This window comes from Mauremys mutica, chromosome 14 (assembly GCF_020497125.1).
Source record: "Mauremys mutica isolate MM-2020 ecotype Southern chromosome 14, ASM2049712v1, whole genome shotgun sequence".
Classification (NCBI taxonomy): Eukaryota; Metazoa; Chordata; order Testudines; family Geoemydidae; genus Mauremys; species Mauremys mutica.
In genome coordinates, this window is record NC_059085.1 from 9,305,006 (window position 1) to 9,444,764 (window position 139,759).

General features: G+C 51.8%; 5 protein-coding genes across 7 annotated transcripts; 2 read left to right on the forward strand and 3 right to left on the reverse strand.

Annotated features, from left to right (window-relative positions):
* The first annotated feature begins 4,790 nt into the window (after nt 1–4,790).
* DOK4 (docking protein 4) lies at nt 4,791–50,799 on the forward strand. Of its 2 annotated transcripts, none has more exons than XM_044986887.1 (9): nt 4,791–4,981; nt 18,473–18,743; nt 34,629–34,736; nt 37,664–37,778; nt 40,377–40,496; nt 40,804–40,993; nt 43,664–43,802; nt 47,548–47,671; nt 48,068–50,799. In XM_044986887.1, the coding sequence occupies exons 2-9, from the start codon at nt 18,678–18,680 to the stop codon at nt 48,193–48,195; spliced, it is 990 nt and encodes a 329-aa protein (XP_044842822.1). In that variant the 5' UTR covers nt 4,791–4,981; nt 18,473–18,677; the 3' UTR covers nt 48,196–50,799. The 2 variants fall into 2 exon arrangements, with proteins under 2 accessions (XP_044842822.1, XP_044842821.1); XM_044986886.1 differs by having other exon boundaries at nt 4,792–4,981; nt 43,661–43,802; nt 48,068–50,798.
* A 1,528-nt stretch (nt 50,800–52,327) lies between these two features.
* Nucleotides 52,328–63,762, reverse strand: POLR2C (RNA polymerase II subunit C). Its single transcript, XM_044986888.1, has 9 exons — nt 63,617–63,762; nt 60,326–60,375; nt 59,609–59,677; nt 58,320–58,372; nt 58,057–58,185; nt 56,804–56,855; nt 56,068–56,236; nt 54,282–54,356; nt 52,328–52,940 (listed from the first exon to the last, which is right to left on the reverse strand). The coding sequence occupies exons 1-9, from the start codon at nt 63,700–63,702 to the stop codon at nt 52,796–52,798; spliced, it is 828 nt and encodes a 275-aa protein (XP_044842823.1). The 5' UTR covers nt 63,703–63,762; the 3' UTR covers nt 52,328–52,795.
* Nucleotides 63,763–64,095: 333 nt separating this feature from the next.
* On the reverse strand, nt 64,096–77,925 carry COQ9 (coenzyme Q9). Its single transcript, XM_044987222.1, has 9 exons — nt 77,800–77,925; nt 74,159–74,330; nt 73,408–73,543; nt 72,615–72,757; nt 72,234–72,318; nt 71,146–71,250; nt 67,663–67,818; nt 66,835–66,888; nt 64,096–64,911 (listed from the first exon to the last, which is right to left on the reverse strand). The coding sequence occupies exons 1-9, from the start codon at nt 77,867–77,869 to the stop codon at nt 64,876–64,878; spliced, it is 957 nt and encodes a 318-aa protein (XP_044843157.1). The 5' UTR covers nt 77,870–77,925; the 3' UTR covers nt 64,096–64,875.
* On the forward strand, nt 77,866–95,584 carry CIAPIN1 (cytokine induced apoptosis inhibitor 1). 2 transcript variants are annotated; one of them, XM_044987223.1, is made up of 9 exons: nt 77,866–78,011; nt 85,057–85,232; nt 85,964–86,116; nt 87,129–87,205; nt 90,474–90,642; nt 91,499–91,572; nt 91,861–91,976; nt 93,057–93,129; nt 94,119–95,584. In XM_044987223.1, exons 2-9 carry the CDS (start codon nt 85,076–85,078, stop codon nt 94,227–94,229), a joined length of 930 nt encoding a protein of 309 aa, XP_044843158.1. In that variant the 5' UTR covers nt 77,866–78,011; nt 85,057–85,075; the 3' UTR covers nt 94,230–95,584. The 2 variants fall into 2 exon arrangements, with proteins under 2 accessions (XP_044843158.1, XP_044843159.1); XM_044987224.1 differs by having other exon boundaries at nt 77,986–78,065.
* A 13,741-nt stretch (nt 95,585–109,325) lies between these two features.
* On the reverse strand, nt 109,326–123,274 carry LOC123349510. The gene is made up of 8 exons (XM_044987666.1): nt 123,196–123,274; nt 121,997–122,092; nt 120,829–121,143; nt 119,185–119,253; nt 113,547–113,633; nt 113,127–113,192; nt 112,563–112,654; nt 109,326–109,478 (listed from the first exon to the last, which is right to left on the reverse strand). The coding sequence occupies exons 1-8, from the start codon at nt 123,272–123,274 to the stop codon at nt 109,326–109,328; spliced, it is 957 nt and encodes a 318-aa protein (XP_044843601.1).
* Nucleotides 123,275–139,759: the final 16,485 nt, after the last annotated feature.

Consider the following 139,759-nt stretch of genomic DNA (forward strand, 5'->3'; position numbering starts at 1 on the left):
CCCGGTTACTGCCCCGGCGTGCGCCTGGCTGGGGACCAATCCTGGGCCCCGGTTACTGCCCCGGAGTGCCCAGCTAGGGACCGATCCTGGGCCCCGGTTACTACCCCGGCGCGCGCACCGGCTGGGGACCAATCCTGGGCCCCGGTTACTGCCCCGGCGTGCGCCTGGCTGGGGACCAATCATGGGCCCCGGTTACTGCCCCGGTGCGCCCGGCTAGGCACTGATCCTGGGCCCCGGTTACTGCCCCGGCGCGCGCCAGCTGGGGACCGATCCTGGGCCTCGGTTACTGCCCCGGTGCGCCTGGCTAAGCACTGATCCTGGGCCCCGGTTACTGCCCCGGCGCACGCCGGCTGGGGACCGATCCTGGGCCTCGGTTACTGCCCCGGTGCGCCCGGCTAGGCACCGATCCTGGGCCCCGGTTACTGCCCCGGTGCGCCCGGCTAGGCACCGATCCTGGGCCCCGGTTACTGCCCCAGCGTGCACCGGTTGGGGACCAATCCTGGGCCCCGGTTACTGCCCCAGCGCGCACCGGCTGGGGACCGATCCTGGGCCCTGGTTACTGACTGGGTGCACTCCCAACTACATGGGTTCCAACCAGTCTGGACAGAGCCGAGGCCTCTGGCACCTTTGTAGGTGCTCTGCCCAGTGGAGGTTGGCCCCAGCTCCCTGGCCCCTCCCCGGGCTCTCTGCTGCACTGCATTCCCTATTCATTCGTAACCCTTCCATTCTGGAGCAGCGTCACTCCATTCATGGCCTTTGCTGTAGGGTTTCTAAGGACGCCTCTCCATATGGTCCCCAGTTACCCTGTGCTGCCCGAGCAGCCGCAGCTCCATCCCATCACAGCTCTAGCTCCGGTATCCAGCGCCCTCTCTGTGGCCTACCTGGCAATGGGGGGCTGGCACGGCTGAGAGCTGTGCCGCAGAGGGAAGAGGGGCTGTGGGCAGATGGGCACTGGAAAGCTGTCACCTTACTCCTCAGTGCCCTTACCTGTAACAGGGTGACTGGGCCCTTTGTGAGGGTATGTGCATATGTGGGAGGACGGGTCCACTGCAACATGACCTGCTGCCCAACTGGTCTCAAGGGAAGACACGTGGGCCTTACGCAGGGGGAGACGGCAGCAGGGGAAGGCGGGTTGCTCACCCTTTTCGAACCCCGGGAGGGAATGAGGAAGCTGCAGTGAGCAGGAGACCTTGAGGAACTAGGGTGGCCAGCAGAGGGGTGGTTGCCTGCTGGCCTCCCTGAGCCAAAGACAGGATGCTGAGTTCTAGTTTGGCTGAATTCTAGTTTGGCGGGGCTGGGGCTGGTTAAAAGCCAACTGGGACAGACGAGCACCAGGCCAGTGGGAGACGCTAGGGCAGAGTGGGAGCTTTTGTGTTGTGGTGGGGGACTTGGAAGGTTTCTTTGAACTGTTTGTGCTGCTCAACCAGCTCCAGGCCAGGGTGGTGGTAGCCATGAGGCAGCCTGGGTGGAGTTTACTAAGGAGCCCGGAGAGAAATGGAAACTGAGGCAAGCTTACGCGGAGCCAGGCTCGGCTAGCAGGGGGTGCTACCGGGCAGGCATGCGCTTTGACAGGCTGGCATGGGGGATCAGGCTGGATGGCGGTCAGGGAAGGAGGATGCCAGTCAGGGCCTGGCATATCCTTAGCACACTGATGAGGCCTTTCTGAGTGGTGCCCAGAGAGGAGGGGAGAGAAAAGGCCTGACTAGTCCCATCTCCTGATAGGGCAGCCCAAAGGGCAGAGCTGGCGGTGCCCAGCTAATGGAGCATGGCTGGTTAATAGGGCCCTGTGACAGCAGCAATGCCATCGCCCACACACCGGCGTCAGTGGGGCAACAGAAGTGCTCAGTAGTTGGGACTGGGAGGGTACTGGAATTGGCTGAGAGCTGGCACTGCCCAGCTTGCTGGCAGGGAAGGGAGCTGCCTTGGCAGGGAGTTGGCACTGCCTTGTTTTGGGCACAGAAGGAGAAGAGCGAGAGGATGGCAGCTTGGAGACTGGACGGGGGAGGGAGTGGGGCTCCTCGTTCGGCAGCCATTGGCAGCGTGTGGCCCATTGGTGCCAATTCTGTGTAGGCGAGAGTGGCGGAGTTAGGCCGAGCTGTGCCAGCAGCACGCATGCTACAGTCCGTGGTCTGTGGGCACCATGCCCGGCACACTCTGAGTGAGGGGGCGGGGTGGGATCCAGGCAACTCCTCTGCTCCGGGGCTCCCTCCCTTTTCCTTGCCCACCAGATGGAGGAGCCCAGCCCAAACCTGGGATGAGTGGGGAATCAATCTCCCTGGGGGGTGTTACAGTGCCAGGACTTTCTCCAGTCCTCCAGCGCAGGGTTAATATGTAGATGCTGGTTCTCCCACTCCCAGTGCCCCAGGGGAGTGAGGAGTCAGAGAGAAGCTGCCACATTGCTTGGGTCATTTCAGCCTTTAGGGCCAAATTCGATCCTGGTGTAAGAAGGCAGAGCATCATCCACTGCCAGAAACATTCCTGGGTCAGTGGTTCTCAACCTATTTACCATTGTGAGCCGTAGCCAATACTACCTGTGTGGCCCTGAGGATGTCACATGGTCCGCAGCTGGGTGCTGACTGGGCCACAAGCTGAGAATCACTGCTGTAGATGGAGGTTGACTCTCCTGGAATCTGGACCAGTTGCTGCAGGGTGTTGTTTGTATCACAGCTGAGACTCGAAATCCGGACCAAGCCACACTGTGCCAGGCCCTGTGCAAACCTAATGGAGGAGTCAGATAAAGGGGAAATGGGCCCAGGCAGGTGAAGTGATTTGCCTGAGGTCAATCAGCATGTCAGTGGCACAGCCAGAAATAAAACCCAGGAGTCCTGAGTCCCAGTCCAGTGCACGCTGCACAGGCTCACACTGAATCAGCAGCCTGCGGAGGTGCTATGTAAGGCAAAGCTAAAGGGCATTTGACTTCATGGGTTAGGTCAACGGGCATTTTATTTTCCCACGTAAAGTGGTTAGTTTGCACATGCAGCATCTGTTCCACCAGCAACAATCAATCACTCGCACACTAAAATAAAGAAACAGCCTTGGCTGATTATAAATTTGTTTGAAGGAAACACCCCACAATGCTGCGTTATGTATCACTGGGCCAGATCCTCAGCTGATGCAAACCGGTGCAACTCTACTGAAGTTCATCGATTGATTTGCACTGGCTGAGGATTCGGCCCATTGTTTAGATAAAACAGATGGTGGCTGTTTCAAATGTCTCATCTCTGAAGTATGTCCACATCCCAGTAATTCCTGTGATGTTGTTGGTGTTACACATGTATGCAGAAGAAACCGTGTGTTATTAAACAGAGCCCCCAACAAGCTGAGTTTTTGAGTGTATGTGCATTATAACATCATAATAAAACGGGGGCACATGCTCCGTGTATTTACATCAGCAGAGTGCCGCAGCTCAGTGGAGCTATGCTGTGCACCGAGGACCTGGCCCACAGTTGATAAAGTCAATTTGGACAACGCCCCAGTGAGAGGAAGGATGTTCCAGTGGTTGCATCACTAGCCCAGGACTATGGAAACCCGCAGTCAATTTCCTGCTCTGCCACAGATTTCCTGTGTGACCTTGGGCAAGTCACCTAGTCTGTGCCTCAGTTTCCCCTCAGCTGTAAAATGGAGATACTAGCACTGTCCTATATCAGAGGGGGGTGAGGGTAAATGTATTACATGTTAGGAGAGGGCACGGGTAATGGGTGACCTAGAAGTACATGACATGGACAGACACAACAGTTGCCCTGCTGGACCAGACCAAAGCTTCATCTCACGTGTGACAGGGGCCAGGACCTGATGCGGAAGGTGTAACCCTACCTGACCCTGCAGCTAGGAAGCACTTTCCCCCCTAAAGCGCGCATGGCAGTTGTTTGAGCTGGTGAATCTCCTTCTGGTTAGTGTATCTGCAGCTGCTCTTCTAATTCATGGAAATCTCCCCTCTGGTTTTGAAATGCACTAAATTGAGGTTAGTCACCTCGCTGCCACCCTGTTCTTCCACAGCTCAGTGTAACCAGTAGCTGGTGGAATTATTTGAAATCTGCCTTTTTGTTGAGTATTATGGGATGGGAGAAACCGGAGTAATTGATACTGCGTCTCACTTACTATGCAGTATAATCATTAAAAATTAATAATGTTCCCTTTCCCCTTTGATCTGAGGCTCTCAAAATGCTTAACACTACCTGCCTAACCCTCCCAGCACTGCTTTTACAGATGGGGAAACTGAGGCGCAGAGTGGGGAAGGGGGTTTGTGTAAGGCCACCCAGTGAAACAGTTCTTAGGTGCCCACAAGTCCTGGTGGTCCAGTGGGAGCTACTCCTGCTCCATGGGGAAGTCACCTCACAAGGTAAGAGGTGAGGTGAAGAGAACAGACTCTCTCCAGGCTAAAGCACTAGACTGGGACCCAGGAGAATGACTGTAAACTCCTCCGGTGGGGACTGTACTACCGGCGCCGCACCTAACCCAGTGGGGCCCTGATCTTAATGATCGGGGTTCGGTTCCTGGCTCTGAGGCAGACTCAGTTAATGGGTCCGTGCCTCAGTTTCCCCTCTGTAAAATGGGGTGGGATAACACCCCGTCCTTTCTGTCTAGACAGAGAGCTGGTGGGGGCAGGGGTTGGCTCAGTCTGTATTGTACAGTGCCTGGCACCCCAGGGCCCCCACCCTAAAATACCCCCGAGGAGAGGGGCAGAAGGGGGAGGGGTCAGGCTTGAGCCCGCCCTTTGCATGGAGCTGGGGGCCGCGCCCGCGGGAGCCGGGGAAGTGTGGCTGCCCCTCTCCTCGGAGGAATACGGCGGCGGAGGGGCTGGGCTGGGACGTGCCCGGGACCGAGCAGGGAAGCCGGGGCCAGGGCGCCGCGCTCTGCCCGTAGCGCCGCCGCCGAGCTCCCCGCCCCAGCCCCGGGCGGCGCGGCCCGGCCACGGGCGTCCCTGGAGCCGGGGCGCAGCGGGCTCGGGAGACGGGCAGCCGGGAGCGCCGGGGCCGGGCAGGTAGGAGCCGCCGCTCGCCGCCGCGCTGGGGGGCACCGAGCCCGCAGGAGCCGGGCGCTCGGGAGTCCCCGGGGAGCGCCAAGGACGGGACCCCTGGGGTACCCACCGCCCCCACCCCTGCTATAGGGGACCCGGATCGGGGCACCCCCTGGGGTACCCACCGCCTCCATCCCCTGCTATAGGGGACCTGGATCAGGGGTCCCGGATCAGGGCACCCGCTGGGGTACCCATCCCCTGCTATAGGGGACCTGGATCAGGGCACCCCCTGGGGTACCCACCGCCCCATCCCCTGCTATAGGGACCCGCATCGGGACACCCCCTGGGGTACCCACCGCCCCATTCTCTGCTATAGGGGACCTGATTGGGGCACCCCCTGCGGTACCCATGGCCCCCACTCCTGCTATAGACGACCCGGATCAGGGTACACACTGGGGTAACCACCTTCCCTGTCCCTGCTATAGGTGAACTGGATCAGGGCACTCCCCTGGGGTACCCACTGCCCGGATCAGGATGCTCTTTTCCATCCCAACAGCCGGGTGTAGAGGGGCTGTTTCTTTACAGCAGGATGTAGAGGCCTTGGGGCTGTTTCTTTTTAAAGGAGCCCAGAGCTGGAGAAAGAGTCCAGAACTCCCCTTCCAATGGTCCCCCAGACCTTTCCCGTCCCTCTAACATCATGGGCCTGATGAAGGTCTCTCCTCCTTAGGGGTCTGTCAGCTCACACCAGGGGGTTGGCCTGTCTCCTCTTTCTAAAGTAGCCCCAGGAAAGAAACGTCTCTCTCTGGGGAGCTCTGAGTTTCAGGCCTTGCTAAAGGTTTCCCAGGTTGGAGCAGTCCTTCCATCCCAGCACCAGAGCCGTGGGTAAAGTCCCTCCAGAAAGGTGCTCCAGATGGGGGGATTCCTCTGTGACCCCTGGGTGATCACATCACTGATTGTTTCCTAAGTCACTTAGCCCACAGTCCGAGTCCCTCCTGTTTCGCTGTGTGTCAGAGCGGATCTGTTCAGGTGCTGAGTCTTGGTGAGTTGTTTGGGTGGCCGCTCAGTGAAAGCAGGCCAGGCACCTCCCCCGATCTCAGCACAGCTCACCACAACCACCAGCCCAGAGAGGGACCAGGTGAGGAGAGCGGCAGTAATGCTCTGCCTCTCCATAGCACCGTCCATCCTAGGATCTCAAAGCACTTCGGACTCGGGAACTAGTTAAGACACGCAACACCTCTGGGTGGTATTATCCCCATTGCGCCAATGGAGAAACTGAAGCACAGAGAAGTTAGTGATTTGCCCAAGGTCACAAAGTGAGGCAGAGGCAGAGCCTGTGAGTGGGCAGGATGGACTCGGGGGCAGAATTTGATCGGTGCTTTTCCTTGAGGCAGTGCCACAGCCAGGGGATGAAGGCGCATTTCCCAGGATCTCAGGGACCCTGCATTGAACTTTTCCCATGGCTGCGGACGTGTGAGCTGGGTCCCACCTGGGGTTGTTCCATCTGGCTTGCTAGAGAGACGGGGTCCCACGTTACAGAGCTGCAGGGTCACAGCCGGAGTCCCCCCACCTCTCTCCCAGGACATGCACTTAAGGAACCTGTAACTCCTTGTACCCGCTCTCCCCACCACCTTGTGGGTCGCACCCTGATAAGATCACGCTGCTTTAGGATGTGACTCTGCAGTGGAGACAATAAGGGTGTGGGCAGCACACAGGTTTCACAAACCCTGCTGACATGACAGTTCCTGGCTGGTGATAGGACAGGACTGGGGGAGCAGACAGCTGGATGTGTGGCTTTTACTTTCCTAGTCCAGGAGAAACCCTGATAAGATCAATGTGCTGGGGTAGGGGGCCCTCAGCAGAGACAGCAGGAGCCCTGCCTGGGCATTTCCAAAGGCCTCTGATAAGATAAGATCACCCTGCTGCGGGCTCTTTTCTCTCCCAAGGTTATTGGTTAACCTGCAGGATTCCTTGGCAATAGTGTTTGTTTAGAAAACAATCCACCCAGGAGGAGCCCAGGTACGGGATTCTCTGGGGTCAAAGGGAGCCGGGCTGGTGAGGAACCTAGCCCTGCTGCATGGGGCCAGAGTTCGGTCTAGACTGGGGGCCTGTCTCTGACCGGGGCTAGCACCTGGACTTCCAGAGGAAGGTGTCAGAACCCTGCAGTGGATGTGACCCGTAGCTCCTTCCTAAGCTCCATCCGCTAGTGGCCGGAAGGCAGGTGGTGGGGAAAGGTCCCACTCTGCCGTACGATACCTCACTAGGGTTGGGCGGGTGAAGGGAGTGCTTGCTGCTTCCAACAACAGCCCCTTGTGTCTCTTCCAAGGACACCCCTGTCTGTAGAGGGGGTGTCTCCGGGGGTGACCCACCAGATAGCTGCAGCTGTTCTTGGAGGCTTTAGCGAGAGCGCTTGAGATTCTGCCGCAGTGTAGGCTGACCCAGACTGGAGGCCTGTAAGAGGCTAATCCAGTGAAACATAGATGTTGGAGACAGGAGAGACCCATTATTGTCCGATCCAGTTCTCCAGTACAGGATTGTTCTCTATGGGAGAGTCCTTAGTGCTTTGTGGTGTCTATCTTTAAAAACCCTCTGCACCGGGGTTCCCATGGCAGACTGTGGCCCCAGCGCATTGAAGCCCTCAATCCAGGATTCGTCCTGATGGCCCGGCTGCATTTGCCCTTCCCGCATGGAAGAGAAGTTTTCGCTCCCCTGGACTGACCCCGCCCTCTCTCCAGACCACCTCTGGAAATCCAGAGCAGGCAGAAGGTTCTCCTGGAAATTCGGGAGCTCCTCACTGAGCCATTTCCATAGCACCCAATTCGCTTCATCCCCACTGAATCCAGCCGCGTTCAGTGAGTGTTCATAATTCCATCCCCTGAGCCCTAGTCACGCCCTGGCCGTCAGTCACACTAGATAATTCCCCCTCCTCTTCTCAAAACCTAGGCTTGAGTGGAAGCGGAGGAGAGACTAAGACCCAGAGGCCTGCTGAATGGAGACTCTGTAGGCAAACAGGACCCGCGTCGTCCTCCTTACAGTCCTGCAGCTTTGGTCTCCAAAGGGGGTCTGGCTTTTGGTGGCCACCTTTGTTATAGAGAGGCCCAGGGACTCTTAGCTCGCTGTATGAGCTGTCCATGTAAGGAGTCCCACCAAGCTGAGGTATATGGGCACCGTCGAAATTCTGCACTCGTTGCCTGTAACAAAACCTGCTGCACAATGATGAAGTGGGAGCTACGCAACCTGAGACGTTGACTCTGGAATCATAGAGTTTAAGGCCAGACTGGACAACCTGATCATCCAGGCTGACCCCCTGTACATCACAGGCCACCAACACCACCCAGCCCCTGCACGCCAAACCCAACAACCAGCCAACTAGCCAGCCTCGGGTGGGAGGCTCCTGTTTCTCATGTCCCCCCTGGACAGGCTCTTCTCCTGCTTCGGAGACACCCCTGCTGAATAATTACGTCAAATTCCCCCCAGTCCCCTCTTACTCCATGAACAAGCTGTAGGGGGAAAATACCCCCTTCCCTATACCCCCTGCATCAGCAGCATGATGCTGGTGTCCTATGCCACAAGGAGAAATCACTCGTGTGTCGGGCAGGGGGACAGCACCTGGGGACTGCCAGACCCTCTAGACATCGTGATCCGTAACCGGTTACAAGTCACCTAAGTGTAGCAGACAGGCCCAGGGGGTGGGATAACTTAGCAGGCCGATGCTCAAACCGCTAAACCCAGAGTTGTGAGTTCAGCCCTTGGGGGGGGGGGGCACTTAGGGGTCTGGGGCAAAATCAGTACCTGGCCCTGCTAGTGAAGGCAGGGGGCTGGACTCAATGACCTTTCAGGGTCCCTTCCAGTTCTATGGGATAGGTATGTCTCCATATATTTATTATAGGGCCCTGCCAGAAGGTGTTTACAATTTAAAGCCCGCACTGGCTGGTGTTGCTCTCACAAGCTTAGACTGGCTGCACATGTGCCGTGGGCGTTGAGGTCTTGCTCTTTGGAAGCCGCTGGTCTCCATTTGGAGAGGTGCCGCTGCGCGGGTTTCCCCTTTGAGTTGTTGCTCATGGGCTCCTTCTGCTGTTGTGACTCCAGTTCTGCGCGTGTGTAAGTCAGGGGCCGATCCCTCCTGGCTGCACGGGAGCAGGAGCAGGCCCTAAACGGGAGCTGTGAAATCAAGGGGCTGATGGATTTGCCTGCACAGCAGCATAGGGGGCCAGACAGGCGCTGTGCAAAATTCCCTTACACAGCTCTGCCAATGCCCCTCAGTCCTGCCCGGCAGCCCCCCTGCTATCCCCGCCCTGCCCCCCCAGCTCTGCCAACACCCCTCAGTCCTGCCCTGCAGCCCCCTGCCCCCCAGCCCTGCCCCCCAGCTCTGCCAGTGCCCCTCAGTCCTGCCCTGCAGCTCCCCTGCTATCCCAGCCCTGCCCCCCCAGCTCTGCCAACGCCCCTCAGTCCTGCCCTGCAGCCCCCCTGCTATCCCTGCCCCAGGCCCTCCCCCAGCTCTGCCAATGCCCCTCAATCCTGCCCTGCAGCCCCCCTGCTATCCCTGCCCCAGGCCCTCCCCCAGCTCTGCCAATGCCCCTCAATCCTGTCCTGCAGCCCCCCTGCTATCCCAGCCCTGCCCCCCCAGCTCTGCCAACACCCCTCAGTCCTGCCCTGCAGCCCCCCTGCTATTCCAGCCCTGCCCCCCCAGCTCTGCCAACGCCCCTCAATCCTGCCCTGCAGCCCCCCTGCTATCCCAGCCCTGCCCCCCCAGCTCTGCCAACGCCCCTCAGTCCTGCCCTGCAGCCCCCCTGCTATTCCAGCCCTGCCCCCCCAGCTCTGCCAACGCCCCTCAATCCTGCCCTGCAGCCCCCCTGCTATCCCAGCCCTGCCCCCCCAGCTCTGCCAACACCCCTCAGTCCAGCCCTGCAGCCCCCCTGCTATCCCAGCCCTGCCCCCCCAGCTCTGCCAACGCCCCTCAGTCCTGCCCTGCAGCCCCCCTGCTATCCCAGCCCTGCCCCCCCAGCTCTGCCAACTCCGATCAGTCCTGCCCTGCAGCCCCCCTGCTATCCCAGCCCTGCCCCCACAGCTCTGCCAATGCCCCTCAGTCCTGCCCTGCAGCCCCCCTGCTATCCCAGCCCTGTCCCCCCAGCTCTGCCAATACCCCTCAGTCCTGCCCTGCAGTCCCCCCAGCCCTGCCCCCCCAGCTCTGCCAACACCCCTCAGTCCTGCCCTGCAGCCCCCCTACTATCCCAGCCCTGCCCCCACAGCTCTGCCAACGCCCCTCAGTCCTGCCCTGCAGCCCCCCCTGCTATCCCAGCGCCGGGGCCTCCCTCCCTGACCCGTGCAGATGCCCCTCAGTTCAGCCCCAGGGCCCCACACAGTGCCCTCTGCCCGAGCACAGGCGGCTCTCACCTGAGCAGAGGTGGCCCAGGTGGTTTAATGGTTTGCACAAATAGGGGGTGGATGAGATTCAGAAGCTCGGTTTCTCTGAGGCCCCCAGACCACAGGTTGTGAGCAGAGGCATTCGCCAGCCACTCTAGCCCGACCTCTAGAGCTTAGGGGTGCTGTATGCGCCCCCTCTCGCTGTTTCCCGCCCGATTCGCCCCCCCCCCCAGTGTCCTCATGTTCTCTGCCTCCCCCTGCCCCTTGCCGCTGTCTCTCTGCACAGCCCCTCCACACCTACCTGCCGGCCTCTCTTCTCACTGCCCCGAGCTCAGACCGGTCCATATCTCAGTGCAGCCCTGACCCGGTGCAGTCGGCCCCTGCTCCAGCTTCTTGCATCCTGAGCAGAGATTGCGGATCGGCTTGTCCGGCTCCCCCACCTTCCAAGCAGCGACTACCTGGGGATGCTGGGGCTTGGGTGGGAGTGAATCCAGACAGGCGGCTTCACTCTGCCTTCCCAGCTTCTCATGATGACCTGGTTTTGTTGGGGGGAAGCTATTCCATGTCTTACAGTGCAGGGAGGGGGCAGCTTTTGGGTGTCTCAGCTGTGCTCATTGCTGCGGGGGCTTCCAGAGGAGAGGCTACTGCCACCTTGGCCTGCTGCTGGGTAATGACGTGCCCCTAGGGAAAGAGAGGGCAGGTCACGTGCAGTGTCAGGGCCAAATGCAGGGGCCTCGCTGGGCAGAGATGCCAAGGCCAGCTCCTGGCAGGGGAATAGACACAACAGAGGCTGTTTGAATCCTGATCCAGAGCCCGGGAAGGAAATTGAGCTAGCGGGCTCCCCTCCCGGCTTTGTCTCCTGCTCCTCTCTGGGTGGAGTGAGAGAGGTTTGTACTGAGCCGACGCCTCCTAACGCAGCTGGGCACCTGGCTGGGCTGGGCGGCAGGATTCTGAGGACCCGAGAGCCTGAACCAGCCTCTTCAGTGCCCTGCTGTGGGTCTGTGAGAGCAAACACGGACGCCCGGTGCTTGGTACGGTAGCGCTGCGTCCGGGGACCGTTCGTTCTGCCCCGTCCGTGTGCAGCTGAGCCCTGGGCACCTTCAGGAAGCAACAGAGCTGGCCAAGCAATATATGTTCTGGGGCTCCTGACCAGACCCTTTTTGTCCCATTGACTCCTTCCCCTGCCGTAGCTTGTTCTCTCTTGCACGGCTGCCAGCGCTCTGGCCAGATCCAATGCAAAGGCGCTGAGCGGTGGGGTTCCCACCCCTTCCCTCTCGGAGTCTGGGGTCCTGTTAGAAAGCCAGGCCTGCTGGGGGAGCTGGTTGCACCCTGGAAATGCCCCATGGATGCAGTTAAAGCAAATGGGTGTAGAAGTGCCGCCCAGGGCTGTCGCGTGGTTTGGTAACGTGGGGCTTACACAGTCAAGAGGACGGGGTTGGTTCACAAGTTGTCCAGGCACTGCTGTGTTATAAAGGAGTCCCGGTGGGACGTTGCTGGGCTCCAACATGGTAATTGTTAGAGGGTAAAGGCCGAGGAGATCGCTTTCCCTGACATTAAGCCTTTTCTCTCTGTTCATTTCACCCTATTAACGCTGCTGCTCAAATCCCCTAATGCTCCTCCCAGGCCCATTGCTGCGAGAGCAAACCGCAGTTTTAAAGCCCTGTCTCCACTGCACTCAAAGCCGGTTTGGGATTCTCACCTCTGACTTGGTTCCAACCAACTTGGCTGAGTTGGGTCCATGCAGCCGGGGCAGATTAGGGTTTTGTGGGCCCTTGGCCAGAGCAAGTGTGGGCCCCTCCCCACCCCTTCTGCCTGCATTCTCCCCTGCCCCGGCTTCCCCCCGTGCTCCAGCAGGCTTCCCTCGCTCCACCCACCCGGAGAACGCTGGGTGGGCGGAGTGGGTTGGGGCACGGGGGTGCCCATTTTTCTGAGGCCCCTGGGCACAGACCCCGTTGGCCCAGTGGCTAATCTGCCACTGCACACAACAGCTGTGTTTTACAACACAACTGTGTGTCTGTCTAGAGCGTGTATCCTCAGCTACCACACTTCCTCTTTGTAGCTGTGCATCTGGGAAAATCGGGGCAGCTACCCCACGGCGTCCTAGCAATGGGGAGAACGCCTAGAGGATGTACGCACATGGCACCAGCAACATGGGGCAATGCATTGTGGGACGTTCTGCCACAGGGAGGTCTGAGAAGGGAGGAATGGCCTGCTCAGATAGTCCGGCACAATTAGAGTCATGTCATTAGTGTTGGGCTTCCAGAGCTCTCTACACGAGAGGCTGGCTGCCCTAGTGCACAGAGCGCTGGATTTGGGCTTGGGGGACCTGGGTCTTGTCTCTGCCACTGGCCTGCTGGGAGACCTTGGGCAAGTCATACCATAGTTCCGTGCCTCAGTTTCCCCATCTGTAAAATGGGGATAATGATACTGACCTATAGAAAAGCTTGATATTATTCTCCGTAGTGTCATTTTGCAGCATAGATATTGTGCTGAACCAATTAACAGGAATCATGTGCCAGCCAGCAGTGAAGACAGGTTCTCACCTGCTGAGGCACTGAATTGAGTATGAGCCACGTGGTTTGCAGATGCAACCAGCGTTTAGAACCCACTGCACCGCCGGCGGGTCACACGCTCCGTTCCCAGCTAGGGCCTAGGTTTCCCCACCGCTGGTCGAGACCAGCTTTGGAATTCTCTTGCCATGGACCCTGGAACGGAGACCCAAGCCGCAGCACCGCCTCCGGCAGTGTTTGGCTTCTGAGTGATTCTGTTGGTTTTTATGGGCGCTTTGAATTGCATGAATTATTTAACGTGCAGACTCCGTGACTTGCTGTGAGAGGCTCCAGCTGGGCTGGCGCAGGCAGGCTGGTGTGTGCGGTAGATGGCGGTTGCCTTTAGGAAGAAAGCGAAACGCTTGCTGCCTCCTTAGGAAAGGCTCAAGGCAACGTCCATAGGTAGACTGGCCGCAGGACATGGTAGATCAGATATCGCGGTGGTGGGCACAGTCTACAATCCTTGAGAGAGACAAGGTGGGCGAGGTGATATCTTTTATTGGACCAACTTCTGTGGGTGAGAGAGACAAGCGTTCGCGCATCCACAGGGCTGGGATATCACTGCTGTCTCCTGGCTGCTTGGGGGTCCATAGGAAATGAGTTTGGTGCCTGAGCATCATTGTTCCCTTTTGGCTTTGCGGAGCGTGCAGGGAGCCTGGCACCCGTCAGGATCGGGCTCTTGGGAATGAACATCACCCCCCCACACTCTGCGATCACGACTGGTGTCTTTGCTCTCAGCAGCAGCACTGGGTGGTGAATGCCCACGGGGAAGCTGGCACTGCCCCATGCCTTTCTTGGGCACGGAGGCCTCTCGTCTCTAGGGCTGTTGGATCTGGCGCCTCTTCACCAGCGCTGGGTGCGCTCGGCAAACCCACCCAGCGCTGCGAGCGCTTTATTCAGAGCACGCGGGGAAAACCACACGTGGCCGTACGCTGTGTGGGGCCGTGGCCGCAGACTCGCAGACGCTGCCTTGGAAGATAATTGTGTACAGCTCTCTAAACCATGCAGGGGATGATATGTTTCATAACAGCAGAACGCCCCGCAGAGGCAGGAAAACGAGCCCTGTTTCCTTGTCTCCATTGTTTTTTCCCCTTCATCCCACATTTATTATGGTAGGGTTAGTCCATGCATTAGTTTGCTATTGTAGGGGTGCTCATAAACCCTGAGCTGCAGCCGAGGTTTGTCACTGCCAGGTTGGTCATAGGCGCTGTGTACTGGTTTGTTACTGTTGGGTTGCACATAAGGACTGAGCGCCACGCGCTGGCTTGTAGTGATACACAGAGGTATGGGCTGTGGCACGCCCTAGTTTGTTGCTGTAGGGTCGGTCATAAATACTGAGCTGCCTTCAGTGGTTTGCTGCTGTTTGCCTGTTCCTGGAAACGGTCGTGGAAGCCTTTGCCTGGGGGATACAAGGCAGCTAGGGAGTCACAACAGGTGTCAGGAAAAAAAGGGCAAATTGTTGGTACGTTTCCTCCCCTCCCCTCCTTTGACAGTGCCCCTTAAACAAACAAACAAAAACCACCCACAGGTTTTATGTCTTAAATGCAAGAGAAATATGTGTTGCAGACAGGACTGCGCTGGGGTAAAACAGAGCCCGTTTCACAAGATAATGGGGCCTCTTGCAACAACAATCCAGGATTGGGCTAAATAAGGATTCACCCCTTCCCCATCGCAGCCTGTTCCTCTTGCCAAAAGCTGTATAGGTTCTGGGCAGATAAGTGTCCAGGTGGTCAGGGGCTTCCCGGAGTTCTCAGAGGCTCTTTGCTCTGCAGATTTCCTGTTGAGACACTTGTGGATCAGAGTTTAGATCTGGATCTAAACGTCCCTGAAGCCTGAGAGCTTTAGCTCCAGCACGCCGGTGTTGGAATGGGCAGCTGCACACTTCCTGTATTAAATGGTTTCCTTTGTTTGATTAAGGAACAACAATGTAAAGAAAGAACAAAAGTAAAGTCTCTGTCAGAAAGAGCATGGTGTGTGCCTCCCCTCTGGAACAGGCTGCAGCAGCAGCTCTGAGATCAATATGGCTGCTGCCTCTGCAAGTAGATGAATTTCTTAGAAATGTAAAAGTGCAGGAGGCAGAAAACAGGCATCGCCATTTCCAGTGTACACAGCCCACGGAACATGCTGCTGAGTATCTGATGCTGCCTGCATGCGGCTGGGTTGGAAAACTGAGAGAGAAAAACCATTCTTATGGGATAACAGCAGCTCCACTTCTGGCCCTAGCCAAAATCAGGTAGCGCAACAGTGGAAAAGTGATTTAAAATGTGAGTTAAGAAGGTCTGGGATGAGTAATTTTGGGCTGGTTCTTGTTCTACCCAGGCCAGTTTGCCCATCCCTACACAGAATAATGATGCAACAGTGAAGGTTTATCTGTGAAACGTGTTTTCTTAGAGGGCATCTCAAATGCCAGGTGTTACCGCCCAAGCGAGCTGGGTGGCAGTGGCTTGGTGAGCTGGGACTTGTGCACCCGGATCTAAGTTTCCTTTTTCAAAAAGTCTCAAATCCCTTGTGATTGCGAAGAACTTTCAAAGTGGGACCAGAGTATGAGTGCTGTAGCGATATCTGCCTTGGGCAGCCTGAACTTCCCCATTCATCTGAATGAGGAGATGATGATGATGATGAGATGTTGATTCTGAAACCTAACAATGGCTGGTTAACTGTCAGCTGTTTCACGGCTGATCAAGGCATGCAGTAAAGGAAACAGTCTCACAAATTATGGAGCCTGCTGTGAGTGGAGCCTAGTTTGAGTGTCCAGGGGGTGGGGCTTGGTTTGTAGCTTGGGAGAGTACCACGACATTTGTTTCCAATTCAGTCCCTGACTTCACTCTCCCGCAGAGGTAGCATATTAGTGTCAGGCTTCATAAGAGAGAGACAAAGCCAAAAAGGAGGCGGCGGTGAAAGAAAAGGGAGAGAGGGAAATGTCAGAGCAGGGAGGGTTGCAATTCAGTGGTATTAAGGGGCCAGTGAGACAGGCTGGAGGTCTTGAGGGACAACAGAGAGGTGGATGGTTGGACAGGAAGAAGATGTGCGAAGATGGAGGGGTGGACAGATGCGCCAGGTAGAAAGCTGCAGAACCACACTTGAGCTCCTGGCATTTCCACTCTCGTTGCTTGAATGTGCCAAACAGGCCATCCCATCTGTTCCTCATTAGGAGCTCGAGGTCTCGGAGAGATTCATTAATGCTGCACTGCTGTCAGCTCTGGCAGAGAGAAAGAACCTCATGGCACAGACGTTGGTGTCCCTGTCCCACCCTTGCCTTGCTAGTCTACCTGGCGCCGGGAACCCCGCTGTGGTGTTATATGCTCTGATGATTCATGCCTCATGCCAAGAACTCCTCCCTCCCTGCTGCTGTTCTCCCACTCCTGGCACCGGGATCTGCACCCTTGCACTGGGAACCTGATTCTGATTCACTAAAGCAGCTCTGGCGCCAGGAAATCCACCCAGCTGCTGGTAACTCAGCCTTGGCACTACTAACCCATCCGCCCCGGAGCTAGCAATACAACGTTGGCACCGGTCATGCACCCCCAGGGCCAGTACCGTGATCCTGCTCTGTGCCGTTACTCCACCCTGGCACTAGATATGCGTAGCACTGCTCAGTGCAGGGCTGCCTGCCGGCTCCGCTCCCCAGCGGAAAGAAGGTGTGTGTGTGTGTGTGTGTGTGACATACAGAGAGCTCTGAGCAGCAAACCTTCAGTGACCGACTTTCCTCCCTGAAAACAGAGAAAAAATAAAACCAACGTTATGATCATTTCACAAATGCAAGCAGCCCCTTTGGGACTGCTGGCGCGTCAGCTGATTGGGGTTTGGCCCTGTGTGTGCATGAGGGCTGGTCACGTAGCAGTGGCCCGTAGCCACCCTGGCACTGGCATGACAGCACTGGATAGAAGCGAGTGCCTCTCGGCGGGGAGATCCAGGAATTGTTCTGTGCCATCTGTCCATGTGCTGGCATCTTCCTCCCGTCTCTGGCCATGGGATTCTGGCACTGTCTGCTTTCTCCTGGGGTTGGAAATCCGGTCATGGTGCCGGCCTCTCCGTGCTTGTGCCCATAACTCCGTCTCAGGGCAGAACACTGTATGTTGGTCACTCCATTGTAGTGTCAGCAATTCCTTTGAATGGGAGTTCCTAGCACTGACCCCTTGTGGCTGTGAAAGACCCCACAATGTTTTTCCTAAAAGCCAGGGCATTCGCTCCAGCGTCCTGGTCCTATTCCAAACAGTGTAATTCTGTTGTGCTTGCGTAAGTCATCCCTCCCCCCACCACCTTCAATGTAGTGTCATTCTGCACTTCCTGTCCTAAAGTGTCGGGTGCAGCCTATGGGCCTGCCTACAATACAAAATCAGCTGGGTCACTGGACCTGGCTACATCCCGCTTGTCTCCTGACACAATTCCAATATTGTTGTGCCTTGTCGTGTAGATGGGACCTAAACCCATGTCTGCTGCAGCCCTCCTGCCGCACAGTTCAGTGACGGGGGATCAGATATGCTTGGGTTGGTATCTAACAAATGTCTCTCATTTTTGAGAGCTGTCACTCATTTTCATCCCAAAATGTCCTACATGCCCCACTCTCGGAGAATTATTTGACAGAAATAAAGATTTGTGCTGCAGAGAGTCTAGAGGGTGATTGATGCTAAAGGGAAGCCCACATAGTTTAAGTTTCCTACATACACCATGTTTAAGTGCCTGTCATTTTGGGGGTTCATCAGGCACTGCTTTCCATGTTGGGGCCGTGGCAGACTGAAAGGCATGCTTAGGTCCTGTCCGTGCTATGAGGTGGAACAATGTTTCAGACACGACACAGTGTTGTGACTTGGTTGCTCTCGCAATGTAGACGGGCCTGTTCTGTAAGCTGTCAGACAGCTCTTGTGTTCCACCCCGGAGGTGGCTGCATTTTGATGCAATGAGATTTGACTGGCATGAAAAAGCATACAAGTTGTGCAAAGGTATATTTTAAAAAAAGATCTGTCCGAGAGGAACAAGTGACACACCGTTTAGGGGCTTGATCCCCTGTTTGTCAGAAGCGTCCAGGCCTGATCGGCTGGTACTCACTATGGAGCATGTGCCATCTCTGCCAGCACTTTCCTGGCTCCCATGGTCAGTGGTAGATGGATTGTCTTGGGATACAGTCGGCTTCTTCACTTGGTCAGAGTGCTTTGGGATCTTTGGAGACGAAAAGGGCTGTAGATCTGGGAGATGATGTCATTATTTATTAGCTCAAACCTCCTGCTGTCCTGCGATGACCCTGGCGCTTTGATTTGCCTCGGTAGTGCATTAAAGCTTTGGAGAGCCTTCATCAGAGATGATTTCTCCAGGGCCCTCAGCGGCCTGGAGGTCAGCCCCTGTTACATCCCTGCCGCCAAGTCTCATCCCCACACACCTGTCTCGGTTCCCCTCTTGGATCCGCAGCAGATTCACAGGCATGGGAGAAAGTTGTTCCTTGTGCAGCTGGAGGAAGAATCGAGGGGTTAACAACTGGACTGTTCCATTTCTCCTCTTCTGTGTGATGCACCTTGGTTTTTCCCGAATGGTTCAGCCAGAAAGAGGAAAGCGGGAGGGGGGACCAAGGGGAAGATGTCACTATCTCTAATCTGTCATTTTTATTTTACAGCCAGTGCCAGGGAGGAGGGGAGCGTGAGGCTGCTAGGACAATGCTGAGGAGGACCCCGGCCCGGACCCCGGGGAGGATCTGAAAACAGGTGAACGCAGAAGGAGGAGCGAGAGTGGGGGGGGAAGACGGACGGACGGAAGGAAAGCAGGCGAGGGAAAAGCCTGGAGCGCCTTGGGAGTGGATCCCGGCTGCAGAGGGCTACGCCATGGCTACGAATTTTAACGACATCGTCAAACAGGGCTACGTGAAAATGAAGAGCAGGAAATTGGGGGTAAGTGGGGAGGGGATCGGGGGGATTGTGATGAATGATTCGTTATCGTTAGCTTTGAAGGTCTCTTCCCCCCCTCCCCCCGCTTTTGAAACACGGGGGCAGCTGCAAAATGCAGAAAGACCTCCCCCCTGCGTTCCTCTTTTGTGTCGAGAGCATCCTCGCAGGAGATTCTGTCTCTGGGTTATGCCCGAGCATCCTCCCCAACCCCGGCTTGCTCTGAGCGCCCGTCCCCAGCACTCCTGTGCCGTGCGTAGGGGGCTGGCCGCTGTCGCCGGTCATCCTGGGGCCGGGTAAAGTTGCAGCTGTGGCGTTTCCACTGAAAAGTCGGGGGGGGGGAATGAGGGGGGTTGTCCTTTGAATTCAGCTGTGGGAATCTCCCTCCGAGAGCAAAACTCGGCTGAATTTGGATCAGCCCAGCAGACAAGCTGTGCCTGGATATTTTTTTTTAAAAAAAACATCTGACCCCCTGGGTTATTTATAGGCTAAGGGGGAGAGGCGAGAAGATGGCTTTGCACTTGTTGCTTTCTGTGTAATTCCGGAGGAATTTGGCACTGTGGTTTGTGCTTGTGCTGTCCGGACCAGGCAGGCTGCGGATTTAAAGCCACGATTCAGGCCTAGCGGCCAAACCCAGCCAGAACCCTACACCCTGGTCACCCCTGGGCCCCTTCTGTGCCACTGACTGCGTTTGCACATGATGTCAGCGCCAGCCAGGGAATAGTTAAATCTCCCGTTAGGTCCCGAGCCTGTGCATCACCTGGGATCCCTGGGAGGTTGGTTGTGCAGCCGGAGGAGTGTGTGGGTGGAAGTCGGAGGAGGGGAGGTGTACATGGTGCTGTACTTCCCTGTAGCCCTGAGGGGGATGGGAGACGGGGGGGGGGGGGCGGGGGGGAATGTGTTAGCAGGTCACTGATTTCGGGCCCAAACCCAGGCATGCTCCGCTCCCATGGATTGCAGTGGGGCCTTGAGGTGATTTCCAAGGACTGGGTCCTTAGCGAGAGAACCGGGGTCGTCGATCTGCTTACGGGCGTCGTGCTCGCCGCATGGGCCGAGTGCCAGGAGCGCTGTGCCCCTCCGGAGCCAGCGGCGGCAGAGGCTGCCCGGGGCGCAGGGGTGGCAGGGGGAGCTGCTGGTAGAGGGAGGTGCAAGTTCCTGCTCCACCCTGCCCCTCCCCCAAAGAGCAGTTCAGTTTTCCACCTGCCAGGCGAGAGGCAGGTGATCCCACGTGACTGGGGCTCCCCAGCTGGTTGGCTTGACCCATATTTTAGGCAGAGTTGGTGGAGAGCCGGTGTGCTTTGCATTTCAATGGGGAGGCGCCGTACCGGGATCTGTTCTTAAAGGGGTCAAACTGCAGTTGCTGAGACAAAGAAACCCCCAGCCGGGCGCGGAGGAGAGGGGTGGAGCTGTGGGGCTGCAAAAGGAGGTCAAGCCCTGGTTCGTGGCAAGGGCAAGATCTCAGTCTGGCTGTTAAATAAACCATCGCACAGGTGATTTGGCCCTGAGTGGCACCTCTGCTCGGGCTGGAGTCAGGTCTGGGGCAGCACAGGATGGATGGACTCTGGTGTGGGGGACCAGGGTTGGAATAGCAAGGGCGGGGGCTGCAGGGCCTCAGCGGAGCTGAGTGTTTGGGCCCAAGGACTGGGCTATAAAGGGGAGCGGTGGGTTGGGATTTCAGGGCACTGGCAGGGTGGGAATCGCAGGGCACCCACGTCTTGGCTCTGGGGGGTTGCAGCTGGGCCTGGCTGAGCTGTTTGAGGGCCGGGTGTGCACAGTGCCCGGGCTCTGGCCAGCTCCATCAGCCCTAAATCATCCCTAGCTAATGTCACCCAGCCAGCCCGCCTGGGCACATTCTGCATCCCGGCCCCAGCTGCCCTGGGTCCCGCCCGTGGGGAACGGGAGCTGTGGGGAGCCCATCGAGCATCCTGATGTTCCCCAAGTGTCCACCCCGCAGCTGCCCCTGGGCCCAGCTTGTTCCTGCATCTGTGCTCGTGGGCCCATGTTGGAGCCAGAGCTCCAGCCCTCCCGAGGGACTGCCTGCCTGTGGGTCTTGGCTTTAAAGTGGAGTTACTGCTGCTGGGCTCCAGCCTGTGCCCACAGGAAAGGAACAGCTTCTGCCCCCTGCCTTACGGGGTGAGGGAGGAGCCTGGCCTTCCCACACTCCCTGGCATTTACTGCCGACTTGGGGCTGATTAGAACCGGCGACCTCATGGTGAAAGGCCTTGTTGGTCATCCCCGGGGCCCTGCGCCAGCCGGATCTCTGCTGTGCCCTGCTGACCACTGCCAGCTGCGATCCTCTCCTCTTGCCACTGAGTGGGTGCGGCCCTCTGCTGAGCCACCGGACCGGAGCCGTCGGGTGCATGTGGTGGATCTGTGTCTATATTGGGCGTGGTCAAGTGAGACAAAAGAGGTTTCGTGGCTTAGTGCTTCTGTAACGCATTCACCTGCCCTTCACCGGCGTGAGGGATTCAGCCTCCCAAGCTCTCCTCTGAGATGGGTGTCTCTAGCCCCCTTGTGCAGCTGGGGAGACGGAGCCCCAGAGCTGGGGGAGGGGGACAGGCCAACGTTTTCCCAGAGTGGCTGCTTGAGGCATCCGGGTGGGTCCCTGGAGGCATCTGAAACCAGTGGCCGCTCCTGGAGCTTTCCCTGCATGCTCAGGATCTGACAGAGGCCTTGTCGACGCCGGGAGCTGTCAGCAATTCTCTCCGCACTGCTCCAGCATTGGGGCAGCTTCAGGGGAGGGAGCCGGGAGCAGCCGAGATCCAGCTGTGGGGATGCCGGGCGTCTTGAGCACGGAGGCCAAGCGCGGCTAACGTTGCTCCCGCCTCTGGAGCTGTGCGGCTGGATGGAGGGAGAACGTCTGACTATCTTCCATGACGGTGCAGCCTCAGCCTCCTTCCCATGGTTCCTGCTCCTGGCGCCTCGTGCCTGTGTGCCAGGCTCCCCTGTCCTCATTCAAAGCCCTCCTTTAAGGGGCACGGCTGCTGTGAAGCCAGCGAGCGTCGGCCAAGTGCTGCCGCCGACATCGTGTGCTGAGGGGAGCGAGGTTCTGAGGGGTGGGCCCGGGGCCAGCCTGGCAGAGGGGAGCGGGTCCCCCAGCCCTGTGTGGCTGGCCGTGCGTGTGGCACGGATACACGCTGCCTCTCGTGCTAGGGCCGTTCGGTGTCAGTGCCGCCCTCTGCAGGACTGGGTAGGACTCGGCCCAGCCCGGGTGCCCATGCTGATGTGCAGAGCCGAGCATCCGCCACGCTCTCTTAACGCATGGGGCAGTGGCCTGGTGCCTCCTCCTCCTAAGGACACAATGCGGCCCTGGGCCTGCAGCTGCCTCTGGCTCTCCTGGTTGGCATTATCTGCCCCGTTACATGGTGAGCTCCTCAGGGCGGGCTGTGTCTCCTGTTGGGTCTGGCACCATGTAGCCTGCTACTGCCACTTAACGACACTGCGAGGTTTTGGGGTTCAACCCAGACCAGTGGGGGTTCTGTCCTCACCTGCCCTGCCGTTCTGGGGGCATCTCATGGTGTGCTGCTGTGGCTCACAGCCCGGATCCCAGCTGTCAGCATGCGGGTCACAGCCTGGCTTCCACTGCCCGGTTACTGTTTGCAGAGTGACTCCAACGCCTTGCCCCCGGTCCCAGATTTACCCCAGTCCGCCTGCCTGGGTCGTGTCCAGCCCTCTCCTGGGACACTCACAGCCGTTAGTAAGTTCATTGCGCCTTTACAGAGTCAGCGTGCGGCAGCTCGTTAATGTAACTGGCCCTCATTTCAATCCCAGCGCTGGGTTGGTTTGGATCAAAAGTCAAACGAGTTTATTTAATCCAACAGAGAGGATTAAGTGATGCCAAGTATAAGGAATAAGGATAGACGCAGGTTACAAGCAAACAGAAGTGAAAATACACTTCTAAGGCACAACGTTGTTTCAGAGAGGGACAGTCTTTGGTAAGTAGGGTGACCAGATGTCCCAATTTTATAGGGACAGTCCCGATTTTTGGCCCTTTATCCGATTACCCGCCACCCCCTGTCCTGATTTTTCACACTTGCTGTCTGGTCTCCCTATTGATAAGCAGGTTTCTCACCTACACTCAGCTCCCCGAGACGTCAGCCTCTTTGGCCGACGGAGCCAACGCTCTGCGATTTTTAAGAGCTCTGGAATCCCCCAAGTGATAGACGCCCCCCCACCCCCCCGGTGTCTTTTTGCTCCCCTTGTATCACCCCAAAGTTCATTCTTCAAGCTTCCTGCTGATCTTCCTTTCTTGTGGACGTCCCATCCTCCTGCTGATGCGCGTGCAAAGGGACTTCCGCCGTTTTGATTCCAGGCTGCTTAATTTACACTGGAGACAGGTAGATAGCGGCCACCCCTCCTGGCTGGGGGAGAGCCTGTTTCTCCCTTTGATTGGTCTCAGACTTTAAAGCACAATATATCAATGAGGATCCATAAACCCTCCTACCGTGTTAGTGTCTGCATTTTACAATGATAATCAGCAGAGTGTCACAGGCTTTTACAAAAGACCTCACTCCATTTGCTGCTGTAATACAGTAACATCGTATACAGTCAGTTGCTTCAATTGCTTCTCATTTGAGGTTCGGACCCCCTGTCTGTGTCTCCCCTACTCGCTAGGCAGATGCCTTTCCTCACCTTTTATGTAAATGGACCTTCCGTTGTCTCTGGTCACATGTTGCCTAATTTACATCAGAGACGCTTTCAAGCAGGTGGAACACGTTCCTTTGTCTGCGACAGGCGTGGCTTAGGCCAAATACATTTTAAGGACATCTTTGCAGCATGTATCTCTGAGGTCCTTTGGGGGTTTACCGTACGTACATCGTGCGAGATATTAATGATCAGTGAGTGATTAGTTTTCCAATGACGTATGACATGCCACCTTTGGGGTATATATCATGACCACAGCGTGTTCGGTGTAGTGAGTATGCCCGGCCTGCCAAGTTGCTGATGCAAAGTAGCGAACCCCCACTGGGCCTCTGTCACAGGCACCCAGGCCGGCACAGACAGCCGGCTCCTGCTCTCATTGAAGCCATCTGTGGTGCATGGAGCTGCAAAACTGCAGTGCCTTTGCTTTCTGAGTACTGCTCCTTTAAATTCCTACGTGCGCTGACTGTGGAGGCAGCTGCGGCATGACACACACACTGTGCTCTCTCTTGTGGAGCCTTCATTGTAGTTTGTTCCTGATTATTTATTTTTCTCCTTTAAAATAAAAGGCTGAGAGGAGCCTGTTGGATGTGGCAGGACAATGCGGTTGACTCCAGCCAGGGCCAGGGAAAATGACCGGCACAGGATATATGGGATCAGTTCCTTGCGCTGTCACTTAATCTGGACCTTGGTTCCTCATCTGTAAAATGGGCACATTGATTGGTGTGTGTGAGGCGCTTAGCTACTGCAGGGCTCGGGTCAGCGGTGTCCAGACCTAGACTAGCATCCCACTCACAGAAGCCTCTGGTATCGTCGTCTTCTCTGTAGCCTCAGTGTGAGTGGGCTGTAGCCCATTTCTGACACTTCTGCTGCTTGTCAGGAACCCCCTGAAAGGAGGTTCTGTTCCCGTCAGGGGCTGGTACTTCTCCAGTCGCCCAGGTGCTGCAGACACACCCACTTTGGAGGCAAGAAACAATCAGGCCTGGATCCTGTAAGCCGGCGCTCTGTGTGCAGAGGGCTGCAGGACTGGGCCCACTGGGGTCGCGGGAAGTCCGTGTTCCCTGGACCAGCCCCCTCTGCAAATTGGCTCTCGGAGCCTCACTGGCTGTGGGTGTCACGGGCTCTGAAATCTGCATCGGGGGCTAATTCTCCCAGACAGCTCAGTAAGGATGTTTTCTTAGGAGCAGCCGGAGATTCGCCGGAGGCGGGCCTGGGCGACCGGGCTGGGAGGAAGTGCTACGTGCCAAACAGCCGCTGCACTCCCAGGGGGCTTGTTATGTGTCTGCAAAGCTACGGTGCTCTGGCTCCCTGCGTCTGGGCTGTCCAGAAACCTGGTTGTTTCGCACAGGCTTTCATCCTTCAGATGCAGGGATTGCTCACCGCGCTCCCTCCCACACGGGTGCAGAGCAAGTCTGGTTATACGAAACCAAACTCGGGAGGAGATGTGATCAGCACAGTCTGGCGGCTCCAGCGGGCACTGCTGGGGGGAAGCTCGCAGCAGTGTGGACTGGCTCCGGCGGGGCACTGCTGGGGGGAAGCTCACAGCAGTGTGGACTGGCTCCGGCAGGGCACTGCTGGGGGGAAGCTCGCTGCAGTCTGGCCTGGCTCCGGCGGGGCACTGCTGGGGGGAAGCTCGCTGCAGTCTGGCCTGGCTCCGGCGGGGCACTGCTGCGGGGAAGCTTGCTGCAGTCTGGCCTGGCTCCGGCGGGGCACTGCTGGGGGGAAGCTCGCTGCAGTCTGGCCTGGCTCCGTCAGGGCACTGCCGGGGGGAAGCTCGCAGCAGTCTGGCCTGGCTCCGGCGGGGCACTGCTGCGGGGAAGCTCGCTGCAGACTGGCCTGGCTCTGGCGGGGCACTGCTGGGGGGAAGCTCGCTGCAGTCTGGCCTGGCTCCGGCGGGGCACTGCTGTGGGGAAGCTCGCTGCACTCTGGCCTGGCTCCGGCGGGCACTGCTGTGGGGAAGCTCGCTACAGTCTGGCGGCTCCGGCGGGACACTGCTGGGGGGAAGCTCGCTGCAGTCTGGCCTGGCTCCGGCGGGGCACTGCTGTGGGGAAGCTCGCTGCAGTCTGGCGGCTCCGGCGGGGCACTGCTGGGGGGAAGCTCGCTGCAGTCTGGCCTGGCTCTGGCGGGGCACTGCTGGGGGGAAGCTTGCTGCAGTCTGGCCTGGCTCTGGCGGGCACTGCTGGGGGGAAGCTCGCTGCAGTCTGGCCTGGCTCCGGCAGGGCACTGCTGCAGGGAAGCTCGCTGCAGTCTGGCCTGGCTCCGGCAGGGCACTGCTGGGGGGAAGCTCGCTGCAGTCTGGCCTGGCTCCGGCGGGGCACTGCTGGGGGGAAGCTCGCAGCAGTCTGGCCTGGCTCCGGTGGGGCACTGCTGGGGGGAAGCTCACAGCAGTGTGGACTGGCTCTGGATGGGCACTGCTGGGGGGAAGCTCGCAGCAGTGTGGACTGGCTCTGGCCCAGCAGCTGGCGCTGAGAGCGGGCAATGGGTGCCAGGGTGCAGTCCCTGGGACTAGCTCCATGAGCAGACAGACAGACAGACCCTCTGGCTCAGCAGCAGAGCAGGGAAGGGCCAGTTCATCTCTTTTCCTCCAGCAGCCAGGGAGCAGAGCGGGAGCCGGTTAATTTCATGCGAATTACAGCGAACAAAGGCGGGGAAGGTGAATGGCTGGGAGGGAAGTGATGCCGAGGGCTGGCAGGGAGAGGAGAAGGGGGGGAAAGGGGGCAGCTCCCCCTGAACAAAACCACCAGGAAGGAGGGAGCAGGGGTCGAACTGCTGCAGGGAGAGGACCAGGAGGGGGGCTGCTGGGGCCTGAAGGGTAAAGCAGCCAAGGGCCTGTGCTAGGCAGAGGGGGCAGGTGTGTGCCCGCCCGGGGGAGCACTCGCACTCAGGCAGACATGGCCGCTGCTCCGGCTGCCACTCATTAAGTGAGACTGCGCTGCAATTAACGCTGGCAGAGTGACGGGGGAGGGGCAGGGCTTGAGCACCCCAGGGGAGCAGGGGGTGGGGCCGGAGAAGCTGTAAATCCTCCGCTCCCCCCAAATCCAGATTAGCCTGCAGGGCGAGTCCTGGGACTCTGCAGGGACTAGGGCAGACGCTGGCACAGGCAGGGAGGTACCTGCTGCCCGTTTACCCTCCAGAGAGGAGCCAGACCACAATAGCCCGTCAGTCTGCCCCCCACAGTCACTGGCATCTGGACTAACTGGATTCCTATTGGAGCACCTCCTGCCCAGAGTGCTCGACACACTGAGTTAAATCCCGCCACCCCCGAGTGGTATTATCCCCCAGGGAAACTGAGGCACGGGAGGGCCAGAGCAGGGGCCGTGGCTCAGGCATTGCTGATTCCTTGGTCCCGGGCTGAGATTGCTAATCACCCCACAACAGTTCAGGACAGGAAGTGAAGAAGGAGCAGCCACGTGGCACCGGAAGAGCCTCGAGATGCGCCGTGTCCGGCTGCAGCAGGAAGGCAGAGCAGGTGGCTCTGAGCTGCCGTGGCCGGTTAGAGCCCAGCTCGGCGGCTGCGCACGGTTCTGCCCGGTGGGAAGCGGGCGAGGGCGCAGCGCGATGGGAGACGGACAATGGCGGCGTGGAGGAGTGTCCGTTCCGAGCGGAGGCAACAGGTGTTCGTGGGCATGGCGAGGATCTTCCGCCTTCCTGCGCATCGTGGAGAATGTGTCGTTAAACCCCACCAACCTTTGTGGTCCAGGACTCCTGGGTTCTGTTCTTGGCTCCTTGCGTGCGTCTCTGCGCCTTGCTTGGCTCGGTCTCCCCTCTGTGAACTGAGGCTGATGAGGTCTCCTCGCTGGGAGGCCGGCGTCCCTCACGTTCGTACCGCGCGTTGAGATCCCCGGAGGCAGGCTGCCGTGGCGGTGTGCGGTGCTGGCTGTCGACAGGGCGCCTTTCTCACTGGGACAGAAACCGTCATCAGTGGCAGCTGGTGACAAGGGAGCCTCACCCGTTCCTCTCAGTGCGCTGTGAATGCCCCTTCAAAATGCCCCTGGCGTTAACCCTTTTGCTGCTGCGCTGGTGCCAAGACTGGCGCTCCCTGTCCCCTCCTCCCGTGCCAGCTCCAGACGTTGGCTGCGGTGCTTTGGGAGCCGGCGGGGACGTTACAATGGCGGCGCTGTCGGGCGAGCGGCCGGTGCAGCTGGGGGAGGGACCTGTGGGGCGCACAGCAAAGGACGAGCTTTGCCCCATCGCCCTGTTCGGAGATGTCCAGGCACTGGCTGGGTGCTGTGCCGCTGGGATTTTAACCACCTCTCCCGGCGGGTTTATGGTCCGGGCTGAAACATGAGCCGCTTGGGCCCAGCTGCTCGGTGGAAGCTGTAACTGGTGGGGCGCAGCCCCTGCCCGACTGGAACGGACTACGCTTGTGTTGGCGGGGCGGGGGAAGGGCAGCATTTCGTTCTTCAGTCACACACAGGCTCACTCACCCCCATAAACCCCGAGGATGCAGCCCCGTGGGGTAGACAGAGACTAGAAACGGTTGCACGTTGTTCCTGACCATTCTCTCCAGGACCTGGCTAGTAGAGCACAGAGCCTGGCTTGGGGGAGGCAGGTGGGGCCTAGCGCATGGGCTGGGGCTTGGGAGAGCTGGGTTCTATTCGGGCACCTCAGGCAAGTTGCTTTGCCTCCCTGTGCCTCAATTTTCCCATCTGTAAAATGGGGATGCTGATCCTGCCCTCGTTTGGGAAATGCCGAGGGATTCATTAGTATTGTCTTTTGGAACAGGGTGAGGAGGGACGCGGGGCAGAACCTTCCTGGGAATTTTAAATACCTCCCCTCCCACCTCAGTAAAAGTGCAATTTAATCCACTGCAAGGGTGAAGAACATCAGAAGCTTCTGGGTGGGTCCCAGGGCTGAGCCCTTCCTGGCAGGATGACTTGGTAGTGCCCAGGGGAACCACTCCACCGAAGGCAGGGAAACCTGCCCCACCCACAGCTCGGGTTGGTGGCTGAATTTGAATAGGGTGCTCCCGGCCAGCAGATGGTTGAGTTGGCAACTCTGCCAGCTGCCATCAGCCTCCGCTGCCAGCTACAGGATTCTTGGGGCCCGTGTGAACTCGACTGGCCGTGGCGCAGGCTCTCTCCTTAACAAGCAGATCAGTATTTTTGAATGTCCCCTGGGTTTCGACGAGCACCATGAGCAGCAGTGGCTGCTTTGGTTTCTGTGCCATCTCTCTGCTACAGCGGCCTCCTGGGGCTGCAGGTGTCCGGGCCGTCCGGTCCCCCCCCCCGGCCCTGCATCCTGGCTGGGGGCGGTTTGCACCCGTGCTATCTGGAGAAGCGGCCTCCTGTGGCTGGTTCCCTTCCCGTCCTGAACTGCAGCGGAGCATTGCTCTGAGCCACTGAACGACTGCCAGCCACATCCTCAGCTGGTGTAAATCGGCATAGCTCCAGTTCAGGAGGTTTAAAGTGGCTCTTAAAGGGACCCTTATGGATTTAGGACTTGGTTCTGATTTAAAAAAGGGAGTAACTCCATAGGGGTCAGGGTGGTTACACACTGGGGTGTAAGTCAGGAGTCACTTCGTAGGGACCAGGATGGTTATGCTCTGGGGTGTAAATCGGGAGTCACTCCGCGGGGGCCAGAGCGGTTACACGCCGGGGTGTAAGTGGGGAGTCACTTCGCGGAGGCCAGGGCGGTTATGCGCTGGGGTGTAAATGGGGAGTCACTCCGCGGGGGCTGGGGCGGTTACGCGTCGGGGTGTAAGTGGGGAGTCACTCCATGGGGGCCAGGGCGGTTACACGTGAGGTGTAAGTGGGGAGTCACTCCGTGGGGCCCAGGGCGGTTACGCACCGTGGTGTAAGTGGGGAGTCACTTTGCGGGGGCCGGGGCGGTTACGCGTGAGGTGTAAGTGGGGAGTCACTCCATGGGGCCCAGGGCGGTTATGCGTGAGGTGTAAGTGGGGAGTCACTCCGTGGGGCCCAGGGCGGTTACGTGTGAGGTGTAAGTGGGGAGTCACTCCGTGGGGCCCAGGGCGGTTACGTGTCGGGGTGTAAGAGGGGAGTCACTCTGTGGGGCCCAGGGCGGTTACGTGTCGGGGTGTAAGAGGGGAGTCACTCTGTGGGGCCCAGGGCGGTTACGCGTGAGGTGTAAGTGGGGAGTCACTCCGCGGGGCCCAGGGCGGTTACGTGTGAGGTGTAAGTGGGGAGTCACTCCGTGGGGCCCAGGGTGGTTACATGTGAGGTGTAAATGGGGAGTCACTCTGCGGGGGCCAGGGCGGTTACGCGTGAGGTGTAAGTGGGGAGTCACTCTGTGGGGGCCAGGGCGGTTACGTGTGAGGTGTAAGTGGGGAGTCACTCCGTAGGGGCCAGGGCGGTTACGCGTGAGGTGTAAGTGGGGAGTCACTCTGTGGGGGCCAGGGCGGTTACGTGTGAGGTGTAAGTGGGGAGTCACTCCGCGGGGGCCAGGGCGGTTACGCGTGAGGTGTAAGTGGGGAGTCACTCCGTGGGGCCCAGGGTGGTTACGCGTGAGGTGTAAGGGGGGAGTCACTCCGCGGGGCCCAGGGCGGTTACGCGTGAGGTGTAAGTGGGGAGTCACTCCGTGGGGCCCAGGGCGGTTACGCGTGAGGTGTAAGTGGGGAGTCACTCCGTGGGGCCCAGGGCGGTTACGCGTGAGGTGTAAGTGGGGAGTCACTCCGTGGGGCCCAGGGCAGTTACGCACCGGGGTGTAAATTGGGTCCGTGGGAGCAGACTCCGGCTCCTAGGGTGCTGGGCATGGTTGTGGAGCTGTAAGACGTAGTTTCCCAGCGCGCTGACACCAGGTCCTTCCCCTTGGCGCTGTGTGGGGCGGTTCCTCGCTTGCGCAGTGGTTACGTTGCAAACACTGAGCGGCACGTACCAACTGGTGGCTCTGCCCTTTGCCGTCCGGGGCCCGCGATCGGCCCTCGTTCTTGGCTTACCCTCCGTAACACTGGGCCGTGGCTCCTGCGTTGGGCCGCCGTGCTTGGGGCACCCGATGCTTTCTCAAGTCAGGGCCGTGCACTGTGACTGGCAGAGGGCTGCCCTGGCTGTGGGTGCAAATGAATCGATCGCCCTGAGGAATGGCAGCCCGGCACGCTCACAAGGGGCAGCGAGGAGACAAGGGGGTGATCCAGTGGGGCTGCAGAGATGAGAGGATGTTGGGGGAAGTGGGGACGCTGCGGGAGAGCATAGGCATGAGGCTGTGCGTGCGGTGCGAGCAGGTGGGAAAGAGGCGGGTGCCCACCTGGCATCCGGGATACCAGGAGGGGGTGCGGCCGAGCGCTGCCCATCCTGTCCTTACTTTACCATTGTTTGCTGCCTTGACATGCTGGCCTGGGGACCCCCTGGGTGGAGCGGCCCATGCTTTGTGCTGGGGACCATGTGCTCCGCTGTCTCATAGGCCACGTACTGCTAACAGCTAGTGGAGATCCTCCTGGAGTTAGTTCTGCCCTCTCTACCCACAGCCGCTCAGCAGAACCTCGTTGGAAGCAGGAGAGTGACACGGGGCGGGTTCGAGGTCGCCGCGGCTTTGTTACCCCTTGCACGCCGCCACCATGCCATCCTCCGTCTGGGCATCAGCTGCCTCTGCTTCCTGCTCTGTTCCCAGCCACAACCTCCTGCCAGACCAGCCTCGCCCAGCGCCTGACTGACAGTCCCCTCCTTGCTCTCTCCCTAACCCATCCGGGAGCATCGTGCCATCTTGACCCTACCCAGCTGCTGCCCCCAGCACTGCACACTCTCCCTTCCCTGGGCCGTGCCCAGCATTACCCCACCGCGTGGCCAGGCCGGGGTTTGGGGGCCTGGGTCCAAACCCCGTTGAGTCCAGCTTGCGTCAGGCCCTCGCTCCACGTACAGCATAGTGTCCTGTCGCTGAGATGACTCTGGCAGGCTGAGCTACGAGTCCTGGGGCAAGGCAGATACCCCTGTTCTGGGTAGACTCGAGAAAGTAACCAAGTCCCCCCGGCTGCTGGCTTCTACAATGAGTGCACGCAGCTCTGACCTCTGCGGGAATGCAGCTGCAAGGCCTTGCCATCCAGTTGCTGGGATTTCTCGTTTGAAAGCCTGGAGCGAGAAGAAAAAGGTTCCAGGATCCCTGGGAATGAGACGAGAGCCAAGAAGGAAAATTGCATTCCGGTGCCCAGGTGCTGCACGAACAGCACCAATAGCGGTGGTGTTCTAATGGGCCGGGCAGTGGAATCAAAGTGAATCGGCTTGGAGCCGGCCTGCGCGGATTCAGTTCATACGTGAAATGCTAGGGGTGGGTGTGGCTTCACAAGGAGCCTGCTGCCCTTCATCTTCAAGGGCTTTGCGAAAGTGGGTGGTGCTCACCCCATTTGAAAGATGTGGCAACTGAGGCCCAAAGAGCCTGAATTGTCTAAGCTATTGAGCACCTGCTGAGGTCGATGGAAGGTCGGCAGCTTGAAAATCAGGCTCTAAGGAACTTGTTGAAGTTGACATAGTAAGTTAGTGACCTGATTCAGGACTGGAAGCTGTGGCGCCTGGCTCCCAGACCCCTGCTGTAACCACTCAGTCCTGCTGCCTTGAGCTGGGGTTAGATTCTCAGTGTAGCAGAGTGTCAGTTGCAGGCAGAGAAGGGACAGGAGAGGAGGGCGGGTCTGGTGTTAGAGCTTAAGAGATCGCCTCCGGGTTGGGGTTGGGTTGAGGGGCTTCCTGTCTTGCAGCGTGAACTCTGCATGACGATGGGCAGGTTGGCTGTGATCTCTCCTGAGAAGGTGTTTCATGGGGGCTCCCGGATGGGATGAAAAGAGGCCATGTGCTTTTGTTAGGACTTATCAAATTCACGGCCATGAAAAACGCGCCACAGACCATGAAATCTGTTCTCCCCCGTGAAATCTGGCTGGTGTAGGGGAGGGGGAGGGCGGGGGGCTCTTACCGTGCGCAGGGTTCCAGATACTAGTCCCAGCTGGGCTGGGGAGGGACCGGACTTCCTGTTCCCCTGCAGAGGCCACTCCTGGGGCTGGGTCAGTCCCATCTCTGGCAGCCTCCTCCGGCTGTAAGAAGCTCCGCAGCTGCTGGCTGGGAGCGCAGCTCTGAAGGCATTGCTGCTGCCAGCAGCACCACAGAAGTGGGGGTGGTAATACCCTGCCCCCTACAATAGCCTTGTGACACCCCCTTCAGCCCCCTTGTGGGTTGGGACCCCCACAGTTACAACACTGTGACATTTCAGATTTAAATATCTGAAACCGTGCAATTTACAATTTTTAAATCCTCTGAAAATCCTTTGAAATTGACCAAACTGGACTGTGAATTTGGTAGGGCCCCAGCTATTGTCTACAGCAGCATTTCTGAAACGGGGGTCCATGAAGCCCTGGGGGTCCCAGAGGATTCCCCAGGTGATCTGCGGCCCCGTTGATCAACTCCTCCTGCCTGCGGGAAGGGGCAGCATGTGGAGACCCCCTGCCTAGGAACTGCTGCCAGAGGGATGTGCCAGTTGCTTTTGGGAGCAACCCAACTGGAGCCTGAACCCCTCATCCACTCCCGCACCCCTGCCCCAGCCCAGAGCTAGCACCCCGCACCCAAACTCCCAGAGCCCCCTCCCAAACCCCCTCCTGCACCCAAACTTCCTCCTGCACCCAAACTTCCTCCCAGAGCCTGCACCCCAATCCCCTGCCCCAGCTCAGAGCCCGCACCTCTCCCAAAGCCCACACCCCCTGCACCCAAACTTCCTCCCAGAGCCTATACCCCAAACCTCCTCCTGCACCCAAACTTCCTCCCAGAGCCTGCACCCCAACCCCCTGCCCCAGCCCAGAGCCCACACCCCCTCCCACACCCAAACTCCCTCCCAAAGCCTGCACTCCCTCCTGCACACAAACTCCATGCCCCAGCCTGGTGAAAGTGAGCAAGGGTGGGGGAGAGGGAGAGACAGAGGGAGGGGGGATGGAGTGAGCGGGAGGAATGGCCTCAGAGAAGGGGTGGGGCAGGGGTGGGGTCTCAGGGAAGGGGGTGGAGCAAGGGCTGAGTGGAGGTGTTTGGGGGTCCCTGGAAAATTTTAATTCAAAATGGGGGTTGTGTGGTTGCTAAAGTTTGAGAACCGCTGGTCGCCAGTAAGTGATTTCCACAGCCAGCGTGTGGGGCAGACTGTCCTTTCCAGGGAGCTCACACCGTCAAGTGAACCTAGACGTGGGGGAACCTGCTGCTAATGTCCAGCCTAGATCGTCGTCCGGTCGAGACTCAGCCTGATGTTTCTGTTTGTCTGTCTTTGTCTGGAATGCGGGAACTGCTGAACGCTGCAGCTGCCCAGCTCCAGAACTTCGGGGGCTGTTCTGGGCGTTAGCGGGAAGAACTCTGCTGATGTTGGTGAAAGTGAGCAAACGTGAAAACGTGATTTCCACTGGTGTGAGCGGAAGGAGAGTCAGGCCCACAGAGCGCCTGTTTGATGCTGCAGGCAGGGAAACCTCTCTGGCGCCCCCTGCTGCTGCTGCCTGCCCCTGTCACAGGCAGTGGCTGTCATGTTGGGCGTACAGCTCGGCCTGCGAAAGCAACCGAGTGTGCGACCCTCTCATGGCCGTCCCACTTTTTACCGACCATAAGGGCGAGTGATGGGAGGTACAGGGCAGAGAGGAGCGAGCAGGGGGCAGGGTCTTGGGGAGAAGGCGTGGTGCGGGGGCGGGGCCTCAGGGAGATGGGGCGGGGCCTTAGGGAGATGGGGCGGGGCCCTGGTTCGAACGCTGTTGGCTCCCCCACTTTGAGGGATCTCCTGCCGCTCCTGCCCTGCGGGGTTGTTCCCTGCAGTTCAGAGTCTAGTCTGCATCACACGGCTCCATAAAACAGGCAGCTGTGAAGTGGTGCCTGGGCCTTTCTCACTGGATTGATTGATCGATCTGACTGTCTTGTCTAGGGCCCCGGCCCTGCAGTTTCTGAGCCCAGTTACTGCTTCAGATTCCCACAGATGTGGCCATAATGCTCACAGCTCCTTGGCCTAGAAGAAGCTGGAGTGACCCGTGATAGGAAGCAAACGTGGATTCACTGCAAGAGGTTTCCCCTGGGTTTTGCTAGAAATGAGGTTTGGTCATTGCTCAAGTTTAGGGCTTAACCGTAACCCGCTGCTGCCCCTTCTTCAGGGATGTAGCAGTTCCCCCGGGCACGGTCAGCAAAGGGAGGTGCTGAGTGTCGCTTACTTTGCTCCATGTTGGATGCTGTTCGTGGGGACAGGAAAACCCCAGTCAGGGGGCGTTTGATCACTGGGAAAAATGCCCCCCTGCGAGATGTCCCTGTGCAATTGCAGGGGTGCTCGGTCCATGCTGCAGCCTCTGTGTTGGTGTCTCTCTGGCAGATCTATCGGAGGTGCTGGCTGGTGTTCAGGAAATCCTCCAGTAAAGGGCCCCAGCGGCTAGAGAAGTATCCGGACGAGAAGTCAGTGTGCCTGCGCGGATGCCCCAAGGTTGGAGAGTCTCTGCTGATCTGCTGCCCCTTTGCTCTGACGCAGCTGAATAAATCACCGAGGCAGAGCTCCCGCCCCCAGCCGGCGCTCTCACCCCTTCCCCACAGCGACTCCTGCCGGGTGGGACCGGAGCGGCTCCCGCCCCCAGCCGGCGCTCTCACCCCCTTCCCCACAGCGACTCCTGCCGGGTGGGACCGGAGCGGCTCCCGCCCCCAGCCGGCGCTTTCACTCCTTCCCCACAGCGACTCCTGCTGGGTGGAACCGGAGCGGCTCCCGCCCCCAGCCGGCGCTCTCACCCCCTTCCCCACGGCGACTCCTGCCGGGTGGGACCGGAGCGGCTCCCGCCCCCAGCCGGCGCTCTCACCCCCTTCCCCACAGCGACTCCTGCCGGGCGGGACCGGAGCGGCTCCTGCCCCCAGCCGGCGTTCTCACCCCCTTCCCCACAGCGACTCCTGCTGGGTGGGACCGGAGCGGCTCCCGCCCCCAGCCGGCGCTCTCACCCCCCTCCCCACAGCGACTCCTGCTGGGTGGAACCGGAGCTCAGCCGGCGCTCTCACCCCTTCCCCACAGCGACTCCTGCTGGGTGGGACCGGAGCGGCTCCCGCCCCCAGCCGGCGCTCTCACCCCCTTCCCCACAGCGACTCCTGCCGGGTGGGACCGGAGCGGCTCCCGCCCCCAGCCGGCGCTCTCACCCCCTTCCCCACGGCGACTCCTGCTGGGTGGGACCGGAGCAGCTCCCGCCCCCAGCCGGCGCTCTCACCCCTTCCCCACAGCGACTCCTGCCGGGTGGGACCGGAGCAGCTCCCGCCCCCAGCCGGCACTCTCACCCCCTTCCCCACAGCGACTCCTGCTGGGTGGCACCGGAGCGCCTCCCCCCCCCTGCCGGCGCTCTCACCCCTTCCCCACAGCGACTCCTGCTGGGTGGGACCGGAGCGGCTCCCGCCCCCAGCCGGCGCTCTCACCCCTTCCCCACAGCGACTCCTGCTGGGTGGGACCGGAGCAGCTCCCGCCCCCAGCCGGCGCTCTCACCCCCTTCCCCACAGCGACTCCTGCTGGGTGGGACCGGAGCGGCTCCCGCCCCCAGCCGGCGCTCTCACCCCCTTCCCCACGGCGACTCCTGCTGGGTGGGACCGGAGCGGCTCCCGCCCCCAGCCGGCGCTCTCACCCCTTCCCCACAGCGACTCCTGCCGGGTGGGACCGGAGCGGCTCCCGCCCCCAGCCGGCGCTCTCACCCCCTTCCCCACCGCGACTCCTGCCGGGTGGGACCGGAGCGGCTCCCGCCTCCAGCCGGCGCTCTCACCCCTTCCCCACGGCGACTCCTGCCGGGTGGGACCGGAGCAGCTCCCGCCCCCAGCCGGCGCTCTCACCCCTTCCCCACCGCGACTCCTGCCGGGTGGGACCGGAGCGGCTCCCGCCCCCAGCCGGCGCTCTCACCCCCTTCCCCACAGCGACTCCTGCTGGGTGGGACCGGAGCGGCTCCCGCCCCCAGCCGGCGCTCTCACCCCCTTCCCCACAGCGACTCCTGCTGGGTGGGACCGGAGCGGCTCCCGCCCCCAGCCGGCGCTCTCACCCCCTTCCCCACAGCGACTCCTGCCGGGTGGGACCGGAGCAGCTCCCGCCTCCAGCCGGCGCTCTCACCCCTTCCCCACGGCGACTCCTGCCGGGTGGGACCGGAGCAGCTCCCGCCCCCAGCCGGCGCTCTCACCCCCTTCCCCACAGCGACTCCTGCTGGGTGGGACCGGAGCGGCTCCCGCCCCCAGCCGGCGCTCTCACCCCTTCCCCACAGCGACTCCTGCTGGGTGGGACCGGAGCTCAGCCGGCGCTCTCACCCCTTCCCCACAGCGACTCCTGCTGGGTGTGACCGGAGCTCAGCCGGCGCTCTCACCCCTTCCCCACAGCGACTCCTGCCGGGTGGGACCGGAGCGGCTCCTGCCCCCAGCCGGCGCTCTCACCCCTTCCCCACGGCGACTCCTGCTGGGTGGGACCGGAGCGGCTCCCGCCCCCAGCCGGCGCTCTCACCCCTTCCCCACGGCGACTCCTGCCGGGTGGGACCGGAGCGGCTCCCGCCCCCAGCCGGCGCTCTCACCCCTTCCCCACGGCGACTCCTGCTGGGTGGGACTGGAGCGGCTCCCGCCCCCATAGCTTGCGCTCTCACCCCTTCCCCACAGCGACTCCTGCTGGGTGGGACCGGAGCAGCTCCCGCCCCCAGCCGGCGCTCTCACCCCTTCCCCACAGCGACTCCTGCTGGGTGGGACCGGAGCAGCTCCCGCCCCCAGCCAGCGCTCTCACCCCCTTCCCCACAGCGACTCCTGCTGGGTGGGACCGGAGCGGCTCCCGCCCCCAGCCGGCGCTCTCACCCCCTTCCCCACAGCGACTCCTGCTGGGTGGGACCGGAGCAGCTGGGTGCTCCCCCATAGCCAGCGCTCCCTCCCCACTTGTCACAGTGATTCTTTTGGGGCCTGGTCAAAAGTACGTTGCGGTGAGGAATTCCTCGGGCAGGGTGATTGTTATGGGGTATGCAGGGTATGTTGGGCTATGCAGGATCCAAGTGTCATGGCCCTTTACCTGCCTATGCCCCAATGAGCTTACGCTTCTCCTTCCCCAGCCTGGGTTCCTGAGGGGAACCGTTTTCTGGCCAGATGTTTTCTTGCTGCAATTGATCTCCGATAGCTGTGGGACTCTTCCCTTGAAATACAGGTTCTCACGTGGCTTTCTATGCCCCCCGTGCTAAGTCCCCTGCGGTTCTCTCTGGGGAAGGTAGAGGCTCCCCCTGAATATCTAGTGCCGAGCGGTGGAGAAACCAAGAGGAGCCGGGTGGAGGAGGGGAGACTTTGAGGGAGCCCCGTTACTCGGTGCAGAAAAGGAGGGGAGGGGGTGAGGTGCGGAACGCAGATGGCAGCAGCTCGGGAACGCGTCTCCCTCTGCAGGTCACGGAGATCAGCAACGTGAAGTGCATCACGCGATTGCCGAAAGAGACCAAGAGGCAGGCCGTGGCCATCATCTTCACCGACGACTCGGCCAGGACCTTCACCTGCGACTCGGGTAGGAGGACGTGTGTGGGTTTCGGCTTGGAGCTGGCACGGTCGCGAGCTGCCGGGCTGGGGAAAGGCCAGGGGAAGCGTGCGTAGAGATTGGGACTGGCAGCCAGGACGCCTGGGTTCTCCTCCCAGCTCTGCCTCTGGTTCCGTCTGTAACGGTGGACAGGTCACTCCATCTCGCCGGGCCAGGCTTTCAGAAGGGGGTGGAGCCCTCTGGAGAATGTGGCCCACGGTGCCTGTCGCCCTGTCTGTGCAGCGAGGCCCCTGTGACTGCCAGGGCAGTGTGGTGTAGAATCACCACTTTCACCAATGAACACAACGTTCCCAGGCCTTTTGGTTGCAGTCAGCTTTAAAATGTGCCTGACTGGCTGGCGTCCGCCTGAGTCAGCAGAGAGCCTGAACTCGCCGCTGGCAGGGTGCAATCCCAGCAACTCTTCTTTAGGGCTCAGAGTCACCTCCACGGGCTAAAGACCATTTAAATAGCTACATTGTTAACTGGTCATTTTTAGCAGCAACACCCATCTAATACGTTTACCCCACAGACCTAATCCCCTCCCTCTCCTTTCTGGGGGGCCCAACCGTCCCTAGCCAGCTGCTGAAACTGTCTGTTTCTGATCCAAAATCTGGTGCACAGTGAAAACATGGGGGCAACATAAGGACAGAATCGGAGGTCAGCAGAAATAACCCTGGGGCGACTGTGCTGATTGGAGGATTAATTCTCCTTCGTTAATTAAATCCCTTCGTTCTGAATGCCAGGGAAGCTGGCTCAGGAGTTCCAGCCTGCCACCCAATGCGGGAAGCTGCCTGCAGGACTGGGAGCCAGCCTGCTGCGGCACGCAGGGGGCTTGAGGGTGATTAGCCCGCCCCTCGTATGGGGTCAATCAGTCAATGTGGGTAAAGCGCTTTGAGATCCTGACGCCCTGGCCTGGCCGGGGGAAGGCGGGAGAGCTCCTTCAGAGGCATTGTGCCTTCTCTGGCTTACAGCTCCACACCGCTGCTGGGAGCCTCTTTGCTCCCCCCGGCGAGGCAGGGTTGGGGGACTCCCAGGTGCTGGCGGCGGGGTAGGTGGTGCTCTTCCCGCTGAGTCAGTGCTGAGCCAATGCCCTGCCCCGGCTACCATCCTAGCCTGGAGGTCACGGTGTTCCCCGTAACCGTGACTTTGATTGAAGTCCGTGTGCCCCGCAAGGGCAGCTTCTCTCCCCTCTGGGCGTTGCGACCTGGCCCGCGTGGTGGTGGCTCCTCGTAGGGGGAGATGTGCCAAACCCCAGAGGCGTGGCGGCCCCATGCGCTAGGTGGCAACGCCAATCAAACCTGGCTCTCTACTTCCATCTCCGGAGGGGTGGATGCACCAAACCCCGAGAGGTGCTGGGTGCACAGGTCACAATGTTCAGAGCAGAGAGCTGGCGCGTCCCGCAGGACAGGAGCTGCTGCTGCGGAGTTAGCATGGGCTGGAATCGCTCTCCAGCCCTCCTCCAAGCCCCTCGCTCCCCCCCTTTCTGTGACATGGCCTCGTTTCTGGCACCTCTGCCATGACATTGATTGAAATTGTCCATGAAAAAACTAGTCTTTGCCATGGGGCATTGTGTTGGGAATAAGGTGTAACCCCTCCCCCCCCCGCCCCGGTGCTGAGCACTTGTCGTTATTGGAGCTCGCATGAGGAGGGGTGTTAACTTTGGGGTCACCGTCAAATTCAAACTGGAGTAGTTTCTGCTAACCCAAAATCTTCCCTGGATTTTCCACTGGAAAAGTAATTTTCCACTACACTGGTTAAAAACTACTCTGTAGTATTGCTGGTGCAGAATGTCTGCTGTGTTCCGCCCCAGAGGTGGCTGCATTTCACTGGTGGGCAAGTGATCTCTTTACTGTACGGACTGGGCCACAATCCGGACTCCCTCCTTAGCCCTTCCTGTGGCAAAATGCCCACTGGTCACCAAGTGCCTGTGAGCACAAAGGAAGAGTCTCCTCAGCATGGACTCCGGGAACTGGCCCATCATACAGCACTTGGGATGCTTTGTGATGAACGGGGCTAGAGAAGGGCAAGGGGCGGTCGTCAGCAGCCTGGCCAGCTCAGTCTGTCGAGCATGGGGCTCTGGCGGTGCAGGCTGAGCCCTGGGTTGGCTTGGGGGTGCTCCAGGGTGAACAGATTGGGTAATAGGTGGCCCGTTGATCTAGCAGACACAGGTATAACAAGACCCAATGGGTGGAAGTTAACGCTAGACAAATTCAGGCTTAAAGTGCCATGTTTTAACAACTCACCAGGGCTCGTGGTGGATTCTCCAGCACTGGCCATTTTTAAATCAGGATTGGCTGGTTTTCTAACAGATGCCCTAGATCAACCAGGAATTCATTCAGGGGAGTCCAGGGGTCCTGGTTATGCAGGCCGGACTGGGTGATCACATTGGCCTTACAAGCTGGGACGTCCCCACGGTGCATTTCTGTTCCAGCCAGCAGGACGCACGCTGCAAGGTGTGACCATAGTGCAGGGCCTGTCTTCGGGGAGGGGGATCCTGTGTAACGGGGCGTTCCCCAGCTGGCTTGTGCTTGGGGAGCCGAGGGATGCTGTGGGGGCAGGGGCTGACGGGCGGCTCTTGGCTCCCTGCAGAGCTGGAGGCCGAGGAGTGGTACAAGACTCTGTCCATCGAGTGCCTAGGAGCACGTCTCAACGACATCAGCCTGGGGGAGCCCGACCTCCTGGCTCCCGGGGTGCAGTGTGAGCAGACAGGTGAGAGCGCTGGCGGCGCCTGGCAGGCTGCCCTGGGGAACAGAAGGCAGCTGGGACGGGGAACGCCCTGAGAGAGGGGGCTGGGCTCCCCCCTCCTTTAGGAGTATGATGGGGCATTGGGAGGGGGCCTGGGTCTGTCCCACCGTGGCAGTGGGGGTTGCGTGTGGAGGGTCCACACTGGGATAGGGGGCCTGGGCTCATCCCCCTTTGGGGATGGGATGGGGGGGCCTGGACTTGCCTCTCTTGAGAGGGTGGGGGAGTAGGGATGGTGCCTTCCTTGGTTTCAGCTGCCTGTCTCCCCCCGCAGATCGGTTCAACGTGTTCCTGCTGCCCTGCCCGAACCTGGACGTGTACGGGGAGTGTAAACTGCAGATCACCCACGAAAATATCTACCTCTGGGACATGCACAACCCCCGGGTGAAGCTCATCTCCTGGCCCCTGTGCTCACTGCGCCGCTATGGACGCGATGCCACCAGGTTCACCTTCGAGGCCGGCCGGTAGGACGCTCCTCTCTCCTTCTGCATGCTCTGCGCAGCAGCTCTGCCCGGCCTGCTGGGAGCACCGGGCAGGGAGCTACAGTGCTGCGGCTGTGCCAGGGCAGTGCGGTCCGATTGCAGATGGGGGGGCGAGCTCTGGCAGGCCAGGATCCTGAGCCGCTGGAGACATCTATAGACACGCTGGGTGAATACCAGTAATAATTGTGCTTGTGGAAGTGAGGGAGGGTGAGAGACGGGAACCGGGCTAGGATTCCCTCACTGCTCTGCCGATGCACCTCGGTTCCAGCCCGGGGCCTCTCCGGAATGGAAAGGAGAAGGAATCCTGCCGTGGTGGTTTTTGCAGTAGGGATTAGTGACAAGAACGCTTGTCAATTACAACTTGTCGCAGGATTTGAACCAGCGTCTCCAGATGTCTAAGTGCAGTTGCCTGACCACCCACGTTCCCCCCCTTTGAAGGTTTGTGCCAACTTCGTTTGCAAAGTAACTTGGATCAGCCAGGCCTGACTATATTAGGGACTCCAGATAATTACCTGCTAGAGAGGACAGAAACATGAACTTTCCTTTCATACTAGACCTTCCCATCTGCTGACTCACCACACTAGGCTTTTATAGAGAGAGAAAAACCCTCATCCTCTCCAGTCTGCCCTGCCCTGGAGCCTTTGAACTGGCGCCTGCAAGAAAAAAGCTGCTTATTTCTTTGGCAGCAGAATCTGGCAGTGATTCTTTGGGGAACATCCCATCCGCTCTGTGAATAAGACCGCGCTCTTCCAGGGCACCTCGCTTAGTCCCCTAGCATGGGTGGATCCCGATTCCTTACAATTGAGAGGGAACGGATTATTTATTCGGAGACTTAAACCGGTGCCTGTCAGCTGTGGTATCGTGTCAGGGGCCTATGGCTGAATGGAGTTTTGTGGGCCAGTTGGCAAAATTGGCTTCAGTGTTATACCGGGACTAGGTTAAAAAGGTGATCACCAGATCAGGATTTCTCTGGGTTTTAGAGATCAGAGGTACCTGGGGAACGAGACTCTCGCTAAGGGGCTGTGACTATGGGGAGGGCTAACTTGAGACGCCATAGAGCAGAGGTCCCCAAACTGTGGGGTGCGCCCTCCTAGGGGGGTGCAGAGGAATGTTCGGGGGGCGGGGAGGGAGTGCCACCCAGATCTGCTCCTGGCCCCAGCCCAGTGACTGGGGTCCTGCTCCCCGCTGTGGGAGGGACGGACGTGGACAGGGGTAAGAGGGGGCGTGAGGTAAAAAGTTCGGGGACCACTGCCATAGGGGGACCTGAGTTTCAGGAAGTGCTGATCCTCCCATCTCTGAAAAGCAGGCCCCTTTAAGGTGTCTCAAACTGGGAACCCCAAATCACTAGCCACCGCTGGAAATGTAGGCCTGGCTTCCACTAGTGCTAGGCACCTACATCCCCAGCTGAACAAGAGCTGGAAGGCTGAGCCCCTCTGGAAATCAGACCCACCGTGTTTCCAGCCGGACATGCCGAATCCATATCCAGTCTGGCCCAAGAGCCTGGTTTAGGATGGGGAAGCTGCATTTGAAGCCTGCGTCTGCTGGACTCAAGCTGCCCACCTTGAGGGCTAAACCTGATTGAGTAATGGGGGGAAATGAGTGATCTCAACTTGGCTTTGATGTGCCTCTCGTACCCCTCCTTGATCCGCTCCCGGCACCGTGTTCTGGGTCAGAGGGGAGTTAATACCAGGGTCTGACTCTCGGCACCACCTGGTAACTTTTGTCCAATGTGAAAGTCGCCAAAAGCAACCTCACCCGTCAAAGCAGATGGGTTATTACGGGGAGTCAATAAATAATTACGAGCACTGCTATTCCCAGGTGACGGGTGCCATCAAAACACTCAGACAACTGAGCATCTTAGTAGATTATTTTAGAGCCAGTAAAAAACAGCAAAAGGAAAAAAAAAAATCCTGCAAAAATTGTCAACATTTTAAAGTAATTTCTACCACTTCCAATTTTCGTGTATTTTTACCAAACTTGAACTGAAATCTGTTTGGCGATTTATTTATTTATTTGTAAAGGTGGGGAAGGACTTAAATTCCCTGTTGAATTACTGGAGTATAGTTTTATCACTGGAAACAGGGAGCCCGTTTGTTCTCTTTCTCCTGTTGGTGTAGGAGGCGGAGGGATATCTGTTGGTGGCTGAGAGAGCGTGCTGTCCCACGCAACATTTTTTTCAGATGCTGTAGAAAACTGGTTCTTTTGTCCCTAGAGCGAAACCTGTGCTCCTCCCATAGGCCAAAGGCTAGTGCATACAAAGTGATCCCTTGCCAAGATGTATCCACGTCGTTTTGTTAAACAAACCCTGGTCGGGTTGCTTCTGGCGTAGTGTCGTTCAGCGATAATGCTGCAAGAGCCTAAGTAATGTTTGTGTGTGTGTGTGTGTGTGTGTGTACACGGAGGCATGTGAGTGTGGATCCAATGTCTCTATGTGAATGCACACAATGTGCAAGCTGGGGGCATGTATGCATAGCAGGCACGTGTGTGAGGTGTAGGAATAGTGTGTGTGTAGGGGGAGCATGTGAATGGCAGTAAGTGTGGCTGTGGTGTGTCAGTGTGTGCCTAGGCGCAGCATGCACAGCGTATCTGAGTGCCGCGGGAGAACACCATACTCTGGGTGACACTGTACATTGATGTCCTCTTGCTCAGCAGGATGTGTGACGCAGGGGAAGGGCTCTACACCTTCCAGACCCAGGAGGGAGAGCAGATTTACCAGCGGGTGCACAGCGCCACCCTGGCTATCGCAGAACAGCACAAGAGGGTCCTGCTGGAGATGGAGAAGAACGTCAGGGTGAGTACCTGGGGCCGGGACCCCTTAGTGAACCAGCTCCAAGCACAGTAGCTTATGGGGGAGGAAATCAGGGCACAGGATGGGGAGTCACGTTAGCAGAGCTGTTGTCCAGGGGAAATACACAGATTTGTAGCCTTTATGACACAGATGGTTTGGTATCACCAGTGGTATCTGAGCCCACAGTGACCTTTGCCAAGGGTTCGAGCTCCCGAATGACGACCGTGTCAGAATTAGCTGGGTGAGACTCACCCTTGGGAAGATCATGAGGATTGGAGACGCTCGGCACACACGAGGAAGGGTGACCCCCAGGTAATACGCTGACAAGTCATCAAGAGTTTTATTAAGCAGATGTACAAAGCCCCAAACACTGAAACACATCCAGAGGAGAGAGAACCCAGAAGCTAGCCAGCATGAATGATTTCATACTCCCTTCCCCATGGAAACACCGAGATGGGGGAGATGAACAGACAGGTGGCCAATCCCGTTCGCTGTTTCCGGATGTGCTTCTCTGCCCACTTTGATTAGGCAACACCTTTTATCCTGAGTTTCTTGTATGCCCACTACGCTCATGCATCTGCATGAGTTTCACCCCCTTTCCCTTATTTTCCACGCCCCACGAATTTTAGGGTGTTCCATTTCTCATAGGCTACCCACTTAGTTCCCCTTCTTCTCATTAACGGCTCTGTCAGTGAGTTACCGTAGCAACCTGAGGTTATTACTGTACAGCATTCCCCGAACTGTTACTCTCCGGCTTTTTGCTGTAGTACCTGGTACACTGCGGCATGTTTTCCAGAACATCTTGTACTGTCATCTTCCATTTTACAGCGTTCTCCCTGGCTCAGCTAGACATGTGAGCCTGTTTCAGGCCAAGTCACCTCTCTTACAGACCTAAAGCCTGCAGCACATTATCTTACTTATATACCTAATCCACACTCACCAGTCCTATCCCCCTGTGGTGTGGTCCTACCTATTCTTTACCCCTTAAACCTGTAACTTCAAATCTAATCTAGCAGCCATACATTAGTTAATCAATCATAGGGTTATATATGTGACTAGCTACAAATTCAGTGCACAAGGCTTGGACAATAAAAAGGGTGAGGGTCCCCCTGTAACACTACCTTACCTTGTACGTGCTATGTAGAGCAGTGGGTTTCAAACTTGTTTTTCTGGCGACCCAGTTGAAGGAAATTGTTGATGCCTGTGACCCAACGGAGCTGTTTGGGGTGTGGGAAGGGCTCAGGCCTGGGGCAGAGGGTTGCGGTGCGAGGGTGAGGGCTGTAGGGTGGGGCTGGGAATGAAGGGTTCAGGGTGTGGGAGGGGGCTCTGGGCTGGGGTAAGGAATTGGGGTGCAGGAGAGGGTCAGGGCTTTGGGGTGCAGGAGGGGGCTCTGAGTTTGGGGGGGGTCAGGGTTGGGGCAGATGGTTGGGGTGTGGGAGAGGCTCTGGGCTGGTGGTGCAGGCTCTGGGGTGGGGCCAGGAAGGGGCTCAGGGCTGGGGATTGGGGTTGGGGCGTGGGCTTATCTCGGGCATCTCCTGGTCAGCGGCGCAGCGGGGGTGCTAAGGCAGGCAGCCTGCCTGTCCTGGCACCACGGACCGCGCTGCGCCCCAGAAGCGGCCAACAGCAGATCTGGCTCCTAGGCGGAGGCGCGCGGTTCTTGCCGGTGCTCAGAGTGGGGGCAACGCGCAGGGCCGGTGCAAGGATGTTTGTCCCCTAGGCGAAACTTCCACCTTGCGCCCTCCCCCTCTGCCCCGTGGCAGCGCCCCCCCCAGCTCACCCCTGCCCCACCTCTTCCCTGAGCACGCCGTGGCCGCTTCCCTTCTCCCGCCTCCCAGGCTTGCGGCGCCAATCAGCTTAGGCACTGCAAGCCTGGGAGGCGGGAGAAGTGAAGCAGCCACGGCGTGCTCGGGGAGGAGGCGGAGCTGGGGTGAGCTGGGGCGGGGAGTTCCCCTGCGTGCCCCCCCGCCGCCACACACACTTGCAGCCGGCCCTCCCTGCGCTCCCCTGCCCCAGCTCCATCCGCCTAAATGCCGGTGGTGACCGAGGCGGCTGAAGATCCGGCCGCCGCGGTCACTGCCGAAGAAAATGGCGCCCCCCAAATCCTAGTGCCCTAGGAAAATGGTTGCACTGGCCTTGGCAACGCGCAAAGCCCCATGGTTCCCCCCCTTCCCCCCAAGGAGCCGGACCTGCTGCTGGCTGCTTCCGGGGTACAGCGCGGTGTCAGAACAGGTAGGGACTAGCCTGCCTCAGCCGGGCAGCACCGCCGACGGGACTTGGAAAACCACTGATGTGGATCAGTGCACATGATCAGTGCACCCAGAGATCACAAAACATGGGGATGTGTTAATGTTATAGGCCCTGGCACAGCAAAGCACTGAAGCAGGAAGTCACCGGGACTAACCCAAATGCTTAACATTTTTACTCGTGTGCTGCGATGGATGGGGGTCACAGTGGGGCTTGGCGTTTTCTTTTTCCCGATGTGCACGTTGAAATGCCTGACCTCTGCGTAGGGTTTAACCGTATTTCCAGGGCCACTTCCCTGTCTCCTCTGCTCTGAACTATAGAGAATTCTCGGGAGCTGCCTGGCTAATGCCCAGCACAGTTCCACAAACCGCAGGGAAAACCCAGCCAGGGAGCAAAACCACTTCCTGGCACCAGACCCGAGCAGCTATGGCAGATACCAAAGTGACAAGCTAGGAAGGAAAAGGAAGCCCTGTGAACAGGTTAAAAAGCACTCGCACGTTGGTTTACATTTCATTTTTCAGTAAGAAAAACAGTCCATCCCCCCACCATGAGATTGGTACAGTCCATGGGCTTTTTCCCGATGTGAGGGGACATCTCCATTCATAAAAACAGGCGGCGGCTATGAAAGTGTAGCCAAAACGAGGGAGCTGATTGGCTGACCAGGTTTAGCTGCTTTCTTGAAGCAAAGTATGTGATGGGCCCTACAGAATTAACCCTTGCCTGCGGGGAGCCTTGCGCTGCATTTTCCGTTCTCTCGCTGCTTGTTCTTGGAACACAGTCGGCCCAGTCCTGTGTGAATACAGTCCATTCCTCGCGGTAACCTCCTTTGAACCTCGTTATCCGTTACAGCGCAAACAACGGAAGCTCTAATTAGGCCAGCTGCAGACTCTTCACGTTCCCATGGCTTAGTTTTGTTGCCCAGGTCTGTAACGGGAAGGTCAGTGGTCTCGCCGCACTCCTTGTGAGGACAAGGCACCTTTCCCAAGGGATGCCGCGTGACTGTCTAGCCATGTGCCGTCCCCTTTGTGCTCCCGCTGCGCCATATTATAGCTCTCCAGTGCTTCCGGGCCTGCCCCATGGAGCAGCATGGAGGATATGGCCCTTTCTCTGCAATGCCACTTGTTCCCAGGAGAATCTGGGAGTTCTGCAGCTCCCGTTCCAAGTCCCGGCCATGTCGCCTTCCACGCTGAGGAATCCAGGGGGCTTCAGGTGCTCCATTGTTTTGCCCAAGGTTTCTGAGCCCAAGTTAGACACATGGAGAAATTGATCTCTCCTGATCCCAGTCACCCGACACACTTGGGATTACAAAAGACGACGCCCCACCACATGACAGAGTTCAGAATCGCTGACTCCGGTGGCTGCTGTCAGAGGGTTCTCAGGCCCGACAGCTCATGCCACCTTGGCCAGACAATAATTGTATTTAACTCGGTGGAGCTGAAAGCAACTGGATTTTCAAGGCTGATGTTTAAAATAGTCCCCACCACCTTCTGTCTCTCTGCTCTAGCTGCTGAACAAGGGCACAGAACACTACTCCTATCCCTGCACGCCCACCACCATGCTGCCCCGGAGCGCCTATTGGCACCACATCACCGGATCGCAGAACATCGCCGAGTCCTCCAGCTACGCCGGTGAGTGTCTCCGTCATTCCTCCTGTGGGATCATTCCGGCCCAGAGCTTCTCTAACCGCCTCTACTGAAGGGGCTGGTTGGCTGCTCCATAGGCTCTGTACAGGGCTGGTGAAGCTTTCTGTGCTTCCCATCCCAGCTTCTCGTCCCTGAAGCCACTGTAGGGGGAATGCGGTCAGAGCACTGGCAGTCACTCAAAGCCCAGATTCTCCCAGCAGGACCTTCCTGCTATTCCAGTCCCAGCCCCTTCCAGCAGGAGGCGGTGTAGAGATTACTGCAGGAGCTCCATAATATTCCAGTCCTAGCCTCCCCCAGCAGGAGGCACTGAAGGACACGACTGAGGTTCCTTGCAATACTGTGAGGACCACGAAACAGTACAAAATTCTGCTTTGTCCGTAGGTGAAGTGTACTCGGGGGCCCAGGCCAGCTCGGACACAGACCTCCTGAACAGGTTCATCTTACTGAAGCCAAAGCCTGCAAAAAGCGGCAAGAGCGACAGCAAAGAGCCCAAGTCTGCTTCTCAGTGACCGTGTGCTGAGTGGAGAGACCCCCCCGGGCCAGGCCAGGCTGGAGAAAGAGGGTGTTACGTGCAGGAGACATTTGTTTTCCAGTGCCCCCCTCCCCTCCTTTCCTGAGGGTGCTGAAGTTCTGGGAACCCTCCCCTCTCTTTGGAGAAGTTATCAGAGCTCAGCCTGCAGGGAGAGTGTGTGAGACTGGGTCCTTGGCGCTGGGAAGAAGGCTGGAGATGGCCCCAGGTGGGCTGGAACTCTAGCCCTGGCCATGCCGTTCTAGCAGACCGAGCACGAGGCGCTAACGATAGGGAAGAGGAGGTCTAGCTCTGTGTTGTTAAATGATTTTAACTATCTATTGCTTATACATATTCTGTATTAAGAGACTTTCCTTCTCACACGAATGCAAGTTTCTTAGCCACCGAAGAGACACTGGGAAGATGAGACACCAGAGATTTTTAATTCTTGGGTGGGTGGATCTTTCTTTTTTCCTTAGGGTGGCATCGTGTGGGAAACCCAGCCCCAGTCAGAGCAGACGCCCCACCGCCTCTGCTGGGAAGGGAAATCCCCCAGGATCCCCTCAGCAAGGCTCAGAGCGGAAGGACAGAGTTTTCTCAAGTGGCCAATGGGTTGCGGGTGTTGTTGGCAGCCAGTGGGAGCAATGAAGTGTTACTCGAAGCGGGGCACCTGAAGTGAACATTTTGGAGAGGCTGCTGCAAATCCGGCCTGTTCCTTTAAGGCCAGAGGTGCCCTGGAGAGTCCCATAGGTTGCCCAGGCTGCGAATGGATGCTCCCTCCTGAATCCAGTAGCGCTTTCCCTTGGAGAGGGAGTACTGGGGACTCGCAAGTCTACGCTCATTTTGCACTTCTCGAAGATACCAGAACACACATGGGGGAACTTTGACATCTCAGGAGAAACTGGTTTTCTTTCCGAACTGTGACTTCTGCACAAACTCCCCCAGCTTCCAGAGGGCAGCGTTCAGTGGGCTGGGGACCGGCTGAGCGGGGTTTCGCTCCATTAGCTGCATGTCCTCAGTTCAGATTCTAGCAGCTCAGCGGCTGCAGCATGGATTTCCTTTCCAAACCAAGCCCTTCTCTCCAGAGAGCCAAAGCCCGGCAGTTGAGTCACAAGGGATGGGGTCTCTACAGGGCTACACCCCTCCCACCCTTCACACACAGCCACTAAATACTGCATTGCCTCTAAGCGATGGTAGCAACCTGCCCAAGCTACCTGTTTGGCAGAGCCGGCCTTGTTGGGATGCGTCCGGGTTGAGAAGTTCCCTTTCTTTTACCTCCCCGGGTCGGCCAGTGGCCCCCGTTTCCTCTGGGGTGCTCTCACCTGCAGCAGTGCTGAAATCCCATGGACAGAGGCTAGCCGGAGACAATCAGTTGGTCACATGACCTCCTCCCTGTAAGGGACCTTGTGCTTCTAGCTGATGGGGGAGGACCCAGGTTTCATTTCCACTAGATACCTGGCAGCCTCAAGGAGCCAATGCTGGCAGAGGGCTGGTGGGCAGCCCAAGGCCCATTTCAATCGTCTTTGTAGCTCCTCCCTCCCCCCATGGTGCCAGTGGGTCACTTCCTGAGAATAATTAGTGAACCCCTGGGCATGTGGAAGTTGGTTTTAATATGCTGAAATCAAATCAAAGCAATTGATTTTCTAGTTCTGCTATTTATTGAATACCTTTCAGAAGGGCTATCTTTTTATTGCAGTACCAACGCTGGGGTGGGTTGGTTTGTTTTTAAAGCGTGAGGTACTGTCTCTTGGGGATGGGGAGACCCTGTGGACTATCACCTGTAAATAGTCTTGTTTTCTGGTTGTGTGTGTAGATGATGAGTAAGACGACGACGACCTTTCAGACAGATCTGCTGGAAAAGTCCTGGCACACGAGACCAGCGACTGTCCAAACTGCCCTGTTGCAAGCCCCACTAAATTCAGTGCCCTTTCCCCACGACACGTGGCTGGAGTGACAGGAACCACCCAGGTTCAAGTCTAGGCCACGTACTCTGTGGTAGAGTGGACCAGATGAGCTTAATGGCTGTATGTCCTCCTGGACGAGGTGTAACCTGCTATCATTTCCCAGTCTAAACGCCTCGCTGGGTTCCCTGGCTAGTAGCTCGTTTTAGGCACTAGGATAAAATGCTTTTGTTCAGGCTCCAGGAGCAGACCAAGTCCTCAGCTGTGGTTCTAATGCACCAGCTGAGTCTCTGGCCCTGTGCCTTTAACACATCGCTGCAGAGAGACACTGTCAACTTTGAAAAGTGTTTGTAAGACTAGAGCCGAAGTGCTGGGCTATCCCCCAACGACAGGCCCTGCCCTGAGGTGTGGCGCTGCTAAATGCTGGGACAGGAAAGCTCGAGCAGGAACTAGCAGAAACTAGGCTGCCTCAGGAATTTGATGCACAGATGCGTTAAGCCAGGCAAGCGAGGACATAGCAGTTATTGCCAAAAATGTTGTGTTTTTTAAAGGAACTGCTCAATCAATAAACAAACTTTACTCACCCTTCCTGTTTGTCTACTAACTCCACACACAGGACAGGGTGCAAGGAGGGATACATAAGAATAATGGTGCAGTGAAGACAAAGGTACTGATTACCAGGGAAGGCTTCCTAACATCTGAAATGCTCCAAGACTGAACTAGATCCAAGGCTGCAGTGTGTAAAGGGTCATTACACAGGTGATTTCCCGTGTGTGTCAATGAAGTCTTAAAGCAGAGTGTGTTGGGGGAGGGGGACATTCTTTTCCAGCTTGAGTGATCTGCATGTAACGGTTACAGAAAGAGGAGCTATGTAATCCTCTATCCACTGTAGTGATTCAAACTATCCTAAACCCCTCCCCAGACTGACCCAAACAGGGTGAATGCTGCTCCTAGCTGTTCTGCAGCTGATTATGTTCTCTCCCGGCTCTTCAGAACAGATGCTAAGGGGGTAATTTTCAAATTTTCAGAAGTACCAGAGCACAGGTCTCACTGAAAGGGGTCAGTACTTGCATTCCTAAACCCATTAGGAGCTCACTTCATCAGACAAGGGCGTAGCCCAGCCTGGGCACCTGCCAGACTGTTCTGTTTGCAAGCAAGGAAAGGGGCAGAATCCCTGGGTGGTTAAGGCAACAGATGGAGTTTCAGGCACATTATAGACTCTGAACCCTACAGGCTGGGTCCAGAGCTCCCCCGGAAAACATGCTGCCTCTTCTTTTCACAGCGCAAGGAGCTACTAGGTGGGGCACGGGGCACTTGCTGGAAGATTCTCTGCACCTTGAAATCTTTTAAACCATGATTTGAGGGCTTCCTTGGCTCAGACACAGGTTTGATACAGGAGTGAGTGGGTGAGATTCTGGGGCCTGCGTTGTGCAGGAGGTCAGACTAGATGATCATAATGGTCCCTTCTGACCTTAAAGTCTATGAGTCTATTCCCCGCCACGGCTTGGTTATCCAGGGCATGCCGCAGCAAAGCATCAGGGCAGGCCTGGACATGGAGGCAGTGTTACCCAGCCAAGACCCCTGCACCACACGTGTGGTGTGACCAGAGCAAGTGGCTCTCTGCCTGTTTCCATCTCCATCGAGCCTGGATGCTGCACTGGGAATGCCCCTCCTCCCTGACTGGAGTAATTAAACACAGCTCACTGTCTCGCCTCAGCCTGCCCCCAGAGAGCCAATGGCATTTCTTTAGACTCTCATCTTTAACGTCCTGCTGGGTGACGGTGTCTGGGGGAATTTCAGCCATGGCACCTGCAATGACGGTTTGATAGGTGTTGATCTCCCGGCGTTGTACAGGCCTGACGCTGAATCAGAGGGGTTATCAGTGACAGGCACCCAGCTACCCCGTTCCCCATACAGGGTACATACTGCTCCCATACAGCACACCCCCAAGGAGTCTAAATCCTGCTAAGCCTCCTTGGCACACAGGGTCTCTCTTGGAGCACTGACTTCTGCAGCAGCTCAGCCCCCGAGCCCGGCTTCAGACAGACTCACCCTAGCCCCAGATGCCACGTTATTTACAAGTGCCAGGGCTGGGGGCTGGTTTCTATAGCAGATAATGTCAGGAGCAGCCAACCCTCCAAAGCAGACCTCATTCCATGAATGTCTGGTGGAGAGAACTGATGGCTGGGCCCTCTTCTCCCACAGCCTCAGACACGCTTTCAGGGACGGCTGGACGTAGGAAAGGCTTTATTCAGCACGGTAACAAACAGGACATGGCTGTGCAACTGAGCTGAGATATATGCTTCCAAATCCCAACCCACGGACGGCCAGAGTCCACTGAAAACAGGCAAGAGCTAGGGTCATTTACAGAGATTCACCCCCACACTCCCCATTACAATAATATACACCTGGGGCTCACCGGGGACATCCCTGCACTATGCTGGAAATCTCGTCCCTGCTCCTGCAGAGCAGCTTCCATGCTCTAAAGGGCGACTGGTGGGAAGCCATCTCAATACACATCACATCCCCACCAGCTGAGTGCCAGAAAGGCCTGAAGGTTCAGCACACAAGGAGCAGGGCTCCATGTTCACTTGGCTACGATTAGCCCTGCCCCAGGAAAAAATCAGGTGGCTCCATGAACAGTACGGCACATCAGTGTGACTTGGTCACATGGGAGATTCTGCAGGAAAGGGGCAGGGCTCAGTTTATAGTCAGGACATCACTCTGGATCTCGTGACTTAGCTGGGTCTGGAGGTCGCTCAATTTCTTCTTCAGCCCGGACAGTGCTGAGAGAACGATGGTCTCCGGCCGCAGGGAGCCGCAGGACTCCACGTTGTAATAAAACCTGAGGGTATTGGAGGAGATTAAGATTCTTAGACAGGAAGGCAAAGAACTGGAGATTTCTCTCTGCAGTGTGTTTCCACCCTATTGTACTTCACTGCAGGGAGAGCTCATTCTCAGCTCCTGGGAGTCTGGCTAGCCCTTCCTTTCCACCCACCTTTGCAACAGCAGCCGCAGATCCAAAACGACGGCTTGTAAGGTCACAGGCTACTGCATGTCGCTCAGAGAGCTTTCGCTACGAATGTCTGTATCTGCTCACAAATGCTATGCAGCGCCGAGCACAATGGGCTTGGATCTGACTGGGCTGGTGGCAGCTTTGCCACTACTGCAATACAACTCACTAGCAGTCGTTTCAGCACTGGAAATGGGGATACCAATATGTCCCAGAATCTCAGCTCACCTGCCCAGCTTCAAACACATTCATCGCAGACAAAGATGCAGCATTGTACTCAAGTGCCAGGGCAGAGAAGCCAGTGGAAGGTGAACAAATGTCTCAATTTGAACATGAACGCGACATCTCCGTACCACTCGCCCAACTCCCCAGCAAGCCTTTGATGACACCAGGGTCTCCATATTCATTCTAGTCCTTCCCGATGCCTCCAGAGAAGCCTCATTTACACTGTGATGGGTTATACACACCCCGCCCTGTCTGGGGAAGGGTTAATGAGCTTCTGTGGGCTTAATGTGCCCTGCCCTGCTTCACTTGCAGGAGCAGTCAGGCGTGGAGGGGCAGTTAAAAGGAGAGAGCCTGCTCAGCACAGAGGAGGCTGGGAAAGAGGCAGCTCCTGAAGGACAGCCCAGCTGAGGGCCAGGATACAACCACACACTGGAGCCTCTCTGTGGGAAGGTAGGCCTGGGGCAGGACGATTGTGTTGACTTTGTTACCTGGGACAGGCTTGTGGTCTGAAGGGGATTACTGCAGTTGAGACTCCTCCCCAGGAGATGAGAGCCCTCAACAGAGCTCTGCTTGGAGACCACACGGTGGTTTGTCATGAGCCCCAAAGCACCGTGGTCCCACCCCGCTGCGGCGTGGAAGCAGCACTCTGATCTGAGAGGAGAGGCTCACTGAGTCCTGCACTGCCCCACTGCGTGGATTCCCATTCCCTGATAGGGCAGGCTCTCTTGGAGGGAGAAGTCAGCCAGTCCTGGCTGCCATTTCACTACTCCATCAATGGGCCCCAACCTACTCCCCAGGAAACACCCGCTCCTGAGGCTGGCAAATTGTTCTGCAAAGTCACTGAACCCCACCAGAAAGGCCCAGACAACAGGCTGAGGCGCTTCTGGGTGGCGTTTGGAAATGCCCTCCTCCTTCCCCGTGCGCTGTGGCAGACAGCCAGCTCCTTACCGCTCTGGCTTTCCATTGGGGTCATAGGGAGCCTGGGCCTCATCCTCGTCAATTTCGGAGTATTCGCTCTTTGGCCTAGGATCAAACACAGCAATTAAGGTTAGTGCTGAAACCCACCTCCCCACCGGCTCCTTCCCACCTCGGGCAGCAGTTTGGTCCCATGGCCAACATTCAGCAGTTGAATGAACTGGGGCAGGAGGATGGCGTTAGTGTATTTAAGATTACAGAGATGGAAGAGTCCAATGGCCAAAGCACGATACAGTGTGCCAATAGACATTAGCCAGCACGACTTTACATGGATGCTGTACTTCAGTGGCTCTCAACCTTTCCAGCCGACTGTACCCCCTTTCAGGAGTCTGATTTGTCTTACGTACCCCCAAGTTTAACCTCACTTCAAAACTACTTGCTCACAAAATCAGACATAACAATACAAGTGTCACAGCCACGCTATTATTGAAAAATTGCTCACTGTTATTTTTACCATAATTGTAAAATCAATTGGAACATAAATACTGTACTTACATTTCAGTGGGCAGTATACAGAGCAGTATAAACAATCCACTGTCTGTATGAAATTTTAGTTTATGCCGACTTCGCTAATGCTTTTTATGTAGCCTGTTGTAGAACTAGGCAAATATCTAGATGAGTTGATGCACACCCTGGAAGATCTCTGACTACCCCAGGAGCATACGTACCCCTGGTTGAGAACCACTGCTATACACTCTTAACTGTGTTCCCCAACCTGAGGAACAGGCCTGCCGTTGGAGAAGGGGGTGCCAGGCTAGTTCAGGGCTGGGCACAGGAGAGGATCTAAGAGGATGGGGAAAGGACCCAGCTTCACTTCCTGCCTCCGACACTCAGACTGCAAACAAGCTGCCATGTTTGCAAGATGTCTCATTAAAAGCCACCCAATCTTCCCTGCGCATCTGTGGGGGCAGCTCACAAGCACAGGGCTGCAAGCAGCAGCCTGCCAGCCCAAGTGCCTCTTCTCTGTTCCCCTGGCACTCAGCTGAGCCTTGGATGGCACCAATGGTCACTCCTCACCTGCAGCAACAGGGATCCTTCTAGTGTGGGTGTGTGTAGGAGGGTGTGAGGAAGAGGAACAGGGGAAAATGTCTGCAAAGAATATGAAGTACTAAGATAAAAGGAACAGAAAAATGGAGAGACAGCAGCAACTGTCAGCACATGGCGTCAGGACTAGGAGAGGTGTGTGTGTAGGGGTGCTCACTGGCCAATTCACACCATGGGCAGCTCCACAAAAATAACTGAGAACCACTGTTCTATTCAAATACACTCAAATACACACACACTATTTTAGCATTGCACAGGAGTCGCTCTGCCTACGGGCGAGCTGGCATTTTCATTCCAAACCCCTATTGTCAGTCGCTTACCAAATTCTTACAAATTACCTCTGGGGCTAAAACTTGACCAGCCATTGGAAATGATGTGAAAGGAAATGAAATCGAGTTTGTAGTGAACACGTGTTTGACTAAGAATATTTAGAAGGGGAGACACTAAACTGTCAAACTAAGGATCACCCAGGCCTAATACTATGGGAATATCTCAAGCTTAAAGTAGCATTAACCACCCAGATGACCACCTTTATTGGAGGAACAATACAGATGCTATGGGAATCCTAACTTTAAGTAATCTCATGACTTGTGGTTTTAATTTCTCAGCCACAGTGTTGCATTAATGTTGTCTCTTGTACTGAATACAGAATATTTTCTCTTGGTTGTGATCACATGTGCCACTCAACCAATGCTATTCTCAAACCAGAACATACCATTCCTCCGGCTTGGGGTAGACTGTGTGCCTCAATGCATTGTCTGGATCGTACTCAAAGGCTACTCCTGCGGTAGGGTTCCACTTGGCATGCTCCTTGCCAAATCCCTTCTTGGCATACGCTCGCAATCGCAGCTCCTGGCCCTTCCGTAACTTGACTATGAGGATATCTGAGAAGCACAAACACTGAGTCAAATGGGGTGGGAGAGTGGCTGCAAAGGAGAAATCCTCGCATGGTAGCATGCTTGCATCTGAGTGATGAGTGAGTGGGGAACTATTCGTACATAGGGAAATCTCCTTAGAAAGCGGAGCTCATTTACAATCTTAGAAGGGCTTATTCGTGCCTGGATATCAGCCATGCAACTCCCACCGATGGAAAAATGGGAGCGGTACATGTGGCTGAGGGCATGATTTGGCCTTTAGACCACAGCAGATGGGGAGAAGCTGTTTTGGCATCTTTGCTGTAATACCCAGTTATAACCGAGAGAGAGAGAGAATCTTCTTTACCTCCCAAACAAACATTCTAACTCCAAAGTAGCAGTAAATGCAGAGTTCACATCTGTTTACTGGAACAAAAAGTTAATCCTGTGCACACTGGCATTGCCACACTGCCAGCTTTGCCTGTCAGTGCCACATCTGCAACTGCCCCAGGGTTAACGGACTAGTACTTTGGGGGTATGGGTCAAAGAGGAAAATCGGTTTCTCTCTGCAGCTCTTCTACACAGTGACTCACTTACCATCCTGCTCCACATAGTCATTGGGGTCATTGTCTCTGCTCCGGGATGTCACCTGCATAGAACGAGCCACAGATGAGATCACTGGGGACCAACCCCTTCTCCCAACTTCAAACCCCAGATCATCCACTAAACTAAGAGGCCAGTCATTGCAAACAGACTTAGCCTGTAGTGAATTACTGAAGGTGGGACAAGAAATAATGGGCTTCATCTGCAGCAAGGGAGATCTAGGTTAGATATTAGGAAAAACTCTCTAACTATAAGGATCGTTGAAACTCTTGAATTGGCTTCCAAAGGAGGCTGTGAAATTCCCACCATCAGAGGATTTTCAGAACAGTTTGGACAAACCCTGTCAGGGTTGGTCTAGGTTTACTTGGCCCTGCCTCAGCGCAAGAGGGTTAATTAGATGACTTCCCTTGGTCCCTTCCAGCCCGACACGCTTAGGCTGGTGATTGTATAGCGAGGAAGAGCCAGCCTATACATCTTTCCAGCGCTCCCATATTACAGGATGACCGAGTGGTGCAGTCTGTAGGCCAAGTGTGACCACTGTGGTTCCACGACACTGCACAGAGTTGCTCTATCTTTGATATGGAGGCTTAGCCTGCAGACAACAGATCCCAGCATGCAGTGCTCCATCATAATCAAAGTGGCCTGGCTGCTCAGAGGAAGATTCGACACAGTATTTTTTAAAAAGGAAAACATCTGCGATCTGCTCCACTTTGTGAAAACGAGGGGCAGCCTTCAGACTGCTCCCCTTGGTTAGGGATCCCTGATTGAGTTGTATTTTAAAGACTCGCCCCACCAAATCCCATTGAATCCAATCTCCTGGGGCTCTCAACATCCTTCTCAGAGGCCTGCCAAGAGCCACACAGCTCTGGTATCTCACCTGAGATACCGCTGCTACCTAGCGCTGCTGAGGGCCAACAAGCAAACTTGCAGGCAGCAGAATTTCTGCCAGGCCTTTGAAGGTTCTGAGAGCCCTTCCAAAGAGCCCCCCAGCCATCATGATTTAGAACACAGGTCTAGGTGATGTAACACTGAGGCTGTCTAGGAAGAACTTGGCAACGGATGATCTGAGAGTGCGCACTTGGAACGTGGAAGGGAAGATAGACAGAATACATTAAAGCCTTGTACGAGCTTGACCTAGGATACCTAAAATGTAAGGACGTCATATCTATCAGACAGGAGCCTTGCTCTGTCTGCTTAGAGAAAGGGTAGGGAAGAGACCTGACTGACTGACTTGATCTTATACTGACCGGTATAACCCGGGGGTTGTTGGAGATGAGATCACGGGATGTCACGTGACGAGTCTGGTCTTCATTGCACCGGACATCCAGGGTAAACTCCACAGAACACTCTGGACAGAACTCATCACATGTACAATCCTAGGGAGAGGGGGTAAGAAACAGGTCAGGATCACTGTTCTCTGCCAGTCAGAATGTGTAGCATCCCATGTCAGATCGGGCCATTCTCCCCACACAGCCCTCTCAAAGAGAGCTTGGCGTATCTCTGAACTCACCCTGGAGTACTGCAGCTTATCCACAATGTCATCGCTGGTGAGTGGGATCAGACCTGGAGAGAGAGGTTAGTTAGGGGGAGTGCAGAAAACACCATGAAATACATCAAAGTGATACCAAGGGACCGATCACCCCTCCAGTGAGACCACCAGAGAGGGACAAAGCTCCCGGCATTTCACCATCACAAAAGGTCCCGTCAGTAGTTAGAGAACAGAAAAGACCAAGAGAGTTAAAATACGGTGTTGATGAAATTGCTGTAAGGTGGGTGCATGACTGGTTGAAAGACCGTACTGAGAATAGTTATCAGTGGTTCAATGTCAAACTGGGAGGACCTATCAAGGGGGTGGGGGAGCCCCTTGGGGGTTTGCCCTGGTCCAGTACTAGTCAATATGGTAATTAATGACTTTGCTGGAGCAAACAGTGTTGCCAGTACTTTGGAAGACAGGACTAGAATTCAGAATGATCTTCATAAATTGAGATTTGGACTGAAATCAACAAGAGAAATTCAACACAGACCAGTGTAGTGCTCTGCACTCAGGAGGAAAAATCAAATACAAAATGGGGGCTGACGGGCTAGGCAGCAGTGCTGCTGAAAAGGATCTGGGGGTTATAGGTGATCGCGAATGAGTCAAGAGTGCGGTGCTGCTGCTGGGGAAAGAGGCGAATGTCGCACTGGGATGTATTAACAGAGCACTGGGTGCGAGACCAGGGAGGTAATTGCTCCATTCTGCTCAGCACTGGTGAGGCCTCCGCTGGAGCACTGAGTCCCGTTTGGGGCTCTACGCTTCAAGAGAGTTGTGGACAAATTGGAGTGGGTCCAGAGGAGAGCAACAACAATGAAAAAAGGTTTAGAAAACCTGACCTGTGAGGAAAGGTTGAAACAGTCAAGGGAAGACTCAGGGGGTGCGGGACATAAGTCTACAAATATGTCAAGGACGGTTATTAAGAAGATGGCAATGAACAGTTCTCCGTAACTACCCAGGGTAGGAGAAAAGGTAATCGGCTCAGGTTGCAGCCATGGAGATTTAAGTTAAATATTAACGATCCTGCTAGTTAGAAAGGATTTTCTAAGGACTGGAATAGGTTACCAAGGGAAGTTTTTAAGAACAGGCTCACAAACACGGGTGGTCTAGGTTTACTTGGTCCTGCCTCCGCACAAGGGGCTGGACTAGATGACCTCATGAGGTCCCTTTCAGCCCTATGATTCTAGGCTTGTTCCCTACAATACATTCTAGACATACTTAGGGACCAGAATGATTTTCCTCCTTTCTTTAAGATGTTGGTTACTCACCCAATCTGTGTGCAATGAACTCATCATGGAGCACAGAGGAGTTAGCATCTATCTGGACCCAGTCTATGGCTGCAAACAGAACAGAAACAAGTAATCAAAGCTCTTGGAGGTAGAAAGACACTGAGTTCATGGGACCTCTACCCCCATGATGATATATGGTTTCAGAGAGGCTGAAAAGTTTTGATGGTCTTAGATCCCATGTGCAAAACCTAATAAAAATAACTTAACTAAATGTTAAAGGCTCAGGCACATTAGCAATTCATTTGCATACCTTTCCCCAAATACAAAGGGCACAGGGACGTCTGGCACAGGTGAGAGGGTGGCTGGGAACCGAAGGAACAGTGACAATGGCAGCTGATTGAGTCTAAGGATATGCCTACATGGCAGTTTGGTGGACGATTCCCAGCTCAGGTAGTACACATGCTGGCTGTGCTTGAGCGACTGTGCTAAAAATCGCAGGGTGGAGTCACGGCAGCACAGGTGACCACTCAGGCTAGTTACCCAAGGGGACGCCCAGGACTGCACTCAGCTGGCTAGCCCAAGCCACGGCCTATGCCACTGTGTCCCCGCTGCTATTTTTAGTGTGGTCACTCAAGCAGACCTAGCACACGTCTGACCACCCAAGCTAGGAATCCCCCTCCTCACTGCTGTGCAGATGTTCCCCTACGGGATCTTCTTCATGAACAGACAACAAAAGACTAAAGGAGGAGAAAATACCTATTATGGGAACTTCGGCTATAAATACTCTTCGGATGGAATTCGCTACCCTGTAACAGAGGAGAAAACCAGCACTGAGACACTGAGAAACACAAGTAATGAACATCAAAATGCACGTAATCCCGTGTGAGAGAGACAGACATGAGGAGTTACCCTGAGCTCGGCTAACACAAACTATACACAAAGGAGAGCTCAGTATGAGGACGGGGACATTCAGGGTGTCTCTTTCTCGCTAGTCTGATACCACATCCACCATCATAGTATCCGAGGGAGAGTACGTTTACACTGCGGAGGCTGTCCTGACACTTCTCTGAACGATGGCAGGCACGGCGACGCATTTGGTGGCACAGCCGCATCTACACTAAGAGTTAGGTTGGCACAGCTACATTGATAAGGGGCGTGAGCTATCTCGACTTAACTTTCACGCATAAACCAGGCCTGAGTGTCTTAAGAGACAAGGTTTGTTCCAAATAGACATGGCCAAAGTGCAGCCTGCCAAGACTAATGATACCTGCTCCCTGGATCCTTTTCATTCTCCATTCATCCACCACTAGATTTCTTTGCCCACCAGCAAAGCTTTATTGATAAGAGTAAACCCAATCGGGCTCTATGCCGCTTTCCCCACCCTGCTCCTAGTGCTACTGCCCTTCGTTAATAGCGGCCAGCCTATAAAGAGAGCCCAGAGCTTCATCTGCGACCCCTGTTCTGACCACTCACAATAAGAGGTTCAATCAGACTCTTTACAGTCTCCCCATAACAAGCCACCCCCAGGCTAATAGGACTGGCAATTCCTACTGAGGAGAGAGGCCCTAGTGGAAAAGTAGGACGTGCTAATGATTATCGGTGAAATTCTTACAGAGGTCACAATGCCATAAACTGAAGTGTACACAGTAATAGTGTCACGGCCCCTTGTGCTCAGCAGAACACTGGACCTAGATTCTGCAGCAAGGTCCCTGGATTATGTGGGACTCTAGCGTGGCAGGCTGAAGATCAGTTTAATTTAAATTAAAAATGGAGAGTAATAAATTAAATATGAAAATAGAATCTGAATCCAAGCTCCTACTTATGTGTGGGGGCCATTCATTTCACCTTTTCCCTGTTTTCACCATACCACAGACTTTTGTACTGATAATGCATCACAGACTTTTCTTTCTCTGGAGGGGAGAGGTTAGAGGTTTTGGCAGCCAGGTAGGGATAGCTGGCCCTTTTGGCATCCTGGTAGGCATGGGGGGTCTTCAGGGTTCGTGGGATAAGCACATTATCTGGGTCTACTAAAACAACCAGCAGTGAAATGGCAGACAATGCTGACACCTAAATTCTGAACTGTAGGTTAACAGCTCCACTGAAATAAATGGGGCAGTTCACACCTCTCGGAGGTACGATTTCAGGCTGTCTACAGATTCCCGCAGACAGTAATGGCTTGGGTCACATTTCTTCCATGTTTTTAAGGGATTCTTCACAAACAAAAACTAGAAATGTTATTTTTTAAAAGGAAAATAGATTCTGGAGTACAATTCTGTGGCAAAAATGAGGAGTGCACAGATCCCTGAATATACTTGGCCAAGGATCAGGCTAAACATCAAAATGTAAAGATGAAACAGACTTGTGAATGAACCTTTAGAGCCAGGGCACAGATAGTTGGGGGGGGACAGGGTTTGTTTACAGGGAGACATTTCTGTGTCTTCCCCCAGCCAAGGCACATAAAGGTCAAGACCAGAGCAGCTGGCCCAATCTATGGAGCTGGAGAGTGCGAATTGTGGTGCCTGGATCATCCCGTGTGGGTGGCAGTCTCCTTGTTTCGCCCAGCCCCCAGCAGTCCATCAGCCTGGTCACCTGCCCCCGGGGCCCCAGCAGACAGGTCTGTGCCCCAGCCCCATCCTACCTTCTGGCAGCACACTGAGGGGAGAGGGCACCATGCACTAGGGGGTCTCCTTCTCCCACCTAGCTGGGCACCCCTCAGGCATCTTAGAGCCAGGGGAGGGCAGGAACCTAAGGCTGGAAGGTGGGCAGGGAAAAGCTCCGAGAGGGGAAGGGGTGGGTGGAACCTCGAGATGCAGTGAAGCCCTTTGCCCTGTTCTCCCCAGGAGGAACGGAGGGGGGGCAAAGTGAGTGTGGGATGCGGCTCAGGCCCTCTCAGATGTGGGGCAAGGGAATCAGGATCCTCCCCAAGGGAGGAGTGTCTCCCCCTCCCCCGAGCCTGGCGGCTCTATCCAGCACAGCACCCCCCCCCCCCAGCCTCCCACAGCCCTCCCACCATTCCCTGAGTGCCTCACTCCCTGCAGCCCCCCGCCTCCCACAGCCCTCCCACCATTCCCTGAGTGCCTCACTCCCCACAGCCCCCCGCTCCCCACAGCCCTCCCACCATTCCCTACAGCCCCCCTGCTCCCTGCAACCATTCCCTGAGTGCCTCACTCCCTGCAGCCCCCCCCGCTCCGAGTGCCCCACTCTCCGCAGCCCCCCCAACCCTCTGCAGCCCCCTCAACCATTCCCTACAGCTCCCTGCAACTATTCCCTGAGTGCCCACTGCCCTGCAGCCCCCCGTCTCCCTGAGTGCCCCACTCCCTGCAGCCCCCCCAACCCTCTGCAGCCCCCTCAACCATTGCCTACAGCACCCCCCTGCTCCCTGCAACCATTCCCTGAGTGCCCCACTCCCTGCAGCCCCCCCGCTCCCCACAGCCCTCCCACCATTCCCTGAGTGCCTCACTCCCCACAGCCCTCCCACACCATTCCCTGAGTGCCCCACTCCCCGCAGCCCCGCCGCTCCCCACAGCCCTCCCACCATTCCCTGAGTGCCCCACTCCCCGCAGCCCCCCAACCCCCTTCAGCTCCTCCCACCATTCCCTACAGCTCCCCCGCTCCCTCCCACCATTCCCTGAGTGCCCCACTCCCCGCAGCCCCCACAACCCTCTGCAGGCCCCTCAGCCATTCCCTACAGCCCCCCGCTCCCTGCAACTATTCCCTGAGTGCCCACTCCCCGCAGCCCCGCCGCTCCCCACAGCCCTCCCAACCATTCCGAGTGCCCCACTCCCTGCGGCCATCCCCCAACTTCCTGCAGCCCCCCATCCCCCCAACCATCCCCCCAACCATCCCCTGAGTGTCCCACACCCTGCAGCCCCCGACTCTCTGCGGCTCTTCCGCTCCCCGCAGCCCCCCAACCATTCCGCGTGCCCCACTCCCTGCGGCCCCCTGCTCCCCACAGCCCTCCCAACCCCCTGCAGGCCCCAACCATTCCCTGAGTGCCCCACTCCCCGCAGCTCCGCTCCCACCATTCCCCGAGCCCCCCCCGCTCACGCCAGGTCCGTGTTCTCGATGATGAACTTGACGTTCTCGTCGGTGAGCTCGGTGATGCGCACCGTGGGCTGGTTGGCGTACGGCATGGCGGGCCCCGCGCCGCGGCCTGCTCCGCTCCGCCCCGCCCCGCCCGCAGCGCCGCCGCGCTCCGCCCTGCGCCCCGGGAGTACACGCCCTGCTCCGCAGCCGTGCGGGGCCGCCCACAGCCAGCGCCGGGCACCTCCCCCCGCCCCGCCCCGGGGCAGGGCAGCTCTAGCACCGCCCGGGCTGGAGGATGCACCGGGCGCCCAAACCCGGCTCCCCCATCTCCCCCCACCTGTGATCATAGCATCTGCGGGCCCCCAAGGGGGTAGGCGCTGTACAAACACCTCCCGCCTTTGATGCTGGGACTAGCCCGGTGCTGGAGCTGGCCAAGCCAGAGCCGCTGGAAGCAGATGTGCAGCAAAGGAGCCGTAGGGTGACACCACACAGGAACCCACTTTACATAGGACTTTTTTAATTCTTTACAGAATCGTTTCTAACTAATTTACAAACAAGTCAGCCGGCTGCCCTGGCCGGAGCCCAGCAGCAGGGTGGATCACACAACAGGCTTTACAGCTACAGTCACTAGTGGGTGGTTGGGGGCGGTCTGTATGCCCAACCTCTGCAACCACCGTCATGACCATCTTTGATTGCATTACTCCCATAAGAAACACATCCAGGAATGAGTTCACACAGGCAAAACCAGTGAAAGGATAACCCCAATGACAGGCTTCCCAAGAGCACCATCTAACAATGCCAACTGGCCCCTGCTGTGAGGGCTCTTCCTGAAAGTGTTATTTCCATTAGCGATGTGAAAACATGATGTCCACTAGGGGGTTCAAGGCACACGTGGTCTCTGTATTATGCAGGACTGGGGCAGGGGGGAGTGCAACTGAAAGATGGCATTGGGGGCTGGACTAATTCAGTTCAATCAACCTTTCGTCACGATTTTCTAATAATGCACTAATCAGTGTTTTTACTACACCTGGGATACTAGGAAAGTCTAATCAAAATAGGCAGCACAAATAGGAAGCCCTGTCTTAAGTTATTTACAAATCCCAGCAAATATAGATGCTTGTGCCATTCTGCTAGACAGGCTTCTGCCGAGGGGGTGGGGATTTTAACAGTGCTGGGGACGTTCATTGTTGTGATGGCTCTATATTCTTGTGCGCACGAGGATTCTGCCTTCAATCTTCTTATAGGCAAAGGGCATGGCACAGACTCAGCTCCCTCTCTCTTCACCGCCGCTGGTTCAGTCCCGCCAGATTCTTTATCTGTTGCACACCAAGCGAATGGAACAGAAATGAAAAGACAATGAAAGTAATTATAGGATGACCAGATGTCCCAATTTTATAGGGACGGTCCTGATTTTTTGGGTCTTTTTCTTATATAGGCTCCTATTACCCCCCACCCCCATCCCGATTTTTCACATTTGCTGTCTGGTCACCCTAAATTAATACCAGTGGTACATGGATGTTCAGTGTGGCTACATGTAGCTGTTCCTTCCAGGTGGTTGGGGATCTGTCTCTGTGGGAAGGGACTATGCAGATATCAGGCAGACTGGGATTACAGAAAGAATTCCCAGATATTACATGCTCACCACCGCAGCAATCTAACCTAACTGTTCTCTGGAATTACACCCATCCTCTCCTCTCTTGCACTGGTGTCAAGCCTTCTCAACACGGCTGCACCAGTGTCTTCCTCTACAGCACAATCAACATCACTTCCTGAATTGGCTAGAGGTGTCCTTGGAAAGCAGTACAAACCCCCTTTCCTAATTCTCCAGGGTCTTAGTGCCCCGTGTAGTAAACTCCAGCCTTGGGAGGAACAATCTCAGCACCTGGACTTGGACTCCTCCCATCGTTGATGTGTTGCTTTTGAACGACTGAACTTGGTCCTTTTCCTTTTCAATGACCCCATTAACCTCTTTAAACCTCTCCCACTTTGTGAGTAATGTAACTGATGGTAAAAAGAGGCCTTGATACACTAAATCTTCAACAATGGGATGTGCCCTGACACCTGGTGCAAGCAGAGTTAATCTACAGTGATGAGATTCGCAGTCTGGCAGCAGTAACTCTAATATAGCATACAGATTTCTTGTGGCAGAGGATCTTGGAGTCCTTTCAACAAATGGCAGGAAAAACCCTAACGGTCTGAGGTGAAGGAGCTATTCTGACAGTCTAGGAGGGTGGGATTAATCCTTAACTGCAACAACAGTAAAAACTGTTCCCAAGTAATGCTCCAGTCTTAAACATGAAGAAAAGCTTATTTCTATGAGTGGGAAGGTAGTTTTGTTGCATGTGTAATCTGTGTTGTAGAGAAATCCAGTACAGAAACAGTGCTGACAGGCTTTGCTTGCTAAAATAATAGTATAATATAATCTATTTATTTAGCACCCTTTCATCCCAAAGGAACTCAAAACACTATCAGTTATAAACAGGCACAGAGGAAACACTTCATATATCGCAGACATGCTACCACCTCGGCGGTGAAACACAGTCTCTTTTTAGTGAAAGAAGATACTTTATCCAAATGAGATTGTAGAAGTGATTTAATCCAGAACATAATCCCTCGACTAGCAGTTTGGCCAGGACACTGGCACAAGCACCCTGACTCTCACAATAAGTGCACCAGGGGATATTTAGTCATCACAAGTGGTCAGGAACTTGGTTTTACATCTTACCTGAGCACAGACCTCTTCAGAGCACAGTATCTCCTACCATAAAATTGGAGCAGGAGTTCAGGACTGACTCAGAGGGAAATGCACTCCCTACTGTTTAACCAAATACTAATTTCTAATTCAGTCACTGACCAGGAAAGACATTACAGGGGGAAAAGACTGGTAAAGTCTTTATTCTGACCTCTCTTCCTCTCCTCCTTCCTGCCCCCAATCCTCAAACATCCAACCTGTAGCTGCATTTTTTTTTTTTTGGCACTGCATTGTGAGTTCTTTCATAGGGAAATCAGCAGGCCATTTAAATACTTCCTCCCCAGAAAAAACATTTCAAGATGCTCATGACTTGAAGCTCCACCAGTAAAGAAGCTAACTGACACTAAGCTATCATCTGCCTGATAGAAATTCCTCAAGAGACACTCTCTCAGCTGGGTTCTAAACTTGGGATGAAGAAACCAACATCAAGTCTGGGTGAGGAACAGAAACAACCCTCTTTAGATGCTCTGCTTTCAACGCTACTTACAGTAACTGCAGCTCCCATTAGGCCCTGGACGAGTGCTTCTCCCGTTGACTGTACCTAGGCAATACAAGAACACACTATTGCTTTCTGCTGATTTTACACTTGTATAGGCTCTCAGGAGAGGTTTACACACATGTAGCTCATTGCAAGCATGTGTTGCTGTGATGGAGGTGTTTGTATACCCCCAGTGATGCAGAAAGGTGACATACAAACACAGGTTCAGAGTGGAGCACATGGACAACCAGTACATAGGCCAAGTGGTGACACACACGGACTAATATACTAAAACCATAAGACAGGAATGGTTCAAAAGCAGAGGAGGGACTCACCTGGAATGCTCCCAGTGATGTTATCAAAGTGGGCCAGTCTGGCATCAAACACCATGACTCAGTGTAACTATTTTGCTGGATTTACATGGAGAGGCATACACACGTAATTCACTGTCTGTGTGATTTACACACATTGGTTGTTATTGTACTAACAGTGCACACGGCTCGCTCGTCAGTATATTTTCCGTGTGTGTGTAGTGGCTGGTTTCCGCCTAGGCGCTTGCTGTGCATTAGCACTGAACCACGTCCAGTTGCACACACCTCACCTCACCTGACCTGTGTACGTCTACATTGAAATCATGGGGTGTGATTGCAGCTTGAGAGGCCGAGGCAGTATGGGCTGTAGAAGCCTGTGTGAAACCCTGGGTAACTACTCAGGCAGCCAGAGCGCACTTAAACTCATGCTGCTGCAGCTTCACGGGTCCACTGGCCAAGCTAGCTAGATAAAGACAGCTTGGGCATGTCTGCTCAAGCTGCAACCAACCCATGAATGCAGTGTTACCTGTTTAGCTGTATGACCCATCTTCATGGCATCAGCTATTCTGTTTTCCAGGAAGCGCCAAGTCTCTTCAAAGTCAGGAGACGAGTCCTGCATCATCACCAACTCAGTAGTGTTGTAGATGCCAGCCAGCACTGTCCGACGAGTGTACCAATTAATCTGCAAGGACATGAATCATGAGTAAGGCTACGATTTTGTCACAGGTATTTTTAGTAAAAGTCATGGACAGGTCACAGGCAATCAACAAAAATTTACAGAAGCCTGTGACCTGTCCCTGACTTTTGAGGGGGTCCCCCCATCAGGGCAGGGGCCTAGGAGCTGCGGGGGGACCGGCTGGGAGCTCCAGCCTCAAGGCAGAAAATGTCACTGAGGTCTCTGGAAGTCACGGATTCTATGATCTCTGTGACATAATTGTAGCTTTAATCATGAGACACAAGGTTAAGCACTGTCCAGTAAAATGCAGATCTCATAAGATGACCTGGGAGGGGAGAGGTAGAATAGAGGTAATCTCTCCCAAGTTACCAGCTGGGCAGTGATTGATCCAGGGTGAAGGGACAGCTCAGCAGACAAGACAGATTGAAATCAACGGACGTTAGAACCCTAAATACCTTTGTGGCTCTGAGCCTTAAACTAGTATTAATGTGCAAATTGTGCTTATGCAGTAGCCACCACCCTCAGACACTGCAGCTGCTCTCCTGGCACCAAACTGATATCACAATTACCATGACCACCTGGTTCTGAGCGAGAGAGAGAGCGAAAAAGCAGCATGTAGAAAATTGCTGACCAAAAGTTACACTACCACAACCTGCTTCAGAGGGCAAATAGGTTGCTGCAGGGGTCAGGAAGGAATCCAACCTCAGCCTATTCTGTGCTGCCCAGTCAGCCAGATGTATTGTGGAAGAGTTCACCTTTTCGTAAGGCATGTGTACCAGCCAATGCAATGCTAATAGCCTGATGCAAGGGGGTTCCAAAGAGGATGGAGCTAGACTGTTCTCAGTGGTAGCAGATGACAGAACAAGGAGCAATGGTCTCAAGTTGCAGTGTGGGAGGTTTAGGTTGGATATTAGGAAAAACTTCTTCACTCAGAGAGTGGTGAAGCACTGGAATGGGTTACCTAGGGAGGTGGTGGAATCTCCTTCCTTAGAGGTTTTTAAGGTCAGGCTTGACAAAGCCCTGGCTGGGAGGATTTAGTTGGGGAATTGGTCCTGCAGGGGTTGGACTAGATGATCTCCTGAGGTCCCTTCCAACCCTGATAGTCTATGATTCTACGATGCAGTATAACAAATCCTATATTCAGAACCAATCCCCAGCTGTGAGCTGCCAGGGATTCAAACAGGTATAAAGAGTACTGATACCACATGCTGAGTCATTATATTGCTGCTAGCAATGCCATAAGATGCATTACAACAGGGTATACCAGTTCAAGGGTGAAACCCTGAAACTCTCCAGTTTGTCTATCCCACTTGAATAATTCCCATGACAAGCAAAAAAAAAACCTGCAAAGGGACTCTTACTTTTCAACTTTGTTTGCTTTCATGATTAAAAACCCCAAGTTGCAGCAGAGGTAGGTGAAGTGGTGGTTCGCTCCATTCACAATTAAAAGCACCAGAAAAAACATCGGACTTGAGTTGCGAAAACATGGTTAGAAATTGGCAAAATATTGGTTGGATAGAATGTCCTTCTACCAGCTACACTAGAAGCTTGCAAACCTTTACCCCCCACCCCACATAGCCACTTGTATCAGATGCATCCCACTCTTTGCCCTTGTTCCCCTGCTGCTTCAAAGCATGCACCAGACGAATCCCCCGTGCAGAAGTAGGTGACGGAGAGCTCCATTTGTGTTCAAGATGGCCCTACTGCAAGTGACTGAGCTAACGCCTTCCTAGGGAAACAGGGAATGGGATCAGCTTCACAGCTCCCCACAGACAACTTGATGACTCCCTCAGAAGTAGTGATGAATAGATAGAGGATGTGAAAGAGAGGTTCTTCCAATTCAAAGCCGGGGAGACTTTCTGAAACAGCTCTGAAATGTCATCAATCACTTTCCGACTCCATAAGGGACTTAGATTTCCCGGTGTGATCACCTCCTTTCAGCAGCTTTCTGGTTTATTTCTTTAATTTTTCTGTCATCTTATTTATTTTCCACTGCAGTAGCTATTTTATACTCATAAGTGAAGTTTATTAAAGTAGTTTGTTAAGATGGCTCATTTAACTTTCCCCACTCCCCACCGATGTCTTCATGAATTAAAATAATTTATTAATTGCTTTAATTAAGGTTATAATTTACTTTGCTTTTATTTCCTGCCAGAAAGATGAAGGCTTTAATAAGCTACTGGTATTTTTAGGTAGCTGCTTTGAAGGGCTTGAGGAGAATCTGCACATGCTATCATCAATGGTGGAGGCAGTAGCCTGAACAGAAACATTTCTTTTAAGCTGGTGAACGTTTGGATCAACTTTTCTGTCCCTGATTTTACACTCACATAAAATCTCAAATTGTGGTTGGGTCTAAAAAAAAGAACATTGTTATAACAAAGTCTAAGAGAGAGACACCTTTTAGTTTATGCCAATTACAGCCAGTTATAAAGACACAGGGTACAATTTTCAAAAGCACATAAGTTACTTAAGAGACGATTACTCCTGGGAGAATTCTGCGCCACTTCGCAATGCAGAATTTTGCAGAAATTAATGTTGTGTGCACAGAATTTCCTTTCGCCCATGGAAATGGGCTGCAATGCTACTGGCTACCACTAAGGGCCGCTGGACCCAGCAGAGCCCAGCTTGCACATAGAAGACACTGCCAGGGGGAAGGGGAGGGTGTATTGGCTGCGGGGGGAGCACCGCAGCTGGGCTGGGTGGGGGGAGTTGTGTGTGTCTGCCCCCCGGCTGGGCTCTGCAGGGGAAGGGGGTAGAGAAACAGGAACTGGATTGTCATAGGGGTTTCTTTAACTCTATGCTTGGGGGAATTTATGTGTGTGTCTGTATTATTACAGACATATTTCAAAATACCTGTCAGCAAGTAAGTTTCCAAAATAACTGAAACTGGTGTGATTATGTAGTGTTGTTTTGACAAATAAATTGTGCAGAACTTTAAAATATTGTGTGCAGAATTTTTAATTTTTTCACATAGAATGCCCCCAGGAGTAGACGATGTTCCATTTTCAGCTGTGACTTAAAAGTCTACGTTTCATTGAAAGTCAATGGGCCAAACAGCCAGATTGTAAAGGTATTTAGGCACCTAGAGATGCGGGTAGGCTTCTGAAAAATCCCACTAGGTCCCACAGACTTTCAACGGAACTTAGGCTCCTAAGTCACTGTTGAAAACAGGAACTTAAGCACTTCTGAAAATTTTGTCCTTATCCAATTCTACAACAAGGATAAAGGCTTTGCTCTGAAACAGACAGGATTACAACGCACACTTCAATACTTCATGTTGCTATGTAGTGCTAAAAGGTACGACTAGTCCGTTTGCATGGCGCCAGGACTTACATCGGTGGACTGATCTCCTGCATAGTGCCACATATCATCCACCATGCTAGTGAGGAGGTTTAGGCTGGAAGGGATGTTGTGTGGAAGCAGCAGAATGCTTACAGCCTGAGAAGGAAGGAGACAGACAAGTGGAGAGAAGCACACAGCATTAAAACAAACCGACACAATCTTGTGCATGCATTGATTTTTTTCCCCCATGTCGCTATTGTCCTGTCTCCGCCTCGAGCAGGAGGCATTCCCAGTCCCACTCAGCTAGCAATGGTCTCTTTGATGTGGCTTCTTCTTGAGAAGCAGGGCCATTGGTGCTGCTCTTTCTTGCAAGAAAGAAACAGACCCACCCTCTTGTGGGAGGCCTCCATCTTCCTTCACAACACAATTAATATATTAATGCTCTCTTCCTTCTCTGTGGGGAAAGCTGGATGAACATATCCAATCCAGCAGTGATGCTTCTAGATCAGCTGGTAGCTACTGAAGCTATACTCACCCCCACTGGAATTGACCACCTCACCTGCATACATCTCCTAGTCTTCTTCTGGCCCAAGGAGGGAAGAGGTTAAATCCAAGAATTAAACTTGGATGTTCAGCAAGGCAGCATCAAGTTCCAACAAGCTCATCAAGCTACCTTAGTTTGTGTTTTTGAAGGTTCACCTTAGTGTTTTTGAAGGTTTATCGTTAGCACACTGGAGATGCAATATAGTGAAATAAGCACCACTTCACGTCACCATTTCCAAGCATCAGATGAGCAGAATGCAACACACCCCAGGACCAGTGCTACAAGGAACCTGACTTGCAAATTGAGTGCAGGAGCAATCCAGCACAGAGACTGAATTCTCCTTGGAGTTCCAGAATAGAAGGGGTGCATTGTGAGATGTTTGCCATTTTGGGATTGCAAGAAAAGACAACATCAATCTTTGCTGCTAGCTGTTACCCTCCAAGGACATCCCCCTATGTCTTGAAGGAACTATCTAGTGTGGATTTCATACACAGCTTTGGACTGATCTGTTGGACAGATTAAAGAACACATATGCTAGGGAATCCAGAGGCTTCAGGACATATTTAAAAAGAGAATCTGCAGGTCCATTTTGTACCTGGGGCCATTTCTCAATGTATGGGATGAGCATCCTCAGTCGGGCTTCCACAGCATCTCTCAGGAACTGGTCTGTCTTCTTCTTTCTGGAAGAAGAAAAACCATACGTCTATCTGCTAAAGATTCAACTTTGAATTTTCATTTTTCAAGTTTTAACTTCCATCCAAACTTAGCAGATGAGGTGCATCCTTCCCATCTCCTAATTCTGGCTCACCTATACAAGCACATGTCTGTATGGATGGGTTCATTTGCACATGAATAAATTTTCTTCTGAAGCATGTGTGTCACTGAACAGTACTTCTGTCTTACACCCTGGTGCCTGTGCACCTAGGAAGACATATGTTTCTGCATATAGTTAGTAACTACAGCACATGATACTCACTCTGCCTGGCCCAGCTGCACCAGTTTTTGCTGTTCCTCCAGCAGATTAGAAAGCTCGGAGTTGCACTGGGACACAAAATGCAGTATCAGCTCACTGCCGTCATTATGAAACATCCCTGCTGCAGCAACAGAGAGGCCAAGAGACTGTGGGAAGGAAGGAGAAAGACTCAGTAGGTCACTAATTGCTGAACAGGCACCATGTAGGGAATGCTGTTCGATATTTGATTTGGTACAAAACATCACATGAATTCAAAACAGAATGAAGTTACTTTACTGACAGAACAAGGAGTAATGTTCTCAAGTTGCAGGGGGGAGATCTAGGTTGGATATCAGGAAACACTATTTCACTAGGAGATGGTGAAGCACTGGAACGGGTGCTAGGGAGGTGGTGGAATCTCCATCCTTAGAGGTTTTTAAGGCCAGGTTTGACAAAACCCTGGCTGGGATGATTTAGTTGGTGTTGGTCCAGCTTTGAGCAGGGGGGGTTGGACTAGATGACCTCCTGAGGTCTCTTCCAACCCTAATATTCTATGATTCTATAAAGCTCTTCCTCTACCAACCTCTCTTCCCAGACCCTTCTGTGCCCCTGCTGCTCCACACTGCGTCTAACTTTAACATTATCTTCTAGTCAGTGTATAAACAGTGGGTCAGTTCTGCCCTGCTTTATAGACAGGAGTAACCCCACGGATTTCCGTAAGGTTGCACAAGTGTAAGGGAAGAATTTGGCCCTGGGTCTCTTTGAACTGCATCTCTCTCTAATTTCTTACATGCTCTCGGTCTCTCCTGCCACATACCTTGGCTCCCTCTGCAATGGCATCTGCTGTCCAACCGTGAGAAGGTACAAATTCCAGCGATGCTGTCAGGATTCGCTGCTGCAGCTGCTCTTCACTCTCATAGTCCTCAGACTCCTCACCACCCTGATCAGTGTAACTACAAGAAGGTGTCATTATAGCGAGGGAATTCTACCATCAAATATCAAAAACCAGGACACTACATCCTATTCTGTCACCACTGGCAGGTGCTCTCTTGATCCAGATACATATTGGATCAAGAGAGCTTTATGGTTCTGCTCTTTTAAAAAAAATCCCTGTCTCTCTAAAATCCTTCCTGTCTCCGGGAAAAATGATCCTTAAATTAACCACAGTTCATATAGGGGCAAGGGAAAAAAGGGAGGGCTGGACGTATATGGTTACATGGTGACTGCCCAGTTTTGAATATTGCTTGTGTAACTGTAAATTGTTTTGTCACGGGCCTTGTATTTAATATATAAGGCAACCATAACTACCAAGTTTGCAAAAATCTAAAACTGAAGCATGTGCTATGCAAAAAAGAGAAATTCCTACTTGGAAGCAGTTCCTATTCTGCCTCTCTGATGGTCAAGAGAACGTGCATTTTGTCAGAGCAAAACTGAATGCCAACCTCAGAAATATCAAGTTCTGGGTTAAACCTGGAATTCATGATTTTTGAGTGGGTTCTACATTTGGCAAAATGCTATCTCCAATCCCTTATCAGCAGGCCAGACCTGGTACTGGCTATGCAGGTTACCTGTGGTGTGAGCGCTGGGGCTCCTGGTCAGGCTGGTCACCTGGTGGGTGTGATTCAAAACGTTGCTGGGAGGAAGATGGTGGCGGCTCCTGTTTCTGTTCATCTGAGACTCTCCTCAGCAGAGCTGAGGCCTGGAACGCACGCTGGGCTGGGTACAACGGGCATCTGACCACTGAAATGGAAACCACAAAAGTCATTGGTTTCCTTTAAAGGAGAGTGAGGAGGCACCAGCGGTGAATGAGAACAGAAACAGCTATTGGGGGGACTAGTTTTTTCCTCCAGAAAAATATCCATCCACCTACAGCTAATATTTGTGTGCTTGAAATAAAGGGAAGATGTTTTGTGGTAGGAAAAAATCCTGCAGTTTGTGATCTTCTTCCAAACAGCAGAGGATTTCACTACCTTGCACTGGAAGCCAAGCAAACACTGACTGAAGGCCACCACAGCATGACTTGCCTCCTGTCTTTCCATGCTGAAACCAGTAAGGAAAAGAAAGTAAAGAGCCAGGGAACTTACAATAAAGAACTCGACTGGGTAGTGCTTATGACAGACAGACTAACCAAATCCTGACAATGCTACACTTAGACTAGGACATTTAATTTTAAAGTGACCTGTTCAAAGACAAAATGCTTCTCTAATTTGGCTATCCCACAATAATTGTTTTTCTTTAGCCAAACTGAGGTTTGTTTTTTTATTTTAATGTGTGTATATGTATATTCTGTGTCCTTCCCACAGGGGCATGCTGCTGATCTGACAGACTGCACTTTAAAAAATCTGGGTTCACTGACGAAGCAGCTCATCTGACTTGAGACTGAAACTGGCTTCCTCCCCTGGTAAATGTCACTCAGTGCCAGATGATATGAATGAGCTGGCCTGCTACTTTGCTAAATTCCTTTCTGGGTCTGCTCATAGTCATGCCCCAAATTGCACTTTGGAAAGAATGTACATGGCTTATTATGTATATGCCTGGGGAGCAACGGGCCAAGGAAAGTTATTAAGGAAACTAGTTTTCATTTTCAGCCTCACTACCAAGCTATTTAAGTGCAGGCTTTTATTTAAGGCTTTTCCACTGGACACTAATTAAATTTTGTCTTGGCCAGAATGTGGTTTACAGGTTAGTACATTAACACAGTTGCCCGTCTTTGGCTTAGAAAGAACCAGTTCCATAGGGCTTGTCTACACAAATAGTTAGTTCGCAGCAAGCTGGGGTGTAAATCTACCACACATTAGCCAGCTGTGCACTAGCTGTCCCTGTGGATCCTGCTGACATGCACTAACAGTTCCCTAGTGTGCTCTGATCTTCCTCATTTTGAAATGGGAGTAAATCAAAGCACACCAAGGAGCTGTTAGTGTGCATCAGCAGGATCTGCATGGACACTTGGTACACAGCAGGATAGTGTGGGGTAGATTTACACCCCAGCTTGCTGCAAAGCCAGTGCATAGACAAGCCATTGGCTGCACAGTTCAGACACCTTCTAAGCTCTCCCTTAGGTGAAAATACACAATCTGGGGCAATTTTACTCAGTTCCCCTTTTGGGGAGGAGGGGCGGGAAGAGATTAATGGGATGACCTGATAACCCTAAAGGAGATTTTCTTTATGTCCCAAGAGCCAAGAAGTTTTAATAGCAGAATCCTCCTTTCAATATCCTTCACCCAGCACTTCCTCTTCCACAACAGGCTCTTATCAGCCATCATTCCTCTCCCCACCCCCACGTTTCACACTGTTCTACTTGTTATGACTAGAACTGGCAAACAGTTGTACATAAATTGCGGTCAAACAGGGCTCCCTCATTGTTCATACCACTTTATCACCACTGTCTGGGCCACTTGGCTCCAGTTAACCCAAAACTTGCAATAGTTCTGGATTCATGGTATTAGAGACACCAATTTATCTTCCTTAAAGTATGTGACCTGCTGGTGTTCTTCACCATGTCAAGCCCTTACTGTGCCCTGTGTCCCAATGACACAGCCAGCCACACGTACCACGGTTAGAGTAAAGCTCAGAGGATCTTGCACCCTAACACTAAAGCCAGCACGAAGGGTACACAGTGCGTAAGAGTTCTGGTGTCAGCGTGAGACACCACAGTGAGGCTTCTACTCCTCTCCACAGACAGGCACTGACAGCTTGCTGTGCTCCTGTTAGTGGTTCAGCTACAGCTGATACACGCAGGGCTCAGGGTACCAGAATACCGGTTAAACATCTAATTCACTCTAGCACAGTGGTTCTCAAACTTTTATACTGGTGACCCCTTTCGCAGAGCAAGCCTCTGAGTGCAACCCCCCTTATAAATTAAAAACCCTTTATTATCTATTTAACACCATTATACATGCTAGAAGCAAAAAATGGGTTGGGGTGGAGGCTGACAGCTTGCAACCCCCAACTAATAACCTCGTGACCCCTTGAAGGGTACCGACCCCCAGTTTGAGAACTCTAGCATGTGGAGTACCCCCTTGTCAGTTAGGCACCTGCTTCTCTTTAACACTCATAATGTCTCAGTGCCATTTGACCCCCTACTATGCACTGATACCCAGAATATACTGAAGCCGAGTGAATGTCTGGTTCATGGCCCAGTACCAGATGGATCCAAATACTAGCACTGTGCCACTGGCACTCACAGATAATCACTTAAACACAGCCTCCTCAGAGCTTCCGCCTACATAGCTGAGGTGTCTGAGCTCTACTGGCAGCGTTCGTTTGCAAGTTCCTTGGGGCAGAAGCCATCGCTTTTAATCTGTGCAGTGTCAAGGGCCATCTTGGTGCTTGGTAAATAAATATCAGTCTAGTTAAATGGAAAACTTCTACATAGCCTTAACCACGGAGCTGGCAGCATGCCCCCCAGGGCACCTACACCAGCCAGCTGTGTCTGTAAATGGTGCTCCACAATGCCGCCCCACTGGTATCCAGCACCAACCACACTCTCTCCAATGCCACCCCACTGGTATCCAGCACCCTCACCCCATTCTCCCTAATGCCACCCCGCTGGCACCCAGCACCCTCACCCCTCTCTCCCCAACACCACCCCGCTGGCATCCAGCACCCTCACCCCTCTCTCCCCAACGCCACCCTGCTGGCATCCAGCACCCTCATCCCACTCTCCCCAATGCCACCCCGCTGGCACTCAGCACTCACCCCACTCTCCCCAATGCCACCCCGCTGGTATCGAGCACCCTCATCCCACTCTCCCCAATGCCACCCGGCACCCAGCACCCACTGCACTCTCCCCAATGCCACCCCGCTGGCACCCAGCACCCACCCCACTCTCCCCAATGCCACCCTGCTGGCACCCAGCACCCACACCCCACTCTCCCCAATGCCACCCCACTGGTACCCAGCACCCTCACCCCACTCTCCCCAACGCCACCCCGCTGGCACCCAGCACCCTCACTCCACTCTCCCCAACGCCACCCCGCTGGCACCCAGCACCCTCACTCCACTCTCCCCAACGCCACCCCACTCTCCACCCTACCGCACGCCGCCGGCCGCCTGCCCCAGTCCGCCGGGACACACACCTCGGCCCGGCGCCTGCCGGCCGGCCGGGTAACCCCGGCGCCCTGATCACCGGGTCCGGAGCCAGCCGGGTCCCCTCGGTGCCCGTCACCTCCCCCACGCCGCCCTCGGGCGGGCCCCGCGCTCCCCTCACCCGGCGCGCGGCGCAGCAGCCCCCAGCCCGCTCGCCGCAGGCTCCCCACAGCCGCCGCCACCGCCGCCATCTTGGAAGCGGGCAAGGCCGGGCCGGGCCGGGCCCGTCAGCGCGGCGCGCCCGTGGGGGCGGAGGGCGCGGGCCGATGACGGGGCTGAAAAGGCCGGGCCGGGCCGGGCGGCGGAGACGGGGAGTGCGGGCGCGGCGCAGAGGTGAGCGGGGCAGGGAGCTGGGCAGCCCCTGTGGGTCTCCCCCTTCGCTCGGAGGTAGCTTCGGGGCCCCTTCCCTTCCCCTCCTCTCCCCTCCCCCAGTGACTCCTTTGGGGGCCCCCTCCCCCTATTCCCTCTGTTCTCTGCCCCCCAGTGACTCTTTTGGGGGCCCCTCCCCCCAGTAACTCCTTTGGGGGACCCCTCCCCTTATTTCCTCTGCCCCCCAGTAACTCCTTTGGGGGCCCCCTCCCCCTATTCCCGCCCTCTGTCCTCTGCCCCCCCGTGTCTATTTTGGGGGCCCCTCCCCCCAGTAACTCCTTTGGGGGACCCCTCCCCCTATTCCCGCCCTCTGTCCCCTCCCCCAGTGACTCCTTTGGGGGCCCCTCCCCCCCATTCCCTCTCTCTGTCCCCTCCCCCCAGTTACTCCTTTGGGCGCCTCCTGTCCTCTGTTGCCTCTGTCCCATCCTCCCCCAAGAGACTTATTTAGGGGGGCCCTTTGCCCCCCCATTCCCTTTCTCTGCCCTGCTCCCCCCAGTGATGCCTTTGGGGCCCTCCCCCATGAGCCCTGCTGGGCTGCGAATACCTTCATTTGGGGGCGATGGATGCCTGTGGCACCCTGCCCCCACCCAGAGTCAGGAGGAGCGAGATTCCTTGTCCCTCTTCCCTGGCATGAGGGCACCGTCTCACCTGGGCATTGCCTGGCATGAGGGCTTTCCCCCTCCCCTCAGCTAGCAGCCTGGCATAAGATCTGCTCAGTCATTGCCTGGTGCTAGGCTGATCTGCTTCAGTCATATCTTGTTTTCTGGCGCAGAACCTTCAGTGTGATCTTGGCCTCTCCAGCTTAATTATCTCTGGGGAGAGACCCTTTTTATTTTCCTTTCTCCTCCATTGTTCTGCGACTGGCAATACTCTGCTCTTAGTTTGATGCTGGTTCCCATCTGTTTCTTCTGGTGTGTATGTGTAGGATACCAGCATACCATGCCTGCTTTCACCGCAGCATGTCCACCTCAATATGCTCCTAGTCCAATGCCCCCTTCTTTACACCCATTGTATAATATGATTGACAGCTGTCATGCCCTGGTTATGTGGCCAGAGGCTGGATGACCGCCTAGGACAGGGGTAGGCAAGCTATGGCACGGGTGCCGAAGGCGGCACGTAAGCTGATTTTCAGTGGCACTCATGCTGCCACGGTCCTGGCCACTGGTCTGGCGGGCTCTGCATTTTAATTTAATTTTAAATGAAGCTTCTTAAACATTTTAAAAGCCTTATTTACTTTACATACAACAATAGTTTAGTTATATATTATAGACTTATAGAAAGAGACCTTCTAAAAATGTTAAAATGTATTACTGGCATATGAAACCTTAAATTACAGTGAATAAATGAAGATTCGGCACACCACTTCTAAAAGGTTGCCAACCCCTTGCCTAGGACAACAAAAGCTAAAAACTAAGGCTGTCAAGCGATTTTAAAAAATTGTGATTAATCGCATGATTAAAAATGAATTTATGATAAATCACACTATTAATAATAGAATGCCATTTATTTAAATATTTTTGGATGTTTTCTACATTTTCAAATATATTGATTTCAATTACAACACAGAATAGAGTGTACAGTGCTCACTTTATTTTTATTACAAATATTTGCATTGTAAAAAACAAAATAAATAGTATTTTTCAATTATCCCATTACAAATGGGGTGCAATCTCTTTATCATGAAACTTGAACTTACAAATGAAGAATTATGTACTAAAAATAACTGCATTCAGAAATAAAACAATGTAAAACTTTAGAGCCTACCCGTTCACTCAGTCCTCCTTCAGCCAATCACTCAAACAAGTTTGGTTACAATTTGCAGGAGATAGTGCTGCCGACGTCTTGTTTACGGCGTCACCTGAAGGTGAGAAAAGACTTTTGTATGGTGCTGTTTGTAGGCGGCGGCGCAAGATATTTACATGCTAGATGCGATAAAGATTCATATGTCCCTTCATGCTTCAACCACCATTCCAGAGGACATGTGTCTGTGCCGATGACAGGTTCTGCTCCATAATGATCCAAAGCAGAGCAGACCGATGCATGTTCATTTTTATCATCTGAGTCAGATGCCACCAGCAGAAGGTTGATTTTCAATTTTGGTGGTTTGGGTTCTGTAGTTTCTGCATCTGAGTGTTGTTCTTTTAAGACTTCTGAAAGCATGTTCTACACCTCATCCCTCTCAGATTTTGGACAACACTTCAGATTCTTAAACCTTGAGTCGAGTGCTGTAGCTACTTTTAGAAATCGCACATTGATACCTTCTTTACATTTTGTCAAATCTGCTGTGAAAGTGTTCTTAAAATGAACATGTGCTGGGTCATCATCCGAGACTGCCATAACATGAAATATATGGCAGAATGTGGGTAAAACAGAGCAGGAGACATACAATTCTCCCCCAAGGAGTTCAGTCACAAATTTAATTAACACTTTTTAACGAGCATCATCAACATGGAAACGTCCTCTGGAATGGTGGCCGAAGCATAAAGGGGCATACAAATGTTTAGCGTATCTGACACGTAAATACCTTGCAATGTCGGCTACAAAAGTGTCTTGCGAACACCTGTTCTCACTTTCAGGTGACCTTGTAAATAAGCGGGCAGTATTATCTCCCGTAAATGTAAACAAGCTTGTTTGTCTTAGCGATTGACTGAACAAGAAGCAGTACTGTATGGACTCTAGGCTCTGAAGTTTTACATTGTTTTGTTTTTGAGTGCAATTATGTAACTGAAAAAAAAATCCACATTTGTAAATTACACTTTCAGGATAAGGAGAGTGCACTACAGTACTTGTATGAGGTGAATAGAAAAATACTGTTTCTTCTGTTTATCATTTTTACAGTGCAAATATTTGTAATAAAAAGATATAAAGTGAGCACTGTGCACTTTGTATTCTGTGCTGTAATAGAAATCAATATATCTGAAAATGTAGAAAAACATCCCTAAAATGTTTAATAAATTTCAGTTGGTATTCTATTGTTTAACAGTGCGATTAAGCATCGTGATTAATCTTTTGAGTTAATTGCGTGAGTTAACTGCACTTAATCGACAGCCCTTCTGAAAACCATATTGCAGTTGGGCATTGGAGATCTGATTCTTGCTACCTCTACTGCCCTTGACTGTCTGAATTGCTCTGAAGCACCTAAGAAATCATGTTCCTTTGATTTGCCAGCATGCTCCTCCCATCTCTCCCCTCCACCCCCAGATATCTGGAAGCCTTATTAAAGGCCTCCTCCTGCTCTGTCTGTATTTTTAGAAAGAAGTGTGGCTTGGGCAACTTAATTGCTGGTGGGGGCTATTTTATTGTTGTGGGAAAGAGTTTTTCTGTGTTTTAATGTTTCTAAGTGCCAGATCTATTACCAACTTGAAACAATTTTGTGTGGTGAACTGTGGGCATGTCCTACTTTCTCTTTATTAATCATCTCTCTTTCCCTGAGCATAATATTGCATCCTTAGTCTGAAAGAGAAGCACAGTAGTGAGAGGTGTTTTGGTCTCTTCCTAATTGCTGACATGACAGGCATTCACGTAATAAAACTTTAAGTTTAGTACTGTGTAATGCGGATAGTAAAAAGAAAGCTTCAAAGAAAGCTGTGCTGCTCCCAGTGGATTCCTCTCAGCAGTCTTTCTGAAGTGTAGTCAGACAGTAAGTATTAGGTTGGTAAGAAAACGTAGCTTAAGATCAAAGGTTTTATGCATCTGTCTGAAGTAGAGGTAAAAACTGAACAGAGACTCAGTGAATAAAGAAGCTTTTTGGGAAGAGCAGTGTCCCAAGACCTGTTTCTGGCATGGAATTTCTGTGGCTAATGCCACAAAATACAGATTCTCTCCTGTTGATGTGCATATGTGACTCCTATAAATGTTATGTGCCCATAAGACTCTCAGATAAGGAATAAAGCCAGTAACTTCTCCACTGACCAGATCTTCCCTTTGCTCTGAATGAACTGGAAAATTTCCAGCATCCCTCGAGAAAATGGTTTTATTCCCAATTACAGTAATACCTGCTTTTGCATCCCAGCTGTGAAATTCCTTCATGTGGCTGTTTCCTAATCCCTGTAAGCACTTGCCTGGCTCTGCTCCTCCAAGAGGTTCAATTCTCCCTTTCCTGTGTTCTTGTTAACAAGATCTGCATGAGGGAATGTATTTAAAATGCTCACCAACAACAGTAATAGCTTGCAGCACTGCAGTGATGCTTAGTTCTAGGCCGCTGGAAGCGCCATGGTTTGATACACCACATTATTGTGCTCTAGGAAATTTAATTTGGAATTTTTAAGTGTTATGTGTAAGGGTTTATGAAAAATAGGTTGTGACTGATGCAAAATGATAGAGGATTTCACTTTAAATACTATCTGCAGCAGCAGACAGCATGGGCAAAAGCAGTGCAGAACACTGCTAATATGCTTCTTCCTGTTTTAGAGAGCCATCCCCCCCCTCTCCCCCCCCCTCCCCCTCCCCCCAAGGGATGAGAACACAGTCTGTGTCCATTCATTCCTTGGTCTCTCTTCTGAGATTGCTTAAAATGGTGGCCGTTGTGGCAGTGGTTTTGGTGCTGCATATACATGTCCGCTAGGAATTGAACTGAGACTACCAGTTGATTTCATGAAGGTTACCAAAGAGTCACTGCTTACCTGAGCTGGATTTGATCCACAGTGAATATGACTGCGTCTACACTGCCAACTAGCGGTGTGATCCCATGCTCATGTAAACATACTTCTGTTAGGTCTTATCTGACTTGGCACAAAAATAGTTGGGGTAACTGTGGTAGCAGCAATGGCTCGTGCTAGCTGCCCTGAGTACAAACCTGCCCAAACCCCATGGGAGGTACAGATGCTGGTCAGCTAGGAGGAGCTGCTACTGCCCGTGTTATCGTTGTGTTCAGCATGCCACTGGAGATGAGAGCTAGCATGCGTCTGGGAATCACACCCCATCTCTTACAGATGTAGCCTGAGGCTAATTCGAATCTACTACAGTGCCTGTGTCAGCATAGCCCCCTAGTGTAGATGCGGTGTACGCCAACAGTTTCTGTGCTGGTGTGGGAACACCACCTCTGCGAACAACAAGGCATCTACTCTGGGGAGTCACACCCCTGACTGCCAGTTATGCCAGTATAATTTTTTTTAAATGTTGACCATGCCTTTAGAATAAGAAATCCTTCACCTCCATTACAAGTCCCATGCTTTTGTAAGTCCTGAAATAATGAATTCTGATATACTTGTACAATTACCTCCCTGAATGATTTTTAACATGCTTCAGTAATAGAAACCTTTTTTCAAAGTTGGATGGGTTGGAACCCATATATGAAAATACTAACAAAAAGTGGACCTTTAATTTTCACCTGATTTTAGTTGCATCTAAGTGTTTCAACTTTTTTTTCCAGGAAAAAAAGGGATGGGCCTCCAATTTGAACACACACACAAGTGACTCAGGCCTATGAGATGAAAGATAAAGTGCGTTACTGGCATACGTGCCCGTGCTCAGGCTCAGTTGAATGAGGACAACAATGCAATGAATTTTGGGAAGATGGAGAAATGATTCTCCTCCAGAAGTTTTATGTAGAAATCTAGGGAAACTGCTTTGAACTCCTCTCTGTAAAGAGGGAAAATGTGTTGCATTTTTCAATATGTGTAACTCAACTGAGGTGAGCAGTGCACCTTGTGTGTCCAGCTTTCACTGTCTGCTGAAAAATTCCTCAGTTGTTGGAGGTTTGTAGTTTTGCTGCTTTTTCCAATTCGGGATTCTTTTCTTGCCCGTTTTTGGGAGGGAGCAATCTTGAGTTCAGAGACCAGTTGATTAAAATGTGTGTGAGACTGAGATAAGACCCAAGAAGTAGGGTAGAGTGCTATCCACCCTGAATCATAGTCCTGTAGCCGCTTATCTGATATGCCTTGTGTAGTGCAACAGAAACCTTATTGTAACTAAAAAGAACCTTCCCTTTTTCTTGTAAAGCCAAATGACCTGCCATCTTTTTTTTTTTTTTTAAACTTTTACTGGTTTTGACATAGTCAAATGTTTGGTTGTGACATCTCCCAGGGTACAAGCTGTACTGTGGAATCTGTGCCCCCTTAACTCTCTAGCTCAGGATACCTCTCACGCTGCTTTACTAGTGAAAAGTAGCCCCTCCAGGCATTGCTCATGCACAGCCATTAGCATGAGGGCACACCTGTGATAAATAAAGATGGGTGGGTAGCTCCCTTTGATGGACACCAAGCCAGCCAGTTAGCTAGAACTGTTCTCTACTAACACGGCTGCTACTCTGAAACCTGTTCTCTACTTACTTTACCTGTAAAGGGTTAAAAAGTACCCCAGGTAAAGGGGGAAAAAAAGTGGGCACCTGACCAAAAGAGCCAATGGGAAGGCTAGAACTTTTAAAATGGGTAAAGAAACTTTTCCATACCTAGCAGGACTCATTGGGATAGGGAATGTTTAGGTAGATGTGATCAGGTTATTTCTTTATTTTGGCTTGTGGATCTCCTCTGTGCTAACCCCAGATGCTTTTGTTTGCTCTCCCCATACTCTAGTTTCCCCAGATGGAAGCACTTCTTTAAAAAAGAGATCTCAGGAGGAGAGCAAAGGGCCTCTATTTGGATGATTGGGGATGCTGAAATTAAGATGTATGTTCTCCTCATGTGCAGGGGGAGTTGATTAACTTCATCTTTGCTGGGTCACTGTCACAAGCAGAAGTGGCTGCTGAGCACTTCATATTGCCTTTTCGTTTCTAGCTTGAGATTGTATAATTTTTTTTTCCTCCCATGTCCCTTAAACTTGGTTTGCACTGCCACCGGCAGATCCTCCTGGAGGAAGCAAGCATCACAATTTGAGAGAAACTGAATTATGCTCGTAGACAGAGAGATGGTATTTCTTCATGTTAACACACAGATATGGGAACTCTGTTTTCAGTGCCCAAAGAATTATCCTAGTTCTTAAAAGAGGGCAAGCCTGTGGATTAAGTGAAAATCCACGTTCTGCATGGTGGTTTTAGCACTGATTTCTTCCTTTCTCAATCTGGCACTTTCAGGTCCAGTGATACAGCAGACATGGCGGAGTATGGAATCTCAGTTGGCCAGCGTGTGGTAGTGATCTGGGATAGCTCCTCACCTGTTGAAGGACTGAAGAATCTGGTGGCTAAGATTCAGGCATTGGTGGGACCTGAGAGCCGCGTATCCGTGGAAAATATTGACCAACTGTCCCATTGTAAGAATGGGGATAAAATTTTTACCACACATTTTGATTTAAGGGCAGTGTCATGTCTGTGGGTATGTTAATGCTAGCTCACATCCATTTTCCTTGATTTGTAACCTAGGGCATCTTTAAATATAAAGGTAGAAATCCTTTTGTGACTTATACTGCTAGTAGTATACAAGAAAACTATTCACCCTAGTCAAGTTTGTTTAAAAAAAATAATCAAAAACAAAAGGTGAAAAATTCACTGTCCCTGACTTTTACTAAAAATATCCATGATAAAATGCAAAGGGACTGGGCAAATGTGGGCTGGCTGGGAGCTCCAGGGTCCCCACCACCCATGGGGGTTTGGAGCTCCAGGATCCCTCTGCCCCCTCCCCAGCAGCAGAGACCTGTAGGGCCCCCCTGCCCTGCCATGGTGGCTGGGGAACTGCGGGGGTCCCCCTGCACTCCCCACCCCCTGCAGCGGCTGGGAGCCGCAGGGGTCCCCCTGTCCTCACAACTCCCTACTGCTGCGGGAGGCAGTGGGACCCTGCAGCTCCCAGCCACCAGGCCTGAAGTCATGGAGGTCTTTGGAAGTCATGGATTCCGTGACCTCCATGACAAAATCGTAGCCTTATTAATTGGTGCCATGTGGTGTGATTGTCACATACATGTGTACAAAGGAGATCAGAGAGGGGATAGCTGGTAAGCTAGACAAGGGTATTTTTTTTTTCCCTCTCTTCATCTTTCTTTCTTTTCAGCGGCTCATGCAGAGTCCAGCTTTGATGTGGTTCTGTCAGGCATGGTACCAGGCAGTATGACACTGCACAGTGCGGAGGTGCTGGCAGAAATAGCTCGGATACTCAAGCCCGGGGGTTGTGTCCTTCTGAAAGAACCAGTGTCTTCGCAAATAGGTAAGAGCAAGTCTGCTATGTTCTTGCCCCTGGATCTGAGACAACCAAACATACTTTCATGGAGGATTAGGCCAAAGCTGAAGGGCCAAGAGCTTTGAATGTCAGTCAACATAAAGAGTAGTTCTGCTCCTGTGATTCATTTAATGTAAGCAGCAAGATGTGATCTTGTGTCTGACCTTATCACTGTCATGTTAGAATCTCTGCTGATGACCATCTTGTATCAAAAATGTAAGAACAGAAAGAGACTTATTCTTGTAAGCATACTGCTATCGTTAGTGGATGCACTGAGCTGATGCTAGAGTTTGTAGTGACCTAAGTCAGGTTTTTGAGGCCTCTGTGAAAGTAAAATTAGGTCATGAGCTGCTAGTGGCTGGGACCATCTTTTACTCTGTAGCACAACAGGGCTTTGATCTTTATTGGGGCCTGTAGGTACTTGCATAATCTAAAAAAGATAGTGAAGCTTAGGAAAGACGGTGCATCTTATCCTATCACAATTTACAAAAGATGTGAATGGAGTATTACTAGTAGGTAATGCCAACTACCCAACGGAAAACAGAGGCACCAAAGCTGTTATCTAAATCAGTCGGTGTAAGACCTGATGCCTTCTGGAGTGAGCTCTTTAATGTATATTTCTGAACTTTAGACTTTTTAGGACTTTATATTTTTGAGGACTTCCATGAGCCTGTCGAAGTGGGAGCTCCCATTTTTCTCTTTAGTAGGTGGAGATTTCTTTTTTTTTTTCTTGGATGCTGGAGAAGCCTTTGTGACCTTAATGTATTTGTCAAGAGCATAATTTTGAACTAATTAATAGTCTCAGAGTTGACGAGCCTGTTTGAATGGATGAATGGCTGAGTTCCCAGATATGCCTGGAATGATTAGGAAAGAAGCATGTAAACAAAGGGATTAGCTGGAATGCTGCCTTCTAAAGCACTGTCAGTCCTTTCACGTTACGAGCAACACATCTAGTTCTTAATAATGAGCTTTGTTTTGCGTTCCCTGTCATGTTTCCCAGGTGACAACAGCCAAATCAAGACAGCAGCCAGGCTCCTCACGGCTCTAACGCTTTCCGGGCTGGTGGAAGTGAAGGAGGTATGTGTATATGCACTAACCACCTCCCGAGAGCTCCCCTTTCAGGACTGTATAATGTAGGGAAGAGGCTTCCAAAAGAGGTGCTGGTTATTCACTACCTAGCCATCTTAGTGTGCCTTGAAATATGCGGCAGCATAACCAGCAACGAAAACTGTGCTCTTAGTACTGCATGAATAAGAGTTTTCTTTGCAATTAAAAAAAAATAAATCCATGTCTCTTCAAAGGACTAGTGGCAGTAAGCTGTGTAATATCGCCAGCTGTGCAACAGCCAGAACCGTGATCTACTTCGTGCAAGCTGGGAGAATGAGCCCGTCTGAAGTATAATGCAACATCATGGGACAGGGGAAACCCAGCATAGAAGATTTAGGGTTGGAAGGGACCTCAGGAGGTCATCTAGTCCAACCCCCTGCTCAAAGGAGGGCCAATCCCCAAATGGTCCCCCCTCAAGGATTGAACTCTCAACCCTGTGTTTAGCAGGCCAATGCTCAAACCACTGAGCTATCCCTCCAAGCTAGGCCTTAAAAACCTCTAAGAATGGAGATTCCACCACCTCCCTAGGTAACCCATTCCAGTGCTTCACCACTCTCCTAGTGAAATAGTGTTTCCTAATATCCAGCCTAGACCTCCCTCACTGCAACTTGTTCTGTCATCTGCTTCTTGTTCTGTCATCTGCCACCACTGAGAACAGCCGAGCTCCATTCTCTTTGGAACCCCCCTTCAGGTAGTTGAAGGCTGCTATCAAATCCCCCCTCACTCTTCTGCAGACTAAACAAGTCCAGTTCCCTCAGCCTCTCCTCGTAAGTCCTGTGTCCCAGTCCCCTGATCATTTTCATTGCCATCCACAGGACTCTCTCCAGTTTATCCTCATCCCTTCTGTAGTGGGGGGCCCAAAACTGGATGCAGTACTCCAGGTGTGGCCTCACCAGTGCGGAATAGAGGGGAATAATCACTTCCCTCGATCTGCTGGCAGTGCTCCTACTAATGCAGCCCAATATGCCATTAGCCTTCTTGGCAACAAGGGCACACTGCTCACTCATATCCAGCTTCTCATCCACTGTAATCCCCAGGTCCTTTTCTGCAGAACTGGTGCTTAGCCAGTCGGTCCCCAGCCTGTAGCAGTGCATGGGATTCTTCCATCCTAAGTGCAGGACTCTGCCCTTGTCCTTGTTGAACCTCATTATATTTCTTTTGGCCCAATCCTCCAATTTGTCTTGGTCACTCTGGACCCTTTCCCTACCCTCCAGCATATCTACCTCTCCCCGCATCTTAGTGTCATCTGCGAACTTGCTGTGGGTGCAATCCATCCCCTTGTCCAGATCATTAATAAAGATGTAGAACAAAACTAGCTCCAGGGCCGACCCCTGGGGCACTCCGCTTGATACCGGCTGCCAACTAAACATCGAGCAGTTGATCACTACCCGTTGAGCCCGACAATCTAGCCAGCTTTCTATCCACCTTATAGTCCTTTCATCCAATCCATATTTCTTTAACTTGCTGGCAAGAATACTGTGGGAGACCGTATCAAAAGCTTTACTAAAGTCAAGATATATCGTGTCTGCTGCTTTCCCCATATCCGCAGAGCCAGTTATCTCATCATAGAAGGCAATCAGGTTGGTCAGGCATGACTTGCTCTTGGTGAATCCATGTTGACTGTTGCTGATCATTTTCCTCTCCTCCAAGTGCTGCAAAATGGTTTCCTTGAGGACCTGCTCCATCATTTTTCTGGGCTGACTGGTCTGTAGTTCCCCAGGTTCTCCATCTTCCCTTTTTTAAAGATGGGCACTATAGTTGACTCCCCTGATTGCCAACAGCTCTGCAATCCGATCAGCCAATTCCCTCAGCACCCTTGGATGCATTAGATCTGGACCCATGGACTTGTGCATGTCCAGCTTTTCTAAATAGTCCTTAACCTGTTCTTTCACCACTGACGGCTGCTCACCTCCTCCCCATACTGTGCTGCCCAATGAAGTAGTCTGAGAGCTGACCTTGTCTGTGAAGACCAAGGCAAAAAAAGCATTGAGTACATCAGCTTTTTCCACATCATCTGTCACTAGGTTGCCTCCCCCATTCATTAAGGGTCCCACGCTTTCCCTGACCATTTTTTCTTGTTGCTAATATACCTGTAGAAACCCTTCTTGTTACCCTTCACATCCCTTGCTAGCTGCAACTCCAGTTGTGTTTTGGCCTTCCTGATTACACCCCTGCATGCTCAAGCAATATTTTTATACTCCTCCCTAGTCATCTGTCCACATTTCCACTTCTTGTAAGCTTCCTTTTTGTGTTTAAGCTCACTGAAGATTTCACTGTTAAGCCAAGCTGGTCGCCTGCCATATTTGCTATTCTTTCTGCACATCTGGATGGTTTGTTCCTGTGCCCTCAATAAGGCTTCTTTAAAATACAGTGAGCTTTCCTCAACTCCTTCCCCCCTCATATTAGCTTCCCAGGGGATCGTGCCCATCAGTTCCCTAAGGGAGTCAGTCTGCTTTTCTGAAGTCCAGGGTCCATATTTTGCTACTCTCCTTTCTTCCTTTTGTGAGGATCCTGAACTCAACCATCTCATGGTCACTGCTGCCCAGGTTGCCACCCACTTCACTTCCCCTACCAATTCTTCCCTGTTTGTAAGCAGCAGGTCAAGAGAAGAACAGCCCCTGGTTGGTTCCTCCAGTAGTTGCACCAGGAAGTTGTCCCCAACACTCTCCAGAAACTTCCTGGACTGTCCATGCACTGCTGTATTGCTTTCCCAGCAGATGTCAGGTGATAGAAGTCCTCCATTAGAACCAGGGCCTGTGATCTGGAAACTTCAGTTAATTGTCTGAAAAGAGCCTCGTCTACCTCATCCTCCTGGTCCGGTGGTCTATAGCACACGCCCACCACAACATCACCCTTGTTGCTCTCACCTCTAAACTTAACCCAAAGACACTCAACAGGCTTTTCTCCAGTTTCAAACTGGAGCTCTGAGCAATCATACCCATCTCTTATATATAGTGCAACTCCTCCACCTTTCCTCCCCTTCCTGTCCTTCCTGAACAGTTTATACCCATCCATGACAGTGCTCCAGTCAAGTGAGTTACCCCACCAAGTCTCTGTTATTCCAATCACATTATAGTTCTTTGACTGTGCCAGGACTTCCAATTCTTCCTGCTTGTTTCTCAGGCTCCTTGCGTTCGTGTACAGGCACCTTCGCTGTATGGTATGATGTTACCACACAGGGCATTGGAATATGGCAGTTCTGTACAAGGATTAACACACACAGTGTCTTGCTTTCCAGCTGCTGAAGGAGCCTTTGACCCCTGAGGAGACCCAGTCAGTCCAAGAGCATCTGGGGTACCAAGGCAATGACCTTTTGTCTGTTCAAATGGAAGGCAAGAAACCCAACTTTGAAGTGGGATCCTCAAGTCAGCTCAAACTTTCCTTTGCTAAGAAATCTGCTTCATCAGGTAAGAGAGAAGAGAAGAGAAGGCTGGTATATGTGCTGGGAGTGTATGAGCTCCTTACGTTGTACAGTGGAGAGCATAATAATTTTGAATGCTTAATAAAGAAGGATGTTTGAAAACATGGTTCTCCATAATCTTGGTTAACAGCCATTTTGTATCTGTTGGAAGCTTCCATTTCTGTTTCAAAGGTTAACTGCAAAGCAAAGGAGGAGGGAAACCTGTGTCCTTTCCTGTCGCTTTGTAATGCATACAGAGAGCTGCATAAAGGATTTTCTGTGGGGTTTTTGTTTTGTTTTTAACCTTATTAGAAACACCAGTACTACCAATCCCTTCCTTCCTTCCTTCCTTCCTTTGTGCAAAAAGGTCTATGCGAGATCTTTTGAAGGATATGAATGGCGATTAGATTACTGGAGCTACAGCTACTCAGCTCCCAGCATCAGTGCCTGTTCTAATGTCAGCTAACTTATTTCTTGTTTGAAATGCAGTGAAATAAAGAGGTGGTCATATTATGAAGAGATGCCGCGTCTATAAATGACATCTCATTTTGGTGTCTCAAATGGGTGTATCGGGGAGGATATTGTCACTTCTTTTTTCATAACTGATCTTTGATGAAGGATGACGAGAAGTGGACAGAGGATTCCTTGCACAAATCAGGTTTAAAGATGGATTTGCGTGAGAGCGTGGGTGCTTGGCTTCTGAGAGCAGTGAGTGTGTTCCACAGGTAGGGTGCAGTATGATAAAAGGCACCACGGCACAGGGAGTGAGTTTTTCAAGAGTGATATTGGAACCATTTCTTTGCTGGGAGTTGGTCTGATTCATGCTATGTGTGATCATCGTCTATGTCTCGTTTTGGCTCCAGGCAAGCCTGCTGTGGACCCTGCTGCTGCAAAGCTATGGACTCTCTCTGCCAATGATATGGATGATGAGGGAATGGTAAGTTCTGTTTTAGTTTTCCACACAAAAATTAGAAGTTTCATGAAATTTAACCCACAGTACTCAGTAAGGCTTTACAGATAAGAGGGTGGAGTGAGAGCCATATGGAAAAATTCCTCTAATATTACATGACGAGGGGTTTATTGCATGGACCATAATTCTGACACTTTTTGGTCCAAGCTATACCAGGTGTTGTCATTTCTTTGAATCTAAATCGGCAGTGTCCCTATTCCCTAGTGAACTAATTTCCTTCTTTTGTTGTTTCTTCCTCCATGTTGTCTCTTTCAGGATCTCCTGGACTCAGATGAGTTGCTAGATTCTGAGGATCTGAAGAAGCCAGATCCATCTTCCCTCAAAGCTCCATCCTGTAAGGAATCGGGTAAAAAGAAAGCCTGCAAGAACTGGTGAGTACTAGACTTGATGTGTTGGTGAATGTGCTGACTTCAAATCAGATTTAACCATTGCCCTTTAAAAAACAGCAAGGCATGGTGCTGTTTCTCCAAAGAATTACTCATTTGGCTGGTATCTTTACTTTTTTTTTTATAACCCTTAGTGTATTTAGGTCCATATTTCAATATTTAGTTAAGAAACACATTCAGAAATCTGTTAGCCAAGTGAATTTCTTTTTGTAGAATTTTTCAAAAACTTGATTCTAGGGTATACATCTCTTAAATTTTGTCAAGGGCTTCTGTGTATTAAAATTGCAATAGTATAACTAGAAATTTAAAAGAAGAAAAAAGCCAAACTGATTTTTTAAAGGAAGATTTAAACTTCTTTTAAGTGAATCTACATTAAAAGTGTATGCTGGTGTAACTAGTGTTTTAAAATCAGTTTACTTATATCCCAGGCATAAATATTCCCCTGTGAGATGAATAGTCCTCCCCCAACACACAGACTCACTTGGGGGCAACCACAGGATTCATGCAGGCTCTTTTTATAACACAACTCGTCCTCAGTTTTCTTTCAGAGAAGTATTGCATGCAGACTTTAAAATAAGAGCTTGGTATTTGATAGCATTTCCCCATGTGCAAGGTGGAGAGAGGGAAGTTCAAGCAACTGGGACATTCGCCATGGTCCTATGGGCCAGTGGTTCTCAACCAGCGACCCACGGGCCGCTTGCGTCCTAATCAGCACACAGCTGCGGCCCATGCGACATTCTCAGGGCCATGCTGGTAGTATGTGGGCCACGTCCGCACAATAAATAGAACACACACAGAGCTGCATATGTGGCCCACAATGGTGACTAGGTTGAGAACCACGGCTCTGGGCTGTGACAGGGGATAATAAAGGTAGGGGTGGGTGTGGGGGTGAGAGAGAGAGAGGGACTGCGCGTGCGCTAAAGCCCGATGTGTGGAATGATATGTTGGGGCTGTAATCTTGTGTGGGTGGAGGACCAAGGAAGAAATGTTAGAGGGTGGAGTGGGCAGAGTCAGTGGCTAACCCCATTGCAGACAGGTTTAATATGAGTCCTGTTTCTTCTGCAGCACGTGTGGCCTCGCGGAGGACCTGGAGCAAGAGAAGAAAGAGAGCTTGAAGCCCAAATCTGCTTGTGGAAATGTAAATATCCTTCCCATCTATCCTGTGGTATAGACAGGCAGGGAAAGCCCTCTTATCTGAGGGCTTGGCTAGAGTGGAGAGTTGCAGCGCTGGTGGTGGGTTTACAGCGCTGCAGCTTACACGCCGTCCACACTTGCAAGGCACATACAGCCAGGGAGATGCAGCGCTGTAGCGCTGGCTGTACTCCTGCTCTGCCTCGGGTATAACTATTGCAGCACTGGTGAAGACAGCTGTAACTCCCAGCGCTGCACATCTGCAAGTGTAGCCAAGCCCTGAGAACTAGTTTAAAAAACCAGTGCTCCCTATGGGCTGACTTTACTAACCAGTACTTGTGGTGAAGCAATCGTTCTGTCTCTGCAGGGCTATCAGATTTTGTAATATTTGGCTTCGATGGGTCTGTAGTAACGTCAGTTGTGTTTGCAGCAAATTCTTGCTCTGCACATTCACTCCCTGTTATATGGATACCTCTCTAGGAAGAGCTAGACTGAAGTCTCCCAATTCCATATAGTTATGATTCTCATTCATGACCTACCTGAGCTGAATTTGAGTCCATTGAGCTGCTCAGTATTTACTAAGAGAACTCCTCTCCCTGAAGCCACCTGCCTTTAAAGTGAAACAGGTTTTTCTGAATGGTTTGGAGAAACTGAGAGCCCCAAGAGTTGGATGTTACAGCAGATGGGCTTTAGCCCTGATCTGAAGAGACTGCCGCCTTGTGTGGTCAGGGAAAACGCATTCTTTGTTCATTCAATCCCAGGCAACTTCAGACCTCAGTCCTGACTCAGCCAGGTTTGTGCTGATTGCTAGAGGCTGCAAGCAGATTCTTTTGGTGCTGGTTTATTCTCTGGTGGCAGATTGTAACTCGGTGTAGGGCAAAATACTTCCCATTGGGAAGCGAACTGAAACCAGGAAACCCTACCCTTTGTTTTTGTCTGACCTTGGTAACGAGCTGACTTTTTTTTTGTTTTTTTGTTGCCTCTGTGTCTTGGCAGTGTTACCTGGGGGATGCATTCCGCTGTGCCAGCTGCCCCTACATGGGGATGCCGGCCTTTAAACCTGGAGAGAAGATACTCCTGGCTGAGAACAATCTTCATGATGCCTAATAGGGGGATGTTACAGAGACACCATTGGCGCATAGCAGTTCCATAGCTCACTGGCTTCAGAGCTTACGTCAGCCCCTCTCCCCTCCCATCTCCTCAAATTTCCCTCTCCGGGAAATGCTTCTTTATGGGGAGGGGAGAAGAAGTGGGGGTGGGTTGGGACGTTGAGGGCATGTGGAGCTGATGTGAACTAAAAGTGTGATCTCAATAGACTTAATTAACTTTTGGGTAATTGATAATCTGCAGTGATGTCCGGTTTCCTGTCATGTATGAATTACAGACTTGTTAATGTTAGGTTTTCAGATTTATCGGCTGAACACTGAGAGGCGCTGGCCGTCATAGTATGTGCTATTGGCAGAAGGGGTATGTACAATGGGAATCGGATGCCAGGCTGATCTTATCTGAGTGTATCTGGAACCCCAGCTAATGCCTCTGAGCTCAGATCAGACCACTCTTTACCATATTTATTCCTGGGGAGTTAGCGTAGTTTTTGCTCAAGTCTCTTCAGATGACACCTATCTCCTGCTCTCTTTGGGGCTTAGTGTATTAAAACATGGAGCTGGTTTGTCATTCCATGTGATGTACACAAAGGAATTCGTAGGAACTGTTAGCAAAGAGAATCCTATGAAAGTCCCTTGCAGAATTAAGCAAACATAATGGATTTCCAAGTGTCCTGAGAAGCTGCTAGTGATAAACTTTCTGTCCTTTCCCTGCCCTCACTCCTTCCATGAAAAGGTAAAACTTCATTCAAGCAGCTTGAGAACAGTCCAGCCTGTAAGGTAGGAAGTGGATTATATATGGAGTCTCTGCCTTGCTCTCCCTTCTTCCATTCAATAAGCACCAGGAACATAAGGATTAATGCTAGTGAATATCTTATACTAATTAAAAAGAAGATAGTTAATAGACCATTGTAGGTAACTAAGACTTAGCAATAACTACTGAATTATCTTAATCTTGGGATGCTATGTGCCACCATCTCTTTCCCCTCCCTGAGAGAAGCTGACCTTTGACAGTGTGTTAGTATTTATTTACCTACGTGGTGCTACAGTGTGAATGATTTTCAGAGCTGTAGCTAACCTCCCCTCCCTGCAGCTTCAGGACAAGGGAGTCTTCCTGAGAAGTTCCCTGTTGTTCATCAGGTTTATTTTCCTTGGTTTTCCACCTCACACCCTCATATCAACTCTTTTTTGTGTATGAAAATGAATCATCCTATATAGAGCCACTCTGGTACAGGATGCAACTTCACATTCTTGTCATTACCCTGCACTGACTTGAAATAAGCTCATGTAGTGGGTTAGGATTAAGGGATGTTCTGTTTTTAAAGGCTGTGACCACAAATAAAACATTTGTTAAAAATTGGTCTTGGTGGAGCTTTAAATGTGGTTTAAAACTGTTCATTGACTCTTGGCTGATTTCTTGTTGAGTTGGCTCTGTTCCGCCTGCTTGAGCTATTTGTAAGCAGAGACACTGAGCACACCTTAGTAGCCGTCCTCCTACAGTAACTGTTCCAGCAAAAATTACACACGCACATATTTCATTATACTTGGTGTCGGAAAGAATAGAATCAAGACTTCAAGAAGAAATACAAAATTTTCTCCACTGAACATCTGTTCATGCATTTCGAAAGGAGGCTGTCTCATAATTTTGGGGTAAGAGGAAGAGTGAAGTCAGGCTTGCAGCTGGAGAAATAAAGGTAGGTGACTAATTCTCTATCAGCAGGAAGTATGTGAGGATGTGAACCCTGGTGATAGGGGAAGTGTCCCTACACTTGATTTGTGAGTATAGGCCATGGTGTGAGCTATGTGCTATTCAGTGTGAGCTCCAGCTAAATGCCAGAGGTAAATACGAAAGATTGAGGTGATACAGCAGCCTCTCAAGTGACTAAACACCATGACAGTTGCCTAGGCTGCCGGCTGGCAAAGGGCATGTGGAACAATTTCCTAGCTCCACTGCTGGAGAAATGGTTCTGTCATGAACTCTCTAGCAACTCCAGAGGAAACACTGTTCTCTTGGCAAGTTAGATAAACTCAGGGAAAATTGCCACAACCTAAAAACTCTCCTAGGTCTTCATAGTCTGAGGAAAGGAGAGAAAAGCCTCTGTTACCTTGTGGACTACCAGGGGGATTTTCTTTTAAAGCGCTTTACAGTTTTGGGGGGTTAGAACCGGTGTGGCCAACATGTGCACTGTGCTTTTAGCCATCCCTGATCCTGTGTGCTGAGCTGGTTCCCTGAAGTGAGACATGATCTAACTTACACAGACTGCAAGGCACATGCCCACTATGCTGACACGGGAATGGAGAGGGGGGTGAATTAGGAGCTATATCAGCTTCATGCTGCCAAAGGGTCCGTCTGTGTTGGGGGAATCCTCCCACAGATGAACTCAACAGAGGGGAGAATCTGACTCTTAGTTTTCAGAAATGGCTGTAGATAGATTTAAAACATCTTAAAACTCCTTCAGTAACTACGTGGAGAATAGCTCACCAGAGCCATTTAATGAGTCATCTGCTTAGGTCACCACATAATGCTTCAGTATATCTTAGTCTTGCTTCCTTTTCAGATATAGAAGTGGTAGAACTACTAGTGAGGCTTCAGTGTGAAGTGACTATGTGAATTGGTCTGCTGCAGGCAGAGAAATGGCCTGGCAAAGCCAAGAGGTTTATTTTTTGAAGCAGTTTATAGAGCGAAAGGTTGGTTAGCCTCTATGCTGCTCATCTACACAGTAGTATTTTTTTGAAGTGACAGCGTTTCAGCAGGAGCATCTGGGCTTTTCCTCCTAGAATCGTAGGACTGGAAGGGACCTTGAGAGGGTTCAGTCCCCTGCACTCATGGCAGGACTAAGTATTACCTAGACCATCCCTGACAGATGTTTGTCTAACCTGCTCTTTGAAATGTCCAGTGATGGTGATTCTACAACCTCCCTAGGTAACTTATTCCAGTGTTTAGGAAAAACTTTCTGTTAGGGTAATTAATGTCCAACCTAAACCACCCTTTCTGCAATTTAAGTCCATTGCTGCTTGTCCTATCCTCCGAGTTTAAAGGAGAACAGAGCTCCTTTTCATGGGGATCCATAACGGGGGCTGTTTCAGATGTTGGGAACTGTTTTTTGTTTGGTTTCTAAAAGTACCTTTGAACACGTATAGTGCTTATAAAAATAATTTGAAACTGGAAAGAAGCTCTTTGAATGGCCTTTTGGATTGCTTCATCTGGCACAGGTGACTGAAAATCACAAGTGCTTTCAGCCTGGGCATAAAGCTGATCAGGATTTGGGGCAGGACCAAATATTCCCTATAGAGTAATATTGCATTTCTGGGAGTGTTACGGGAATTTTATGCTTTCTGGTGCTTGAGAGTTAGCTGGTCTCTGAGAGGGACCAGCTATCTGCCTAGATGCTAGATGTTTCCATGTGAAAAGTGCTAGGTGTAAAGATGGTTTCTCAAATGAATCTGGTCTCCATGTGGACATGGCAGCCAGTCAGGATTAAATAAAATATGGGGTTTGGATACTTTAGTTACAGGGGCCCAGTCAATTTAGAATCTAGTCAGTTTTTAAAAAGCTAAATGTAATTTCAGATACTTCAGAGTTCACATAACCATTGTTGATCTTATAACAATCACAATTTCTTCTATAAAACATATTTTCCATTATTGCTGTGTATGAGGCTCTCAGAAATGGGAGTTTACTGTGCCAGGGAGCATTACTGGAGGGAAGAGGGGTACTCTACATAGCAGATTTGTTTTCATAGATGGTGGCCCCCTAGTCCCACCCCCAACTGATCAGCATCTGTCCTAGGCCATAGACTGTCGTTAGCCCCTCTAGCCTCACCCCATGATCAGTCAGCACCGGCTATTCCATCCCTTATCTGCTGACCTCTAAATCCAATCTCGTGGTGGGTGGTACTCCTTGGAGTACACCCAGCCTTTCGAGGCACTGACCAAAGGCTAGGACAGAAATGAAAGCAACCTCTGTCAACTGCCCATATTTCCCTCCATCAGTTTTGATCTGGGGCCTTGTAGACCCGTCTAGTGGTGCAAGCCAGTTGGGTTATTTATGCCTATGGGAAAGATTCAGGAGCAGTTCTATGTAATTTACTTATCTGGCCCCCCATTATGATAGTATCTGAGCACCTCAGAGTCTTTACTGTGTTTATCCTCTCAACGCCCCAGGGCAGGTAGTTGTTGGGAAACCTCACAGTGAACCAACCACTCAACGACTGGCTGTTCAGTAGAGCCACTCATGGGATAACTTCCTTTGATAGCCACATTTATGAAAACAAGTAATTGAGAGACACCAGGGATTTGATGACTTGTGAGAAATGTGGAGTTTGCTTCACTTCCATTGATAGTTAGGGCCCTGCAAAGAAAATGCAACATCAGCAGCTCTTCAGAGCAGGAGTGAAAGGCCAACCTCTTGTCCCAACCTTTGAGATTCCAGAACCCGATCAGGAGACGTGAGTGAGAATGATGCCTTCTCTCCTGGAGCAGGCCCAGAAACAGAGGAAGGGGAAACCCTTCCGTTGCCTGAACTGTTGGAAAGGGAGACCACCTATGAGCATGTGGAGCTGCTGTTAAACGAATCCAGCATCAGGATGCAGGGTGCTGAGCCACAGGTAATCTGCGCATAAAACGTGTTTATGTGTTTGGGGTGCCTGTGATTGGAGCCAGCTATCGTAACACTAAACCAATGTAATTTATGAGAGTTCTCTATTCTACATCTCTTAGTAGCTGGATCTTCTTTCGTATGGCATTTGAAAAGCAACAGGCTGCGATTATAATTGACTCTTGAGATTTGAAAGTGATTCTAATGCTTCAGGGGTAGCGAGGCGGATCCCCCTTATGCCTCCACTGTAAGGGTGAATGGGGCAGTTGTCTGTGATGTGTCACGTAGTTTGTACCTCACCACAGTCACAATTCGGTGATTATTTGATTTTCCATTTGTGGAGGATATCCACACCTTCCATGCGTTGTCGGTGCGGAATGACGGCTCTTCAGGGGCCTTGGACCATCGGGACACCAACCGTCCTGCATACACAAATGGACGGCCTGTACTGCTTTTGCTCAGACCTGACTCCTCAACAGGACACTATGGCCATGTCTTCACTTATTGGGGAGCGACACTTCTGCCATCGATGCAGTGGGGAGTTGAAATAGTGGGTCTAGTGAAGACCCCTAACTCGACCACAGAGTGCACTCCGGTGCTCCGCCGGAACGAGAGGATAAGGTAAGTCGACAGGAGAGCATCTCCCCTTGAAGCAATGTGGTGTAGACACCACAGTAAGTCGACATAAGAATGACCATGTTGGGTCAGACCAAAGGTCCATCTAGCCCAATATCCTGTCTTCTGACAGTGGTCAATGCCAGGTGCCCCAGAGGGAATGAACAGAACAGGGAATCATCAAGTGATCCATTCTCTGTCGCCCATTCCCAGCTTCTGGCAAACAGAGGCTAGGGAAACCATTCCTGTCCATACTGGCTTATAGCCATTAATGGACTTATCCTCCATGAAGTTATCTAGTTCTTTTTGAACCCTGTTATAGTCTTGGCCTTCACAACATCCGGTGGGAAACAATTCCACAGGTTGACTGTGCGTTGTGTGAATAAATACTTCCTTTTGTTTGTTTTTAAACCTACTGCCTATTAATTTCATTTGGTTCTTGTGTTATGAGGAGTAAATAACACTTCCTTATTTACTTTCTCCACACCTCTATCATATCCCCCTTAAGTAATCTCTTTTCCAAGTGAAAAGTCCCAGTCTTAATCTCTCCTGATATGGAAGCCGTTCCATACCCCTAATCATTTTTGTTGCCCTTTATTCACATAGCTGGAGTAGCATAACTTAGGTTGACTTTCCCCAGTAGTGTAGACAAGGTCTAAGAGAGGGCAGTGCTAATTCTGCTGAGAAGGCTAAATCTAACTTTAAAGAAAGCACTTGACATTGAGCTGAACCCAGGTGCCAGACTGTAACTAAAATTGTATGAGCTTCCCCATATGGCTGCATAAAACAATGAGTAAAGGGAAAGATGTTTGAGGACTGTGAAAGGTGTGTCATAGAGTCATGGCCTGGGACATCTGATGATGTGAATCATGATGTCAGGAATAGCTGTGCCAAGTTTTTTGCACGGAGAGTGTTTTCAGAGTGTTTATTGCACTGAGGTATAAGTTCTGACTAAGGCAATGGCAACTTGTATTTAACAATGATTTTTATTCAAGTAATACCGTAATCAGAGTCTGCCGTTGTCTGATCTGCCCCCTAGAGACTGGAGCTCCACCTTCTGGAGGACAACCTTTTGTTCACAGTCACATGCTACATTCTGACACAACAGCAGCAGCTCCTTGTAGGAAGTGCGTTTCCGAGTTTGTGTTTAACTCTAACGTTTAACTCAAGGGTTGAATCCATGTAAATGCTCAATGCTGCATGTTGTCCATCTTCATTTAGTTGGGGATTGGTCCTGCTTTGAGCAGGAGGTTGGACTAGATGACCTCCTGAGGTCCCTTCCAACCCTGATATTCTATGATTCATTGCCAGTAAATTACTAAACCTTCTTTCAGAAAAGCACTGTTCATAAGGGAATTGAAAGGATTCGGTTAGAGCAAAGGTTCTCAACCGGCAGCCCAATCAGCACACAGCTACAGCCCATGTGACATCCTCAGGGCCACACAGGTAGTATATATATTGTGTGGATGCGACCCACATAACACAGAGAGAGCTGCAGATGAGCCCCACAGTGGTAAATAGGTTGAGAACCACTGAGTTAGAGGCTGAGAAAAGACCAAGCTGCAGGTGAAAAAGTAAAAGCTGGTGTTCAAATATTAGTTGAAAATGGCTGTATGAAGCATATGGGGGTGGGCATGGTTGGTTTATTTTGTATAGATGCACTGCCAGGACCACGTGTCACGTGAACATCCCAGGGCGGGACATGCCCTGATATATTGATGGTATCCAGCAGTTGTTTAAATGGTGTGCACCCTCCCTACAGCATGAAGAGCCTGTACGAAGTTAGACCCCAGTGCCGCAATGCTGGGCCTGTGTGTGCAAGAACGGGGCCTTACAGAGAAATAAAATGAAGACTGGTTGCGTGTAAAATATTTCTGTGGAAGAATGCTTGATGATCAAAAAACGATACGTGGTTAAAGGCAACTGGTGTGAATAGTAATGAGTCAGCGTGTTTGCGTGTGGCAGTGTCTGTGCAGTATTTACATAATGCTGTTATGGTGTTTGGTTTTTTTTAAATGGTTCTATAGCAAAAGCTGAAATGCACGTAGACAAAGCTGGTGTAAATAAAACCTTGTGTTTACAAATAAAACTCTATAGTTTTTTTTATGTGCTGGTTAATGGCATGCTGTGTGTGTATTCTGGTTTTTAAAAGGTTACATCTGGCTTAAGCCATACACCAAAGAGCTTTGTAACAGACTTGAATTTTCTATTAGAATGAGGATATCTGTAGCTGTGTACAATAATATTTATGTTGATAGTTTGAGAGGTAAAAATAAAGAAATAAATTGTGATGGGGCTGGGGGGTAAAGAAACAACAAACTAGATTGTTGCACTGGTGGCATTTTCTGGTGTGGGGTAAAATTTTCAAAAGTCTCTGTGTTGAAACTTGTGTTATTTTCAAAAGTGACTTGAACCAAGTTTACACTAGCAAGGTTTGCCAGTATAGACACAGCTTACTCTGCCAAAAGAGTGCTTTTGTGCTGTGGAATAGGTTCTATCTGTTCCCCCAGTGAAATAAATTATACTGGCAAAAGTACATTTGTGCCTTTGTGACTACAATAATCATAGATACGTAGGGCTGAAAGGGATCTCGAGAGGTGTTAAATGATCTGGAAAAAGAGGTAACTAGTGAGGTGGCAAGGTTTGCAGATGATACAAAATTACTCAAGATAGTTAATGCAGTGTCGTTGTAGCTGTGTCCCTCCGAGGCCATTAAAGAGAGACAGTGGGTGAGGTAATATCTTTTGTTGGACCAACTTCTGTTGGTGAGAGAGAGAGAGAAGTTTTCGACCCAAAGAAGAGCTTTGTGTAAGCTCGAAAGCTTGTGTTTCTCGCTGCCAGAAGTTGGTCCAATGAAAGATATCACCTCACCTACCTTGTCTCTCAAGATAGTTAAGTCCAAAGGAGACTATGAAGAGTAATAACAGGAGCTCGCAAAACTGGGTGACTGGGCAACAAAATGGCAGAGGAAATTCAACCTTGATAAATGCAAAGTAACGCACTTCGGAAAACATCATCCCAACTCTACATACAAAATGATAGGATCTAAATTTAGCTGCTACACTCAAGAAAGAGATCTTGGAGTCATTGTGGATAGTTCTCTGCAAACATCCACTCAATGTGCTGCGGCAGTCAAAGCTAATAAAGTTAGGAACCTTTAGGAAAGAGAGAGAGAAGACAGTAAATATCACAGTGCCACTATATAAATCCATGGTATGCCCACACCTTGCATACTGTGGGCAGGTCTGGTTGCCCCATCTCAAAAAAGAGAGATTTGAAGTGGAAAAGCTACAGAGACAGGCAACAAGAATTATTAAGGGTATGTAACAGCATATGAGGAGAGATTAAAAAGACTGGGACTATTCAGCTTGGAAAAGAGATGACTAAGGGGCTCTGAAGGTAGCCACCATGGAGCTTCCTACAGCCGGAGGAGGTTCCCGGAGGTGAAGATGGGTCTGGTCTCCCCCGTGCAGCTGGGAGCACCTCAGCTGGAGGCTCCTTGCTGCCAGTCTCAGCTGGGCTGGGGAGGGACAGGACTTCCTCTTTACCTGCATGGCTGCTCTCGGGGGGAAGATCAGGTCCACCTCCAGGTACCTTTTGAGTTGGGACTCCGACAGTTACAACATCCTGAAATTTCAGATGTAAACATCTGAAAATATAAAATTGACTAATTAAAAAAACCCTCTGGCCATGAAATTGCTCAGAATGGACTGTGAATTTGGTAGTACCCTCTGATGGGTCACGTGCCCCATAATGGGCTCAAGGAGTTAATAGAGCCCTAGGGAGCCCATCCCCGTTTTTCTCACCTTTCCTCATGGGTCAAGTTTTCTAAACCTTGTATCAGTGTTGTTGCTGTCCCCCATACTCTCTCCCATTTGTCCACATCTTTCCTAAAGTGTGGTGTCCAGAAGTGGATGCAGGTTTTGCATTTGTTGTTACGGCAGGGTCCGGTGCCGCGTTGAGTTGGTGTCCTGGTTTGTGGAGAGATTACTTCAGATGATGAGGTTGGGGGCTTGTTTGAAGGTCAGAAGTGGGTTCAGGAAATTTTTTTTTTTTCGGAATGGGGTCCCTGTCGAGTATGGGTTGTAGTTTGAAGATATCCTGTATGGATTCCAGTGTGGGGTGGTAGGTGACAACTAGCAGTGAGCTGTCAGAGGGGGGTTTATTTGTGTATTCAAGCATGTTCTTTCTGGGTATTTGGGAGGACCCATTCCATGATGTGATCTACTTCTCTGGTGGAGTGTCCTTGCTTGTGAAGGAGGTTTTGGGTGTATTAAGGTGTATATTTCGGACTTTCTTCTCAGAGCATATTCTGTGGTATCTGAGTGCTTGGCTGTAGATAACAGATTTTCTTTGGTTGTTTGGGGTGGTTACTGGGTTTACGAAGGTAGGTGTGGTGATCTGTGGGTTTCTTGTCTAGGGTTGTCTGTAGGATCCCACTGTGAAGCTGATGGTGGTGTCCAGGAAGTTGAAGCTAGTGTGGGAATGTCCTAGAGAGAATTTAGTGGACTGGTGGTGGTTGAAGTTGTGGTGAAAAATGTGAGGGAGTTTCTGTCCAGAGGATGAAAATATCATTGATGTATCATTGGTTTTGTGGTGTATTTGCCCAGAAATTCTTCTTCAAGGTGTTCCATGAAGAGGCTGGCATATTGGGGAGCCATCCTAGAACCCATGGTTGTTCCCATGGTTTGGACAAAGTGTTTGAATATAAAATTGCTATGGATGAGGATGAAATGGATGAGTCCAGCGATGTGTTTGGGGTGGATATCTGAGGGTTGTTCATTGTTGTGTAAATATTTGAGGCAGGCAGTGATGCTGTCATTTTGAGGGATGTTGGTGTATAGGGAAGTGACATCCATGGTGGCGAGGATGGTGTTTTGAGGGAAGCTGTTAATGTTGCGGAGTTTGTGGAGGAAGTCATTTGTGTCCTGGAGGCACCTGGCCCTTGGTGTGGTGAGTGGTTTGAGGATAGTTTCTACGAATCCCAATATTCCTTCTGTAAGAGTGCTGGGGCCAGATATGATGTCTGCCTGGGTTCCTTATTTGTGTATCTTGGGAAACGTAGAAGATCCCTGGGGGAGGTTTGTGTGGGATGAGTTTGTAGAGGTTCTCTTGGAGTGATTTGGGGAAGGATTTGATGTTATCCTTAAATTCTTGGACAAACTGGAGTTCTTCATAGTAGGTGGTGTCAGAGAGTTGATGATTGGCCTCGTTAAAGTATGAATTGTGGTTGAGGACTCAGTCGATAAGGTGTCACAGGACTCTAACAGAAGTATTGGAGCATAAGCTTTTGTGGGTGAATACCCACTTTGTCAGACGCATGACATGACTTCTGTTAGTCTATAAGGTGCCCCAGGACTCTTTTTTTTTGTCACCTTTTACAGGTCCAGACTAACACGCTACCCCTCTGATACTTGACATCATGGTTGAGGACTATCATAGTTCCCAGTATGTCCGCTGGTTTGATCACTATCTGGTGGTTTGACTTCAGGGACTGTACCATCATCCTTTTGGTGGTGGAGAGATTGTGGTGATGTGATTTCTGTTGAGGATTTCACAATCCATTTTTTCCTCTCAAGCAATCAATGGAATGACCAAGAGTGTGGTTTCATCTTCACTTTGGTGTCCAATTAGATCAGGGGTGGGCAAACTTTGTGGCCCAAGGGCCACATCTGGGTATGGAAACTGTATGCAGGCCATGAATGCTCACGGGGGGTTGGGGTGTGAGGGAGGTGAGGTCTCCAGCTGGAGGTGTGTGGGCTCTGGGATGCGGCTATGGATGAGGGGGTTGGGGTGTAGGAGGGTGCTCCAGGCTGGGATCGAGGGGTTCGGAGGGTGGGAGGGGGATTGGGGCAGAGGGTTGGGGCATGGGAGGGGTTCAGGGGTGTAGGCTCCAGGCGGCACTTACCTCAAGCAGCTCCCGGAAGCAACAGCATGTCCCCCTCCGGCTCCTACGTAGAGGCGCGGCCAGGCGGCTTTGTGCGCTGCCCTGTCTGCAGGTGCCGCCCCTTCGGCTCTCATTGGCCGCAGTTCCCAGACAGTGGGAGCTGCGGGGGCAGCGCTTGGGGCAGGGGCAGCGTGCGGAGCCCCCTGGCTGGCCCTAAATGTCGGAGCCACAGAGGGGACATACTGCTGCTTCCGGGAGCCAGGCGGAGCAGCCCTGACCCAGCTCCTCAGCTGGAGCACAGTAGTCGTGCAAGCCCCAGACCCCACTCCCCAGTGGAGCTCGAGGGCCAGATTAAATCGGCTGGTGGGCCGGATGTGGCCCACAGGTCGTAGTTTGCCCACCCCGGATTAGATTTTTTTTCTTATGATTGCCGGTGGTAATTGTGAGTGGTGTCATCTTTGTTGTGGAATAATTACTTGAGGCAGAGTCGGTGGAAGAGTTCTTTTAGTTCTTCATGAGTTAGTATGGTATCTGGCGCTCTGGTGGGCAGAAATTGAGTCTGAGATACTCTGTACCTCAGGGAGCACCCCATATTCCTTATTTATATATAATTGTGATATATCCTATAAAACATGCCATGTAAGGTATTATGGGAAAGGTTATGATCTACTGAAAGCCATTGTTCTATCTAAATGTGTATATCATTAGTGCATATGAAGTTATGAGATTGTGTGGTATGGTTGTCACTAAAATATGCTGTGAGTTGGGGAATCGCCCAGATATTAGATTCCCAGAGACAAGAACAAGGGAGCTAACCAATGCCCGGGTGAGTGTCGAACAACCATCAACAGCCATTGTCCAGCAAGGGAGTTACAATTCAATGACTCACTCGGACAAGGCCACACCAGGGGAATTGCTCAACCTTGCCTCAACAATGCCCACCAGGCATGCCTGGGCTGGTGCTCTCCAAGCACATGGACTAAGGGTATAAAACAGAACACAGTGGCCCCATGCTTGGTCCTTTCTCTCATCCCCCACCTACACTGAAGGCAACAAGAATGCTGGTGCTGAAGAGACTGATCCTGAGGCTAAGAGGGAAGGCCTGCATGTGAAAGACGGTAATATCCAGTGGGGTGAGAAACCTGCTTAATCTAGATATTATCCCATCTATAGGTTGAGAGGTTAGACTGTGTTTATATTTTAGTTTTTTTGGTAACCACTTTGACTTTTTGCCCATCAGTTATAATCACTTAAAATCTATTTTTTGTAATCAATAAACTTGTTTAATGTTTATCTTTACCAGTGAGTTTGACTGAAGTGCTTGGTAAATCTGCTTACGTCACAAAGGCTGGTGTATGCCACTTTCCATAGATGAAGTGGTGAACCAGTTAATAGACGTGCATTGCTCAAGAAAGGGTCTTGAGCAGTGCAAGACTGTATATTCCTGAGGTACAAGGCTGCAGGGGCAGCTCTAGACATTTCGCTGCCCCAAGCACGGCGTCATGCCACAGGGGGCGCTCTGCCGGTCGCCGCTCCCGCGGCTTCGGTGGACCTCCCGCAGGCATGCCTGCGGACGGTCTGCTGGTCCCGTGGCTCCACCGAAGCCGCGGGACCAGCGGACCCTCCGCAGGCATGCTGCCGAAGGCACCCTGCCTGCCACCCTCCCGGCGACCAGCAGAGCGCCCCCGCAGCATGCCGCCCCAAGCACGCGCTTGGCATGCTGGGGCCTGGAGCCGCCCCTGCAAGGCTGGGAGCTGGGGGTATTTAGCTGGTGGCTTTCTCTGTGTGATTTGTGAGTGGTTCTGGGAGCATTCATGCAATCTAGCTGGTTGTGGGGCTCCACATGTGGTTATACTGAGTGGTGGTAGCATCTGGAGGGGTTTGCTGCTTGTCACCCAAAGTCCTTGTGAGAGACAACCTAGATTAGTGAGTTAAGGAGGCACAGTGGTCCCATAGTCCCAGTTGCACCCCAGGGATCCCATCACACAGTCCCTTAGCGAATACAGATAATTCATCTCCAGTTAGGGGTAGTTGTAATGAATTGATGATGTTCAGGTGTTGTGGAGTCACCCTGTGGTGGGTGCTGGAGCCATGGTTTCTCCTGGAGGTGGTGGTCTGTGGGTTGTGAAGAAGTTGTAGTTGGTTCCTTTTTTGTTTTTGGGGTGGGTGTCTGTCAGCAGGGTTTATATTTTATCATTGGTTTGGATTTCTTCCATGTTATCCAGGTAACTTTCCTGATTTTTTTTTCCCTTCCAGTGTGTGGGAGCGTGTGATAATTTCTTGTTTGAGGGGGTCCCTCCTGGAATATGTGAGGTGCAGTAAGTGGTTCCTCAGTTTTTCTGAAGTCCTTCTGCAGAGCTGTTCAGCATATTGGGAATTGTACATAGTGATCAGAGGGTTGTAGATGGTCAGAGCTCTGGGCATGATGTTTTGTTTTCTTGCATTTGCTCAGAAAATAGAAGTCATTGGTAAGTTTTTTGCTTCCTACCTGGTGGTGTGGACTCTGCCTAGACACCATTTGACTTGCCTCTCTCTGGTGTTTAATGACAGAGCAGATTAGAGTCAATTGAGAGTCCTTGTTTCTGGTTCGTGATTCCTAGAGCTGACCGCACTGCTGAGCAGGTCTAGGAGCTAAGCTTTTGACTTTGTGTGGGGATAGTGAAAGACAACCGAGAGATTGCACTGGGGGTGAGGTTCCCCCTCTCCCTACTGAAATCATTGAGAGCTCAGATCATTACGAGCTGGGTTAAGTAGTGGAACCGCAGAACATGACATTGTGGCAGTAGAGACAGTGGCCAGCCATGGCAGGAGCGGTGGAAGAGAGACAGCCATGGTGGCAGAGAAGCAGTGGTGGAAAAGAGACGGTGGCCAGTGGCAGCAGCAGAGAAGCAGCAGCAGAGAGACAGCAGCCAGCCATGGCAGAAAAGCGGTGGCAGCTGTGAGCTAGTTGCAGAGACATTTCTCGATGTCTCTCCCTACCCCACCCCCCTCTGCCCCCGGGGTGGAAGGTGAACGCACCTCTGTGAACACCAAAATGTGACCCTTCCTCCAGGTGGAGTTGGCAGCAACAAGGCCTGGGCTCAGTATCTAGGGGTTCCTATTGACAATTCAAAACAGAATTGGCTCAGGCCCCTATCCAGTAACCTGGGAAAAACCAGCACCCCCCTGGGCACCTCCGAGGGGCCGTATTTCCCCACTCGCAAGCACTGAGTCAGTGTGTGGCAAAGGAGGACCTTTATCAAAAAGGGGAAAGGGAACCCAGCATTAATCTGGGAAAACATCACCACGACATTCAAAAGCATGTGACCATAAGCAAACCTGATCCCACAGTGTGTTGGGCAGTGTCCATTGCCTCAGTTTCCCACCTTGCACTGGGAAAGTTTGGTGAGCGAATGTCCCCTTAACATCTATGATCTTGAGCAGATTCCTTAATCTCTCCATGGCTTGCTTCCTGCTCCCTTGAGCCGGTAAGGTCTTTGGGGCCAGGAGTGTCTCTAATTATGTGTATGTACAGCCCCTAGCACAAGGAAGGCCTGTTCTCAGCAGGGCCTGTAGGTGTTCTTATAATTCCACTCCTACTACTATAGTTCTGTGAATGGAATATGAACACAGCTGGACTTCACTCAACAATTAAAATGAAACCTTGGCAATTGTTACTGTTTGTTGGTGGCTGTGACTAGTATAAAAAAACCTGCACACACATCTTCAGCCTCAGACAGTAGGAACATTAAGCTTGAAAATCTTTGCCTCTATGGACAGAGATTCAAAAGTGATTTGACTGTGGGTACACTTCTGTGTCAACGAATTATCGGAGCGAGAAAGACAACAGTCCCATTGCAACCCATGTTTCTGCCCAGAGAATTGCAAATTGGTCTGATAGGAGGCCGAGCACTTTTATTTCAAGTGAGATCTGAAGTGCAGACAGGACAAAACTGGGGCTTGTCTGCCAATGGGATAAGCCACCCAGCGTGACTCGGACCACACTGATTAGTCTAATGATGTTAGTACGCTGCATAAGAGGCTGAACTTTTCTTTTTCTTCACTGGTGCATATAGTTCTGTTCTCTCTTCATCCATTTGTACAGCCTCCGGATATTCCTGGCTGAAGTACATAGAGCTATAATTCAGGCCGTCTTCAATTGGGTTCGCGGGAGTCTGGGACATTCAAAACAAAACACATACATGACTGTGGTCTGAGGATCTCATTGAATGAAGACAGCAAATACAGAGCTGGCCTTTGCCTCTTGAGTCCTTCTTCCACCAATGTTCTTTAAGCAAAGGCTAATTAGACAGGGCTGCTGATCAGACAAAGTCTCCTCAGATCTCATTAGGAAAAACCGTCTCGAAATGCTTTTTTCTCATGAGATTTGTTAGAGGCCGTGGTCCTGGATGAAGGGCAATAGTAATTGTTGAGTTTCTAATCTGCCCCTTAGCAAACTTTCCTTTGCTTCTACCACAGAGAGGGAGCTGGGATAGGAGGATGCTAGTCCCTGCAGATGTTGGTTTAGCTCAGGGGTAGGCAACCTATGGCACAGGTGCCGAAGGCGCCACGTGAGCTGGTTTCAGTGGCACTCACATTGCCCAGGTCCTGGCCACCGGTCCGGGGGGGCTCTACATTTTAATTTAATTTTAACTTAAGCTTCTTAAACATTTTAAAAACATTATTTACTTTACATACAACAATAGTTTAGTTCTATATTATAGACTTATAGAAAGAGACCTTCTAAAAATGTATTACTGGCACGCGAAACCTTAAATTAAAGTGAATAAATGAAGACTTGGCACACCACTTCTGAAAGGTTGCCGATCCCTGGTTTAGCTGGTGCCTAAAGCAGCGTGCCTGCCTATGTAGTTTTGTGACGCTGTCTACAAACACAAAATCAGCCCACGGCTTTTTAAAAGGACATGTATTAAATTTAAAGCAGTTTCTCAGACTTGGCCTTTTAAAAAAGAGCTGAGCACCAAAGCAGGTTGGTTGTGGAAAGCCCAGTACTGCAGCGTGCTCAGGCCCAGCTCCCGAAAGGTATTTAGATGCCTGACTCCCAGAGAAGTCAAGAGGAATCAATTGAAATCAACGTCTCTTGAGAGGCACTGAATACCCATTGACCTCAATGGGAGCTGAGGGTGCTCCACACCTTGCAGGAGGTGCTTAGCGCTTTTCAGGATGCGGCCCTAAAATGAAGATGGCTCAATCTTAGAAGGGAGGAGCTGGAGAAATAAAGGAGAGGAAAATGGCAGCTCAGAGTAACAGAGTGCGATAATGGCGGTCTTCGCTATCATAGAACCAGGAAAGAATAACGGAGACCTGCTTTTTTTTAATCCACCCTTTCTCCTCCAGCCCCAGTGAGTTAAGACTCCATGAAACCTGATCTCGGGGTTCTGGATCTGGAACCCGGAATGAATGAAGCAGAAGCATCTCCAGAAGAATCCCGCCCAGCTCTACAGGGGTGGCTATCTGCGATGGATATGTTTTAATAAAGCTGATGGTTCTTTATTCAGGACTGAGCAATAATGTCTGAATTAGAGGCTCCTTCCCAGCTCTTGGGGCAGAACACAAAGCCCACTGCATTACCTCTGAGATCAGCTTTAAGAGCACAGTGGGAATGTGGGAAGCATCTCACTCTGCCTTTTTGTCATCATCGATGCTCTTGAGAATGATCTCAAAGGGTTAAAGAACCAAGCTCTGCTTCACTGATACACTCCAAACCCAGCAGGAGACTTTTTAATAAGGTTTGTTTACAAGGAACTCTTAGCAGAAGAGATGTGCGAGGGAATCAGCATAACTTTGGGGCTTTGGTATGTGAAAGACCAGGAGAGAGAGGCTGAGCCAGAAGTCAGGCAGTTCCATGTCTGGCAGGCTGCAGTCTGCCAGGGGCTTTTGATTAAAAACTAAGAGCTGGTTTTAGCTTTCATGTGGATCTTGAGTTGCTTATTTGTCATTATTTCTCAGATGGGATAGAATGGGAGGCATGAATGCTTCACACACTGTTCATTTTGAACTGGGTTAAAGGACATAAGGGAAATTCAGAATTTAGTATGTGTGTATATATCAGGGCTTGTCTACACTACGCAGGTAGCAATTGCTCCAGCAGGGGTATAGACATGGTAAATAGAGTGCTGAGTGCTCTCCTGTCAACTCTGGTACTCCACCAGAATGAGGAGCACAAGCGGAGTCGATGGGAGAGCGTTAGCTGTCGACTTGCCACAGTGAAGGCACCGCGGTAAGTAGATCTAAGTACATCGACTTCAGCTACACTATTCACGTAGCTGAAGTTGCTTATCTTGGATCGACCCCGCACGGTAGTGTAGACAAGCCCTCAATGTGACTAATACCATCTTCCAGCACCCCTTCAACGAGTTATTTACCTCTCCCTGCTAGGGCCGCCCCGAGGATTCAGGGGGCCTGGGGTCTTCAGTGGCGGGGGGGTCCTTCCACCCCGGGACCCGCCACCGCGGGTCTGCGGGGCACTTCAGTGGTGGGTCCCGGAGGGGAAGGACCTGCTGCTGCCGAATTGCTGCGGAAGCTGCTCCGGGGGCCCAGGCCCAGCAAGAGTTTTCCAGGGCCCCCGGAGCGAGTGAAGAATCCTGCTTCAGGGGCCCCGAAAAACTCTCGTGGGGGCCCCTGCAGGACCTGGGGCAAATTGCCCCACTTGCCCCCCCTTTGGGTGGCCCTGCTCCCTGCAACTCACCCCTGCTTACTGATATGCAGTTACCCCCCCCACACGTCACTTCTGACTCTGTCCATTAGCCAGAGACATACAATCCTCTCCTGCTTAGCAAATACAGAGAGGCCTTAGCTATCCAAGGAGTAGATCGGTCAGTTGAGGCCGCACCCCTGAAGACGCACGTCTTGCATTCCCAAGATAGTGACTACCTTCCGTTTCCCCTCCCATGTTTTGAACGTTGAGGTGAGTTATCCACCAGCCAGTATCACCTAGTTTTGGGGGACACTTAATTTTGATCCAGGCCCCCTCTAGCTTTAACACCCCTTTAAATGCAAGTTAGAGTGTTTCAGTGTTAGAAAATAAAGAACTAAACCTAACAGAGCCCTACTGCAAACCCAGAGCAACCTACTCCCCTTGCAGTTTCCTCTTCCTGGAACACAGGTTCTGTTACATCCCAGCTGCTGGAAAGTGATCATGAAAAGCCTTGATCACAGGACAGTTGCTTTGGGGCAGGAAGCTGAGCAGGGTACTTGACGTTGTAATGCTCGGTGGGACGGGAAAAGCAGCTTTGTACCTGAGGTTGCAGTTGTCTTTCCTTCTGGTGTGCGAGTCTAGAGGTGCTTTTTGGCATGTGATACAAGTCGGGGGGTACGTCTGTGGTTAATTCTTAAAACAAACAAACAAACACTAATTAGTATGCAAGTTACACAGAATGGTGACTGTGGCCTTTTCACGAAGAAACCCTGCCCCCTACCTCAGAGATACAGAGTGGGGTTAAGGTAGGGCCTAATCTTGAAGGAGCCTGAGCACCTGGGAAGCATTCAGCATCTTGTAGAACAGCAATGTAGGGCCTGATTTTCAACGGAGCTGAGCACCTGTGACTCCCCTTAACTCTTCCTGAGTCCAGGGCTGAGGGAACTGACTTGCTGAAATGAAGTCCTTAGCCTCTGTGGATCACTGGCTTTGTCTGGAATAGGGCTGGAAGTGACCACTTGGGATCATTAGCACAGGATTATTCTCTATACCTGACTCCTGTGTGTGTCACCTGACTGCTTGAACACATCTAGAGAAGAGGCCACAGTGACTTCCTCTGGCCTCAAGAGGACAAAAAGTGGAGCAATTTCTTGTGAGTTCTTGCCTTGTTGTGTTGGCGTCTCTCTGTGCGTATTCAATTGTCTCCTAAAGCTTTCCTCAGCTGGGAACCCTACAAACAAACAACGGGCAGACTGAGTGTCCTGGAGCACAAAATAGAAATGACAAATTCATACAGATAAATAAGAATAATAAACTGATTTAAGTTAAACCAGTGCAACTTGTGTGTGTAAATAAGCCCCAGTGCCCTCACTGGTAGGGTCCTCTGTAAGGGTCATATTTTGTTTGCTCAGAGATTGTGGATTTCTGGCTGTAAGTTTTGTTGGCAAAGCAATTTCTGATGTTGGCTGTAAAGTCTGCGATCCATGTTACCTACGCTCTCTGGACCTGGTCTAAGATGAAGATCCGAAGTGAGCATGTTGCTCTCAGTGGATAGGATGCATTTTGCTTGGAGGAGCAAACTCACATTTTGGCCGTTTGAAGTAGCAGATGATGAGCACGCTTGCTGTCAGCAGGAACAGAAGAGGCAGACCCACTATCAAAGCCATGTGTTCTGTGTCGGGCAGAGATGAGAGACAGTATTCATGTCAAGAACACATTGATGAAGTGAGAACAAATAACTAAATGAGGTAAAATTATTTCATGGTTGAGCTTGTAATAACGCACAACAGTCATCAAAATAAAACAAAACTGCTTCAAATGTTTCACTTTTTTCTTAAAGGAAAAATATTTTAACAATTTTTGCCAACTTTTTCTCCCATGTTTTTGGTCTAGTTATATTTGGTCAATTTCGTTTCAAATTTCAAAGTGAAAATAAAATTAAACCAAACCCAACCTATCCAAGCAACCAAACCTCCCCAGAACAGGGAAAAAAAACATAACATTTTTCAATGATTTTATTTCCATTTCTCTCTGATCAGCTCTACTAATGACTAATAGGCCATGTCTACACTATCAAGTTCTGCCGCTACAAGTTAAGTCGGCATACAGCTGCCACAGAAAATACATCGCTTGTGCCTGTGCAAACGTGTTTCCTCGAATTGATGAAGTGTGTACTCACCAGGAGTGCTTGTGTTGATGCACAGTGTGGTGCACAATGGGTAGCTATCCCACCATCCAGTACAGTGTCTTTTGGGAATGCATGGTGGGGCAGAAATGACTCATGCAGTGGTGGCTGGGAGCAAGAGGTCAGCTTCCCATAATGCAATGTTGTCCAGCCCTAATATCTCTCTCCCATCATTTTCACACCTGTTTTCGATTTTCCATGAATCTGTGTGGAACCTGTCACTGTCCACCATCTCTGACAGAAGTCTGGAGTCTGCACAGCTCTGCACTGTTGTCATGAGCATTGCAAGCACAGGATGGAGGATCCTCCTGTATTTGCAGAGCCAGAAGAAGACTCACGGGGAACACGATGATTTCCTGGCAGTTGGTTTAATGTAGGACATAGCAAGAACCAATTCAAGGTGGTTGTTGGTGCTCAGAGAGCAGCTGCAAACAGTGGAGTGCCGCTTCTGGGCCCAAGAAATGAGCACTGACCGATGGGATCACATCATAATGCAAGTTTGGGATAATGAGCAGTGACTGCAGCATTTTTGGATGCACAAGGTCACATTCCTGGATCCTCTGCACTGAACTCACTCCACCCTTCCAGCACAGGAACACCAACGTGAGAACTGCACTGACCTACTTTTCCACGGCTATGCAAGTGCTGGTGGATCCCTGGGGATGCTTCTCTGACATCACTGTTGTGTGTGACAGTTGCATCTTTTAAGAACACTGAAGTGTTAAGAAAGCTACAAGCAGGGACCTTCTTTCCGACCGGCAGATTACCACTGGCAAGATTGAAATGCCAATAATGACCTGAGGGACCTAGCCAACCTCTCACTTCCCTGGCTCATGAAGCCACACGCTGGTCACCTTGACAGCAGCAAGGAGCGATTCAACTACAGGCTCAGCAGAATGACAGTTGAATGTGCTCTTGGTAGATTGAAAGGGGGCTGGTGCTGTTTGATCACCAGATTGGATCTCAGCGTGAAAAATACCCCAATGGTTATAGGTTCCTGCTGTGTCCTGCATAATATTTGTGAAGCGAAGGGGGAAAATTTGCGGCAGGAGTGGAGGTGGAGTGACTGTCTGCTGAGTTTGAACAGCCAGACACAAGGGCTTTCAGAAGAGCTCAGTGAGGAGCTATATGAATTATGGAGGCTTTGAAAAAGCATGTTAACAGCAAGCTGTGGTATATTCTGCTCAGCCTGGGGTGGCAGGCTGGTGGCAGGCTCTTAGCAACTGTGAGGTGCTTACTGCATATCTGCGCATATAGCGGTGCCAGTACCTATTAATCATAGAATATCAGGGTTGGAAGGGACCTCAGGAGGTCATCTAGTCCAACCCCCTGCTCAAAGCAGGACCAATCCCCAACTACATCATCCCAGCCAGGGCTTTGTCAAGCCTGACCTTAATTAATGTTGGGGGGTCTGCTGTCCATTTATGACAACTGTAGTGTTTGGTACTGACCCATTGGGTTGTGAGTGTGCAAGACACTTTTTTCACTGCCAGCAGGCATTATGTACCCTATTGTGTAAATTGATAATGATGCATTACTTTCAAAACAAGACCTTTTTATTCACTGACAAAAACAGCTCCAAAAAATAATCCAAACAACTTCAAGGCAAATATATTTTAACTTAAAAAAACTGAGGAACCTTAGTAAATAAACAAGAGGCAGGAGCATTGATGTCCATTGTAGCTACACCTACATCAACTGTGGCTCTCACAGGTCAATGTAGATGAAGCTGTGGCTGTCCATGCTTTCCCCCCAGTGTGGAGTGGTAGGGGTAGGCCCCCAGGCTATGGGGAAAGCTGAGATGGCGTGTAGGGAGGAGCTATGCTGCAGTTCTCCACTGACTGCAATGGGAGTTGAGCCCGGGATTGTTGAACCTGGAGGTCAACAAAAGCCTGCAGCATCTGAGTTTGCTGTCAGAGAAGCTCCATTTTGCCCTGGAGCATCTCCTGTGCCTTTCTTCTGCCCTGTCTTTCCTTCTCCATACAGTCTGCAATATTCACCCTGCAGGCCCCCTGTGCAAGGTCTGATGCAGCACAGGCTTGAAGGCTCTCGCAGAACATGGCCTCCCACATCCTCTTTTTTTTTTTTTTCCCCTCCTCCTTATCTGGGACAGTCATTCCACTGGTGTGGAGGGAGAACCCCTGCAGGCCCCATAAAACACAGCGGTATCATTGTCAGGAGAGTAGGAATGGAAAGTGAAACTTAAGACTCAGAACTCTCCCCTGCCTCCCCTTCTTTCCTAAAGTGTTAAACAAGACAAGCTTATTGATGCTTGGCTTTGGAGTTCCTGAGCACCAGCTACGGTGAGTATGACCTGCCAAGGGAGGAGGAAATTGCTCAGTTGTATGGAACTGAGTATAAGGAAAAGGCACTGAAGACTGGCATCATTTTCCACAGGTGGTGGTAATTTTAGCTGATATCTCAACTCTGAGAGTAACAAAGGCACAGAGAGCACAGCTGCTGCTGGGGTCCCAGAGTCCCTCAGGCCCATATGCTGCTAGCCTGTGTGCTGCATTAGTGCCTGCCAAAGTTATCACGGACAGGTGTGGGGAGGTGTCCTGCCACGGCGGAAGAAATAAGGCTGCCCTCCCTAGAAACCTTCAGCAGAGGACTGCAGAGAACCTCCATGGAAGGTTCATGGAGATCTCTCAAAGGGGTTCCAGGGACAGCCCTGTGTACGTAAACAAAGTGCTCTGCATACCCTGCCCTCCTCATAACTCTAGAAGTGAACAAAAAGCAGATATCAACTCTGCCTCTCTTGGATGTTCCACTGCCTCTTCTAGCAGGAGTAAATTAACGAAAGTCCAAAGCTGTGTCCTGCTATTTTACTGCTTCCCAGTAATGGAGAATTTATTTACACACTTACTTGGAGGTTCCTTCCCCTGCGTCGGGCTCACTTGTGCTAGACTGGCTGCACTGTGGTGGAATAAAAAATGTCGTGGCTTGTTGCACAGCTGGATCTCCCAGTTGCCTGTCCCTCATATGCTGCCTCCTCTACCTCCACCACTTCCTCCTGTTCCACTGTTCACAGCAGGGGCCTGTGACTTTGGGCTCCTTGGAGGTACCTGGTGCTGTGCGGGGGATGTCTCTGCTGAGGATGGCATGCACCTTGTTGTAAAAGCAGCGGGTCTGCAGCTTGGCACCAGATTGATTGTTGGCGTCTGGTCTTTTGGCACACCTGCTGCAGCTCCTTGGCTTTCACGCTGCACTGCTGCCGGTCCCCATGGTACCCCTCCTCCTGCATCCCCAAGCAATCTGCTGGTAGATGTCGACGTTTCTGTGCCTGCACAGGCCCTGGAGCCAGGGGTGGCTCCAGGCACCAGCGCAGCAAGCATATGCCTGGGGCGGCAAGCTGTGGGGGGGCTGCGTGCTGGTTGTCGTGAGAGCGGGAGTCAGGCAGCCTTCGGTGGCATTTCTGTGGGAGGTCCGCCTGTCCCGCGGTTTCGGCGGCAGGTGCCGAAGGCACGGGACTGTCAGGTCACCCACAGAAACGCCTCCAAATCCGTATGACCAGCGGAGCGCATGCAGGCGTGCCACTGAAGACCACCTGATTTCTGTGCTTGGGGCGGCAAAAAACATAAAGCCGCCCCTGCCAGGAGCCCTAGTATCTCCTGTCCGCTCCAGGGAGGAGTGTGGCTGAAGCGTGCAGCTGCCATGGTCAGTTGTACACAGCAGCGGAGAGTGGATAGAGTTGTGTCCACCAAGCTCTAGGCAACCAGGAAAAGTCATTTCAAAAAGTCACAAGGGCTTTAAAGCGGGAGGAGGGGTTTCCAGGCTATGTGACCCCTGGGCAGTGAAGCTGACAATTGTGACCAGAGCGGTCAGCATCAGGCATTGTGGGACACCTGCTGGAAGACTGGTAGCGTCACCATAAATAACACAGTGGCTACACTTGCACTGCGTCAACCTCTGTACATTGACCTTGGCTCAGCCCTGCTCGGGCAGGTCGTGCTACTATGTCAGTGTGATGGGGCACTTACAGCTGTGGGAGACCAATTTAAATGCAGATGCATCCACAGCTAAATTGAAATAAAGCAGCTTCTGTCAACCGAACTTTGTAGTGTAGACAAGGCCAGGCTTAGCGCTAAGGTTCATGTTGACTAGGGAAATTCTCCAGGATTAAAAGCTCTTTCATTTATGTAGCACCTTTCATCCAAATGAAACCTAAAGTGCTTTTCTGGCTGACTGCTCAAATTATACCTTGTAAATTATAGGAGAAGCTTTGCATGACTGAAATGCAGCCACCTCTAAGGTGGAATGCAACAGCTGTTTTACAGTGCATAAAAACACTACACACAATGCAGGGTGAGTTTAAGTGCACAGGATGTCATTTCAAGAGCTGGCTAAATACTGCAAAAGAATTTCTGTAAATACAAGTTTACATTTTTAATTTGCTTTGACTGTGTTTACACCCTTGGTCGTGTTTGTTTTCTGTGAGTATTCTATAGAAAGAATTCATCCATCCGGCCTTTGGGTATCTGAATGACTAATACTGGGGCAAATACGAATGAAGAGTGAATTTTCAGAGCTGACTACATACATTTCACTCGTGGAAGCATATTTCAGGTTGCTGGAGGTGGAGGAGTGCGGGGTTCAAAGGGTGGAGGGAGGAACAGATTTCACAGGCCAGACTCTCAGCTGCTATAAATTGATGTCGCTTTATTGACGTCCATGGAACAACATCAGTTTACACTAGCTGTGGAGCTAACCCTGGGCCTGTATTTAACTGTGTTGTTTGTTCCATACAATTAATCCAGCTCATCTTTAAAAACATAGCCTCAGGGCCTGATGTGCAATTGCACCTGAAAAACGTGCAGGTGATTGTGTCTGTGTGTTTGCGTGTGCAGTTATCACAACTACACATGCACAAGGGATAATTGTGTGCACAAAGTAGTTATCTGGTTGAGCAAGATCAAATTAGACACCTCATATGGCTGAAAATCTGTCCGTGTCATTATTTTGTTTCTAATTTTCTAAAACTGATCATCTTCGATAATGAAATGGGTTAGGTAATCCCCCATCCCCCAGCCGTGATTACCTTGCTGGGGCGCAGTAAAATGAGCACACCCTGCTGCTGCAGTTTGATTCTCCAGTTTCTGACCTGAACCTAGAACATAAATCAGCAACACAGAGTCACGCTTTGGATTCTGGGATTTTCAAAGCAATTTTGGTGGTCTCTGCCACAGTCACAAACTGGCAGGAAGCAGCCCAAGGAGCAGGGTGGAAGGGGGGAGCTGCTCTGTGAAAGGCCTGGATGCAGATGACAGTAGGAAGTAGCCCAGAACAGTAGCAGAGAGTCTGAGGTAACAGCAGATCTTAGCTGCATAATACAGGGTCCCAGGGCTGGCCTGCATTCTTCCACTGACCCCCCCCCCCAAGGAAAGGGATGTCTAAGCCCCTCTGGTGCAAGGGGGACAAGGACGCTGAGCCTGGGGGGCTGAAGGCCTGGCATAAGGTCATGACACTCTTGTTTGGCTGGGCTTTTTACTACCCTGGAAGAGATGGGACGATCAGTGTCCTGGATGGAGGGCTGAGCTGTGAGATGGGGCAAACACCCACAGGGCTAGAGGGGCTGTGAGCAAGGGCACCAGATGTGAAGAGCCTGCTGCACTACGCTTGGCCACAAGGGAGCACGCTGGCCAGTGAGTAACCCTTTCACACCTGTCCAGAGGGTCGTTTCTTCCTAGCCCCTAACAGTGAGTGGTGGGCTCTGGGCTTACCTAAGCTTTAGGGAGAGAGGAAGGTGTCTGCCACCAGCTAAAACACTTCTCAGCTGCTTCTCCTGGCCCTCAGATAACTTAAAGGGCTTCTTTTGACATGGTCAAGCTCAGGGCCCCCTGCTCATATGAATAGCCCTAGTTTTGCAGAAACATTTCCCTCGACAGAGTCCTCAATGGGGACAAGAGTTTGTGATGGGTCTTATAGGGTTTGGTTTAGAAATAAGGTCATAACCACCATGTGAAAAGCAGGTGGGACACATGCTCCCCCCGGCTCTCAGGGCCTCTTCTCAGTAGCCTGCATTTGGAATTAGCTTTAATTACCTTTCCCCATTCAAAGAATTAAGATTTCAAGCATGGATTGCAGTTTTTACCTTTGATCTGCAGGCGGGTCTCTTCTCCCAGCTAAGGAGGATTTGGCTCGGGTCTTGTTTCCAACCTTCCTAACTGGCACGGAATGAGCCCTACTCCCTCTGTGTGTCCCCCAGCTCTTCTATTTGCCACAGAATTGACCATCGAATCACCCAAGTGAGACTGAATCAACACTAAGAGCTTGTCTACACTAGAGCAGTCAATCAGTTGTGCTTCAAACAGCGATGCTGCATAAGCCACTGAGTGTGTCCACACCCTCAGCTGGGATAAGGTTTGCTTCTATGTCCACACTTGGGCACCATGAACTGACTGAGGTTTGGGCTATGATCTCTGACAGCTGTCACGTGACATCTGTCTGAGCAGATGGCTCCCTCAGCCAGTGCCTCTCCTTAGCTTGCCTGTCTGACCCTCACCACGTACCCTCACCCCCACCCCCTCAATATTCCCCTCTCTCCCCAGCCATAGTTCACCCACCATCATGCCGTCCTACATTACCTCCCTGCAACGCTCCCTCTACTCCCACGCTGCAGCTCGTCAACTGGCAAGGAGAAATGAGTAAAGGAGATTCACTGCTCAGGCCGGGACCCGCTTACCGTGGACTTTCAGTTTTGTGCCATTCCCGGTAGAGCTGTGGGCCCAGTTCCCCACCTCACAGGTATAGACTCCAGCATCCTGAGCCTGCATATGGGGTATCCGGAGAGAAGCAGACCCTGCTGTGAGGTTTTGAGATGGCCTGAAGCGCCTGTCTGAGGGGCTCAGTTTCCTCTCCTCTTTGTACCATGAGATAAAAGCTGCTTCACTTGCCTCCATGGGAGGGAACCTGCACTCCATAATGGGCTCTGACCCCACAGCTGCAAAGATGCAGGGCGGGGACTGATACACGCCCAGGGCAGCAGCATCTGCAGAGCCTAGAAGAGGAAGAGAAAATAATCATAGACCAGAGAAAATAATGTTCTGAAACACTTTATCTTCCAAGCCCTCCCAGGTTTTTCTAAATCTGTTTCTAGTTATGTGCTCAGGAGCTGGACCCCCTAAGTGGGGCAGGGATGGGTGTGTCACTAGCGAGCCTGCAGCTGATTTTGAATTGTTCTGGTGCACTGGTAGGGGGAGAGTGATAGAGAAAGTTAGAGATTTCTACTCTAGCTGTGTTTTTAGCACTGTGTCCATCACAGCAACTTCTTGATCTGATGCTTGTTTTGGGCATAAGGGAAGGAAAACACGGGAGCCCAAATTAAATGCACGAGGCAACTACATCAATGGAATGCTGTGGGGGATTGTTTGAGGTCCAGTTCCAGGAAAGTCACCCCTGCAGTAGTGTGTCTTCGTTTGCACAGTGTGCGCCACTGATACTGCTCAGCAGCTAGTGGTCACTTTGGTTCTTTAAAATATCATCCCCTGGTTCTGGCTGAGATCAAAGGCCTTTGCACTGTCCAGGGCTGTAAATGTGGCTGGGTCCTTTCACAGTAACGTGACTGAGGGATGGGAAAGGAAGGGAAGATGCTGAAAGCTAAAGGTAGCGGAGGAACATGGAACGAATAGGGAGGAGAGGCCGAAGTACCTTGGCATTGCTAGAGGGGAGTCCCTCCACTGCAGGGTTAATGCACATGGCTGGAGTGGGGAAGTTTTCACTGCCCTCTCCTGCTCTGTGATAAACAGAAGATTCCAGCCTCCAGAGTTGTCAGACCCAGAGCAAACCCCCTATAACTAGACTGGGGTGGCTAAATGGAAGTGCTGATAAGGAGAACGGTACAGTCCTCTTACCTGTACAAAGGCAAAGCAGTCCTAGTAGGAAGGTTGTTTTCTCCAGGACAGACACCTCGCTCATCCTGGCTGCGTGCTCTCTCCTCAGCAGGTTCTCTGTTGAAAGAGGGTTCTGGGGGAGTTTTCAGTTTTACAGTCCCAAACTCTCAGTTCTCTTCACCGGTTCCTTTCTCTGGGGCCGGGGATTAAGAGAACCAGCTGTGGTATCGTATGAGAATTATTTTTTGCTCCTCCTGGGCTGTGGTGTCCTTAATACAACAGAGCTATTTCAAAGGCTGCAACTTGTTCTGGTGCATGTCTCGCTCTGCCTTTCTGCCATGAAGGAGCAAGGTGACAGTTGTCCATGTGCGTCTAGCAGCGAGTGTGTATCTTTATATATAGCCTCCAAGGCCAATCTCAACCAAAATAGTACGGCCGCTGCTAGACTCTCCCTGCGTGAGACGCCTCATCTGGCAAGCAAAGACTTTACTAAAGAAGAGAACCTCTCTGAGCTCTGCTAACAAGAAGCAGCAGAGGGGAGGTAGTTTGGGCTTGAGGTTGAGGAATTGGGCTGTGATCCAGCAGACAGCACGAACAGAGGCCCTGATCACAGTTCAGACCTTTGCACACTATGATACTCTAACCTGTCCCTTATTATTATTTATAGTATCTCTGTAATGAGGGGACACGGGCAAGCTCACGTCTAACTGCTTTGTCTGTTAAAACAAATTGTTCCTTTAGATTAATGACGGGGCTAGCAAGAGAAAGGTCCCCCTGGTTCAGATGCTACCTGGGAGTTGGGGTGCGAGTCAATGGAGAATGAGCTGTAGAAGCTCTTCTACAAATAGCTTCAAGGTCAGGCTCAAAGCTGGCCCAGCAGGAGGGCTACATTGGCAACTTGGTAGAAGCCTGAAGGAGGCACGTTATTGGAATAACACTTCAGTGTGGAGCTGCAGCCTACAGAGATGACCATTCCCAGCATGCAGTGCTCCATGTTCCTCTCAACAGAACTTGGATGAAGATGGAATGTTGCATGCTGGGAATGGAAATCCTGAAGGCCCCTGTTATAAGAGGAGCAGTTAAGGCTGCTCTCAGTTATGGCATAATTCTGGAGTAACGCTCCTGAAGTAGAAGGCAGGGCAGTACTCCACATTCACCCCCTTGTAAGTGAACGATTTAACTTGTTCACAGATTTAACGTGTGTCCTATCTGAGGCTCACCAGGAGACAAGCTGACATCTCCTGTAATGCACATGACCGCTACCTGGAATCTCTGCTGGACCACGCCTTTGCCTTTCATTGTACTGTAATCTGTCAGGAACTCTTGACGAACCAGTGTGTGCCAGATTACTCATGTAGAATTTTCTAAGGTGGCTTCTTTGGGTCTGGCTGCACAGCACACTAAGCCCAGGCTCTGACGCTGGCTTTAGCTGAAACCCTGCTTCCTTCCTTCCATCCATCCAGAAATTAGTCTGACCCGGGGAACTGCTCTGTACTCACTCTTGCAGACCTTGCTAGGGCAGGTGGGTCCGAGCCCGAGTCCCACCATGACATGGCTCAAAGCTCAAGCATTTTACAGTATGGACACAGGTCAAGTCCAGGTTGCCAGACTCTGCCCTGGGGAGTCTGCCAGGGCTATGCCCTGGAGCTGTGTTTCCCAGCCCTTCAATGCCAGAGCTTGAGAGCAAGGGGCAGATACTCAGCTAGTGTGAACTGACGTGTCTCCATGGAGGCCAGTTTACATTTCCTGAGGATTTGGCCCAGAATCCTTTGTCTTATTTCCCCTCTATTTTCTCGTACACTCTTAAAACTCTGTTACCTTATAGCAGATAATCATTTAGGTCTGATCTTCTGCTGTGTTGTTACCAGCTTTACAGCTGTGTGACTCCACAGAGTTACCCAAGTGTAGGCTTGGTGTAACGGGAGAGAATTAGGGGCTTAGAGACAGACTCTGAGTGAGTGTAAATGGTCAGAGTTTTACTGACTCACACCAGCAGCTGACCTGTCCCTTGGTCTGAAGCCAATATCTCACAGGAGTGACCTCCAGTTGGATGAAGACACTGCTGCATGAGGTTTGAATAAAGCCCAGTAACCACCAGGTTGCACTCTGACAGCGGCGGACTAGACGCAATGGTGATCTAAGCTCTGATGCTTTAAGCACGGCCGCAGGAGGAAGAAATACCTTCCTTTCTGTCTGAGAGCGCTATGCAGATGTGGAAGGAGCACTCGTGAGATGGTGGTTTGAGAGACAGTGGTTTGTGGTGCAGCTCAGGCAATGCGGTGGGTGTACAGAATTAGCTCCGCATCTTGCTGGGGTTGGGGAGTGCAGAGTCCGAAGAGCAGTCCGTGTAACAGTAGCCACAGCAGCCAGTGAAGACCGTGACTGACGTGAACATTCGTGTCATGTGACTGCGGCCAGGAAATAAAGACCAATCCTTGATGACACGGTGCCAGGAGAAAACGGCACCTCGGAGCAAAAATGGAACAAATGAGGCTCCTGAATCCCAGTCCGGACAGGAACCCGGCAGAGAGCTAAGCAGGGGGCCGCAGCGTTCCAGACTCTCCTGGAGCCAAGGGTCATGGTAGAGAAATCTGAGAGGGCCAAAGCATCCAGACTGCCCCAGGCCTGGAATCACCGGTGATCGACAGCATGTCCCAGTGGGAGCAAGGGCACCGCAAATGGCTAGCTAGGCCTGCAGAAATGTCCAGAGTGCTGTGACCCAGGCAACGTCACTTGGAAAAGGCCCATTGTCATTTCAGTGAACCAGGTGAGACCATTCGGTTGGAGACCCAAGAAGGAGAGAGACACCTGGAGTTACTGGATATTGAGCTTTGCCATGTCAGGGTGGTATTACCCTTTTGTAACCCTGGCCCATGTCAGGTGACTGGGACCCCCTCCCCCGTGCGCTCCCCCCAGCACTCCTGTGTCTTGCACCTTTATTACAACCCTAACCCTAAGCATTGACTTCCTGCTCTAACCACTACATCATGCTTTCTCATACCACTTTCTGGGTCTGGATCTTCTGAGTAGCTGCTTTTTAGGTCTCTAAGTTCTACAGTAGAACACAGATCACGTATACCTCCTTACCAAGCTTGTTTTATGCTCAGTGTCTTCTTAGTTAGACTCTGATCCATGAAACAGAGGCAAATTAGCTCATTTTGAATCAGCCTCTGTGATTTATTCAGCAGGCAAGATCTTTAGTGTGAAAGCTAGTTACTCTGTGTATTTATAGTTAACATAACCCTTCTTGCGCCATCAAAATGCAATATTAATAGGAGATCTATTAATATTCACTACGCACTGTTACCAAAATGAGATTTTCATAAAAACTAATTACTGAGTTAAGCAGCAAGAATTGAGTGTCAGTCTTTAATCATTATAGTTACTAACTTGTTTCTCCAACCCTGTTCCCTGTTGCTTAATTCCTTTCGTTAAATCTTATTTCTTCGTCACCATTAAAAAAAAAAAACTTTGCTTTTTAGAAAATGTTCTTCTTTACATCCAATGTTTTCCTGGGCCCTAAAAATGCTTCTGCAAATATTTATCAGCACCTAGGTTTGTCTGCATGAAAGCCTGTACCTGGCCCCCCTGGGCCACTTCTGAGAGGAACCGTAGCCCAGCAATTGCCGCTGAAGTCAGTGTGGGGCTTCAGATGCTCAGTGCATCTAGGATCTGGCCTGACATGGGTTATAATCTAACTGCTCTGTCAAGGGAGCAATTGTGCATGCAGGGATTTGAGCGGGCAAACACTACTGGATGCTTTTACCATTGAAAAGGTAACTCACTCCCTGTTCCCTGACCCCAGCACTGGTTGTACATTGTCTTCTTCTGGCTCTCTGTGTGGCAAGTACATTCCTCTCCTTGACTGCCATCCATAGACCTGTTCCTCTTCTTGGCTGCTTGTTGTACTTACCTTTGGTGTGAGAAGCTGGGACTGGGATTGGGCCCTGGTCTTCCAGAGGGGAGGAGAGAGCTGGCCAGTTGTATGAACCTTAGTGTTAAACTTAAAGTTATTTTGCATCCAGTTTTCAAACACTCCAGAGTCCCCCAGGGCTGTGTAGATCTGGGGTTTTAATTTGGTTCATTATGAAGATAGGGGTCACCTACATGTGAGATTGTGGAACAAATCTGGGTTTGGATTTTTACACATACACTTATCACACGTCTCTCTCTCACTCAGACACACATTTCTGTGGGTCGGGATCCAGGGTATTGATTCGAGCCCAGCTCACTTTGATTTCCTAGTAGTGATTTTCAGCTTTCTCTGACAGGTGCTGCCATTTCTATCCATACTAGAGCAAATCTGATGGTAAAATCTGGGATTTTCTCCAAATACTGGAACTTCACCCTCTGTGACAGATCCTCTCACTATGGTGCATGCTAATAAGTGGTGATTTTAATAATGCACAGCCATTAAATGGGTCGTCTCCTGACTGAAATGGAGTCAGATTTACATCGCTCTTTGCAATGTGTTAGAAAATAAACTTTCTTTTTCTGCTTAGGCCGTGTCTACACTACGGACCATACAGCAGCACACCTGTGCCACTGCAGCTGCGCCGGTGTAAGGTCTTCTGTGTAGCCGCCCTGCACCAGCAGGAGAGAGTTCCCTGGCTGACCTAATTAAACTACCCCCAACGAGCTCTCCTGCTGACACCGTGCTGTCCACGCTGGCGCTTTTGGCGGTGAAACTGATGTTGGTCGGGGCGTGTGTTTTTTCACACCGCTCACGGACAAAAGTTTTGCTGACAAAAGTGCTAGTGTAGACAAAGCCTAAATGTTTCACCGGTCTCTGACACTGTTTCTGCTGTGTGGGCTCCCTCTCGTGGCTATGTCCGTGCGGGCTTATTTCTCATTTTCTACACCAGGGGCACTGACAGGATTTCGAACCCGCTGGAATTCTGTTTGTAAGATTCTAGTATCTACTCCCCCTCCCTGCAACTGCACACTAGTCACTACATTCTGAACACTCCCCGAAACACACACAATATCTGATCACATGTACACTATGGGGACTGAAAGGAGAATGGGGACTCTTTCCAGACACAGGTGAGGCTGACTAATTGACACCTTCCCCAGCTTCTGTAGTTGCAGGGGCGGTAATGGGGGTGAAGATGCACTCCACTTACATCTAACTTACAAGCTTTTGTAACTTGTGTCTGTGGTTGACGTGGTTTGATCAGGTTAATTGTACATTAGTCCTTATATTTAGGTAATTAAGTCATAGTGCATATTTGTGCAGTGCCTTGAAAATGTGAAGTGCTGCATAAGTGATGAGTTATTTTGTTTCGGAATGGACTGTTCTAAGGAGCTGGTCACTGTGCATTTGCACCATTGTCTTCTCCTGGATGGCATCTGAACTGCTCAACTGTGTATCACAGACCCCATATTGCTCATAGTTAGTGGAGAGTTTCCTTTGGCTCCTGTGGTATGTGCCTGTGCTTTTGGTGCAGGGAGAACTGAGTTCTTACCCAAGATGAAGTTCTGAGGGGATGTAATTAGTAGCAAAATGATACCCAGGAAGTTCCTCCATAGGCACAGTAGTGTTATTATTTATTACAAATGAGTAATCATCAAATAGTTAATCTTTTAGTGCATGCACTTGGCTGTCTTGTTTGTATTGCAACACCTTGTGCCAGGTCCTCTTGCAGACAGAAATAGATACAACTTATCTATGTACATGGTGCCTGGATTCCAGCGATGAGCATAACAGAAATACAGATGCACAGACAGGGTTCGGTATTTTGTTACTGGTTTAGCAGAGGTCACCTACTCTACAGAATCAGAGTGTAAAGGAACAGGCTGATCTGCCCAGGCTCAGTTCCAGTTCTGAATCTGAGACCGTTATGAACCTGTAACTACGGGAAAAACCCACGTTTGGGTTTTGGAGGACTGACACATTCCAGAGCCAGAGGCTGGATTTGGGGTGATCTCTGGTAAGCTTCTTAGCATTCGTATAGGTGGTTCTTTGTTTTAATGTGATTTCTCTGTAATGCTTTCCCCTTAAGAATAAATGTGCTTGCTTAGAAAGAGCTGTGTGGTAACTTACAACTGTGGGCATAGCCTCAGGGAAGAAAGCAATGCAGAGGTGCTGACCTTTAGGCAATCTGGCTTGCTGGGGATATCACCCCAACCAGGAGCTGTGCAGCCTTAAACACTCTGGTCAGGAGGAAGAGAGACGCCGGACTCTGGCCAAGAAAGGTGATGGCTGAGGAGCTAGAAACCACCAAGTGGGTCCCCTTTGTGGATCATAGAGGGGGAACACAGGCACACACCACCAATGATTGCTCTGCACCTCCTCTCACCATGGTAAGGGGATTGCTCGGCCACTAATCCTGGCAGAGCTGCTGGGAGCAGGCAGGGGTGGAGCCTGCCCACCTCAGAAGGAGGAGAGTAAACTCCAAAAAGGGGGTGGGGTGTTTGGTGCATGAGGGAGAAGTGGGTGAAAGCTGGAGTGTGGAGGCTGGTGAGTAACCCAGCAAGGCCAGGGAGGAGTCCAAGCGCGGAGCAGTGAGAACATGACAGAGCTTGGAAAGGAAGGTACTGAATCAGGGAGAGGTTGGGCCCAGGTTGGGCCTGTCTCCTGTGGAATAACTTGAACTTCAGATTGCTGGGGGGGGAGGGGGGAGACTAATTCCTTTGAGAAATGCAGGTTATGCAGAACTTACAGGGTTTGGGTCTAAAAGTAAAACGGGTGTAAAAACGCTAGTAAAATAAATCCAATATGTCTTTGTTGTAAGCACTGCTATATAGCCTGGCTTGCTTCGTTTCTTCCCTCCTCACCTCTTCTTCTATGGTGGTCAGGTCATGCCAGCCCATAGCAGGGAATAACCAGGGGCTGGAGGTCAACCAGAGAAACCTGACCCGGCTCCCGTCAGCTCTGTCTTTATTTGACTCTTGAAGGAAAAGAGAAATACAAATAATTTTAATCCACTGAGCAGCTGAGTAACACACACACTGGTTGATAGACCTTTCCGTGTCAATAATCATCTATTTTGTATTGCATGACAGGACCCATATTCACAGGGAATTTGGTGTGAGGGTCCCAGAGAAGTGCTGGCTGGGACCAGCCCTTCCACTCCTGCTCCAAAAGATAATACTAACGAATACCCTCAAGATTATAAAGTGATACATCATGAGGCCCAATATAACTCTTCCCTCCCACTTTTTGTCTCGGCTAATGTCAGTTTCCCCATCATTGCTGTCCTGGAATCCTATTTAACCAGAGACCGTGTGCAAGGCTGAGTCATTTAAAACAGAATTGAATGAAGGGGGAAAGATTGAGACATAGGGTAGGAAGCCTACGTGCAATGCTACCCATTGCTCTTTCTGCTCAGTGCTGGTCACAGGCTGGGCCCAGGGAATAGTGATGCTGCATTAATGGCCCACACTTTGCACAACTACAGTAGGACCTCAGCGTTCTATTTTATATTCCTAGTTTAAGATACAAGAATAATACATTCATAAAAATAGGACGAACACACTCAGTAGACTATAAACTTTGTAATGATACATTACAAGAGACCTTTTGCATGAAGCATATTCCAGTTACATTATATTCACACTTATTAGCATATTTTCATAAAATCATATGGAGTGCAACGTCACAGAGAGTTTGTTCCATTTGGTGTCCTCATCCTTGCAGAAGGTCAGGTTATTCTGAGTCTCCAGTAGGACCTGAAATCCAAAGGAAATGTGCATCAAATGAACCCCATTCTGGATCACCAGCGAGTGCCGTCCACTCTGCATCAGTTCCTCCCCTTCATACTGGTCTTGCTCATCACCTGACTCCAGGGGGGCTGGAGCAATGCATATAGTGGGGGGAGCTGAGAGCCATTGACCCAAACTGTAAACCCTGCATATAATGGAAAGCACTTCCAGCCAGGGGGTGCTGCAGCACTCCCAGCACCCCTCGTTCCAGCACCTGTGCCTGTCTCAGACATCAGTCAAGGGCCCCAGCCTGTCTCCAAACTGCCGGTCTGGGTGAGACTCGGCAGCTGAGTTCCAGCTTTCATGCTGGCTGCCTGCATAAGCAATGTCATTAATCTGATTACCCCGTGACAGTGCAGGCCAGCTCCCCCTAGCTCAGTGCTCTGGAAACCACAACACTCCCCCCAGGTTGTGAAGAAGAGGTGAGGGAGACACAGGACTTCCCCTTGGTGGTTCATTCACTGGCTGGGGACTGCTCCTCCTCTAAGGAGTTACAGAGCCCTTATTAAAGGCAATGCCTCGCCCATTGTCGTAAGCAGTGCTCTGTAACAGAGCATTAACCAAGGAGTCCAGTGCTCTTGGGAAAAACAGATTCTCTCCAACCCCCTGTGAGGTAGGTAGATGTCACTATCCATGTTTTGCTCATGAGGGTACCAAGGCACACGGAGAAGTAACTTACCCAAGGTCTCACAGCTAGTCAGTGTCAAAGTCAGGAAGAGACTCCAGGATTTCTGGCTACCAATTTTCTAGTCACACTTTCCCTCCCAAATCTGATCCTCCCAGTTTCTTTACACTGATGTCGAACAAGGACAATGAATGCAGCTGTGTTAACCCCTAAGAGTGAAGCAGTTCTATAGCTAGTGAAAACTGTTATCTACGGTCCTGTCCACACATCCGGTTGATCAGTCCTTGAGCCACAAGTCAAACATTTTAAAATGTGCTTCCCCACCTGTGACCAAGGAGTAAGAGGCGAGGAAGCAGCCACAGTTTTTGTTGATGGATGTATGAGAACACGAGCCGATTGAACTCTACCTGACATGAAATGGACGATGACGACCGCAAGCACTAGAGTCAATAAGAGCACTGCTCCAACGACGTTTCTGAGAAGCAGAATAATGCTGCCTACAGATGTTGCCACTGAAACATAAAAGATGGAAAGAATTTGTTAATTTTTGAATTCCTGATAGACTGTGAGCAAACTGGAAGGAACTTGAGTCCCTGGGGCGCGAGTTTTCTCAGGGATACCATTCTACCACCTCCAGCGGACAATGTCTCATGCTTAGTGAGGTACTGGAGATACTGCAATACAAAGCCCATCGCTAGGTGAGTCCTTCAACCACAGCCCATGTGCCACCTCTGATGCTTGTCCAAGTGGAATAGAAACATCCCCTGGCGCATCTGGAAAGCCATAAGGAATGACTCCACTATGGGGGCAAACATTCCCTCTCACTAAAGTTGGCAGATGGGGAGGGCCGGGCAGGAGCTATTGCTGACTCGGTTGGTCTTACCGTACCCGCTTATGGTTCATTTTAGACACTAAATTCTGTGGGGCAGGACTCTCCTCTAGTCTGTTTGTGCAGCACCTAGCACCATGGGGCCTAACTGATTGAGCCCGTTAGGTGCTTCCTCAGCAGAAATGTTTAAGCATCGATAACTAGTCACTGCAGTGGTGGTGTTCACAACAGTGTGCAATGGGCTGGTGACGGGGACAGTGTAAGGAAATATCACACGCTGCTAGTGTCCCCCTGAGATGACACTCTGCTAAGGGCAAGACAGGAAAAGGCTTTTCCTGGCACTAAAGCAATTACCTTTCTCTTCCTGAGGAGCAGTAACGTGAACACATCCTTCCAATGCAGATTGATTCCTAGGTGGGGTTGGACCTGGAACATAAACCAACAAAGTCTCCCTTCCTATAATCTCCATAAATACCCTCCTGCATCTCCAGAGCCTCATCTTGCCCGTTATGCCATAGGCAACAAGGAGGGTGGCACAGGAGCTGGCCATCCCATGTAGGCTGAACCATCCGCTGGGGCGGTCTGAAGGCTTCCAGCCCTCTTTGTGCCACTGCTGGGTATCTGAAGGGGCTTCCCACAGATATAGGGATTTTACTGCCTGAAGACAGATGCTGTTGCAAGCGCGTCACACATTGTGATGGCAGGTATTCGCACGTACTGTCCCGGCACTTCCTGACTGTCCCTTACCTGCCCTCCAGGTGCAAGTCAGCACTGCAAAGGCAGACTGGTTCCATCCACTCTCAGCTTCCCAACAGCCATCAGAGACCTGAGTCTTTTTCTTTGTGTGGCTGGAAATCAGTGGTACAGCCAGAGGGTCGTGTATCTCTGAGCTAAATATCTGCTTGGCTTTGGTAAGGTCACAGTGCAAGGGTCACAGAATCTGGGTAGGTAGAGCCCTGTTCTTGCAGGGGTTTCTCCCCACTATTATCCCTCTTCCAGCTGGCCAGTTCTCGGGCTCCCCTCCCTTGGAGTCTCTGTCTTGGAAGAGCTGGCTGAGGGGGAGTAAAGCAAAAGGAGGAAAAATGAGAGAAGGGAACTCACTGCTCAGGGTGGAACCCGCTTACCATGGACTTCCAGTTTTGTGCCATTCCCGGTAGAGCTGTGGGTGATATTCCCCATCTCACAGGTATAGACTCCAGCATCCTGAGCCTGCACATGGGATATCCTGAGAGTACCAGACCCTGCTGCAAGGACTTCAGACTGTAGGAGGCGGCTGTCTGATGAGTTTAGTGTCTCCCCCTCTTTGTACCATGAGACAAAAGCTATTTCACTTGCCTCCATGGGAGGGAACCTGCACTCCATAATGGGCTCCGTCCCCACAGCCGCAGAGATGCAGAGCGGGTTCTGATAGACGCCCAGGGCAGCATGGTCCTTAGAAGCTGAAAGGAGGAAAACAAAACCCCATCATCTTTAATAACGTCCTGTCAATCCTGCCTGGCCTGCCTGACCTGGGCAGCTGGACATTGCAGTATTTGCTTGTTGGACTGATAACTATTCCTAACTGCACACCCAGCTTCCCCCAAATATGCCATGGGGGAGGGCTGTGTGGTGCGGAGGACGGGGCACTAGGCAGATTCAGGAGACCTGGTTCTAATCCTGGCTCTGCCACTGACCTGCTGTGTGACCTTGGGTGAGCTACGTGACCTCTCTGTCCTTTCCCACCCTTTGTCAGTCTCATTATGTAGCCTGTAATTTCTTCATGGCAGGGACTGTCTCTTGTGTGCTCGCCCAGCACCTAGCACAACGGGGCCCTCCCTCCCCCTGGAGTGTCCTGTTTTTTGAATGTTAAAATATGGTGTCCCTACCATTCACAGCACGCTGCCGCATGAGGTCCCCCTCCTTCCTTTCCAGTTGGTAGTGGCCAAGGGAATGCTGGGAAATGTAGTTCTTTCCCTGCTCCAAGGCTGGCTCTATAGGCAGGGAGCTAACCAAGGAACTACAGCTCCCAGAGCCCCCTGTTGGTTCTCAGCTTCCCTGCCGCCCCTGCAAATGGGCTGCCCCAAGCAGGTGCTTGCTTTGCTGGTGCCTAGAGCCGTCCCTGGATACCATTCTACCACCTCCAGGGGACAATGTCTCATGCTTAGTGAGGCACTGGAGATACTGCAATACAAAGCCCATCGCTAGGTGAGTCCTTCAACCGCAGCCCATGTGCCACCTCTGGTCCTTGTCCAAGTGGAATATAAACATCCCCCGACGCATCTGGAAAGCCGTAAGGAATGACTCCACTATGGGGCCAAACATTCCCTCTCACTAAAGCTGACAGATGGGGAGGGCAGGAGCTATTGCTGACTCTGTTGGACTTACCGTACTCGCTTACGGTTCATTTTAGCTGGGAAGGTCGTTGGGGCAGAACTCTCCTCTAGTCTGTCACAATGGGCCTAATTGATTGAGCCCTTTAGGTGCTTCCTCAGCAGAAATGTTTAAGCATTGATAACTAGTCACTGCAGTGGTGGTGTTCACAACAGCGTGCAATGGGCTGGTGACGGGGACAGTGTAAGGAAATAGCACACGCCACTAGTGTCCCCCTGAGATGACACTCTGCTAAGGGCAGAGGCTGCATGTGAGGAACAGTCTGTGAAAGAGCTGAAAATGAACGTATTTCAATTTGTCTTAAAACATAAGAGGCCCTTGATCTTTCAAGACAGGAAAGGCTTTTCCTGGCATTAAAGCAATTACCTTTCTCTCCCTGAGGTGCAATAACGTGAACACATCCTTCCATTGCAGATTGATTCTTAGGTGGGGTTGAACCTGGAACATAAACCAACAAAGTCTCCCTTCCTATAATCTCCACAAATACCCTCCTGCATCTCCAGGGCCTCAACTTGCCCATTATATCACAGGCAACAAGGAGGGTGGCACAGGAGCTGGCCATGCCGGCTCTAGGCTGTCTGGGATCTCCCCCATCCCATGTAGGCTGAACCATCCGCTGGGGAGGTCTGATGGCTTCCAGCCCTCTTTGTGCCACGGCTGGGGATCTGAGGGGCTGGAATGACTTGTGTGATGCCCCCACGGATATAGGGATTTTATTGCCTGAAGACAGATGCTGTTGCAAGCGCATCACACATTGTGATGGCAGCTATTCTCATGCACTGTCCCTGCACTTCCTGACTGTCCCTTAACTTCCCTCCAGTTGCAAGTCAGCACTGCAAAGGCAGCCTGGTTCCATCCACTCTCAGCTTCCCAACAGCCATCAGAGTCTGGAGTCTTTCTCCGATGTGGCTGGAAATCGGTGGCACAGCCAGAGGGTCGTGTATCTCTGAGCTAAATATCTGCCTGGCTTTGGTGAGGTCACAGTGCAAGGGTCACAGGAGCTGGCTAGGTAGAGCCCTGTTCTTGCAGGGGTTTCTCCCCACTATTATCCCTCTTCCAGGTGGCCAGTTCTCGGGCTCCTCTCCTTTGGGATCTCCTTCTTGGAAGAGCTGGCTGAGGGGGAGTAAAGCAAAAGGTGGAAAAATGAGAGAAGGGAACTCACTGCTCAGTGTGGGACCCACTTACCATGGACTTCCAGTTTTGTGCCATTCCCGGTAGAGCTGTGGGTGATATTCCCCATCTCACAGGTATAGACTCCAGCATCCTGAGCCTGCACATGGGATATCCTAAGAGTACCAGACCCTGCTGCAAGGACTTCAGACTGTAGGAGGCGGCTGTCTGATGAGTTTAGTGTCTTCCCCTCTTTGTACCATGAGACAAAAACTATTTCACTTGCTTCCATGGGAGGGAACCTGCACTCCATAATGGGCTCTGTCCCCACAGCTGCAGAGATGCAGAGCGGGGTCTGATAGACGCCCAGGGCAGCATGGTCCTTAGAAGCTGAAAGGAGGAAAACAAAACCCCATCATCTTTAATAACGTCCTGTCAATCCTGCCTGGCCCGCCTGGCCTGGGCAGCTGGACATTGCAGTATTTGCTTGCTGGACTGATAACTATTCCTAACTGCACACCCAGCTGCCCCCAAATATGCCATGGGGGAGGGCTGTGTGGTGCGGTGGACAGGGCACTAGGCAGATTCAGGAGACCTGGTTCTAATCCTGGCTCTGCCACTGACCTGCTGTGTGACCTTGGGTGAGCTACGTGACCTCTCTGTCCTTTCCCACCCTTTGTCAGTCTCATTATTTAACCTGTAATTTCTTCATGGCAGGGACTGTCTCTTGTGTGCTCGCCCAGCACCTAGCACAACGGGGCCCTCGTTTGCATGGCTGGAGTGTTTAAATCCCCTCGTTAGGATGGATGGAGTGGGCATAAGGGGAGAGGGAGCACTGCACTCAGTGGCTTGGGAAAGCCATTTTTCATAGACCACTCGGCAGCAAATGAACTTGAATGTTTGTGGATCCATGTTCTAACTGATAAAGCACAAAATGAGGTACTAGTTGGTATGTGCTGTAGCCTGCCAATCACACTAGAGATGTCTAGCTCCTTAAGCAGCTTCCTATATAGTATAGGGAAAAGAGCTGCATGAGCACTGGGGACTTCAGTCTGAGTGACACCTGTCTCATGCTGCCAGTATGAAAAAGCCCTTGGAATTCCTAAATATGATAAACGACAATTATCGATGAAGTGTTGCATCCAGCTGGGGGAATTCTCTATTAAACCTCACATTGACATGTAAGCAGAGTCAGGATGAGCTCTACCCTGACATCTGGGGGTAAATTATGAGGAGTGGGAAAAGGAATTTCAGGCATTTGCATTGGCAAACCCACTCCACTTAGCATTGCCCACAGCAGCCTGGGATGGTTATTTTCACAGCTGTGGGATCCCCAATTTCTTTGTTATTGGGGCAGGAGGAATAAAATGTTGTCACCCTGATTAAGTAAATGAGGAACTACAAAACTGTCTTATGATAAAAGGTTTCATTATCAACTAAATAGCACTTGCTAGACAAGGGACATGGGTTCCAAAACCCAGTGAATTGAGAGAGGCTGGGTGCAGGTATCTGTACTTGGTGGTGCAGGCTCCTTGTGTGAGCCAGAAGCACCAGTTCCACCTATGCCTCTCTCCACTGTGGAATATCAGAGTTAATTTTTGATTCCCTTAAGAATATAGATACAGATTACTGAGCTAAACTTACTTTGGGCTAATGGTGCACTGGCACTGGGGCTCCCCTACTGTGAGCTGAAATCACGAAGAGCTGAAATCACTAAAGAGCTGAAATTGCTGAGAGCACTAAGTACTGTGCTAACTAGTGGGGGAGCCTGAAGCAATACTGTAGAGCAGAGCAGTTTGTGGAGCCGAGCAGTTTGTGAGGATGGCTGGAGTGAATCACAGGACAGCTGGTGGACCAGAGCAGCTGGCAGAGAGGAGCAGCTGTGGAATGAGTGGAGCGGCCCACGGAGCAAGCGGAGCCGAGCAGTTTGCGGGGATGGCTGGAGTGGATCATGGGACGGCTGGTGGAAGCAGAACCCCACGAAGAGGCAGGGCAGTTGGCCCCGGACCACGTAAGGTGCCCCTTTCTACCCAGGCTGGGGAGGGGGACCTCTGCAGATAGACTCTCGAACTCTGGGGCTGCACTGACCCGGGACAGAGACTTTTGGATTGTGGGACTTTTGGGAGTGTGGGTGATTTGGGGGTTGCTGGACTCAAGAGCCCAGGGAGAAGAACATGGCCCAATTTCCTGGGGTGGGTCTTTGCTCACGGTTTAATCTAGGAACTCTAGTTGAGGTGTTTTCCCAATTTAATGCTTCTTGTTTCTCTCATGTAATTAAACCTTTTCTGCTACACCGAGACTCTCTGCTTGCGAGAGGGGAAGTATTGCCTCTTCGAGGCGCCCAGGGATGTGTATAAGATTTTCCCAGGTCACTGGGTGGGGGCTCGAGCTGGTTTGCATTACGTTGTAGGGAAGGGACCCCTATATATTGAACCCGGCCCTTGCTGCTATCAATTCGGCCTGGCAGAAGGGTTACATTTTTGGGGGCTCGTCCGGGATCCTGGGTCAGTACCCCTCGCAAGCACATCTTGAGTGATCCATTGAATTGGGAAAACCCCAAATTACCTTGTTGTTTTGATCTGTTGTATTTGTAAAAGATTAGAGTTGTATAATGGCCCTACTCTTGTTAGAGGACTGGTGCAAGGGGATGAATATTGACCCCAGGAACTGTCTTCTGGTAATGGGGGAGCTGGAGGCAGTTGATGAAAGCTTAATAGAATCTATCTTAAGGTCATCCACTGAGTACCTGCGTAAGTGCAAAATGTGTGGGCGCATTTTTGTGAGGGAGGAAGGGGCTTTTGCTGTACTGTGTGAGCTGCCCTCGGCTGTGGACCCTCTACAGGTTTCAGGCATGATAGCAGTGGAAGATGGTGAGTGGAAGGTAATAATCACTGGGAGCCAGCTCTCACCAGCCCCTACTCCTGATGTAGAGTTTTTAAAGAAAATGTCAGCCTTTTTGGGGAAAGAGGGAAAAACTTTGGCTGATATGCCGGGTCTGTTGGGCCTTAAGCCGGAAGCCCCACACCCAGGAGCCTGCTCCTTCACCTGATAAGTGGGTGAAGGCTTTGGTGCAAGCATTAGAGAAAGTTATGCCACCCCACCCTGAGTCAAGCCCCTATTGTAAACTAAGGTTGTTTTCTGGGGGTCCCACCCCAATACCTGGGGAGGAAGCATTTGAGCCCTGGCTGGAGCACACCACTGAGATGCTGCAGGAGTGGGCGGTGCCTGATGCTGAAAAGAGAAGGTGACTAGTAGAGTGTCTCAGGGGGCCAGCCCTAGATGTGATTCGCACCCTGAAGCTCGGTAGCCCTGGGGTCAAGGTGAAGGACTGCCTAGAGGCCCTGGATCATGCATTTGGGAGAACTGAGGGTTCAGAGGATGTTCATTGCAAGTTCCTCAATGTGAGGCAACAAAAGGGAGAGAAGGTTTCTGCCTATATCCAGAGGTTGGAGAAATGATTACAGAGAGCCATCATGAGGGGAGCAGTAGCAGTTGAGCAAATGGACCGGACTAGATTGGCTCAGATTGTGAGAGGAATTCAATATCAGAACCCAATCCTTCTCCACCTTCGATTAAGGGAATGGCAAGATAATCCACCAAGTTACTCTTGCCTAATAAAAGAGACCCGAAAGGAAGAAGAGAGGCAGGCAGCTGGCAAGGTTTGGGAGGTGCAGCAACACCAGGCAACTGGCACAACATCCATGGCACTAATGGTGAATCCTCAAGAGGAACTTACGCAGCGAGTGCAGGCCCTGACACAGAAAGTGACTGAACTAGAGAATACCTTCGATTCAGCAAAGACTTCAAGGTGCAAGGAACCCTCTGGTACCACGGTCCAGAGGACCACGTTTAGAACCTCTGCACCACCCCGTCAGCAAGGGAAAGGACAATCCTTCTTCTGCTACCGGTGTGGCCAGGGTGGGCACATTGCTGCAAGGTGTCAGAATGCAGAGAATCCCATGTTGGTATATCAAAAGCTGAGGACCACCTGGGGAAAGTCGGGAAACGGCCCCAGGGCCTGGGAAGGGAGCCGCCTAGGCCTGCAGGATGTGGAGGCTCCCCTGGAAGGAACCATGCGGCCCGAATCCCCCCAGGATTGATTGGACCCCGAGCGGAGGTCACTGTAAAGGTTGAAGGGACAAAATGTAGAGCAGTGCTTGACACGGGATCCCAGGTGACCATCATATTCCAGTCTTTCTACCAGAAGATGCTTGGGCATCTGCCTATACGGCCCCTGACAGGACTTGGCCTGTGTGGCCTCAGCATGGATGAATACCCCTATCAGGGCTACGTCATAGTACACCTGGAATTCCCAGAAGAGATTGCTGGGGTAAGACAGGAGGTGGACACTGCTGCTTTAATATGCCCTGACCCCAAAGGAGCCTCTGATGTGTCCGTGCTAATAGGGACCAACTCCAGCCTCTTTAGGATACTTGCCGATTACTGCAGACAGCAAGCAGGAGACCAATATCTAAATACCTTGGTGATACACATACACTGTGCTGCGGCCTACAGAAAAATTGAGGACACAAAAAAACTGATGCCTGATTTACCAGTGGGAGCACTGAGGTATGCGGGCCCGGTCCCTTTAGTGGTGCCCGCAATGTCAGAAAAGGAGGTGATTGTCAGGAGTACCTGCCTAAAAGGCAGTAAGGGAACATTAGCTGTGGTAGAGCAGCCAACTGAGGGAGAGCTCCCAGAAGGAGTGCGGGTTCTCAGTGGAGTCATAACCCTACCTGCTGAAGCCCAGGAGGAGGTGACTATACTGGTTGCTAATGAAACACGCCGTGGTCAATAAAGAGGAATAGATCACAGACCTAAACATTAGTGGTAGCTTAGGTGCAAGTGATCATGACATACATTTGTGACATGCAAACAGAATAAAGTTCAATCCTATAGAATATATATTTGATGGTTTAAAAGGGGCAATTTCAAATTTTAGGAAAGATTTGAACCAGTTGGAGAGAATCCAAGGGAGGGCAACAAAACTGATCAGAGGTTTAGAAAACCTGACATTTGATGAAAAGGTTTTAAAAAAACTGGGCATGTTTCTGCTTGATGGAGAACTGAGGAGGGACCTGATAACAGTCTTCAAATATGTTCAGGCCTGTTATAAAGAGGACAGTGATAAACTGTTCACCAT

What these genes read in the sequence shown, in the direction of transcription:
- DOK4 (XM_044986886.1), top strand. Translation starts at nt 18,678, where the DNA reads ATGGCTACGAATTTTAACGACATCGTCAAACAGGGCTACGTGAAAATG. An exon ending in GCCTGCGCGGATGCCCCAAG is followed by an intron (nt 34,737 to 37,663) that starts GTTGGAGAGTCT and finishes CTCCCTCTGCAG; the next exon opens with GTCACGGAGATCAGCAACGT. An exon ending in CGAGTCCTCCAGCTACGCCG is followed by an intron (nt 47,672 to 48,067) that starts GTGAGTGTCTCC and finishes CTTTGTCCGTAG; the next exon opens with GTGAAGTGTACTCGGGGGCC.
- CIAPIN1 (XM_044987223.1), top strand. Translation starts at nt 85,076, where the DNA reads ATGGCGGAGTATGGAATCTCAGTTGGCCAGCGTGTGGTAGTGATCTGG. An exon ending in ACCAGTGTCTTCGCAAATAG is followed by an intron (nt 86,117 to 87,128) that starts GTAAGAGCAAGT and finishes CATGTTTCCCAG; the next exon opens with GTGACAACAGCCAAATCAAG. An exon ending in TAAGAAATCTGCTTCATCAG is followed by an intron (nt 90,643 to 91,498) that starts GTAAGAGAGAAG and finishes TTTTGGCTCCAG; the next exon opens with GCAAGCCTGCTGTGGACCCT.
- COQ9 (XM_044987222.1), bottom strand. Translation starts at nt 77,869, where the DNA reads ATGGCGGCGGTGGCGGCGGCTGTGGGGAGCCTGCGGCGAGCGGGCTGG. An exon ending in CCCCAGCGCTCACACCACAG is followed by an intron (nt 73,544 to 74,158) that starts GTAACCTGCATA and finishes ACCTTCTTGTAG; the next exon opens with TTACACTGATCAGGGTGGTG. An exon ending in TAATGGGAGCTGCAGTTACT is followed by an intron (nt 64,912 to 66,834) that starts GTAAGTAGCGTT and finishes GGTGTGCAACAG; the next exon opens with ATAAAGAATCTGGCGGGACT.
- POLR2C (XM_044986888.1), bottom strand. Translation starts at nt 63,702, where the DNA reads ATGCCGTACGCCAACCAGCCCACGGTGCGCATCACCGAGCTCACCGAC. An exon ending in GTTCATTGCACACAGATTGG is followed by an intron (nt 58,373 to 59,608) that starts GTGAGTAACCAA and finishes CTCTCTCTCCAG; the next exon opens with GTCTGATCCCACTCACCAGC. An exon ending in ACAACCCCCGGGTTATACCG is followed by an intron (nt 56,856 to 58,056) that starts GTCAGTATAAGA and finishes CGTTCTATGCAG; the next exon opens with GTGACATCCCGGAGCAGAGA.
- LOC123349510 (XM_044987666.1), bottom strand. Translation starts at nt 123,274, where the DNA reads ATGAAAGGCAAAGGCGTGGTCCAGCAGAGATTCCAGGTAGCGGTCATG. An exon ending in TTTTACTGCGCCCCAGCAAG is followed by an intron (nt 113,634 to 119,184) that starts GTAATCACGGCT and finishes TGCCCGACACAG; the next exon opens with AACACATGGCTTTGATAGTG. An exon ending in AGAGACGCCAACACAACAAG is followed by an intron (nt 112,655 to 113,126) that starts GCAAGAACTCAC and finishes GTTTGTTTTAAG; the next exon opens with AATTAACCACAGACGTACCC.